The 125,275-nt window shown below is 30.1% G+C and overlaps 5 protein-coding genes across 5 annotated transcripts; 1 reads left to right on the top strand and 4 right to left on the bottom strand.

Annotated features, from left to right (window-relative positions):
- Positions 1–4,479: 4,479 nt before the first annotated feature.
- LOC129911085 (F-box/LRR-repeat protein 4) lies at positions 4,480–14,409 on the bottom strand. Its single transcript, XM_055988749.1, has 11 exons — positions 13,586–14,409; positions 13,335–13,428; positions 8,451–8,649; positions 8,065–8,386; positions 7,754–8,004; positions 7,579–7,688; positions 5,495–5,659; positions 5,261–5,426; positions 5,007–5,201; positions 4,871–4,940; positions 4,480–4,810 (listed from the first exon to the last, which is right to left on the bottom strand). Exons 1-11 carry the CDS (start codon positions 13,856–13,858, stop codon positions 4,730–4,732), a joined length of 1,926 nt encoding a protein of 641 aa, XP_055844724.1. The 5' UTR covers positions 13,859–14,409; the 3' UTR covers positions 4,480–4,729.
- Positions 14,410–18,817: 4,408 nt separating this feature from the next.
- On the bottom strand, positions 18,818–80,591 carry LOC129909880 (glutaredoxin domain-containing cysteine-rich protein CG12206-like). Its single transcript, XM_055987008.1, has 4 exons — positions 77,622–80,591; positions 24,420–24,653; positions 19,364–19,429; positions 18,818–19,302 (listed from the first exon to the last, which is right to left on the bottom strand). The coding sequence occupies exons 1-4, from the start codon at positions 79,464–79,466 to the stop codon at positions 19,129–19,131; spliced, it is 2,319 nt and encodes a 772-aa protein (XP_055842983.1). The 5' UTR covers positions 79,467–80,591; the 3' UTR covers positions 18,818–19,128.
- A 17,304-nt stretch (positions 80,592–97,895) lies between these two features.
- On the bottom strand, positions 97,896–99,207 carry LOC129910490 (translation initiation factor eIF-2B subunit epsilon-like). The gene is made up of 5 exons (XM_055987893.1): positions 99,174–99,207; positions 98,851–99,054; positions 98,562–98,792; positions 98,196–98,482; positions 97,896–98,115 (listed from the first exon to the last, which is right to left on the bottom strand). The coding sequence occupies exons 3-5, from the start codon at positions 98,671–98,673 to the stop codon at positions 97,903–97,905; spliced, it is 612 nt and encodes a 203-aa protein (XP_055843868.1). The 5' UTR covers positions 98,674–98,792; positions 98,851–99,054; positions 99,174–99,207; the 3' UTR covers positions 97,896–97,902.
- Positions 99,208–102,882: 3,675 nt separating this feature from the next.
- LOC129910945 (phosphatidylinositol-3-phosphatase SAC1) lies at positions 102,883–109,724 on the top strand. Its single transcript, XM_055988551.1, has 9 exons — positions 102,883–103,186; positions 103,247–103,338; positions 103,429–103,766; positions 103,834–103,942; positions 108,112–108,455; positions 108,519–108,908; positions 108,963–109,130; positions 109,188–109,289; positions 109,356–109,724. Exons 1-9 carry the CDS (start codon positions 103,152–103,154, stop codon positions 109,551–109,553), a joined length of 1,776 nt encoding a protein of 591 aa, XP_055844526.1. The 5' UTR covers positions 102,883–103,151; the 3' UTR covers positions 109,554–109,724.
- A 2,469-nt stretch (positions 109,725–112,193) lies between these two features.
- Positions 112,194–113,549, bottom strand: LOC129909788 (28S ribosomal protein S29, mitochondrial). Its single transcript, XM_055986864.1, has 2 exons — positions 113,475–113,549; positions 112,194–113,407 (listed from the first exon to the last, which is right to left on the bottom strand). Exon 2 carries the CDS (start codon positions 113,397–113,399, stop codon positions 112,242–112,244), a length of 1,158 nt encoding a protein of 385 aa, XP_055842839.1. The 5' UTR covers positions 113,400–113,407; positions 113,475–113,549; the 3' UTR covers positions 112,194–112,241.
- Between the last annotated feature and the right edge of the window lie 11,726 nt (positions 113,550–125,275).

The raw sequence follows: 125,275 nt of genomic DNA, 5'->3' as shown, positions 1-125,275 counted from the left end.
TATTTTGTTTTTTCTTCTTTTTTGGCCATGTCAATGCTTTTCCTGTCTGAAATGGGAAGAATTTTATTTTAATTGAAAAAGAACACGTTTTTTTTTTATTTCACAAATTGCCCCGCCAGGAATCGATCCCACGTACCTCTGCATACCAAGCCAGCACCTTACCAGTAGACCATACTCGAATATTAAAGATGAGTGGCAAAAAGGGAGCTAATTGAAACCTCACATAAAAATGCAATGTTTTTTTCTAAAGTGTTACAAACATTGCATATCTGCAGGATAAAAGCTTTGCATACTTATTGGTGAAAAACATTGCATACTTGAGAGATGAAAACATTGCATACTTACAAGAACCACTTGGAACAGGTCTTATGAAAGCCTTCTGTCACTTGAAAATAGAAGGCTTCTTTAAAACGGTTCAAACAGGTCTTATAAAGGTCTTTTAAAGTGTTACAAACATTGCATATCTGCAGGATAAAAGCTTTGCATACTTATTGGTGAAAAACATTGCATACTTGAGAGATGAAAACATTGCATACTTACAAGAACCACTTGGAACAGGTCTTATGAAAGCCTTCTGTCACTTGAAAATAGAAGGCTTCTTTAAAACGGTTCAAACAGGTCTTATAAAGGTCTTCTTTAACTTATATTTACAAGGCTTCTTCTAAACACTTCCAGATGGCCTTAAGGAGACCTCCTTTGTTTCCAAAATGGATGATTTGCGTAAGTAAGCCTTAAACTAAACTTATACAAACTATAGCTTGCCGAATCGAAGAAAATGGACCTTATGCAAGTAAAATTGTTACTTGGGTCCAGAGAGCAGTTTAAGATTGGAGTAGTGATAGTGAAAATTAGGAAGTCTGTCAAATTAATGAGAGTTGGGAGAGAATTCTCTCAGTGGGAAATAAACTACGAAAGACTGCCAAAAAGTCTGGAACAAGTTGAATACCATTATACAACACAATTTCATATTTTATGCTTAATTCGATAAACATTAACACTTTTTTAATGCAAAAAACACGTAAACGCGATTCAATTTAAAAATCACTAAAATTTGATTTGTTTTCGTCTTTATTTATTTGCTTGACATACGTCAACTTTTCATTTGACAGAACTCATATTTCTGCAGGAAGAAATTCTTTGGGCTAAATTTGTCAGGGTGGGCAAATTTTGTACTCTCTCGTGTGCGCTCTCTTCTACACAATTTTTGAAGTTGGGAACAGACTCTGACCAAAAATAACCAAATATTACTAAATTCGGCAGTTGTAAACTGAGTGTGGAACGGACTTATTATGGAATTGGATTTATTTTTGACATTGTTTACATGCAGATGTATTTTTTTAAACTAGAGAATAATATGGCCGTTAAGTTCCACACTATTCTGGCAAACCTCCCAAGTCACAAAAACCTCACAAGGTGATCATAACTGGATTTTTTGAGGATTTATTACTCAAAAACTTCTTACTAGCAAAAGTCTAAAGGCTTAACTACATACACCACTTTTTGAAAAAATACAAAAGTGAAAATATTTTTTTTCTGGCTAGCGCAATTGTTTTGTAAAAAAGATTATACAAATCGTTTATTAGACCAAAAAATAAGCTTTCTGCATCATTTGTTTTAATTTTTCAGGTCGAAAAACTATACAAAAATGCGTTTGAAAATTTTCACATTTTACTTTTTCACTTTTTGAGCCAAAATGTAGTTAAGGCTAAATTTGTGAGTTGTGACCTCCTTCAGAGCGACAAATTCATAAAGGGCCCAACCCATAGAATCCGTCGCGTGCGTTACGTCGAAGTTTTCAACTGACAACCCGATAAAATACACACGTTCTTATGAAAATCGACCCATACATGACGGACTCAACTAATGCGTTTTATGGGTCGGTTCTCATAAGAACGTGTATATTTTATAAAGCTGTCAGTTAAATCCGTCGACGTAACGGATGCGACGGATTGTATGGGTTGGGCCCTTAAGTTTTTGTGATACGAAAACCTCACAAAATCAAATTAAGCTCACCTTGTGACTTGTGAGGTTTCTTGTGACAGTTTTCCAGAATAGGGCTGTTTAGTACAAAAGTTCTTGAAACAGCATTTTCAAGTACTAGTACCTGAATAACTTAGCAAGGAACTACAAATTTATTAATTTCGATGAGAATTGGATGTTTTGGCTAGAAAACTAAAAGAAGTGAATGAATACAAATAAATGCACTAACTTGCTTAGAGCTCAAGTTGCTAGAATTTTAAAACTTTTTAAATAAATGTAAATGTGTATGTATGAAAACAAACAAATTATAAATGAATTTGATATATTATTTTAAGATGAATTTTAGAAAAAAAATTCAGAACCGTTAATGGTTTTTTTTAACTAATTTTTGTAAAACCATTTTTTGACAAAAAAAAGTTAATATAAAGTTGGAATTGCAATTTGTATTAATTATTTATTAATTAAGACCTAAAACCAAAATTTCAAAAATATTCAATATCCTGCCAAAAAAAAAATTATTAATAAATACCTAATCAAAATTAATAAATTTTTTCCAAAAATTCAATATATGTACATAATGTATATAAATGATTACGTATAGAAAAATTCGTTGAAATTTGAAAAAGTCGTCTGGGAGAAATTCGGAATTAATAAAAAACCGATCTATGGCATGAACTGTTAATATAAATGATTTTTGAAACAAAAGATTGACCATACTCAAAAACTAAAATTTACTATTTTTAACAAAATCATTGAAGTCGTTTTTGCAAATATTAGGGGACAAGGGGGTACATTTAATATTTAAAGTGTGTATGTTCGAAAACTGTGAATGTAGTCCAATGTTTTCTTTTGTATTTTATTGATTGACTATTCAACATTATACTAACAATAAATTTTTTGTTTTACAACATTAAAAAAAATAATGTTTACTAAAAAAAGTCATTTTGTCAAAAGTGCCCCGATACTGGAGCACATTTAACTTTAAAAGAGGTACATTTCACAATGGTGGATATTAAACCCCACATCGTGTGTCTGTTTGAATAGAGAAAAATTATTTTTTTTTTTGTTTTAAACAATTTACTCAACAATATAATGAAAAAAATAAATCAATAAATTCATTTTCTTACAAAAAAAAACATAAATTACTTTTAAAAAATCGGTCAATTTAAATCTAAATCAAAATTTAACGATGTCGATATATTTTTAAATAATTTATTTAATTTATTTATTTGTATAATTTCTCAAAATCAACACAAAACTGTGCCCCCATTTCCAAAGTCAAAGGTACCCCGTAGGAGCTTCATAAGTTTTTTCCTTTTTTTCAATAACTAATACTATTTTTTCACAAAGCTGGGGTCGAATTACAGCACACGATTACGATCATACGTTAACGTTTTGACTATTTCTGTCTCTATTTAATTATTAGGAAACGATAGGGACACATAGCAACCATTCGTTAACGAACGTATGCCGTAATTCGACCCCTGGCTTTAATTTACTAAACTTTAAGCATAGTTCTATTAAAGTATTGATTCACAATAAAAAAAAACTTTTTTATTAAGTTCATAAATCGCTTACATACCTGTCGTCAAAAAACGTGGTAGTCCGCGAAGAGTTGAAGAAAGACGGCGAAATTTCATAACTTTACTTTAAATAAAACTAAGCTTCTTTCTGCATCCAAACTTTTCTTTATTAAGGGCACGATCATACCGCAAAACGCAGAGTCAAATGTGCCCCGGTGTCAAATGCACCCCAGCTTACTCTATACTTTTCCATAATTAGTAAATGGCAGGCTTGTTATTTTGTCCAAAATCTCCAGAATCTGCTTCATACGAAGTTTGAAGGATATTTACTCATCCGTTTAGGTTCTATTATACAGACAGACGTAAGGGCTAATTGGAGTGACCGCTTGAAATTAGATTAATCCTGTCGCTCTTGTTTTCCTGATTGCAAAACTATCCATGATACACGTTTAATCTGCGCCTGACCTGATAGACACGAGAAGAACGTGTTTTTTGTCGGCTGTTTGGGCGCAGAAGTAAAACACCGGTTATGGGTATTTTTGCAATCATGAGACCCATTTCAACCGGTTACCCCAAACCCTTGCATTCCCGAAAATTAACGTGTTTAAAAGTGCCTCTGTTGGTGTTTGGACGCCTATAAAACATGAGTCGCGTCTGTAATCAGGGAGAGAAGGGCGTCAGGATACAACTGGTTTTAAGTGGTTAATATAACTTAATCAATTTTCATAAAATAATTTAATTGGCGCCCAACATGGAATTTGAAACAGTCTGAAAGAGTTAAGGTTTGGCCACACCGAAGGGTACATGCGGCAGCGATACGGGTAATTGTATGGAATTTTGTTCATACAACCCGTACCGCTGCCGCATGTACCCTTCGGTGTGGCTAAGCCTTTAACTAAAATAAAATCAAATACAATTTTGTTTTTGTTCAATAAATACAAAGTCTTTTATTATTATTATTATTTTTTTTTTTTTTTTTCTTAAAGAAATCAAATTGTTTTCCACACAATAGTTGCAATTGCAACATTAACTTAACATAAATATATGTTTTCATATATATTTTTTTCTCTCTTTTTTTTTGTCAATAAAAAAATATCGCCACTACACATAGTGTATTTCTTTTGTAATAAAATAGATATTTTCTGGCTAGGTTGTTTTGATTTTGTATTTTTTGTTTTGTTTTTTTTTTTTTATAAAAAGAGGATTTTTTGTTGATGTTTTCTGTTTCAGTCGTAGTGTGTTAGAAAATCTGGTGGAACAAAGCTTCGCTTGATATCTACTTTGAACATATTGCACCATCTAGCAATCTAAAATGAAAGAGTTGAAAAAAAAAACATACAAAATAAGTGGTATTAAGTCTTTCTTACTTGGTTTTCATCGATATTGTCACAGAAACTTAAATCAAGTAACTTCAATTTCTTGCACTTTTGAAGTATTCTGAAAGAAATGAACAAAAAGAAAATGTATTTATTTATAATTTAAGCTAAAAGATATAATATTTACTCATAACACCGCTCAGTGGAAATTCCCAATACCCCCATTAGGTCAAGTTGTTCAAGATTTGGGCACAAATTGGCAATATTTTCAACATCACGATCGGTTATACCTCGAATAGCAGCCAAAAATAGTTTTTTCAGCTTGGGACAACCAATAAGTAAGTGTTTAAGACTTTCGCCAGGCAATGGCTCCTCTCTTAAGCTGTGAATGGCAAGTGTTTTTAGGGATTCCATTTTACCTAAAAAATTAAACAAACCTACCACCAACCAAAATCGACTTCTTCCAAATCATGACACAAAGATAAGGCTTGAAGTCCTTTGAATGAGAGTGAATGTGACTTCCACATGTCGAGTGATATCAGTTGCTGATTGTATTTTGCTATTTGTATTGCAACATCGTCCATGTTTACTCCTATACCACAAAATGCTAAAATCAGAAAATTGAAATATAGAATTAAAAAAAAAATTGATTTATGAATATTAAAGAGTACCAACCCAAGTTAAGATGTTTAAGTTTTCGATTGCTTTCCAGCATAGTTAATAGGAGATCGGGTTCGATGACAGTGCGGAAAAGATCAAGTCGTTCCAAGTTTTTTAGATTTGCCAAACAGGAAAAGTTTAAGATAGGCGGATCTATGGAATAGTTTCTCAGAGAAAGTTCTGGAAATAATAATAATAAATTCATTTTTAGTCTTGAAAGCCATAAGTAAAAAAAATCTCCATATTTGATGCTACGACCTCCCTCATCGAGTTCTAGCTAAAAATTTTTAGTGTGAATATAGTTTATTGTTTTCTTATCGTGTTTGAAAAAAAGCTAGAAATTTATTCTGATGTTATAAAAAGAATTATTAATAACACTGGCCAACTATTTTTAACATTTCAAAATTTTCTAAACAAATTTATATCAAATTGTATGGATTTGGGTTCAGTTTTCTACCAGCTCTAGTTTTTAAAATAATTAATGTTTCATATTAGATTAGGGTTTAGGTAGGTGTTTCGTACTAGTTTTTTTAAAATTTTACAGAAAAATTTATATTAAAAATAATGTATTTGGGCTCAATAAGCCTGAAAATTACATTCTTTTTACTTTTTTACATGTTTAGGATTCGTAAAAAAATCGAACTCGAGATAACAATTTTACAAGACATTACGATGATGAAGAATGCCAAAAAGTGTCTGTCTGTCTGTATATAACTCGAGCTACAGCCTAAACGAATGAAGTGATTTTCTTCAAACTTGCTAGTTAGCAGTTTTGTGTGATTCCTTAGAGGCGAAATTTAATTTTTTTTTATGACCAAAACTAACGGCATCTGCCATATAACGGCAAAAACGGCTCTAACACAAAAGAGCCAACTTTTGAAATAAAAAAATATTTTTTGTACCGTTATTAACGGTACCTGCCATAGAACGTTTTTCTTTTGGTTTCCGAATATCTCCTACAACATTAATTCGATTTCAACGAAAATTTTTATACAATAGTGTCTAGGTAAAGGTAGGTAAAAAACGCATTTTAGGATTTTTAAAAAATCAATTTTTTAAGAACGTGTTGGTGAAAAATTTTGAAATTTCGTTTTTATATGTAAATTTATTAATTTCTTCAAAATGGCATACCAAATTTTTTTTTGAAAAATGTTAGAAAAGTAAAAAAATTATTTTTTTTAAAACGGCTCTAATGATTTTTGATTTTTTTTTCTAATTTTTTTTTTTTATATAAGATAATTGGTTTTGTGTAAAAGATCATTAAAAACGGTGTTTAGTGAATTATATATAAACTACTTACATATAAAATTCTTTAAAAATATCAAATTTTAAATTTTCCTAAATTTTGTTCAATAAAAAGCTTTAATATTAAAGTAACTTTTGCCATAAGAGCAAGTACGTGCGACCCAAGTGGTGCATTTTATTTTTCTGAGAGCTCTATTTTTTGACATATTTTCGTTTTTCACATTTTGGAGTTAATTTCATCCTTATTTTAAAGTTATGCTTATTTTAAATGTTTCTTAACATTTCCCAGAAAATTGTATTTGGGTTCAGTTAGCTTAAAAAACACATTGGTTCCTTTGCAGGAAGAAATTTGTATCCATTTGTATGCCTTTTTATGTATGAATAATTAAAAAACTAGAGTTGCTAGAAAAAAACTAATGTTGTTTTCGGAATCAGAACCCTTCATTTAGTACGATTAACAACGGTCTAGAAATTTGTTTTGTGTTGGGCAGTATAATAAATAAAAGTATTCGTGTGTTGTTATTTACAGTATAAAATGTTTACTCAGCTAACAACTGACACTGAGTTAACACAAAAACACGGCCCACAAAAGTTTTTTAATAACTGACTCTCATAGACGACTTAACTGATTTCAACGAAAATGTTTGTCGAAAACCTTTTCGTAATCTAAATAATAGGTAGAAATGGCTGTTTTAACTTGAATGTTAAAATTAAGAAAAATTTTCAAAAAAAATCCAAATCTTTTTTGGAAATTCAAATTTTTGAAAATTTCTATTTATAAAATGCCCTTTTTTTATTTCTTATTTATTTAAGAAATTAATTGTAAAAAATAACATAGTATCTTACTAACTTACCTTTTAGACTATCACAGACAATGCCAACAGTTTCAATACAACTTGCATTTAGAAATCTACATGAGTTGAGTCTCAAATGTGTTAGATTATCACCACGTTGTTGAATAAACCTTTAATTTCAATACAAAAATATATTTAAATGATCAGGTCATGCAATATCAGCTTTGTTACTTACTTTTTAAACTCAGTTGGTGATATTGAATTAAACAATCCACACCACGATATATCAAGTTTTTTCATTAAAGTAGATCTTTTGGCCAAGGTGCATAATAATTCTGATGTAGCCAAATGCCAATATGGTTTTAAATTTAATTCACTGTAGAGTAATGGATGTGTGGACACGTCATAGAGGAATTTCGAAACTTGGCCCACACGAAACAATGATATTAAATCCAAATGCGAGAAAATATTTAGTAAAATTTCAAACTGTAATAAAACAGAATTTAAAAAATTGTCATTATCATTTCGATAAAAAAAATAACTTACAGGCATATCACTCAGTCCAAGTTTAACTGTTTGTTGATCTCTCGATTCACTGTCACCCAACGAGATCATGGCTGTTTCTTCAATAAACTTTTCTAAATCATTTTTCAAAAAGTCCATCAAACTTTGTGGATTTTCTGTGAAATTTGGCCGAAATTTCATGCTTTCCAGCTTACGAACAATCCGACCTTTTCGATGGCGCGTCTTGCAAAAGTTTATAATATCCTGATTGTTGTAGACACTTGATTTTCTACCAACTAATACTACACCATCGATTTCAGTGAAATAGTGTAACAGGCTGTGATTAAATTCCAGTCTTATAGTGCTATATGAAAAGAGAAGACAAAATTAATGAGCACGAAATTGATGATATATTTTATTTAAATTACTTGGTCGGCAGCAGTATTTTTTTCAGCGGTGGGGAAAATCGACTGGCACTTATATTGGAATAAGTCTTTGGGGCTACCTCCCATAGACAAATCCATTTCTCAGCAGCTGTATGAGCCCAAATACGGACAATTGCACCAGGATTATAGGTTTCGAAAATAACCAATTCCTCAGGAATAACATATTGCTCAAAACTTATAACTGTAAATGTAGATTTATTTTATAATGATTAAATAAAAGAAAATTTACTGAATTTAGTTTCGTAAAAAAAAATAACAAATACTATCAAATTTAAGAGACACTTTTTTTACACATTTTTTTGCTCGGCTAAAAACGCATATTTAGTTAAACTTTTGACTAAATAATTGTCTTGGAGTAAGATATTCCACAAATCGACTCTGAAATAAAACAGTTTCAATATTTTATGCCAAATTTGGTAGTAAGACGATGTAAAACAACTTAGTTCTAGTGTAAAACTCTTTTAACCTCTTTTGTTTGCATTTTCTTTTGCTCGGTACTGTATGTAAGACCAATTCCCCTTTTCTGGGGTATCATAATCGAAAATCAAATAACAGCATTCGTCTCTGTATAAAGAGGTGATTTTTCTGAAGTGAGTCTCATTTTCATTAGACTCTTTTTTGTATAACAACAACGAATAGAGTGTAATGAAGTAGTGTATTCGTTTGAGAAGGCAAATTAATGGATTCATGAAGACCTCTATTGAAAACCTTAACCAAGAGGAGATTTTGTTTATATGTATTTTCCTTTTCAATCGAAGATTTTGAAAATAAGACCATAGTCCGGGACCCTCAAAATACGGGGAGCTTCATTAAATTTTCATCGTTTATCTTAATGTTATCGTTAAAACCGATGCAGGTTGCGAATATAATTTCAAGAATAAATTAGAGAAAAGCATGGTTTTCCGAGAGAAAATGAAACATTTTGTCGTAACGTACAACCTCTAAACCTTAGCCGATTTTCTTCAAAATTAAAACAAAAAATTAAATTAATGATAAAATTAAGCACAATTTAACGGTTGACATTTTTAACCGATATAACATTTATGCATTGCTAAAAATTTTACAAAAATATTCTGAAAAGTTGTACTACTGCATAATAAAAAGTTCAAAATGTTTGTTTTATTTAGGCCCAATTTATTAAGCTTTCATTAAATTTTGAAATTTATCGTTTTAGTTAAAAGCGTTGTTAAACTATCGACGCCTTTAAGTACACACCAATAAAAATTCATTTAATTCACTCTTCTTTAGTTAAAGTCTTTACTTTTAATGGAAACTTTAAATTTAAAACTCTGTTAAAAATATGTGTCCATTCAAAATCTTTAGTGCAATGTTGTAATGAAATGAGAACGTGGTTTCTATTAAAACGACTTGTTCTAGGAGCGCCAATTTGTATAGCAAATTTAGAACTTTAACTTCGTGGTTCTCTCCGCCCTATGCCCTTTTTCCCTATGGCACGATAACTGTTTTACTCGAAGCTCAATTTTGGTGCGATTCTTTTTTGTGTCGTTTAAGGACAAACGACTAACGTATTAGGGTATTTATGTATGTCATAAATATGTATGAATCTTAACCGATTCTAAACAATCCCCGGCATCATACACCATCAAAATCTGTAATAGAAATCCCATTAGATACAGGTGCATAAAAGCGATATTTAATCAAGTAGACCGATTCAACAGATATATTTTCATTGAAATCGTATCACAAAATTTACAAAAATTTTAGGACTAAAAAGTTATTTCAACAATCCTTTGAAGACATTTCATCCAATTTTTGGATGTTTATTTTTTTTTTTTTTTTTTCAAATAAAATAATAAATAAATAATTACAGAAATGACATTTAACACTAATGGAGAGTGAATAAATTCATATCATATTTAACACCCCCATTTATTCTAAATATCCTTCTTTTGGCTTTTTATCTAAAAAGGGCTTTTAAATTTAATGCTCTTTTATTTAATGATGTCAAACTTCAAAAAAATTCTGAAGTTTGAATTTTGTTTTTAAATTTTAAATTCCCTTTTTTAATGGAGATTTAAAGTTAAATGGAGAGTCAATAAATTGGGCCTTAAGCCTAGTACGCTGCTGAAGCGAAACGAAAAATTTTGAAGTCTCCAAAGTCAACAGCGGACATGTTAACAAAAAAATACCATCGGGTATTATAGCAAGGTAAAAACAAAAGATTTCGTTAACGATATTTTGTAAGGAAAATTTCGTTTCGCTTCAGGAGCGTACTGGGCTTTAAGCCTAGTATGATGCTGATGCGAAACGAAAATTTTTCAAGTCTCCAAAGTCGACAACGAAAATGCTAACGAAATCAAGAAAAATCAACAGAAAATATTTTTTAAAGCAAGAAATAAATGAATTAAAAGTGAAAAAACCGTCAACACTGCTCTTGGATTCCAGAAAAATGCACAGGATAGTAAAAAGTAAATGACAAATGAGTGAAAACTCTCCAATTTTTCGCTACAGCTGCGTACTGAAAAACGAAAAGCAAAACGAAATTTTCCGTTCAAGATTTCGTTAACGAAATTTTGTATGGAAAATTTCGTTTGAAAAAATAAAAAAACGAAAACGCAAGACGAAATCCCACAGACGAGAGTCACGATATACAAAAGTGGTCTGAAATGTTTTGAGATGATTATAAAATGCAGCATCTCAACCCTGATTGATTTAAGTAGTAGTGTTTTTTTTTTTTAAGCGGAGAAGATAAATCCAAGAGATCTAGTACTATATGTACTCTTTTAAGCTCAGGGAAAGTAGGTATGAAATGCATTAATTAATTTGGATTTTGTGTCTATTAAAAATCTAAAAAGAAGTGTTGTCTCTCCCCTCTTAATAACAATGATAGAATTTCTGGTGAGCTGTAGTCATTTTATATATGCATAACTTATTTTTATGGAATAAATACATATATTATACATTATGTATATATGTATATTATATATATACGTAGGTACCTACAAAAAAATTCTTGTCTGGACTCTATTCATATAATTGTGGTGTTGTTTTAATAATTCTTTAGCTAATTTGACGTTTTTCAAATAAATTAATAAATAATTAAAGAATAACGAAATGACATATGACACTAATGGAGAGTGAATAAATAGAAATCCTGTTTAAAACCTCAATTTGCTCTAAAAATCCTTCTTAGAAGGTCGAATTTGGCTTTTTATCCAAAAGGAATTTAAAATTTAATGCTCAATTAGTTAATGATGTAAAACTTCAAAAAAATGCTCAAAAGAGACTGAACAAATGAATTTTGTTTTTAATTTTAAAATTTCCTATTTTAATGACGCTTTTAAATTGGGCCTTAGAGTAAAAAAAAACATTCCAAGATTTTCATGGTCTCGAAAAACACACAAACATTGAAGACTTCTGTGAACTACCATGCGGACAAATGCTGTTCTATTCATTCGCAAAGAAAGTAGACTCTTCCTTTTATATTGCACTAGACTTGACCAGCGTTACCGCTGTGCCCCTTTAGTGGCACAATGCCACCTTTTTTCAACCTGTGCTACCGAGCCACTACCTTTTAGTCTGTGCCACTTTTTTATAATTTCATTCAATTAAAACAAAAACATGAAATTCACCACACCTTTCCATGCCTTTTTATGTTTTTTGTTCCTTTCCATTCCCGTGTATGCATACAAATACGATACTAATACCATCAAAATCAATTTTCGAAATCGAAAGTATTGAAATGTTTTGGTTTAAAGTGGATAGTATTAAAAATAGTCTGAATGAATACCTATTTTCTGGTTTGTATGAATTCGTTGCAAACATATTGACTTTGCCACATATAGACCGAGAGCCGGGAGCAGATTTCTTGCGTGAGAGGTAACCGATTCATATGAATGTGAGAGGTAGCGTGGGTCATGGTGATGACGAATACCTTAGTCTGCCTGCATTAATTTGGGGCGTTGTCGAGAAAAAGCGCATCAAAAGTACAATTTTTCTGAAAATCGATTTAGTGAGGGTAACCACTTAAAATTTATAGATAACCAACGCCACATACTCACTGATAACAAATATACCAATGGCAGACATTTTAAGTGCGGTCAAACCCCCGGCAGACTGACCCGAAAATGCGTTTTTTTTTGGCGTTTTTAGACTTTGGGGTAACCACCTAAAATTAATCGCATCCAGTAGCGGAGGAATCCGTTTAAATTGTGTGTTTTCTTTAAATGTTATGATTTTGGTGAGATGTTTTTTCTCTGAAGACAATTTTCATACAAATATGGTGTTCCTTTATTATTATTTTGATGTGCCACCTTTTTTTTCGAGTGCCACCTTTTTTGCCACTTTTCAAAAATATCCAGCGGTAACACTGGACTAGACTCATCAGTCCATCACAAAAATTAATTCTTAAAGTATTATTTAAGGCTGTTCTAATTGTTTTTTTTTTTTTTTGGTTCCAGTCTATTTTTACCTGGATTTGATAGAAATAAGATATTTTGAGATGTAAGTTAGTGATCTGAGAGCAGTCAAGATGCCGAGTTAGATATTTTTGAACTCAACCAAGATCTCAGAATATCTAACTTGGGGTTTTACCTGTTGGCCATCGATCAAACTGCCTAAACTTATAGTAAAATGTTGCTCAAAAGAATTGAGATTAGGAAAAAAAGGATAAAACTTGCACAGATTTAGGATTGAATGGCTATGTAATTGCCATTAGCTATCATCCAAGGTTACAATATTAGATTTAAATCCACTAGATTAAGATAGATTATCCATTTCCCGGCGTCAAAAACAACTTGCAAACATAATCTTTTTTCCCGTTTCCTCAGTCAAATCAAGTTACGTCTATAAGCACTATGTTTACAAGACAAAAACAAATCAATAACTATATTTACGCGCACATACCAATAAAATCATGTGCTGGTATACTGGGTAGATTTTGTGGCTTAATCTCTTGCACCCTTGACGGAGCCATGTCCCACCATTCACCGTATGTCCGCTAAAAGAAAAGGAAAGTTTAAAAAAAAAAAATCCAAAACAATTTAACAAACAGCTTCGAGAACAAAGTGAGGTTTGTTTACATGGTGTGAACACATGCAAAATGCAGTCAAGAAAACGCACTGCATTTGTTGGTTTTCTTTTTGTGGTAAACTTACCATAGCAAATGTTTCTGGGAAATCTCCATAATCGGGAAATTTCGATGGACGCCCGGTAATATTCAAGGCTGTATAAGAAATACTATAATCGCTTCCGTACTGTGAACTAAAGTCAATCACCGCTTGAGCATATTGATTGACTCGCACATCAGAATAGTAGCTTGTCTTGTAGTCGGTGGCATCGTAGATCTCGTCGTAGATTGACGATGCACTGCCATCAACTGTGAAGTCATTTACCATTGGAGCGGGTGGTTCTTCGTCAGAGGTAGACATTTGGAAGTATTTTAGTTTAATAATAGGCAAATGCGAGTAGTAAGTTTAAACTATTTAGGGTTCCTCTTTGTCTTTTTTTCGAGACACTCTTTTTGCTTTACATTTGTGATTTTGCTCTATATTCTTTTTGTTGAAAAAAACCAAATGATTGTTTGGCACAACAAAAAGGTTTTTTTGCTAAGCAACGAAGACGTGAACTAACAACTTTTAAGTTTGCTTGCAGCATGAATAACAAAACTAAAAAAGCTTGCAAGTAGAAGAGCTCAACTAATTAAATTATTGGAAAGTGCATACTATAAACTTTGTACACACAAAAGGTGTTTTTTTTTTATATTTTATTGAACATTTTTCTTTCTTTCTTGTTGACTTTAAAGTCTTTTTTTTTTGTAGATACACACAGGGAGTCGTGAAATTATGAACTTGAATTAATATGGAGGATGTCCTTTGACCTTTAATTTTCCAACTTGAATTGTTTTTACTTTTTTTTTTTGTATATTTTTTGTGTATATTTTGATAATTTTTTGGTGGTGTACTTGAAAGAGTGTTGTTCTTTTGAAATTTTTTTTGTTGCTTTGTCCAGCTCAGTGACAGTTCTAGTGACATTTCTAAAAATGACAGTTCACGTTCAGGTGAGGAAAAATTATTGTAGTAGTTGCAAAAGTGGAAAAAAAGTAGTAAAATAACGAGTCTACACTCGTTATTTTTATGAAAACAAAAATCTTTTGTGTGTCTCCAAAAGTAGTCGTCGCACAGTGTGCAACTTTGCCAATCTAGCAGTACTTAATTCTAATTCCAAGTAAACTTAATTTTTTTGATGCAAACCAGCTTAATTTTGTTAAGTATTGTATTTCTACAAGGGTTTTATTGATTTTCAAAATAATATATCTAACTATATGTCCAATATGTGGTATACGAGTACAAAATGTACCACAATGGGTGGGGAAGAGCCGACATCGAGCAAACGATTTTGGGAGTTGGTTCTTAAACTGTCTCTATTTCGAAAACGAAGCAAAATATCGAAAAATTTCATTTAATCTTTTTGTCTTATTTTGCCAACAAGAATCTAAAAAAGTCATTTTCAATTTGTAAAAATGTGATGTGCGATTTTTCAAAAGATCAAAAAATTGGTTTTTGGCCTATGTACCTGAACAAAAAAAAAAATTTTGTATGGGGTCAGCAGTCTAAAGCATGGAAAGTAAACGAATTCTAACACAGAATATACCAACGGAGATTTTAAACCCAATAACACGAAATATACACGAGGATACATTTTTAAAACGCTTCACAAAGTTACAGAACACAATAAAAAAACATCACTTTTAAGGACTTCAAACAAACGACTTTTTTTTTTTTATTTGTAAGTGCACAAAAAAATTACTTACCCTGAGAAGTTCTAATATATTACCAAAAATAAATAAAATAAATTTAATTTACACAACTTATTTTCCACTTGACCACGCTGTTATCAACTTGACATAAGAAAAGCAATGAGCTTCAATTTTTTTTTCTCTTGAACCAAGCTGATGTTTGTGATTCTGTTGAACGGTAAATACAGTTGTTTTCTTGTTTTTTTTTTTTAACACTCTATTGCCAGAGGTTTTACCTTTCATATGATACCAATTTTGTCGCATTTGAGAGACATTTATTTTTGATTAAAGTTCCGCTAGATTGGCAAAATTACACACTGTGCGTCGCAACCGACTTTTCACGAGTCGATATTTTCAGTGGGGCGAATCTTTTTAGTGTAATTTGATTTGGTTTTTGTTTTCCAGTAAACGCAGCTCTAGAAAAAAATTGAAGAGTTTTCACTCATTTGTCACTTAGTTTTTATTGTCCTGTGCCTTTTTTAATTCCAAGAGCATTGTCGACTGTTTTTTTTTTCACTTTTAATTCATTTATTTCTTTGTATTAAAAAAAAATTATTTTTTGTTGTTTTTTCTTGATTTTAAATTAATTTGGAATTTTTTTAATTTGACTTTGACAGAATACTTGATGATATTTTTTCGTTAGCATTTTCTCTGTCGACTTTTGGAGACTTGAAAAAGAATAATTTTGAAATCTTTATACATAGCTGACAGGCGAAATGTGTCTAGTATCCAGGGGCCCAATTCTGCAAGAGTGATAATGAAATAAAATCCAAACACAAATCTTACGACTCTAATCTGGCAAAACTCACTAATACTTCACAAGTCACAAGAACCTCACAAGTTAAAGATAACTACCCGACTAGAAAATTCGCTCCTATAAAGCTTTACAGGTGTTAATGTAGCTCCTGTAAAGCTTTATAGAAGGGATAATGTTTGCTGGGTAGATTTTGTGAGGATTTATTTCTCACAAACTTCTAACTAACAAATGCCAAACTTGTGAGTTGTGACCTATGTAGTTCAGAGCAGATCACAAATTCGAAAGTTTTTGTGATACGAAAACGAAAACCTCACAAAATCAAATCCAACTGTGAGGTTCTTATGTGTTTCAATTCTCTGGTTGAACAGGGTACTGCAGAACGAAATTTTTCGATTCTTATTAGCGATTATTTTCTTGATCCAATTGTTTTGTTGACGTTTTAAAATTTTTTATGTTTAATTTTTTTTTTTGTTTAAAAAAAATATTTTTATTTTATTTTTTATTTTCACTTTGACAGAATACTTGATGATATTTTTTGTTAGCATTTTCGTTGTCGACTTTTGGAGACCTGAAAAAGAATAGTTTTGAAATCTTTATAGCTGACAGGCGAAATGGTCTAGAATCCAGGGGCCCAATTCTGCAAGAGTGATAATGAAATAAAATCCAAACACAAATCTTACAACTCTATTCTGGCAAAACTCACTATAATACTTCACAAGTCACAAAAACCTCACAAGTTGAGGATAACTAGATTTTGTGAGGATTTATTTCTCACAAACTTCTTATTAACAAATGCCAAACTTGTGAGTTGTGACCTGTGTAGTTCAGAGCAGATCACAAATTCGAAAGTTTTTGTGATACGAAAACAAAACCTCACAAAATCAAATCCAACTAGCCCTGTGAGGTTCTTATGTGTTTGAAAAAGATAATTTAGTACAATTTCTCTTGTTGAACAGGGTACTGCAGAACGAAATTTTTCGATTCGTATTAGCGATTATTTTCTTGATTCAATTGTTTTGTTGACGTTTTTAAAATTTGTATGTTTAAAAAAATTATTTTTATTTTATTTTTTATTTTCACTTTGACAGAATAAGCTGCCAACTATGTTTCGCTTTAACAGTCCACTAGGCTTTATACCTGACTAGTAAAATTTCGAATGAACAACAACATAAATAATTTTCTACAGTCAATGAATGGCAAATGACTACTTGTCACGAGTCGATTTTAGCCGAGGGTCACTGTGGTGTATGTGTAATGTTTTTTGTTTTTAACAAAACAAGTTAATTTACGTTCTAATACAAATTACGTTCTATTCTTGATCACGGGTACAAGTACCCGTCCCGCTACCCGGGTCGCTCTGCCGCATTCCTTCCGATACGGTCCTTTTTTGACCATTCTCTGTGCTTTCAAATACTTTCAAACTATAAAAAAAAAAAACATATCATAAATGTGAGAAGAAGACTACCATAAATTCTGAGCGAAAATAATTTTTTTCTGATTGAAAATAATTTTACGTAAAACAAATTTTTTAGTAGGATTATTTATTTTTGAGATGTGCTTATACTTTTTTCGTTAAAATATTCGCTGTTGACTTTGCATATTTAAACATTTTTCGTTTCGCTTCAGCTGCGTACTAGGCTTAAGGAAAAGCGATAGATACTTTCTTTTCTCGATGTTAACGTCGTCGGTCGTTAAAAAAAACATAATTTTGTATGTATATCAAAATTTTACAAAACATTTTCATAAAAAAAAAATTGTTTTTTGTCGTTTTGTTATTTTCCCATATAATTAAACAAGATGTCAAGAAAAATTATTAAACATTTTTGAATATAATTATATTGATTAAAAAAATGATTGATTTTTAAAAAATCTATAATTAGTATTTTTTTCAAATTTTTCTTTACTTTTTAATAAAGGTTACTAATACGTTTACGATTTCTCTAGTAGTAGGAGTTTTCGTCTGAAATGTGTAGGTACTGCCAAACTAAAAGTTTTAGTAGGGGTTTAAATTTTCAGGATCTTTTTGATGAGTTATCTTACCTACAGCAATAAATTTATAAGTAACTACCTATTTGGTACTTCCCATATCATCTTATGTAATTTACTTCCAGGACTTAAACAAAAAAATATTTATAAATTCCTTTTTTTTTTCTAAAACTTTATTTTATTTACTATAGTTAATTTTATCTAAGCAATATTTTAAAATGTACATACATGTATTAATTTTATATTTTTTTGTTTTTATTTTATTTTATTTAATTTTATGGCTTAAACTAAAATTACAAGAAAAATCTAAGAAGTAAAGATATAAAAGGTTCAAAGGTTTATAATTTTGTCTAATCAACAAGTCATTTTTGATTGCATAATTCTTTTTGTTTATTTAAAGGCTTACCAGAGATTTTTTTCAAAGAAATCAAGAAATAATTATTTTAAATTTTCTGTCAAGAATGAAGAACATTACATTTAAACAGTGAACACATTTAATAGTTAAAAGGTGTATAATAAGGAAATGCAAAATCCATCGCTCTTGAGATAAAATATTGATAATATTTATATTAGCTGTCTTAAAAAAATAGAAATAAAAAATAAGATTTTCTGAATAACAATATAAAAGTTAAAAAGAAAATAGTAGTTTTATAAATTTAAATATGCAAAACTAAAATACACTAAATTGATAGTAAGAAAAAATTGTTTTTCTTTTGTAATGTTTTATGTCAAATGAAAGAAGTAATAAACATTAAAAACTAATAAACTTAAACAAAAAAAAAATTCATATTATTCAATACAAAAAGCAAAAGTGTAGAAAAATAGATTTTACATATATTATTTCGAATAGTTCAAAGTAAATGAAAATGGATTTCTTTTTAAAATTAAGTTTAAACGTTTTTTTTTTTAGGCACATACATCAACAATCTTTTTTTTTTATTTCTTAATTATATTAATTTTTTTGTTAGTTTAATTATCACAACCAACATATAAAACCATCCATTCATATAATTTATATTTATTTATTTTTTTTTTTTAATTAGTGTCTATATGTATTTCGTATAGTTTAACTTTTTACTAGTTTTCTTTTTTTAAATAAATAATATTGCCATAGATATTTATATTTTAAAATTTCTTAAAATTTAAAAACTTTCTTAGTTTTAGCAGTTGTGACATTTAACCAATCCAACTTCGTCACAGTTCATGCATTTGAGTGCAACAAATTCAGCTGTGAAATGATTTCGATGGACAGATTTCTTAGAACCATTGCAAGATGGACAAGGCAGAAGACGATAGCCACCGCAGGTTTGACATGTGTATGTAGATGAAATTGACTGAAAGATAAAAATATGATTCTGCAAGTTAAAAATATTGATATAAATTGATCAAAAGTACCTTGTAGGGTTTCAAAAGTTGGCGCAGTTCTCCAGATTCATTCAAACGTTCAACGTGATCAGCATCCTAAAAGGAAAAAAAAAATGATTTAAATGCCAATTCATAAAATAATATTTATCACTTTTTTTATTCGACGCATAAAAAAGAATGTTTTATTTATTCGTTTTCAAAAAATTGATCTAAAAAAAAAATTTTGAACTTATTAAAAATTCTTGAATAATTTTAATGACTTTTCTTTAACAAATATTTTGATCAAAAAAGTTAGAGCCATTTTACAGATTTTCTATTTTTAATGGCAGTGGCAGGAACCGTTAATTTTGGTTCTACAAAAAAATCTCAATTTTTTCTTATGGATTCTCGGGATTTTAGGTTTTCTAGATTCTGGATTTTCGGGATTCTGGGTTTTCTTGGGTTCAGAATTTCGGGTTTGCGTCAATCTCCCTTATAATTAAAATCCTGGTTGAGTTGGGGTTTATTCCCTCTCTTTAACACCGGCTTTTGATGCAAAGACAATTTTCTCGAGAGTTGACTTCATTCAAATTGGTCTTCAAAAACCGTAAAAATTAGAACACCAAGAATGAAATCTAGTATCTCCTATTGCCAAGAGCCAATTCTTATAATTTCGTTCCCTCTAAACGGTCTTAACATAACTCGTTTTTTTTCTAGAAACACACAAAATGAAATCTTAAAACAAATAAATTGTTTAATTATTTTTAAAACAAAAAAAAAAACTATTATTTAAAGCCAACGAGTATATTTAACTTAAACAACTGCCCAAGATTGAATTCACAATGTATTTGAAAATTAATGAGATGTTAATGTCTAATCAATTACCTTCTTAGATTTAGTTGTTCGTTGTAAGATAAAAAAAAAGATGTTTAATTAAATAAATTAAAATACTCGTTTATAGTCATTTAATATACCGAAATGCTGTCCAAATAAGAAATCTTGGTTCATTATCACTAACTCTTATATGATTGTTAAATTTCAATTAAGGAAAATTTAACCCAACCTAAAAGCAACTTATAAAAAACAAATTCCATAGAAAGTGAAATTTTAAGGAAATTTCAAGCACGACATATTCGCGCCCATCACCATCATCATCACTTGAAAGCATAATTCAAACATCACATACTAACGGCAAATGCCCAAATCTGGATATTACTTTTTCTGTCACGTATATCTTGTATGTCTGACTGACTACTGGCCACGAATATTTTGTATTTATTTATTTTATTTTTTTTTATTCAAGGTATGATAAAGATGTTTTTTTTTTTTTTTTTCTTAAAAGAAGCTGTGCACCTGATCGTTTTAATTTATTTCCATCACATACCACAAAGAGCATTTTATATAAGGTCAAAACACATATTCCTCTCACGCAAAACTTAAATTGTGTAGAAATAAATAGTTTTCCGAGGTTTTATTGCATGTAATTGTAAATTCTTTTATTTATAACTCGTGAATGGATTTAGTGGATTCACTTTAGATTAAGAAATTGAACTTCTTAAGGCTAGGCGCACACATGCGATTTTTCAGTCGCAAAAATGGATCACAATGATTGTGAACACACATGCTTCTCGCGATTAAAAATTTGAAAATTGTGTCTACAGTCATTGAAATTCTTGTCATCTAATTTGCGACTGAATAATCGCGAGATCAAAATCGCATGTGTGCGCCTAGCCTAAGACTTTGTTTATTTTTTGGTCTTTTACAAATTAACAAAAATTGGAGGAGAAGCGGTTATTTCCTCTGTTTGACTTCACTTCACTTTTTTTTTAGTTGTATTTCAAGTTTATCAAAAGTATTAAAAAAAAAAAAAATAGCTTCAAATTCAAAATGGCAAAAAAAAAGTTTTAGTGGAGTAAGCTTGTCTTTTCTGTAAAAGAAGACCTTGCGTTAAATGTGGTAATTCTGATTTTTGCCAGAGTTGTCTATTGTTATGGCCAAATGAAGATTCTAAGTTTCGCAAAAAAAAAACTGATCTCATTTAATGCTCTTTTTCCTCTGGACCTTTCATTTACGTTCAAAGTCTGACGTGCTGACTTAACTTAAAATGGTTCTTTTTATCAAAGGTAAATAATTATCTTTTTAAGTGGGTCTGTTTCGAAAACTTTTCTATAAAGTTACTTGTAGTTTTCGAACGTTTCACTCAATAAATCACTCATTCTGAAATCGAATATAAGAGCTCAAATCGCTTCCACTCAATTCGGTTTTTTTGTGTTTGTGTCAAATTTCAATTATAAATCTGTAGACGGCGATGAATGTATTGCATTAATGTACCCATTCTGATTTTCAAATTAATTTCAATTTCAGAAACAATATATTTTTGAATGAAAACAGAAAAACACTGATGTAGTTTTTTTTGTTGACATTTGATTGTTCATGTATTAGTGCTTCTGTTTTGGAATCGAGAAGAGAATTTCTCTTCAGAGAAGCGTATAGCAGTCACTTTTTTCATGCCAGTAAAACGGTTTCAGAAGGTTCCGAACGATTCAGAAAGTCCAATGTCCGTTGCACGAGTTTCCATGAGTTTGCATGAGTTTCCAAAACTTTTAAGCCATTTTTCTCCAAACTACAATTTTGCAGATTCGTGGTTTTGGCTCTGTGCCCACTATTTAATTTATTAAAATATGAATTAAGCGTACTAACATTAGCGGGAGACTTTTGATTTCGCTATCAAGACGCATACTGCATTTAAATTCCGTATTCATATCTTATTGGTTATACCTTTACTCCAATTCGACTCAAATCTCAGCTGAACTCAAGATAAGTCAACTCAAAACATCTCCATCAAAAAATTGCAAACCACTTGTAAGAACTTGCACTCGATATAGCTGAAACAGACCAAAATTCCTTACAGTCTGAAAAGTGCCAAAGATGTAAAATATTGAAGTTGCCAAGAACTGGACATCCGCGAGAGGAATGACTGACTCGCCGTAATGAATTTTCTCCGTTAAAAAACTCATTATGTCAATGGAAAATGGATTAAAAGCTATAATAAGAAACAATGTGTTAATGCAAAATATAAAACCAATTTCAAACAGATTTTTGTTAAATGTTTCAACTTTTACAGTTAATTCGTAACGTCGCGACGTAAAATGATTCTTATGGTTTCAGCCATAATTTACAGCTTATAAATTAATCTTTTTAACAATATTATATTTATGCAGGTCAACTACTCATCAAGGGCAATTAATGTCTTAACATAAAACAAAACTATGAAAATGAAGATGTTATGGTAAAAGTGCAGAAGTAAAAAATTGCGGTTTTCAGATTTTCCTCTAAAATTTGAGTTTTTTTTTTTTTAATGAGTTGTCTTGAAATGTTTTGACTAGATTCGAGTTCATTGACAACGAAAAAGCAAGTATTTTACTTTTAATTGAAGTGCAATAAGTTCCACCTAATGAAGAGCCTCCACTGACACTTCTTTTTGCACAGAAGCTCTAAAGCTATTTAAATGAGGTTTTAAAAAAATACATTCGAAAGTTTACTATCCAAAAAACCTGTAATTTTTCCCTAAATGTACCGTAAATGATTATACCTACCTACAATATACTCATCAAACATAAGTGGGTTGTAAAACTACTTAATTTGATATTATAATCCAAAAAAACGTCACGCTCAAAAAGGCCAACGTACTTATTAAAAAAATGATTTTTTTTTGTCATGAGACAAGTTATGCAAGCTGTCCTACGCTACACTGTCTAACATAACTTGTAATTAATTTTAGTTATATGATAAATATAATCTGTCATCGCGATTAAGTATCTAGTTCAATTTTTAAATCATTACTCAAACAAAAAATGACGTACTAATCAGCTCTGTAAGTTAGATAGCACTCTCAACTTTTCTACTTATAAACAACATGCAAGCTTTCAACAAAGATTAATAAAAAGAAAATCTGTATTGCATGTGGCGGGAACATGGCAAACATGTATCATGTTTCAATTCTGCATACATAGTTAATTGCAATTTATTTAATTTATATTAATTTTTTTATTTTCTTTCATTGTACAAAAAAATTTCCATGACTATGAATTCCCATCATTTGTTTAAAAAAAAAGAGCAGCATAAAAAACGGAACGCAACGAATTGCAACATGACAACCATAACAAAAGAAAAAAACAGAAAAAAAAACTTTCTTTTTCATTTCGTTGAAGAGACTTCAAAAAATATCTTCATATTCATTTATATCTATTGTCATCATCTTTTAATATTATAATTTTTCTTTAATAAAAAAAAAAAAAAACGAAGAGAAGAAGAAATAAATAATAATGAAAGTGAACTTAAACTATATAATTGTCATGTTACCGTCACCAAGAGTTCCAGAGATCTTTTTTGAGAGAGCAGTTCTCACACATGGCAGCAGTCTCTAAAGTCGGTTACTTTTCAATTAGCCATTTCAAATTGTTGGCATGAAAGAAACGTAAATAAAGAAAAAAAAAAAAGTGCAGTTAAATAACTTGGTACCGTTCTTAAAATTTGTTCACGGTGTACCACTTAACAAAAAAAAAGTGGTGTTGTCTAAGAAGACACTCGAATCGAAACGAGAACAAGACCCGTTGCTGTATTTTTTATTGGCAGCCATATCGTTGTTGGTTGCAAGCAACTGGTTATGTGTCCCAATTTTATTGCTAACTCTGTCAACACGTTTGTGTCGTCTGCAGCATAGAGATGCACACCTAAATATGCCATGATACCGCTATACACAAGTTATTGGCTCATCTCTCGTATCTCTTATTCTTGAGGGCTTATTCTATGCAATCAAGCAAGTTTTTTGTTTGTTTCATTGTTTTTGTTTTTCTCGTGAATCATCTTCGTTTTTTTTTTTTTTTTCTTATTCACCATTTCAAGCAATTAGTCGTTCGTTTTGTTTTGGTTTTTCACTTTAATTTGACATTTAGTTTTTTGTTTTCATTCATTTTTTTTATTATTTTTGGTATATTACCCAAAATGTCAAACTTGTCTCAGAATGAAGATTACCTCTTTTTTGCGAAGTAAGTTCGTTTTCAATTGAATTTTGTTTTTTTTTTTTTTTTTTTTTGACTTTACTTACCCCAATATGCTGACCCTCGACAAATAACTGAGGTACTTTTATATCTTCTGATTGCATTCGTTCTTTAATTTCCTGTTGATACTCTGTACTCATAAAAACATCACGTTCTTCAAATTTTACAAGAAGCGTTCGTAAGATTTGTTTCATGTTGGAACATTTGGCGTAGGTTTCTCGTATGATGCCCATGCTGGTTGTGTAGAGAACTACTTTGCCGAGATCTTTTTCCTTGTAGTTCTGAAAAGAGGAAGATAAAAGAAAAATCAATTAGAATTCAATAACTCTTTGTGAAGATTACAATAATACAATAATGCGGAAATAAGAAAAAAAATAATTACTCATACACCAGAGTGATCAAATTGAATTTAAATAAAATTACATTTTATACGATTAATTTTTGATTGCTGCTTGATTTTTTTAAACTTTTGGTACCTATTCAACATATTAGAACTGAACTTGAAGGAACTGTTCTTGCCGATGAGTATACTTTAAAAAATTGCACATTTAGTTCTGACATTTCATTGAATTTAATTCAATAATATTTTTTGACTCTCAAAAAATCACGTATTTGATGATGGAGATAAATTTTCTAGGTTCTATAAAGATAAAGCTCTTGTAAGAAGAAGCAAATTTCTTAGTTGCTCCTTAAAAAAGCAGGTATAAAAACAACCCACTACATTCTAACAAATACTTAAAACATTATGAAAAGTGAATTTTTGCTTAATTTTTACTGTGGTGAATTTATTTTTACAACCAAAAGTGACAGATCCGCAACATTTTTTATGCGGATTACAAATGTATGAAGTAAGTTTATTCATGTGAAGAGTGGAATACCGAACAACATTACCGACGTGAGTTTGGATTCACCCCGATGAATAGCAGAATGGTAATCTGCTATCCAAAAAAAAATCCCTAAATACCTATCTCTCCACTGAGGGAAAAAACGCAACGTAAAATGTAAAATGTTCAACGTTGATTTAATGTTGAAAAAATTAACATGAAACTTCTTCAAAATAAAATTGAAACAACGTAAGAAATTTTTTGAAGTGAAAACTTTTTTTTAGTATAGTAGTGATTTGAAACAAGATGAAACGAAAAAGCGACACGAAAAATCAATTGATCATAACTTTTTTGTTTTAATAGAAAGATGCATGAAATTTATACAGTAGATAGGTAATTAAATAAATTATGATTGTGCAAAATTTCAATTAATTTCATATTCAAAATTCTGAGATAACGATGAAAAGATGTTCTTTTTCTAAACACGTCATATCTTTTGATCTAGAGCACATAACAAATTTATTTAACTTTAACACGGTGATAATATTACCTTTCATTTAATATATCACACATAACAGTACGTGCTCTACAAGTTATATAATCTTTTATTGAAAAACTTAAAAAATACCTCAAAACACCTCAAAACACCTGTGAAGATTTGTTGCCGATGACCAGCCAGCAGTAGAGGAAGTACCGTAATCTCAGTTTGAAATTTCGACATGGTTGGCTTTAAAAAATTCTTACTTTTTTTGTAGGCATGGTAGAAATATGATTGAAGCGTCATATAAAAGGTGAAATAATAATGATATAAAATTTATTATAGGTTGTCTTTTAAAATATGGATTTAATGGTGTTAGAAGAGAAAAGAGATTGATTGTTTTGCTTTTTTTATGAAAACTAATTGGGTTAAAAAAATTCTAGCTCTTTTTGTAGATGTCGTATAGACATGGTCGATATAATTATTTTGAGCTCAAACAATAAGCTTTCAGATGGTATAAAATTTATTGTAGGTTGTCATTTAAAAAAAGTGATGGAATAAAAAAAATTATATTTTTTTGGTTTTTTTTAAATGATTTTTAAGGTTTCGATTCAACCACGTGTGAATTGAACACATGATTTTTTTTATTTTTGTCGGACTTCAGCTTTTGTTGCATTTTATCACTCTAATTTTCAATAGCACGTTTATAAAGCATTTGCCTAGTAACCCAAAAGTTGTAGGTTCGATCCCCAGCGGCTGCCCATTTTTTCTTTTTTTTTTTTAATAAATTGATGATTTTTTTAAAAGTTGTAACACCTTTGATTTAAAGATGTTTTATAACGGTAAACCACTTTAAACTAACGATGTTCTACTTTGATTTTAAAATTTTCGTCTTCAACGCAAAATCATTCCGAAAAATAGTTGAATCAACGTGGTTTTCGTTGATTTTAAGTTGTTTTTTCCCTCAGTGTCTTTTAAGGATGCTCCAGTCAAAGCGCCGGAAAAATAAAGTAGTCATTGTAGCATTCAATGTTATATTCAGAAGGAAAGACAGATAGAAGCACCTTACTGTATTGCACAAAGCACAGGCTTTTCAGCGTTTCAAAATGTAAATTTAGTCATACATATGATGTCTACATGATTTCTAAAAAAATAAACGGTGGTTATGGGGGACTTTGAACTCTCTATACACTTTACAAGCTGAATTATATAATAATAAAAACAGTTCCAATAATAGATAGGTACATAACTACGCGAACACAAATTCAATGTATGAAAATTTCACTTTTTCCAAAAAAATATGCTTTTTTGGTTTTTGCTTCTTGTACATTTTTCTAACTTTAACCTGCGATTACCTTCTAAGATTGAGTGTTAAATAACAATAAATTCAAAGTTGTATTACAAGTATTCACTGATGTAAATCATGGCTATATCCATTGAAAAGAAAAGGTGTTAACAAAATGCTTTATCTCAATATTTTGCTAACATAACAAACATATTTTTCATCGTTAGACTAGCCGCTTTGATATCAGTTTTCCATCTTTCAAATTTAAACAAGTTTCTTCCAAACAAACTACCAGAAAAATTTTCCATGACTTATTTCACATTAAAATGCAAGGATAGTCGTGGAAAATTTTACCCAGGATCTAACTCATAACTTACAACTTTAATATCCACCTGTTATTCATAAAAGACATTTGAATATTTCATCCCAACGCAACTCAAAATATTACTTTGTAGCACTTTGATCATCGATTAGATACATTTTAATTAAAAATGTTTTATTCATAAGTTTAGGAAGAGCTTTAGTATATTTATAAGTATAAACATGTAATTATTTTCCTCCTTAAACAAGTGCTACACCCGTAAGACAGTTTTTTTATAAGCTAATATTTCACTATTTTGGCAGTTTTAAAACTTGAAGCCAATTAGTTACATGTTGAAATATCAATTTTTGATTACAAAGTGGAAGTATTTTAAGCAATTTTTTTGTTTTGTTTTGATAATTTGTTCAAATGTCCAAACCTCAGCTCAGCTGCTGTAAATTAAAATAAACCTCGCACGCAAAACAAGATTTAGTCCCTGCCACTTTAATCTCTTATTTTGTTTGTGTCCTAGACATTGAATTTGTGAACAAACTACCGGCCGCAAAAACTGCCTGAGGTATGTTCGTTGAGCAACAACATATTTCAGCTGCAGTCATGTCAAACTTCACATCCAAATAGAAAAGTCACGAATCAAGATCACGGCTAAACGCACACGTTCACCAAACACCAAAGAGCGCCATCTACTACTTTTTTGTTTCATATTTGCGCAGTCATTGACTTTTCCGCGCGACAAAAGTTACAAGTTTTCCCTCACGTAGAGTTAGGAGTGCTTGTAGTTTTTTTTTTCTTTATAATTTGTTTGTTTAGTTTTTTTTTCTCCTTCCTGAAAAGCAGTTTCGTGGAATGGATTGGCCATGTCGTCGAATAGTCCAACTGCTTAACTTAACCTACACACAGTTTATTCATATGCCTACTTTAAAGATACAAAAAATATCCAACGAATGCTAAATTTACCGCGCCGCAGCCGCGTCATCGATACCAAAAGACTTTGACTGAACTCGCACACGCTCCATTCCATAATCTTGTTTAGGAAATCGTGCCAGAGTTTCACTGGTGCTATGCACTTTTGGGCGGCATAATTATAATAAAAATTGTTTTGATAGACATTTTTCCGGACTTTAAGTACCTTACTGTTATATTTTTGGATTACCGTTACCGTTAATCCAGCGGCGCGCGGAGAGAAAAAATAAAAGTAAAATTAATTCATATTGAATTATGGATGTAGAAGTATTTCGGTTACTGTGTCATGTAGATGCTGGCATACTGAGCTACTTTGCATAATTTATTAATTTCGCTAATTGATAATAATGTAGTTTAGAATTTGTAGTGGTTTCAATTTCAATTGATTTGTTTTTGATTTAATTAGTAATAGAATACATTGAAAGTAGTAGAATAAGAGAAAAGATTTTATTTCTGTAGCTTAACTTTTTTCTGTAACGATTTAGTTTTTGTTATAAGCTTAATTTAAGTAGGATTTTATCACGTTTTCTTTAATTAGATACTTTATGAACTAGATGTGTATGATTGTAATAGAACATAATATGAAAATACAAATGGTTGCGTTCCTTTGGAAATGGTAGTCTAGTCATGAAGTTCTATTAACTACAAATCCTATCTACTCGAACAAAAGATCATGTGTTAATTTTAAATAGTACTAAATCTACTAATCATCTACTGAGTATTCTAACACCTTCAAAGGAACGCGGCTAGTAAGCAGTTATAAGCCTTGTTCCTTTGGAGGTGGTAAATTTATCATAAGTAGATTGTCTAGTATTACAATTATTACTTCTATATTTATTCATGTTCTTCTATTCGAGTACCTAGATCGAAAATGCATTGATTGTATTGAAAGTACGTTCCATTTATTAAAACTCACTAATAAAATTTTTAAAGGAAACAAGTTATTCGAGGCAATAACATTCTGGTATCAGAGCTAGTCCGAGAAACTAGTCCACTTAAATCTAGGAGCCTATAAATTGAATTGGAATTTGGGATTAATATTAAATAATTGAATATTATGTGAGACAGTTCTGTTTAATAGGTGCCTACCTATTTCTTATTTCCTAATTTTTTTTCCACCTCTAAATGTACGTCTACAATATTATGTGCCCGTTAAAACTTGACTTATTCAATGTTTAGTTGTTATTAAATTTGTCTAGTCTAACAGATTCATTAAAAATAGAAACAAACGCATGTAATCTATCTCAAGTGTATGAATTTCTTGTTACCACAAGGTTTTTAATTTCATAAACAATAATATTAAATACTGTCTAATGTCAATTACAAATGCCGATGGTTAGTTTTAACGATGGATTATATTTTCTCAAAACAAAGGCATTTTTATGACTTCACTAATAATTGTTTTTGTTTTTTATAATTACTCGACTTTAAACGAAATACATTCTACCTCTTCATACGCATAAATAAGTCAACAGGGTGATTTTATCTGAAGAAATACAAATATGCACTATATCAATAGGTTTTAGTCTTGTTCTATTTTTATAAGAAACACCCTGTATATATTAAAAAAAAATATAATAGAAGGAAGCATAGATGGATAGAAAAAAAAAAAGAAAATGTATTTGATATCATATTTCTAACGAACGTGACTCATTTGCACCTCAGAATAGAAAATTGGATTTACCTTGACTTTGCGGGAAGTCTCTTTCCACTTGTTTCATAGCTTCATGTTTTTTGTATTTTGTTTAAACTAGAACACGTTCCGAGAATCTAATGTGAAATAAGGAAACAAGTTTTACACCTGTTTCGTTCGAGATGCTTAGACAATGTACTATAGCTTTAATTGAAGTTGTATAGTTTAAAATTATTTTCAAAGTCTTAGATGCTGGATGAGTATGTAAAATATATTTTCTACAAAAGGTTTTTTTTTTTTTTTTATTTTATAAAAAGAAGGAATTCTATTCTAAATACAAAACTGATTTTTTTTTCAATGGGAAAACATTTTTTAAAATGTAACCAAAAGATTGACCTGCATTAGCATTTGGGAACAAATAAGACTCCTAAAACTTCCAAATAAAGGTTCTCTTCCACAAAAACATAGTAAAAACAATTTGTCTATTTGGTATGAACTAAAAATTTTAATATATTTTATCTAAACAACTACTTTGACTGTAAAGTACCTAGATGGTATACCTATATGTACCAATATTCGTACTTAATAGTTTATGAAATATGTTAATTGGTTTAGATTAACCTACACAGTACTTCACCAATTGACGGCATTCCTTAAACGATTTGTAATACTATATGAAATAAACTTTTCTTCACAAAGAACAACTATGTATTTAAGTTTATTGTAATTATTCTAATTGAAGCAAATAACTTAAACGCAAAGAGTAGAAGGTTAGAATTTCAATTCACCCATTTAATTTAAGAAAATCACTTTTATCACGTTTTAATCTTTGAACATACGAAAAATTAAAAATAACTATTATTACGCTTTGTTTTTGTCTGCAAATTTAAAAAGCTCGAAAAATAGAATACATTTCATAAGTACACATATATTATTTTCAATAATCAAATAATATACACAGTTTATAATTTTATTTCATCTTTTTGTTTCAGGTAACAAATTTAAACAAACGAGTTTAAATTGTAGATTCTCATGTCAAAATGCACCTTTTTTTCGGTCATTCCATTTGCAATTTTAGGACATTTTCACTCTTATTATTCAGTTCACCTCGGTGAAGAAGCAATTTTTTTTCTTGAAACTTCGTGGGTCTTAAGGGCTCATGATAAAGTTGAAGTTCTAGAAGTTTCAAGAAAAACTAATTCAAAATAGCTAAATTATTAACAGACAAAGGCGGTAACGGAGAAGAATTGTACGCGTCTTCTCCGTTACCGTTTTATCTGTGAATAATTTGGTTACGTTTAATTAGTTTTTCGTGAAACTTCTAGAACATCCACTTTATCATGAGCCCTTAAGAACTACCAAGTTTCAAGAAAAAATATTGCTTCCTCAACGAAATAAACTTTAAACAAGGTCAATATGTCTTCTCCGTTACTTTGGAATGGCCGTTTTACCAAATTTCATAATGCGCAAGCAAGTAAAAATAAGTTATTACTTTTTCAATCTTGAATTAACCATTAAGATTTATCGAAGTGAATAGTGAATTTTGTAAAAAGTTTTTAATATGAATTAGCAAAACATAAAACATAAACAGAGGTATATAAATAAGAATAACAAAAATGGTTTAGATACCGTTAAACACGCCGCGAGAAATTCATAAAAAAAATACTAAAAAAACACTTTTAGCAAATCGACTTTAAGAAATGTAAGCTTATTCAAGAACTCACTCACTCAAAGTTGGTAATACAAGGATAAATGAGACGTTGTATTTGAAAGGGATATAAGTCCATTTGGAAAAAAAAACATTAAGTTGACATTGGAATTAGCCGCAATAAAATGCATGTGTTACTCGAAATGGTAACGGAGTTACGAATAACAGAGTTACGCGTGACAGAGTTACGGCCGTCAAAGTTACGCGAAACTGAAATTACGAAAAACTAGAGTTACGAATTCTAAAGTTATGTTAAGCTATGACATGTGATTTTTGGGTTGGCAACAATTGCGAGGAACGATATGGAATTATGGAAACATAAATAAGAGAATATCGATACGTAGGTGCAATATTAGTTGGACAAATAAGAAGTTAATTTCAATTATGTCCCCCAAACTTATATAAGTATACTTATGTTTTTTTTTTCTATTTCAAAGTTTTTGCGATCTTCTCACAAAAACAAAACCATATATGTATTATGTATATCTATACCTATCCAATCAAAATTTTACAAGATTAAATAACACCCATTTTCGTTTTACTCATTTAGTTCTGACCAATGAGAAAAATGTTAATCTCTTGTTTGTATTTCCATAATTCCATATCGTTACTCGCAATTGTTGCCAACCCAAAAATCACATGTCATAGCTTAACATAACTTAAGAATTCGTAACTCTAGTTTTTCGTAACTTCGGTTTTGCGAATACCAGAGTTACGGTCTGTCGCCCGTAACTCTGGTATTCGTAACTTCGTCGGTTTCCCGTGTTACTCCACTTTCATATTTGAACGAAAAATCCGTTTAATTGTTGCTTTTGATTGAAAAAAATTGATAATTTTTGAAAAGAATGCAAAATATTACCATTAAAATATAACGACTCAAATATTAAAACTGTGGTAATCAAAGACGAGTATGCTTTGATCGCACACTGATGGAACAACATAATAATTTCTGTTTTTCAGAATGGTTTTGCATAATAGTGGAATGACCGACGTTAGTTTTTATTGTTTTTTTGACGTGATAACGTCTTATAAATCGATGAACCATGGCAGCCACCACAAAAAAGTGACGCCATTTTCTAACGTTCCACTCTCGCGGCAAAAATTTCAATTAAAAATTAAAAATAAACTATTAGAGATACAAAAATCTTCTATAGCTTATTTGAAAGATAATAACTTAAATCTTAATCCAAATGAAGGATTTTTAATAATTCCGTCATTTAATAGGGTAAACAGGGGTAAAACGGAAAGATGAAATTTGGGCTAAAATCTAAACGCTAAGTTGTAGAGAGTTGATGTTTTTGCTATAAATAGATGAGACTAATTTAAGAATAACTGAAACTAAGAAAAAATTCTTAAAAATTTTTAAACTAAGCTATAACGTTTTGTTTGAACACATACACGTGTTGGAGCTATGACAAAATGATGATTTTGGGTAGGGAACATTTTTTTTAACAATTCTAAAGCTGCCATGTGAAAAATGAGGAAAAAAAAAGTAGGCGTCTGATACGGATTTTTTTCCAACACTCTGCGTTTCGAAATGTAAATTTTGGGTAGTTTTTGATTTTTAGTTTTTTTTTTTGGAGCGTTCAAAAAATGTGTTTTCTGTAAATCTGCCACAAATGTTGGTTACCCCTTATTTCACTAAGTATTATTTTATGTTAGCTCTTGTGCATCTGAAGATGTTTCGTATATCATGAATCAAAAGATACTACAACTTGTGAGTGCCTATTTCATCTTTTAGTCCAAGATCATGACCCAAAAAATAAAAAGTCTATAAAAAAAAATGCAATGAAAGTTTTCTAACACGACCTTAATTGCCACAAAAAAAGAAATATAAACAAATTTATAGCACAAAACACTTCTTAAGTCCTAAATACCTTGACCAACTGCTCTACAGACCTTAACATTTACACCTCAGATAATTCATATTTTACTTTTTACGATGTGTGCCTTGAAGTTAAGTTTTACTTTCCTAATGATCAATCACCCCAAGCATCACATTTCATAGTTTAAAAGGATAGTGTTTGTTACTTTTAACCATACAACTTATTTTCGTTTTAAAAGAAAGATTTATCTTAAATAATCATATGGTTGCATATAATTAAAGAAATTGCGAGAAAGAGCATGTGCTAGACAGGTTTAAATGTTGGCAACAACTTTAACGGTCATCATCTCACACAAGCTCAACTTATATTGCGACCTCGTTTTATACGTTAACCATCTCCAACGCACCTTTCATTCTGATTTATCCATCTATTTATATGCAACGAATTTCTAATAAATCTACAGTATAAGCCACTTGAATAGCAACTGATTTTTTAATTTAAATTTTATCATTAAAAATAAAACTAAAAAATAAAAAAAAATTGTTATTTTAAATTAAGAAGATAAAAAACATGACGTAACAATAGAAACCTTTTCTAAAGTAGATCACTTTCTGTCTTTTGATGACTTAGTAAAAAAAAAATAAAAAAAAATGTTACTCAATCAAGTGGTCCAGAATGTAAATGCGATGCAATGACGAATGAATCAGCAAAAATAAAATAAAATCATTTATAACTAAAGCAAAATATTATTATTCCGCATCAAAACAAAAACAAAATAAAAAAGAAAGTAAACTAGATGCAAAATTCCTCTATATTCTGGAAAAATACAAAAAAAAAAAAATTGTCAACGACATTATTAATCAGAATTAAGATAAATCTATTGAGGAAATTTTGTGTATATGGATGGTTTCAAATTTGTATCTATTTTTAATCATTCCGGTTATTGGCTAAATCACAGCAGGAAGTTTAAAGTCAGTCAATCGGGTTTTGGCTTTCTAAATGTTAAATTCTTTACTTAAATTTGTTTGATTTTGACTAGGTCTTAATATTAATAACCACATGGCCATTTGTGCTACTTTGAAAAAGTATGATTTTAATCTGTGGTGATGATAACTGTATGATGACAATTGTAAAATTGATATCTTTTAAATTAACAAATTGAATATTAGTTAAAAATATTATGTTATTTAAGAAGTAATGAGGTTTATCATTTTAATGGTCCAACTTCTGTTATTGGCGTTAAGATAAGAAGTTTAGAAGTCTATGATATGAAACTAGGTTAAAAAACTACATTTTGGTAGTGTTAATTAATTTGTGTATAAATCCCACTAACCCACGATATATTATTAAAACCATTGAAAATATAACATTTATTGTTATTAACTTAAGCTCACCGGATTTTCTTCCAATTTCGTACAAATAGTACAGATAAGTTTTATAAAAGCTTTTTTTTATTATCTCGCATAAAACTTACCAAAATTTTAAAGTTATTGCAATTTCTTGAAAATGGATGTACGACTTTGACTACAAAATTCAAGTAATAGTTATTTGAATAGATCTATCTTCTGATGAAAAAAGTTTTTTATTCAAAAAGCGTTATTAACGGTAGATAAAACGGTTTTGTTTATGCAAAAGCATTTATATTGCTGTAATATAAATCAAAACCAAACATTTTTTCGATAAAAAAATCTAATTTTCGAAAACGTTTTTTGCAATTTTGGTTTTAGGTTTTGATTAATAATTGCTACAAAATGGCTTACCAACTTTATTTTAAATCTTTTTTTTCCAAAAAAATTATTTATAAAAAATTAGTTTTTAAAAAACGGCTCTAATGATTTTGAATTTTTTTTTCTAAAACTCCATTTTAATAAATGAAATTAAACTGCATACTTTTTTTGGAGCTCAATCATTTAAACAGTTGTTTTTTTTTTTTCATTTGAAAAACGAATTGTATGTTTTTTAATTTTTTATTTTTTTTTTTTCATTTGCATTTACCAAAATTGTACATAAAAAAAGTCTTGAGTTCTAAGACCAAATTCGTGCTACCCAGCCACGCATTTTTATTTTTTTTTTTTTCGATCGAAAACTTGATTCATCGCCAACCAAATAGCCAACACGCAGTATAAGTATTCCGAGGTTGTTACACTCTTACGTCAATTGCAACAATATTGCTGCGTAAGCCGATGGGTATTGAAGGGTGAAGCAACATTATTTTAAAACAATGCATGACTTGATTTAGTTTAACCTGTGTGTTATATGCTTTGTAACCTAAATTCCACACTAACCATTCCCGGAAAATTGGGTGGAAGCATAAAAAAGAAAATACTTTAACTACGAAATGCCTTTCCGTCTTTAACTGTGTTGAAGGTGACGACACAACATTTTTTGAAATTATTTATTAATTTATTCAATAGGGACTCTTAACCCTTATTCCATAATTTTTAAAAATGATAATCAATAATAATAATCATTTTTATCAAAAAAAAAAAAACCGACTTCCATGGATGGGATGGTTTAACTCATAGTTTCTATAGCCAGAACTGAACGAAATTGAAATGGAACCACACTGCAAGCACCAGCTTTCCAATACAAAAAGTATTATCAAAATTGGTTTACTAAGTCCAAAGCTATGACGAAATACGAGAATACAGACGAATTGAATACCTCCTCCTTTTTGGAAGTCGGTAAAAAGACGATAATGGTTTCACAGTTTAAGAATAGTCTAGGTCTAGATGATTAGTAGTTGCCTCTCACTTGGGTGGCGAAAAATTCCATTCAGTGTCATTATATTGACACTGTGTCGATTAAAAAAACATGTTTCTCTCGGCCTTTCCAAAAAAAGATGTGTTTCATGTCTCTGTAATAAATGAACTACCTCATGGCAAAAAAAACTTTTGATAGAACCAACTTTTAATTTCGAACATTTTAGTCTCATTTGATACTTCCAATTTAATCTACAAAGGACAAAAAGCTTGGCTTCCAAGATGGTGCATGTTTCGGAAAAAATTTTTGATAGAGTACTTTGTGCTACAGCGAATTCAAAATTGCTTCAGTAGTAGATGGTGGACCAGGACGTGTGAAAATTTTGGATGGGTGGATGCCCTTGAACTCGTTTGAGGTCACAGCGGGTTTAATGGGTTTTTAATGTGTTTGTGTTTTGTTTGAGGTGACCGCCTTGGCACCGCGCGCCGCCATAGTATAATTATATTTTTGTGTCTTAATATTTGGTAATTTATAGATTCCCGCGATAAATTCAGTTCTCCACAGGTTTTTTTAACAGACACACCGAAATTATGACTTGCAACAGATGATGCACTAAATTCAATGTTATGTTCCGCCGTTTTGTCCACTTTTTTACAAATCGGAGCCTTAACAAGTCTCAAAAATTAGCACTTTTTATACAAAAAATGCACCCTCGAAGCATAATACCAACTATTTGACTGACATTGACCATCATGAGATTCACCATAATATACTTATTAAATAACCGTCAACTTCCTTATTTTATGTTTAACCGTTACAGATTATTCTCATCAGTAAGAAAAATGTTCATTTTGTCAAAATACTTTTTCCGGCTGTTGTATTTTTTTCGAACTACAAAAGATATGTTTACAGTATTTAGGCCCTAAACTTTCGATCTGGGGGGTGTCACCCCCGAAAACATCACTTTGGGAAAAAACGGACACCCTAAGGTACTGGTACATATTATTCAAAATTCAATTGTTGGATGAGTGGATGGAACACATTTTTTTTGTTTTGCAAAGGCCGAGAGAAAATGAACACTTGTTTTTTTTTTTTATCGAAAGGAAAGACACAGTCTCAATACAATTATAGTTTCTGTATGGAATTTTGAATAAAATTTTGAAAATGAGTCATTCAAAAATAAAAGGGTAAATAAGGGTAAAAAGAAATAGCAAAAAAATAGCAATTTTCTAAACGGTAAGTTGTAGAGAGTTCATTTTTTTTTAAATCAATAGATAATTTTTTTGTTAGCAAAGGTATTGAAAAAAACTCTTAAAAATTTCAATACCAATTTATTAAGGGATTTTTAAAATGAAAACATGTAATACACTGAGGGAAAAAATAAATTGAAGTTGAAACGTCTTTATTTCAAAGATGAACTACTTTGATTTATGTGACTTTAAGATACGAAACCATCAAAAATTAAACTTTTTTCCACGTTGATTTTAAAATGTTCATCTTCAACGCAAAATCATTCCGAATAGTAGTTAAATCAATGTGGTTTTCACATTGGCTTTTCCCTCAGTGTAGACCTGTGACAAAGTAGTTATTTTACACATGTTTTTAATACTGATTTTTTTCTGAGGCTTTGAAGGTTTTGAAATATGAATGTTTGAAAAACACCTATTTTTGTTTTTATGGATTTTTCTGAAAGTTTGAAAAAAACTATTAGGCAAATAGGTATTAGTTATGTACTTGTAGGTGCAATTTTTTGACCCAATTTTTTGACTCTTTTTAACCTTTTTTTATTTATATTTATACATAAATAAATAATAACTAGGACTATATTTGTACAGAATTTCAATTAATTTCATTTTCACAATCCAGATATAACGGTAGAAAGATGTTCTTTTTTTGACACTTTATGTCTTTTGATCTAAAGCAATAAAAAGGTAAAAAGGTGATTAAATAAATTCCTAATAACTTGAGTTGAATTGTACATAAAACATACCTCGCATTCAAAAATAAATAAATTCTCCGAAATCAAGACCTATTTAGGTTCCTAACCTAGAGCTAGACTAATACGACTTCTAAGGATATGAAAACTTTAATTTATATTTTTATTATTTAATTTAGGAAATATTGAATCAGGCCCGATTTTAAATATGTAGAAAAGATTCTCAATCTGTGAAACTATTATCGTTTTTTTGAAAATTACAGAATGACCCCCCTGACTATACTCAAAAATATATTTCTCCTCTATTTTTCTTTTAAGCTTTATAAATTTGACTAGAAAATCATATTCATTTTCATTGAACTAAAATCTCCTGTATTCGTGTTTAAAATTACAAATATATGATGCCTCATTAACTAAAACAATTCAAGTATTTGCTAATTTACCTCTTACACGATTTAGTTTTGACTTAAAAATGCATTGCTTGTCCAATTTCGCACATACTATTCACACAGTCAAGTCGTGTGTATAATAAAATAGGATCAATAAATTTCGTATATACATCTGGCAATAACTTAAGTTTGCTCTTTAACTAAATGGCATTTCATTAAACATGAGGCCTTGGGGACATGTTGCACACACAGTTCAATAACCACACTCTTATTGGTCAAAATAGTATGTGCAGGATTAATTGGCTATTAAGCGAGTGAAGACATTCCAAAGTTTGTCAACCAGTCAAGACGACGATAAATTTACTCTCTTGTGAACTTCCCATACGATGTTAATAAAAAACAAAAAAAAAAAAAATCAAACGAAAACGAAATATCAAAAAAAAAGTTAACAAACAGCTTAACCTTGTTTTTCAAGTCAATTGAATAAAGATATTGTCTTGAAATCTTAGGGAGGAAATCAGACTAACAAATCGATACATTAAACAAAGATTTGCACTTTTCTTTACATTGTTTTTGTTTTTTTTTCTCTTTTTGCATGCGAAGAAAATAATTATTGTACTCTGGTACATGAGCAGAGGAAACACGGTTTCTAGGATAAAACAAGTTTGAATCAAATTCAAGCCAACTTATCAAGATGTTTGTATACTTTGTATACTTTGTATACCCGTCAGCTGAGGCACCCAAGAAAGAAAAGTCTAACAAGTCTTATACACTTTTCTTTAGGATACATAAATATTTTTCAGGAAAAAAAAGCAGATAATAATTATAGCTTAATACCAAGGCGGTAGCTCGGAAATATTTTTGGAAGGGGATAGTACGTACCTATATATAAAATAAAAAATATAAAACTGTCAAAAGTTAGATAATCAAACTCGAAAAAGTGTTAAATAATAATGTGTGCAATTCACAAGTGGTAGAAGTGAAACCTTAAAAATTATTTTTCTTGAAAAAAATAAAAAATCTAACTTTTTTCTCTTCCATCACCTTAAAGTCTATTTTTTATGTGACAGCCTACAATACATTTTATATCATTGGAAAGCTTATCATTTCAGCTTTTATTATTCAAATCAATCATATCTGTACGACGTCTACAAAAAAGTTTCAATTTTTTAAAGCCAACCGTGTATTCATATTTCAAAACGCAACGCCTAAGAAAAAAACCGTATATTTTTTATTTACTTTTCAATGGCATCTTTTTAATTGTGAAAAAAAATTCCCACTACCTATAATATCCACTTTTTCAAAGGTCATGTTATCATTAAAAAAAAAAAACATATTTCTTACCTACTTGGTTTTGAAATTTTTTAGAATTTTTTCAATACCCTTATTGACCTGACAATAGAATTATATATCGATTACAAAAAATCAACTCTCTACGACTTACCTTTTAGAAAATAGCCATTTTTTGGCTATGTCGTTTTAACCCTAATTAGCCTTTTACATTTTTGAATTTCGAAAAATCCCTTGTTAGTGCTCACTTTCAAATAAGATATCAACGATTTATATTTTAAGTTGTGCGTTGATAATAAATCACCAATTTTTATTGTGGTTTTTTCGTTTCATCGTTTTTTAAATCACTACGATTCTAAAGAAGTTTTCACTTCAAAAAGGTGTAAATCTCATCTGAAAGTTTTAAAGGCTCTAAAACTAAGAACTTTCCTGCCAAACTGGTAAACTGTTAGTTTTCTGACAAAAAACCTTCGGAAGTAAGGTTAGGTTTTAGTAATATTTTTGGATTTCGTCACCTTCAATTCCTTCTTTTGATACGCACCTGAGAATGCATCACGCACGTGTCAGCCGGCTAAGCGTACATTCACTTCATTAAACGACCGGAGCGATCGCGACGTGAAAAGTTAACTCACGGTAAAGTACGTACATTCATCTTAATTAAAAAGTTTGCTGCATAGATCTTGTTTGGTACAATTCAATAGATTAAATCAATTTCTATTTTTATGTAACCTAATAAAAATTTTCTTTTAACTCTTATACACACATTTTCTTAGATACATTAATTTTTGGGATAAAATGTACTAAAAGTCTATAACAACTGCATGTTAGTGACTAATTGCCAATTTCATAAGCAAAAGAGAGAGATTAATTACATGTATTTTTACAGACTTTGACCGGGCTTAAAAATACTACTTTTAAAACCGATTGAATAAGTCAAAGCAAAACATTATCCACTGGTATATAGCAATTAACTTGAATTAGAGTCTATGATAAATTACCATGGGTCTGAACTGGTGATACATCTGACAGGTATTGAAACATTTATATATATGATTTTGATGTTTGAGGATGTTTGAGAAGAAACTTCAAAGCGCCGAATGGTATTTTTTTTTAATTTTTTTTTTCCAAATTTTAATTAATATGTTGATGTACAAAAATAAAAATAAACATACCTATTTGAATCAAACCCGAATAATTACATATTACTCGTGAGATTGGTATTTTATAATAATTTCATATTATGAAATTATATTTTGAGATGATACTTTGTTAGAACCAGTTAATTTATGATTTTATATTATTTTAACTATCAGTGAAAATTTAATAGGGGCATTAAGAAAAATGGATTTGGAACCAGATTTACAGAAATATAAATTGATATAAAATGGATGAGAAAAGCTACTAAACTTAGTTTAAGTTACAGCAACAATTTTTGACTTAAAAAAAAACAATATTGTTTATTTTTGTGTACATTTTCAATCAGGAAAACGAAATTAGATACATAAATATTGCATTATTACTGTTTTAACTACAATCCAATAATAATTTTTTATTATTTTTGTTATTTTTTTTTCTTCGTTATTGTTTTAACTACATACTATAGCGGTCTAAATTTGCAATATTTTGCATTCTAAGTATAAGAGATGACTTTTCTGTCTAATTTCTTGTTTTTGTATCGAATTGAAAAGTCTCCTAACAAAAACTCAATAAGAGCATTTAATAAAGGCCTATTCTTAGGCTCAAATTTGAAATGAATGAGTGCATGACAAACAAATGTTAGCTAATTTTTATTTCTATTCGACTTTGCAAAATTTAATACATTTTTTTAAACTAAAACGTTTGGGTCACTGTGGCGTATGTGTTATATTTTCTTAAATTTAAAAACAAATTACAGCCGATAGAAGAAGACATTTTATAGCAAAGGAAAAATAATGAAACTAAAGATAACCGATGCTGACTATATGCGCTTATTTTATAAAAAAAATGTATGTCCAATAATAATATAATAATAATAACAATAATTTTAACAAATTTAAAATGTCGTGCATTTTTGACGAGACAAAGGCATACATATTCAATCGTTTTGAAGTATTGGAATCTTATTCTAGGGTGTTTTGCGAAAAACCTCTGGTGTTTCGACCATTAAAAAAAGAGAAAAAAAAGAGCCTGAAAGCTTAATGCCAGAAACAAAATCTGGCCCAATACATGTTTAAAAAAAAGAGTCATTTAACAGTTTTTAGATTTCTAGTAACAGCGATTTCTACTCCAGACGTACAGATATATGTAGACCCCAATAACGAAGAAAAAATAACAAAAACAGATCTAACTGATGAGCCCACTGTCGTACCTATATATACAGACCCCAGACAGAATTGCAGAATTCACTTTTTTGGCATTTTATCTATCATCGTAATAATATTATCATGCCTGATTTTTATCTTGATTTAAATTTTTTTTACGGATTTTTACTTGTCGCATAATATAATCGCAAAAATCGCAAAATTTCAAAATACTGTATTGAGTAAACACAAAAACAGTTTGCTCTTTTAAAGCCCATAAACAAATCGTGAAGTTTGAAAAGACAAGGGTAAGTGTAAGTATGTGGTGTATAAAATTAAGTCAAAAGGGAAAACTTGGAATACTTTGTAATATATGCGTTAGATTACACCGCAAATCGGAAATCAAAATAAATGCTTAACCCGGTAAAAAAATTGGAGTATAGAAAGTTCTCACTCTCCACATTTGTTAAGCGCTACACGCTTTACGCTTCAAATGATGTTTCATTGCAAAGATTAATAATAGCCGATGGAAAATCTACTTCCAAAATAATGCAAGTAACAGTTGTGGAAAATAAGAACTTATGTAAAATACCTTGTTAACCATCCAAACTTTAAAATTGTGCGAAGCCTTTTAAGTCATATTGCGGCTCCAATAATCATAATTTATCATTTTAGAGAAAAAGTTAAGTCAAAGATACACCTTTATAAATCATGTTTTATTTGGTTACACAATTGGAAATAATAAGTCTTTTATAATATCAAATAGCTCTTAATTTCAATTATTGAAATCGACCGGATATGACATTACTGCAGACCAACACTTCCTTATAATCTAAAATGCTCTTAATAATTTATGTAAGTATTTCATTCAATTCAACAATAAATAATTATAACCCAACGAAATTCCGAAAATGAGCAATTAAATTTACTAATAAGTAATTAACTTGCAAACTAAGCGGTTTTGTTGTATTGCCTTTTTTATCAGATGCAGAAAACCATTGTTTTTTTTTTTTCTCAAGAGATTACCGGATGCTTAAGAGTTGCGGTTACCACTCGTTTTATTGAAAGAGGAAGTTCCACCAAAGATTAAAAATATATTGTCTGTGAATTTGTTACATTTTAGTAGTTCCAAGAAAAACAAACATAATTGAATATTTTTATAGCTATGTACCAAAAACATTATATTTAGTACATTTTATGTACCTATTCATTTATATATTTATATAATTTACACACACATAATACAACAGACTGATAAAATAAGCATTATTTTTAATATGTATTTTGAACTCAAAATTTAAGAAAACATTCAAATTCAAGACATGTTTTTTTAAACATTTATTTAAAATTAATTAAAGTTTAAATTAACATTAAATTATGATAATGCTCTGGGCATTATTTGGTTTGCTTGTGAATTCACGTATCCATTAAATTGGTCATCTTGTTGAGTTTTAACCAAAATTCAAATTTTAAATGTAGATTATGCTAAATAAATATTATTAAAAAGTTTGTGCCAATATATGTATGTGAATGCCCCTCACACACTTCATATGCCAAAAAAATAAATTTCACATAAATAAACACAACTAATTGGTCCTTGGGTTTTAAACATCCGTTTTAAATTACACAAAAATGATGTTTAAAGTGTAAAATTTAATTTATTGATTAGATTAAAGAGGGTATATTTTAATAATTTCGATATACAAAATTGCAAGAAATACAATTGAAATCAATTCAACTCTAAAACAAAATAATAGAAATCCACTAAACATAACCTTTGTTAGACAAGACACAAGAGTCGTTCACTGTTTCCTGTTTGAAATGTGAATTGGGTTTTTTCTTTATTTTTCTGTCAAGACATTCATTTTGCAAAAATAGAACTCTTAGTCATCAAAATTTCTGTCCCCTCAACACATAAATTTAATTGTGTCCTTCAGTATGTGTTCAAAATATTTAATTTCTAGGAACGACAGGTTATTCGTTCCGTGTTAATGTCAGTATTCTTTGGAATAAGACAGAGAATAAAATGCACAACCAAGCTGATTGTATTGTTGGTTTTTGTTTAGATTTTATGGACGTTTTGCATTAAAATGTCAGTAGTTATCGATTAGTAAAAAAGTTTCCAGAATGAGTCAAAATTGCAATTTCAATTTCAGTTTAGGAACTATGAGAAAAAACATAAAACCCAGTTTGGATCCATGGAAGTCGGTTTTGTTATTTTGATAAAAATGATTTATTACCTAATAGGTAAAATAAAGCTTTGACGTTTTTTATAAGTCACGTAGAATCCATTTTGAACATTGCTCACTTTTAATGCAAATATGTAGGATCTCAAAATTTTCTGTGAATAAATACAAAAAGTATTTCCAATGTTTAATGTCTTAATTTTCAATGTTAAGACAGTTTTTGAGGAAAACACTTGAAAACTACCTGGGGGGTCATTCCGTAATTTTGAAAACAATAATCGAATCGATGATAATCGTTTTACAGTTTGAGAATCTTTAAAGCTATTTTAAATCAATTCTGACTCAATAATCGTCAATAAATAAACGATAGCTAAATAGGTCTCGTTTTTGGAGAATTTATTCGTTTTTGGATGCATTATTTGATTTTTTAAAAGTGTTTATTAATTTATTCCAATCACCGAATAATTTGCAAACTCTACTAACAAAACAAAATATTAATGATTAATTTCTACGAATAACCATAATGTTAGAGAAAATTATTCTAATATGTGTATTAGGGTGGTCGTTATTTTTAAAAGTTGAGCAATTTTACTGAGCACCCTATTTTTTTGTTCCTTTACATCTTAAAACACTATCCTATTTTTTTTTTTTACGACCACGTTAACACGTGCCGCTCCTACCTTAAAGTTAACGCTCTTGGGAGAGTACTTTCACAGTATGAAATTTTTTATGAATTTCATGAAAATGTTTTTTTGTTGTCCCCAAGCAAGTGTAGGTGTCATTTAAAGTGCAGTTCATTGCTTCTGGCTATAAAATATTGCAATAGCTTTTGTTTAGTTGTAATAATATAATTAAGTTAAATGAAGATGCCTCGTGAAAATTTATTTTTAGTCGGTTTTAATGAAAAAAAATTCTTGTCTCGAAACTGTCGTCAAAACGAGATGCATTAAGCTTTTTTTTTTTTAGCAAGGAATTGAAAATCAAAGTAAAAATAAATACATATCGCTCGTTTACTTGAATACTGTTATAACTAAAAAATCACGAGTTTTGAGTTATTAATGCAGAACGCAGAAGTTATTTTTGAATAAAGTAATCTTTAATCCTGCAAAAAGTCATTTCTTTGAAAATTTACGGTGAAGGAGCACTAGTTTTATTTAAGAAACTTAGTTTTTACATAGAAAAATAGATTGATACTCGTTTTCTGAAAAACCAGTTTTTTTGAGTTATGAAAGTGTTCAAGTAATTGAGCGATATTTAAATGAAAAAATTTGTTTTCGTAGTAGAAGAAGAGGTTGAAGTTGAAAATCAAAGCTATGAATCTAAAGTGCCAGAATCTTTTGGCTCGAAAAGAGCAGGAGTAGATATTTTTAATCCTAAGCTATCGGCAGTGCTTAATAAATGTAAAGTAAGTGACAGGAATGCCGTTCACCTCTTGACAGCCTGTACTGATCCTTCAAAATTTGTAACTAACCGCTCCTCTATACGACTCTAGAATGTATATATTCGTGGGCACTCAGCTTTAGTAAGTAGAACTAAATTTTTTGAATTTAATTTAAGTTTTGCCGTTATACACTGGGGCTCAAAACTTCTTCCCGATATAACTGGCCAAGCTAAAGTAGACAGACTTCCACTTGGAATTTCAGAACTTTCAGCTTGAACTGGGATTGAAGTATTGTCTACAGTGTACGATATATTCGAAAATTGGTCCTTGTATGACAAAGTTCAAGCTTATGCTTTCGACACAACTTCATCTAACACTTGGCGTTTAAACGGAGCTTGTGTTCTATTAGAAAAAAAAAAAAAAATTGGGCGAGACAAAATTGGGCTTTTAGACATCAAGTTTTCGAAATTGTTCTTCAAGTGGTATTCAACGCATCCAAATTTGACCCATTTTCTCGACCTGACATTGCTTTGTTTAAAAGATTTAAAACACAGTGAAAAACAATTGATAAGATTGATTTTCTTACAGTAAATGTGGCCAACAATTACTTAAAACTTATATTTTACTACACAAATAATTGAAAAAAACACAAATTAAATTTTTTTTATTATTATTTTTTTTTTTTTTTCAAAAATCTTGTCCTTTGCTCCCTTATAAATTTGTTCTTCAAATAATTTTTATATTGTCATTATTATGGTAGTAAATAACGTTTGAGCAGAATTAAAAGAAATAATATAAACATTATTTTTGGAAGAAAAATGAATTTAAATAGGGCAAAATGCTTAAAATTATTGAAAGAACTTCGGAAAAAAATGTGTTTGAAGTCGTTCCGATAAATCGAAAAACTGATGATTCCTATCGGTTTCTCAGGTCCGAAATAGGGGGAAACAGTCAATGGTGCAGACGTCTTAAATATTTTTTTGAAAAAAACTTGCACAGTGTAATTTGTATTCAACATTTTCGGACTGTGCGAAATTATCGCCAAAAATACCCAGGATGTAGTCTTGAAAGTCTCGAAACTCGTTACGAAGGTTAATTTAATGTCATTAATTTATGAAAATATAATCCAAAAATTTATTTATTTAAAATAATATTTGTTTTTCTAACACTATTTATGAAAATATGACTTCAATAATGAAAAATTAGACATTGCTTGGATTCTTATTTACTAACCCTTAAAAGAGAATTCTTAAAACTTCAAAATCAAAGCGGCACGTGTTAATATTGTCCGATTTTCTTGAAAATTTTTTTGTACACATTTTAATTGCATAGGAACAATAAAATCGGGTGCTCAGTAAAAAAAAATAATAAATTTTTTCTCCCATACAAATAAGGACCACCCTAATGTGTATCGAAAAACTATTCGTTTTTTAATAGGAGATATAGCCGGAATGTATGTTGAACGGCGGCTGTTGTTTAAATTAATAGTTTCCAATACTAAAACGAACGCTTCTTTAGATAGGCGAAAGTTTTGAAAAAAATCTGTGAGAATTATTATCAAAATGGTCATTTACACCTACATATGCGTTGGAAGAGACAAAGGATTTGATTTGTCTCTAAGTTGCCTTCTTAATCGTATCGTACCTATATAATTTTTGAAAATTTTACATTTTCCAAAATTAATGCGTTTAAACGTCGAAAAATTTTGCTATAGCTGGATCAATATGAATTTTTTAATGACCCAAAAGTCAAAACTTACATACATTGAATATAATAAATTCTCCAAAAACGAGACCTATTTAGCTATCGTTTATTTATTGACGATTATTGAGAAAATAAAAAAAAAAACAATTTCAATTTCGGGAATCGAACCTCGGACACCCGAGTAAGAGGCAAATACTAAATCACCTAGACTAATACGACTTCTAAGGATACGAAAACTTTTATTTATATAAACTATTTAGGAAATATTGAATCAGAATTGACTTAAAATAGCTTTAAAGATTCTCAAACTGTAAAACGATTATCATCGATTCGATTATCGTTTTCAAAATTACGGAATGACCCCCCTGTACTACTATTGAAATTTTGTATGGAAAAATTGGAAATTTAGTCGGTACGGTTTAATATTATGTTAGTGACTTAAAACTTTGTGAATATTTTTGAAGTTATACTCCTTTTCTGGCGTTTACTTTTTGACAAGAATCTCAAAAGGATAAAGTAGAGATCTCAGCACCATCTAGTTCCAGTAATTAATTTGATTTTACGTTCTTTTGCTGTCGCTTTTTCTCTCAATGTAACAGTAACAGCGATGAGTCGATTGTTATCCAAATTCGGCCATTCGGTTTTTACGAAGATTTCATCTTTGTATATGTAAAAAACTTATATTCATCGTTTTTTTTCACAACAATGGGTGATTTTCAAAAAAGATGAGATCGAACTCTTTACTAACTTTTTCGTTAGAAATTTCTTGAGGTGGTATGTAAAAAAAAATTTCTTCAGATCTCAGGGTGTGAGTTCAATCTCAGAGGGATGAAATCGATCTCGCAATGAAAGCTCTCCTTGCGACAAGACTTGTTTTCATATGCAAAAAGATGAAAAAATGCTTTACTAATGGCTACATGCAATTTATCTCACAAATTGTTAAGCATGTTATTTCTCTAACTCACTTCATATAAAATGATCTAAATATATCAATTTCAGGTAAATTATGTTATAGAAATTTGCATTTAGGAAGGATGTTATCAATTTAGTTAGGTATTTTGTTTGGTATAGCAAATTGTGGGTTTGAATCGAGTTGATGCATACTTTGCGTACATAAATCAACAGTTTCAACAGTAAGAAACATAGTTGAAAAGAATTTTCATAACAGCCATTTTAGTAATATTTTTAACAATTGATAGCTTTTGTTTAACAAGATTTTATTTTCCTCAGGTTTGTATAAGAAAAGTTATCTGACAGAACATAACGAGTCATATTAATTATATATTCATTATTCAATATACAGTGATGGACAAAACAATAAGACCACTTCGTCTTACTTTAAAAACAAATCATAAAACACATATTTTTATTTGTTTTTAAAAGAAAAAAAATTATTAATATTAAATTTACAGTATCAGGAGCTTAAATCAATTCATTATCTAACAAGATTTTTTGTTTAAATAAAAAAAATAAATAAATACGAAAATAAATTGATTTCTAAAGCGGTCAAAACAATAGGACCACTACTCAAAAAATGGAAATTATTTCATATTTCAATTCTTTTTGTGGTCAAAACCAATATATTGTCGAAAAGCCCTTATTTGCCATCACCGCACATACTTTTGGAGGCATTAATTCGACTAATTTTCGAGAAGTGTGTCTCGGTATTGCATACCAAGCCTCTTGAAGTTTTTGCCGCAACTCATCCTTATTTCTCGACTTTTTTGCACCCAATGACTTCTCAACGATAGCCCACAAATTTTCAATTGGACTTGGGTCCGACGATCGGACAAACCAAGACATAACATTAATTCTATGCTCCTAAAGCCATATTTGAACTGGACCCAATGTATATTTACGGTCATTATAATGCATAAACTGCCATTTTAGGGACATTTTCCATTCCGTATAGGGAAGAAAAACTTCTTCTAAGAAATTGGTATACAAATGCTGGTCCATGTTTTCTTTAATCCAAAAAATTATACCTACTACGTGCCAAGAAAAATACCTCCACACCATGATGTTTTTACCACCGTGTTTAAGCGTTTGTCTTGTGTATTGCGGTTTGAATTCTGCGTTCTCTGGGCGCCTTACCCATCTTTTGCCATGTGATCCCACTAATTTGACTTTACTTTCGTCCGGCTACAGAACATTACGCCATTTTTCTTCATTATCTGGACCAATCCAATTAAAATGGTTTTTTGCAAAATTGATTCGGTTTTTGCGATGTCTTTTGCTGAGGAGTGAAACTTCCCTGGGGATTCTTTTGAAGAGGTACTTTTCTTATGGTATTCTGCTGAGCGTTTTCTCACTTATTAGCAATTTTAGCTCTAATTTAATGTCCGATGATGACTTGAAAGTGTCTTTTTATGAAAATCGCATTTTTTCTAAGTCGTGTTTTTGTGAAGTTTTTCGCTTTGTTCCTATTTTAAAATTTTCTGTTGGGGGCTCTAGTGCGTTTAATACAAGCTTTTTTTAATTAACCAATAGTTTCGGCAATTTCCCGTTCTGGTTTGCCTTCTCTTGTCAGTTAATGCATCAATTCTCTCACGGCTGAAGAACAATGGACTCCACGACCCATTTTAATGTTTTCCCAATTTTTTTTTTGCTCCACTAATATTAAATGATCTCACAAGAGTATTTTGTTTAAAATATTGTTTAAAATTTGAATCCTAGGTAATACAAAAATAAATGACTTCACTTGGTCCTATTGTTTTGTCCACACGATTTGAGAGTTTTTTTAGTTTATACATTTATTTTTTGCATCAAATTATCTGTGCATGTTCTTTTTCTTTAATTTCATAATAGTTCTGTTATTTTAAGCAGAATATAGTAAAAAGAGCCGTTTTATTTCATTTTAAAAAGAGATAGAGAGAATATTTTAAGAGTGATAGAGGTGGTCTTATTGTTTTGTCCGTCACTGTACATTGAAAGAACAATTTTTTTCTATAATAACTTCTCATAAAGTAAAATACGCCCTCACAACTAATGTACCTATAAAGTATGAGGTCACAGGTGAGTTCAAGCTAGTCCAGCTCGGACTCTGAGAATTTATTCATCTTTCTGTTAGATTTGGATACTGAATTACTGACCTAGGTACAGAGTCTACCTTAACCGACCATATTGCATGCCACAATAGCTACGCCACTGAAAAAAAGACTTGATGTCAAAAAACTGGAAAAAAATTCAAAATTTTGTGCTTTTTTTAATTTTTGAAAACGATTTGTTACATTCGGTGCAAAAATTCGAAAAGTTTGAAATAATCAGAACTACTGAATCTGACGAATTATGTGATTTTAATTGAAGTTGATCAAACACTTAAACATTATTCAAAGTTATACTTGTAAACTTGTAAGTTTATTTACATCGATCTATATAGGTATGTTACTTTAAGTTGCTTTACCTTTCAAAAGCATCTTTTAATTCCAACAGATGTATACTTTTCAGTGAGTTATGACGAAGTATCACTTTCATTTTCAATAATAATTTTAAATTTTTCCCACAAACAATGAAATCATTAAATCATTTGTGAGCACACAGCACACACCTATAAAGCTTACATAGGCATGCTATTATTAACATCTTTTTCCCTCCATAAAAATCATGAATACCGTTAATAAAAGTAATATTGTTACATCTTACATGTTGTAAAACCTTTATATCTCACGAATAATTATTATCACTCCATAATATCATCATCATCTGAGGTAGCAAATATAACAACTTGTACATAAGTCAATCTATTGTCAACTTTTCACCTTTCACGTAAATTCCAAAACACCCGACATTCTATTTGAATTTTGAAATTATGCCGAATGACAAAGGCGCAACTAGGTAATATGAAACCTCTTCATGCATCATCATGTAATCGCAAATTATTCATCACACCACAAATTGGTAAAAAAAAAAAAATACAAAAAAAAACCTCAGCATTGCACATTTTTTTATCCATTTCATGCCAACACCAATTGTTTGCGCAAAAACTAAATAATACCCCATGACTAGAAAATAAACAGCGATTAATGCTCGGTGGTTAGGTTTAAATCCAACAAGAAGGAATGGTTAGATTTACATCCAAAGAAACAAAAAAAAAAAAAAAATTGCAATACGATATAATTTAGATAAGTTGGCGATCCGATTAAATCACACCAACATCAACATCATACGAGTTGATCGGTGATCTTTTACTCAATCTTCTCCTTACTCTCTGTGAATTTACACGAGTGAAAAGAGAAAGCAGGTCACTTGTGTGACTACTGACTAGTTGAATGCTGTATATACAATTGTTGTATTTTCATATTAAACTTTTAAGTTGTTTATTGCAAATGGTAGTAGCCCCTGGAGACGCAACAACAATCTGATTGATACCTTTTGGGTGAATTTGAATGATCTCAAACATAAAAACATTAACAACAAAGAGATCTCCCGCATAGACAGACTGTAGGTAGTTCCAAGTCGTATATAATGTAATTTTAATGAATGAATTGGTTGTTGATTTCAGTTTACACACACAATTTTGTGTCAAATTGATTTTCGGTATTGCTTTTCAGTTGATTTGACAGATAAAATGTGTTTTTTTAGTGACAGGCACTTGACATACAAGTTACCATATAGATAGATTGTGAATTGTCTGTTTGAAGACTGAAGAAAGTCTTTCTTCAACTTGGTAATATGATAGACTTTTGACAGTTAAATAGTTTTTAATGACTCAATCAGTTTTTGAATTTTGTTTTGTTTACTTTTCTGTTGCGTTCAGGTGACTAACACCAAAAGTAAGTCGGATGGCATGAGGTTTTAGGCCGACTTTTCACGAGTCAACTAGGACTTTACTATGATTGCGATTTTTGGCACCTGCGACTTACGTTCAGACAAGTTGACTAAGGGCCAGTTCGTTGACAGTCGATTATCTTTTAATCAATGATTATTCTATAGAAAAATCCTTGATTATAAGATTATAATCGAGTGTGAACAAACCGGCCCTAAGGCCGGGAATTTTCGTCGCACAACAAATTATAAATATTTCATTTCGCATCATCAGCGTTCTACTTCAAGCTTAAATCAACTCCCTAACAAACGTAGAGCAACGACACAAAAATCTATCGAGAGCGTTTTTGTATGGAAAAATTCTACACCTGAACGTCAACGTACCGATTTGGACGACCGACGCGACGAGCGACATGAACTTTGTATGCAAAACGCTGACGAAAATGCTTTTTTTGGTTGGGGGCTCCTTTTAGACGGTGTGCAAATGAAATTTCGCATGTGAACGTGGTATTGTAATGGTTAGAGAAACGCATTATTTTCGGCAAGGGCAAGAATTTTTTTTCGAAAATCTTAAAATAAAATAGATTTTTAATTTTTTACCAAATTCTTATGGCTCTCATATCTTTTAACTTTAAACTTGAGACTTTGGTCAAAAGATATCGGCTTCGGAATATTAGAAAAAAAAAGAAAAAAAATGATTGGTTGGAAATATCTGCAGTTATGAATAGAGCTTAAAGAAACCTTTCTTTTGATGCTTCACTCGGAGAATTTGGAGGCAATTTTGTTAATCTTTTTTTTAAAACGTAAGCTTCTGACCATCATACAGTGTTCCACTCTAAAAGAGCTCACTGCTGATAAAGAAAAGGAAGCCTTTCCCTTTATAGTTAGTTGGGTGCCGCCTACAACAAGGCACCACGCGGAGAGTTTGGATTTAACTTATCACTGCAAAGCTAAAAATAGGAAAGGTCATCATGAACAGCTCATCATAAGATTATTCATCACAGGGAACATTTCATCATGAGAAACCATTTAAAGAGAACATTCAGAACAGAAGAACATTCATTTCCTTATGACATCAAAGGGATCAGACATTTCATGAAAAACCATGAAGTTGGCAATTGATGACGACCGCGAAAGATTTGTGAATTCTAGCAACGCTAACCGTCTTGTGCAAGTTAGCAAGTAAAAATGTCAACAAATGAAAGAAAAACTACCAAAGTCGCATGACACATGCATTTCTGTCTTCTAACGCTTTCTAAATTAATAATTATTAAACTAGCGTTAGAACCAAGTAAATTCCAAAATTTTGTAGATGACGATGTACCTCAAATCTTTTATGTTTTTCTAAATTCCAGCAGAGTTGCATTTAGTTATGACACTTTGAATACTTTTTTTAGTATCGCACCATCTAATATTTAAAATTAGATTTCTTATCCTTTACCGCTTTTCAAAAAAAACCTTTACTTACCAGTCTTCTTGATTTTCTCATTCACCCACAGCTTTGGAAATAACAAAATTTTTTGAAAATTGGAGCATATATAAACTTTTCTTTTGGTCTTATGGCTTCCAAAATATTCGTTTTAAAATCTTGTAAACTGTTATGCATTTGCTTTCTACTAAATTACATACTTTGTGTACCAATCCAGATTTTTCAAAAGTTTTCTAATTTTACTATTCTCGAAGTTAGTATTTTAATGATAATTTAAAAGTTAAATAGAAGTAAGTTCAATAACTATTTTAATACTTTCGATTTCTTCTGATTGGTATTACGTCATAGTTTTGGACAAACTAAATTTAATGAGAAAACTACACAAATTTGTCCCTTCCATTGGTGTAAATAGAAACTTTCAACCGAATTCAATAACCGTGGGAGAGACGTGACTGACTGAATACCCAAAAGCAAAAAATCACTGAAAAAACAAAACAATAAAATAAAATACCTGCCCAACAGAGAGAATTTAAATTCTCAACTGCAAACGAAAGTGAAAACTTAAAAATTTCAATACAAACTAAGAATGCAATGAACCACAAAATATGTATTTTCGATGAGTAAATGGAAGTGGCAGATGTGTATTCAAACTCTATCGTCATTGTATAGTTTGGCATTTAAATCATGCCCGTAAAAGTTAAATAAATAACAAAAAAAAAAAAATCCGGATATGGAAATAATGTAAAAAATATTCTGTCTTCACACTTCACAGGTGCCAGATACTTTTAGCCAGTGAATTAGGAAGAGGAATTAATTTATTGAATTTTGTATTACAAGCTTGTGCATTTGGTAGGAATCATTCAGGAAAGAAAGTGTCGAAAATGTTTTAATTTAATGAAATGTAGGTAATGTTTAAATGATATATGATGCAGGAAGCTGATCAGAACAATTTCATGTATCTAGCTTTAATTAACCTAAGTAATATTGAAATAATGAAAATGAACCCATGAAACTCAAAGAAGTATTTGGGGCATTCCATGAAAAATGGGATTTATTGCAATGAAAAACTTCTTTAGAGGCAGAAAACTCTTTATCAAGAGTTAACAAGTGTTTGCGAACTTAACTCCTAAATCGATATTCACCTAGCCAAACTTTTCATCAAGCTTTAAGTAAAAATAAACTCTTAAACGTGGTGGAATTAATGTCGCATACGTTACGCAACATATGTATCTAATTTATGGTAATTATATTTGTTAAATTGCGACTTGTGGACGCTTCATTACATAGAAGGGATAATGTAAAATTATTTCTAAGTGTTCAAATGTTTCAATGGAAAGCTCAATTTTATGAAAAAGAGTAAGAAGATAAATTTATAATCAGGAAAATAGGTGTTTAAATTCGTCATTAGTTAATAGGAGAGACTTCACAGGGAAAAATAAGGCATTTAAAACCCTGATCTTTTAAAATCCCATCTACTTAAAAAATAAGATATTTAATAAATATAAATGAAATCCGTTGTATTATTGAACATCATTTTAGTATTATAAGAATGAAATTATTTATTATTGATTCTCATCTAGTCAAGTACACTTTGATGAAGGGATGAATACTCCCCTTGTTCAATAATCTCAAAAGAAAACCATTCAATCAAATCAAACTTAAAGAGACTATGTCCAACTGTCAGAAATCGGCCAACAAACATGTCCGGTTTCATTATTTGTCAAAAAAAAAAAAAAAAAAAAAAAAAAAAACACACAAAAAAATGTTCCACATACGCCACAGTGACCAGTTAAGTTTAAACTTTGAAAATTAATACAAAATGTGCTACTGTTAAAACAGAATAAGAAATATATGCATGATCAAATGATTTACTGAAACTTTAAAATTTTATTTTAAGTTCTGATAAAAAGAAGAAGATGAAGTATATCAATCATTATCAGAGAAAAAAAGTGTTGAACTATTTAATAAATCATAAAAATGCCTTATTATATCAACTTAGTGATGTAATTTATCTGTGTAACATAGGTACTTTGATGATGAGGATTTTTTTCCTTGAATTATATTAGTTAGAAAGGCAAAAGCGATACAAGGATAAAATTTAATAAAAAAGTTGTTTAAACATTAGTTAATAGATATTCACATATATGCTCCATGTAAAGGGCAAATTTGTATTGACTTATTTTAATTGATAGCATTAAAATTAGACCATTTTAACTTAATCTCTGTACAATATTTATTCAAAGTAGATCAGAACTATTTTCATATTATAAAGTTAAAAGGCACTATTTTTCTTCAAAGAAGAAACTAATTTTTTGATTTTGTAAAAGTATGCCATTTTATTTTTCAGTAAAGCAAATATATTTTTTTAATCTTTAGTACCTAGTTTTTAATTAAGGGGTTATATCTAGTTGTAAGTGCGAAAAAACGTTCTTTTTTGCGGATTTTTTGTGAAGAGGCATTTCATTATACAAACATAAAGAATACATGCACATATAGCAAATTTAATGTATAAAAATAATTCGCTGTGTATTTAGAAAAATATTGGGTTCCGTTATTTTTGTAGTAGATCTCCTAGACGACCTCCAAAAAAAGCTGTCTGGCGGTGAGCATGATATCTCTGATACAAATCACCCAAAATTGAAAAATCCAAAATATTCATTTTCAGGATAGACAAATGCAGGTAATGAACGAAGGAATAGACAAAATGGCGGCTTCTCAAAGACAAAAATCGTTTTTTTCACGAAAATTTACACTTTAAAATGGCATAAAAAATCCAATTACTGTCAAAAACCTTTTTCCTTCGTTCATTACCTGACAAAAGTATCAAAGAAAATTCAGTAAAAATTTCAAGCCAATCGGTCCAGCCGTTCCGGAGTAATCGTGCTCACCGCCAGACACATTTTTTTTGGAGGTCGTCTAGGAGATCTACTACAAAAATAACGGAACCCAATATTTTTTTAAATACACAGCGAATTCTTTTTATACATTAAATTTGCTATAGGGATATGTATTCTTTAGGCTTATATAATTAAATGCCTCTTTACAAAAAATCCACAAAAAAGAAAGTTTTTTTTTGCACTTACAACTAGATAGTATAACCCCTTAATTGCTACAACTACAATTAAAATAAATTGCACGACTGGGGTCGCACATACTTGCTCTTATGCTTAAAGTAACTATAATGTTAAAGCTTTTTATTCAAGAAATTTAAAATTTGATATTTTGAAGAAATTTCATAAGTAGTATAAAAAATTAGGTATATAATAAATAAATACAACTATTGTACGAGGATAAGAAGTGTTTTATTATATACCTAATTATAAAACTCGTGCAGAAATTCCAAATATAATTCAATACGAATTAATAGATAATTTAGTATAAAAAAATTAAATCTGTTTTTATAATTAATAAAACTCCGTTTTAAAATATCTTAAAAAAAAAAAACAAATATGCCATTTTATTTCTCGTATAAAAAGGTATTTTTAGAAAAAAAATTTTGAAAATTGTAGGAGCCGTTTTTTAAAAAAATAATTTTTTATATATAAAATTTTTTTAACATTTTTCAAAAAAAAAGTTGGTATGCCATTTTGAAGAAATAATTAATTTACACATAAAAACTAAATTTAAAAATTTTTCATTGATCCGTTTTCAAAAAATTGATTTTTCAAAAAAAAATTTTGAAATATTTTTTAAAAAACCAAAAATGCCTTTTTTGAAAATTTTCTAAAATTTTAATATTATCTTTACTTACACACTTTTGTATAAAAATTTTCATTTAAATCGGGTTAATTTTGTACGAGATATTCAGAAACGAAAAAAACCGTTCTATGACAGGTACCGTTAATAACGGTACAAAAAATATTTTTTTTATTTAAAAAGTTGGCCCTTATGTGTAGTACTACACACAAAAATTTTAATCAAAATCGTTAGAGCCGTTTTTGAAAAAAATTACCTTTTCTATTTCCGTTATATGACAGGTACCGTTAGTTTTGGTCATAAAAAAAAAATTTCAATTTCCCCTCTAGGGAATCACCAAAAACTGCTAACTACCAAGTTTGAAGAAAATCACTTCACTCGTTTAGGCTGCAGCTTCAGATAGAGACAGACACACAGACAGACAGAATTGCCGGACCCACTTTTTTGGCATTCTCCATCATAGTAATGTCATGTAAAATTGTTATCTCGAGTTCGATTTTTTTTACGAATCCTAAACTTGCCCTATAGTACCTATATCGCAAGTAAAAATATCAATAAGCTTTTTTCAAAAAATTTATTTTTCAAAAAAAAAAACATCTTGTTTTAACTTGCTCTATAGGACTATAGGGCAAGTATTGGTTTCGTTTTTTTGAGGTTTTAATTAAAACACATTACGTTATGGAGAAGTTAACAAAAAGTGGGTTTCGTCATGAGATCCGTCAGCCTGTGCGTGCATCTGTACATACAGCTCCAGCCTAAATGGGTTGACGGATTTTCATGAAATTTGGTACAAATGATTTTTTTTGTATTTTTTCCAGTAATTAATAAAGAATTCATTTATGACATACCAATATTTAAGACTGAAAATATAAATTAAGTAGAAAGTGTCATACCGTGATTAAAATATTTTGTGCGACTTGTATACAGTACCTTGCCATATTATTAGGCCCAAGCGGAAAAAATACAATTTTTCGGTTCAGTCTTTGCTCAATTTTTAAAGTTTTTGTCGAAATATCTTGAATTTTTTTTGTCCCATGTAGGTACTTGCACATATCATATAGATACGGATTGACTTGAAAAAAGTTTAAAAATTCATACTTTTTGATAAAAATAACGTACGAAAGGGGATAAGCTCCAAAAAACGTACCCTATGGAATTCACGCCCGGATAATTACCAGACCGGTCCAATACTTAATTTCTTGTACCGAGGTATAAAGTGACATTCTTAATTTTATGGCAAGGACCCAATCTTGCATAAATATAGAAGCTTCGAGCCTCGAGCCTATTCCGAAATCGTAGAATCAGAACGTTTCCAAGCTCCTTTTTTGTGTTGGTCTGGAGTTATGGCGTTTTCCACAATATAAAAAGAACCTCATCCTTTCCCTGAGATAGTACAACAGCCAATAATGACCAGAGGATGTTTTTTTATTGGAATAATGTACTTTGAATAGCTGTGCTGATCTGGGTCTTATAAAAAAGAAAAAGACTACCCCAAATCTAAGATCATTTTTTACTTTCCAGACGATCAGAGCTTCTATATTTATGAAAGTTGCGATCCTTGCCATAAAGTTAAGAATGTCACGTTATTCATCGGTACAAGAAATTCAGTATTGGACCGGTCTGGTAATTATCCGGGCGTGAATTCCATAGGGTACGTTTTTTGGAGCTTATCCCCTTTTTTACGTTATTTTTATCAAAAAGTATAAATTTTTAAACTTTTTTCAAGTCAATCCGTATCTACATGATATGTGCAAGTAAATGGGACAAAAAAATTCAAGATATTTCGACAAAAACTTTAAAAACTGAGCAAAAACTGAATCGAAAAATTGTATTTGTTTCGCTTGGGCCTAATAATATGGCAAGGTACTGTACAATAGATTTAAGCTCAGACAAAAAATGTTTGTAGGCTTTTCCAATGATATTCCAAAGAAAAAGTCAGTCATAATTAATATTTTGCGTTGAGGCATATTTTTTGATATTAAACTCTATTTTATGAGTAGGCAGCATTTTTTTTAAATTTGGGTAGGTTAAAATATTAATTGTTAAAATATCCATTGTTTTAATTTAAAAATTTCAAAAAATTTAAGATTTTCACCCTTAAATATACTTAAATTAAGTCAAATAATTCCGATAAGTTTTAATAAATAAATTCTTGATATTAATTATAAAGAATTTTGTTTATTATAGCTACTTTGCACTGGACATTTCCCGCAATTCCGTCCGTGCGTCTGTGCGTCCATCTGTACACATTTCCACAGCCTAAACGGGTGGATGGTTTTTCTTCAAATTTGGTACAGATGATTTCTATGGAATTCTAAAAGTTGTTCTTTTTTTTTGTTTTTTTTTTTTTTATATCTCGTTTAGAACGTATGTATACCTCCCATACAAAAAAATACGATATTACGAATTTCTCGAAAACGGCTCGATTTTGATTAAACTTTGTATACGTAATATTTACAGCAGTGGCAATAAAACTGCATTCTTATTTTTTCTCAAAAAAGTCAAAAAACAAAACAAATTTTTTTCATTTAACAAAATTTTGCCCTAAATGTCGGCTCTTCCACAATAGCAATTTTTTTAAAATTTAGATCCAGCTTTTAAAATCTACAAGTAGACTAACATAAAAGTGCTTTGAACTGCAAAAGCAAGTACTTGCGACCCCAGTAGTGCATTTTATTTTTCTTGAGATTTCTAAAAAAAAACTAGGACAAATGAGATAATTTGGTATACCTACAAGTTTTCAATTTGAAAAATTACGTAATAAAAATCAGTAAGACCACTATGGCTCTCACTGCTTCATATAAAACAACGAAAATCATTATGAGACCCAGACGTATACAATTTCATAAGACTCTTGATAATAATTAAAATTCTTCATCTCCTTAATAAAACGGATATGAATTCCATTTAAATTGTTTCGAAACCAATAGTTATCTTAACGCCTTTTTATGCCCACAAGATTATCCAGCTTTCAGGAATGCAAACCCAGCATGAAGTAAAGGCACTTTTTTGCTGATCTGTAATTCCGTATAAATATATTTCAATTTCTAATTTATTTCCAGTTATGGTATTCAATAGAGGTATGACTGAAATGTGTCTGCATGTGAACCCTTTCTTTTCATAGCTTCACACACCTTTTAACTAAGTAATGGTAGCAAATAGTTTAAAAAGGTTAGAAAAAAGTTATCACTTCCAACAGCCTTAATTTTTAATATACCTACTATAGGTTCCTTTAAATTAAAAGACATATTTTGAAAAAAAAGGTAATAAAAAAAAAAACATGTTGCATAAATCTATGACACTATTCATATGAATGCATATTCTTATCTCATATTGCTGATCACATCTCAGGTGGAAGCGATAAATTTATAAACAAAAATAAAAAAAAAAAAACAAACGAACCGACACGTCAAAATGGAATCTCTTGCGTTCGCGCAACAGTTGCGCGAATTCAAAATAAACAAAAAACAACAAAAAAAGAAAAGAAACTGTGCGAATATATACGTGCTTCAAATGCAATCATACGTTACTAAATCTATGCGATAGGTATGTTATATATGTTCGTTTTTTGATAGTTTGACGCTGATTAGAGATGCAACTAGTTTATTTGGTTTGCTCAAACCGTGAAGCTGTGATGGAGCAAAACTAATTTCATAATTTTTTTTTCTGCTTTTCTTTTTCTTTAAATAATCGGGCAGCGACACCACACCACCAATATGGACAGTGTGCGTCTACCATGGGATAAACGCATTTTTTTTGTAATTCATAAATTTTTAAATGAGTCTTTTTGTTTTCATTTCTTTTTTTCAAAATTTTTTATTTGCTTGAAAGAAACCAGTCAGTTGAATAACATGGATAAGCAAGAGTATTGCTGATAAAATTTAAGTTTTTATTTGACATTATTCTGGGGGCCTTGAGATTAATAGCTATATCTTGTTGCATATTTCGAGGTTTTCAATGGCCTATTGATAGGTTTTTTTTTTTAATGTTGGCTATTTCTCATTTTTTTCACATACAATAAGACGACTCTGAAGAATGGGAACAATCATGAATATTTATTTTTTATTTGTGAAAAAAAAAAAACAATTTTGTGACGGTTAGATTGTTTAGAAGTTTGAAGAATCAAAAATTAAGCTTGAAATTTGTCTAATAAATGAGTTTAATGGGCATTAACATAACTTTAAAGTTAAATAAACTTTTAAGTCAAAAATTATTAGTAAATAATATTCAAAATTTTAGATGACTTGAAATAGAATAGAATTTAGAGAATTAACCTTAATTGTGTGGATGGAAGTTTTTTTGAGGTCAGCTATAAATAGGGTTTAAAGTACTTTCACTTTTTTATCTTCATAATTATTTTAATGCAAACGGCCTGATATTACAAAAAAAAACAATTTATTTATTGAATGAAATAAAATAGGTTAAAAATTTTAATTACAATTATTGAACTTCAAATAAATTAATTTTGTACTGCTTCAGTTTGGATTAGTTTTAGGGTAAAATAATTTTATTCTAAAGGCCATGTACGAATTAGGTTAAATAATTACTTAGCCCAGGAAATTTTGTTAACACTATTCAATTGAAAAGAAAAATTCTCAGTTGTTAAGATGTTAGTCAAAACATTATTTCAGGAAAAGTTCTAAGGCTATGAATGAATGATGCAATATCCTTACTGTTTTTTGTATTTTAAATCAGCATCATAAGAGCTATGGAAAAAATAAAATACCCTGTACAAATTCAACGAAAATCAACTAACTCAACTAATGCACAAAAAAATAGGTACATCGACCAGACCCATTTCAAGACTTCCTCAAGAGAATTTCCAAATGAAGGTAAACCAATCCTCTTTGGTTTTTAAATTTGCGCTGTTTTTTTTTTTAATTTAAAGTGAAAAAAATATATTTTCACAATAATTTTGTTTAAATTTTGTAAATTAAATGATATCAAAAGATTGCCTGAAGTACAATTATCTAAAGCGGTAGACGCAATTTTTTTTACAAATTAACTTCACACATAAAAAAAATATTTGAATAGAACGGGTACTCCACTCCTACAATTTTTAGATTAACATACATACTTTATTCAAAATCCAGAAGTTAATTTCTATCTTTTAGTATAAAATTAAGTCAATTGAAAGAAGGCTTTTCAGAAAGTAGATAAGTTTTTGATATAATATTATTTATGAAATTTAAATAACATTTTTGAAACAAAAAAAAAAAAAATGCTCACAAAAATCGCAATTTTAATAGAAAAAAAAACAATACGGCAACAACTGCAATTTTTAACCGATAGAGATTAAATTATTTAAACACCGAGTTTACGCCACTTCTTATATGCAATTTGGTCCAGTTTTCAAAAATTGATTTAATTTTCTTTGCGATCATTGTTTGAAATGATATTGTTGATTAAAATAAAACATCCTTTTTCCATTCTAAGATCGTTTTCTTAAAAGTTTAAAGTAAAGTGAAGGTTTAAGAAATAAGAAATAAGAAATTCAATCTGAAGGAACAATATTTCTTGTCCATATGGACCAACTTAAGTAGCGAAAATGTGTTCCAAGGCAATTAAACAAAATCCATATTTTTTTATTCACGAAATTTAATATTTGATGTTTAACTCACTTAATTTAATCTTCAAAGATAAAAAGTCGTCGCTTCTCCTGGTGTTTTGATTTTATTTGAGTAAAATAAATTTAGTTCAAGTACGGCGAGGAACGCAGCTAAAACATATCAACACATACAGGTACAGGGTGTCCCAAAAGTCAACGTCGAAACGAAAACGGTAGATAGGGTAGGTGGTGATAGTTATCAGAAAAATAATAAAAAAAATCGCACACAAAAATATACACAAAACACAAACAGAAATATGTATATTATGTAAAAAGGGTTCACTATGGCGTATGCGTAATATTTTTTTAGTTTTTTAACTCTTTTTTAAAAACTAAAATCAATTTTCTTGTGTTCAGATACATGAATGGAATATTGAAATATCTTTTCAAAGGGGGACATTTATGAATACGTCGCTCTAGAGGAACAGAAACGTTTCTCAAATTTGCTATACTGAGGAAATCCAATTTTGTAGATTTTCTATAAATATTGAATAAAATACCATATAGAAGCTGGGCCATATGAGCCTTGTTTTGAAAATCATCAGAACAAAACAAAATTAAATCATTACACTGAGGAAAAAGCCATTAAAAAGAATCTTCATTAGTTTGAATGGAATTCTGCACGTTCGTTATTGTTTTCATTTTTAGTCGAGTTTATTAAAAAAAATACTTATAGTCCAGTAATTTTAGGTTTTATCTGCGGAAAAATTCCTACTGGGCTGAATTTTGGTATACAGCTTAATGAGGGCTTTGTTATGAAGATGTGAAAAATCGACATTGATATCGTGTCCGCGTTAAGAGTTATAGGGGTCAAAAGGTCACAAAAACTGGTTTTTCACGATTTTCAGCAAAACGGTAAGTCTTATCAAAAAATATTCAATGCAAGAATTGTAGACCAGATTATTATATATAAAAAGTGTCATGACACTTTTTTTCCTAAGACCCACCGTTTCTTAGGTATAACGATTCAAAAAGTTGAAGTTTAGTTGTAATCGTCATAATCCTATTCCTGAAAAAAAAAACTCCTAACTAAAAAGTTCCTCAAATTTCATTATTTTTTTAGCTTGAATTTCGTTCCTCAACTGTTAAGAATATGGGGAAACCAAAAAAAAATGGAAATTTTGGCCATTTTTCCGATTGGGGCCCTTCTCCCGAAACCATTTCCCTGGGAATTTTTGTTTAGAATATGTCTGAAAATATACAGGGTGTGCAATAGAGAATGGACAACCCTAAAACGGCTTATAGCTACACTTATGATTGTTCTAAAAACAGATAGAAAAAAGTTCTATCGCAACCAGTTCATAAAATATGGACTTTTTTTCGTTCAGTGTATTTTAAATTTTATCATCTTATGTTTTCGTTCACTACAACCACGAATGAATGAATTTTATTTATTTCTTTTTTTTATAATTTTCTACAATAATTGGATGGATTGGATAAACACTTTAAAAATTTCATAGCTATTGCACATTTTCGTAAAAAAAATTTTGAAATCTGTTTTTTGATGCAAAATGTAAAAAAAGTATTTTATGAAAAATTTTAAACACCTGTGGTATAAAATTCTTAACCGTTGAGGAACGAAATTCAAGCTAAAAAAATAATGAAATTTGAGGAACTTTTCAGTTAGGAGTTTTTTTTCAGGAATAGGATTATGACGATTACAACTAAACTTCAACTTTTTGAATCGTTATACCTAAGAAACGGTGGGTCTTAGGAAAAAAAGTGTCATGACACTTTTTATATATAATAATCTGGTCTACAATTCTTGCATTGAATATTTTTTGATAAGACTTACCGTTTTGCTGAAAATCGTGAAAAACCAATTTTTGTGACCTTTTGACCCCTATAACTCTTAACGCGGACACGATATCAATGTCGATTTTTCACATCTTCATAACAAAGCCGTCATTAAGCTGTATACCAAAATTCAGCCCAGTAGGAATTTTTCCGCAGATTGGGCTTAAAAATGACTAAAATGACTGGGCTATTAGCGTAAGGAGCACAATTATTGGCACCCTTCATGCAATAAAGCATTTCACAAAAACTACTATGCCCAGGAACAAAAATCATGTTGTTTTCATAAACTGTATTAATTCTCTACAATTCTACATTTTTATTTAGGTAGGTCTATTTCGTTCTCACTGTTCTCAGTGAATTTTAATTAGTAAAAAAATAAAGCCGTCCTAAGTTCATGAAAAAAGTGCAAAAAATACAGTGTTCCCGCTAAGGACACTGAATTTGGTAACTGTCCGTTTTTGATTATTTTTTGAATTTTTGGATGAAGATTAATTTTGTTTAGCTTAACAATATAATAATGGCGTTTTCGATTGGCAGTCCGGAAGCGTCCGGAATCATTCTGAAAGCGTTTTATTCGTACAAAACTGACAGTTTTGTGTGAATAAAATTTTTTCAGAATTATTCCGGACGCTTCCGGACTGCCAATCGAAAACGCCATAAATTAAATGTTTTTAATTGTTTTTTATATAAAAAGTATGTTCAAATTATTTAAAAAGGGGTGTCAATAATTGGTCCCATATAAAGTAGTGGTTTTATTATTGGCAGGGGGGTGCCAATAATGCGTGCTTTGGGACATCAATCGTCGGCACTGCCAATAATTGTACCTTTAAGACGCCAATAATTATACCGTGTATCCGTTATAAGTTTCAATTTTGAGGGTGCCAATAATTGTACCCTCGGGTGCCAACAATTGGATGCCAATGATTGTACCTTTTGGGTAGTTTTTCTTCTAAAATGCATATCTACTTTCATTGCAATTAAAAATATGTTACAGTTCAGGGTCAGCTGATACCTTAATTCTTATAAAAGGATGCGAAATTTGAGGTCAACGTTAATATATTATAACTACTAGCTAACATAAGCTAGACAGTTTTACAGATCTTTTTGATTAATTAAAAACTATATTTTTGTGTTAAAGAAAACGTTTTGAAAAAAGCGATATTTTTAGGTATGTATGAGATGAGAAGAATAATAGATCCAAAAAAAGGTATACTAACAATATTATTTTTCTATCTATATTTTTTTCCTAATTTTTGTATTTACGGCCTTGTCTGCATTCCACATTTTGTTACATTCTCAGACAAAATATCAATGTCAATGCAAACGTACTTATTATGTTAAAACGTGTTCTTCTCTCTATTAACTTCTTTAAAATAAAATCACGGTCATTTGTCATAATTTACATAAATATTTCTACACTATTTTTAAATAGCTAATTGTAGCCACTGGCTATCAAAACTACCTAATGTAAACAAAATGTGAACAAGTTTTGAAATCGCTATTAAGTATTAATACCAGCCATGTACTCACTCATAGTGGGAACATTAAAACAAAGTTTCCAAGTGAATAGTTTCACAAAATCAAATTCGAAAGTAATTTGTTTTTTTTTTTTTTTTATTCACCAGTAAAATAAGCTGTCAATGAAAATGTGAAATAAAAAAACGCCTTCTTAAATGACTTAAATTGTCTAGCCGAATAAATCGATATTTGAGGCAAATTGAATTAATAATTGAATTTTCCCAAAAAATAATCTTAGCAAATCCTTTCTCTTTTTTTTTGTACTTTCATTTTATTGTTTTTAATGGAAAGCTATGAGTAACACCTTCAACAAACGAACAAATGTCATACTTAACTTTAAATATTGCCATGACTTCGGTACAAATTGTTGAAATGCTCTCATAAGACTTGACCTTAAAGCTGGTAACATATTGTTACCTATTTTATTTAAAGAGTTTTAAAGCAAGCACGAGATTCATTTGTGTTTAAAATAAATACTAATCCTCAACATCGCACCGTAATGTGTGGGAGTATTTGGGTTTATTACATCAATCAGTTTCAATTTTGCGAAAAAAAACATTGTGAAACTCTTTGCAAATTAATTGAATGAATGAATAAAAGTCATGAAATTCAGAATGGCATCATATCACGACTCTATGTTTGTCATGGCGCACATAACCTTTTTTTTACCACGCTTCTCTTTGAATCATTTGAAATTTTAATCCAAAGACAATGCACAACTTAAAATGTATGCTTATCTTTCAGAGTCTAAGTCTGACAAAGTGTTGTGCGCCTACTCACAATTAAAAACAGAAAAAATACTTAACACAATACGATCCATGATCTTCCAATAGGTATCTGCTAAGTCTCCACCCTACAACAATCTGTCATCCATCTGACAGATGTGTATATACAATTTTTTGCGAGGGATTTGATTTCTAATTTGCTTTTTGCTTGCATGTCAGTAATATGTCAAAAATTTTGAAATCAAAAACTCACATGTTTGTTTGTGTTTTGATGTTAATTGGATGGGAATCTGTCAATACATAAACCACCAGAAGGCATTTTAACAAGGAGAAAATTATTAAGCAGATGTAGAAGCTTTAATATGGGTGCAACTCTAGTTATCATATGTCAAAGTCATAACTTAACAATGTCAAGTTATTGTGTGGATGGTACAAATTTCGCATTGACAGGCGAGTCTGAATTACATGCATACATTAAAAGTTTGAATTTAGACATGGAGTACATTATGAGAGAGAAAGTTATTTACAACACTAAGAAAATTCATAGAAAATTCATTTATTCAATTTGCCAAAAAAAAAAAAAAAAACGGAATAAATTGGGTGAGATCTACTAAGCTACTTGAAAGAGACTTGAACATTACATAGAGAGAATTACTTAGTAATGAAGATATTGGAGCCTAATAAAATACCCCAATAATGGATCATATAATGATTATGAAAAAATTACGAGTTGAAATTAATGTGATCAATGTAACAATAGTGGAAAATAGTGAAACGCATTAGAATAGATGAGCATTTCTTAACCAACAATATAAAAATTTACCATAGCTTCTATAAAGCTTTATACAAGCTGAAAGCTAACTTAGTTTAGTTTACTTGTAGATTTTAAGAGCTGGCTCTACATAAATTTTTAAGAAATTTCAATGTTGGAAAAGAGCCGATATTTAGGGCAAAATTTTGTTAAATGAAAATTTATTTTGTTATTTGACTTTTTTGAGAATAAATAAAAATGCAGTTTTATTCAATTGCCTTGAATTTTACGTCTGCAAAGTTAAATAAAAATCGTTTGAGCTGTTTTCCAGTAATTTGATATGACTTTAAACAATTTGTATGGGAGGTACACTTTCTAAGTGACATATAAAAAAACAAAAAAAAATAACTTTCAGAATTTTATAAAAATCATCTGTATCAAATTTGAAGAAAATCCGTCCACGTTTTTAAGCTGTGGAAATGTGTACAGATGGACGCACGGACGCACAGTGGGGCAGCCCCATAGAGTGATGTGATATAAAGGTTGTTTTTTAAACTAAAGCTTTGGGGAAAAAAGATCACGTGTTCTATATTTAACAGTAAAACTGATAAGATGAACATATTTGTTTTGTTCAAAGTCTTTAATTTATTACTAGTCATGCGGTTGAAGTTGAGTGTTAAAGAAGAAAAGTTCAGTTTTTAATAAGTGATAAAAAAGGTGTTCTTTTGTTTTTTGTTTAAAATCAAGAGTTTTTGGGAAAAAAAAAAAAATAAAATAAAAATGTCTCGCATAGACGAAGGTCTGTCAATTACTATTCTTCTTTAAAAAAAATAAAAAAAAATTTCTTATATTAAAAAATTGAATCAGAAAATAATGAATTCTTAAAAAATCGTTTTTTAGTTTTTTCTCAAAATCTTCTGTTTAGGCAAATATTTAGCAGGTCTAAAAATGGAGAAATCATGATCAGTAAAAACTCTACTAGCCCGTATAAACACCTTTGCTAAATGTTTGCCTTAAATATTTTTTTTTAATTTTTTAAATCGACTTTGAAGGAATTAAAGTGAAAAAAAAATTTTAAAAATAATTTCTATTTCGTAAAAATTAATGGTAGCCACTTTTTCTTACTTTTGTTATTGTTTTAAAAGTGATTAACTTATTTTTGAATTTTATATGCGTCATTTAAACAAAAAAAATTGCTTTTATTTATGAGAAACAGTCCATAGTCTCTTTTTGCATAGTCTCTGATTGCAATAATGATTAAGTCACGAAGTTGGTTTCGTAAACATCATTTAGCAATATTTGTGAAGCAAAAAACCGTTTAAAAATGTTTAAAAACGAATTATTTCTTTTGTTTAAGTATTCGAAATGAAAACATAGTATAACCCCTGCTAAATTTTATTTTGCTATTTATAGGAGTTTAAATAGATTTAACTATTTAATTTTATTATTATAACCAATTTTTCATTTTGTAATTTCCTACTTGTTTTTAGATTTTAATGAATTTCATATTTCAAGAAAAAAATTGTTTGAACTTTATTTTTCAAGCAACAAAAAAAGTTTCGATGATAAATTCAAAGACATTGAATGCTATTTAAAAAACAAAACTTTTTGTGTTTCTAGTAATACCAATAATTTAACTTTCAAAATACGAAATTTTAAACACCAATTTAAAACAAAATGGACTCGTTCAAACCGAACAAAACAAATTTTTTAGCCCAACAAAAAAACTGGCTCAATGAAATTATAATTTCAAAAAATACCGTCCACCTGTTGGACGCCCCTCACTTGATTTTGAGTCAAGCACTTTGTAGACAAAACGGAAGCGAACTGCACATTTACGAAGAACTGACTGTTCGAATCCGAAGCCAAAAATATCCTAGCAAATCGCGTTTTCGAAATATTTTTGTTAGAAAATTCAAAAAAACGTGTTTTTACTACTTTTGGTGTTATGCTTTAATTTGAAGAATTTTTTTTAAATATAAATCATAACGGTTTCTATAAGAACTATTTTATTCTTTCAAGACCCGTTTAAATCTTTGCAATATCTTTTTTATTGTGCGAGATATCTTAAAATGAAGTACATAAGTTTGTTTAGCTTAATTTATCAAAAAAGGAGATGAAAATGTGATACATTATAATAAGCCATAAAACTGACGATATCTCGAACAATAAAAAAGATATCGAAAAGATTTAAAAAATTCTTGAAAGAAGGAAAATAGTTCTTACAGAAACCGTAATAAATTGTATTATTTTTTTCACATAAAAGCATAACCTCAAAAGTAGTAATTTTTGCAACTTCTAACGGTAATATTTCAAAAACGGGAGCTGATAGGATGTTTTTGACTTCAGATTCGAATTCAGCACACCAAAAACCTTTAGAAAAGTATATCTTAGTCTCGGCACCAAGAACGTTGTTGACTTGTGATAATTAATATCACGAAACCACCATTTCTGCCCCACTGTGGGACGCACAGATGGAAGGATGGAATTGCGAGACCCACTTTTTTGGATTTCTCTTGTTTTCGGCACGAAACAAATACTTGCCTATAGAGCAAGTAAAAAAAATGGTAGGTACTTATGATGCAGTTTGCAATGATTGTTTTCTTCATCACCATGACTGGGACTGATTGCAACATAAACAAAAATAGGTTACGTTTAGCGCAAAAACTTAAAAATTTACTGGCAGATCTTACACTATTATTTTTGGTTGAATAAATTAGTTCCATATTCTTTGATAAGGAAGGATTTTTGGAATTAAAAAAATTCAAACTTTTTTGGCTGTTTTTTTTTTTTTTTAATGTAGTTTTCTATACACTTCTTCCCGTAAACTATTCATTTAATAATGCTCTTAAGACTGAACGAAAGCAGGTTCATTTTTTTTAATACTTCTGCATACATATAGGGGAAGTAGGGGCAAGACCGTTTTTGTAGGTACTATGTTGTATGAAAAAAAGTAAAATTGGCAACACTTGCAACACGAAATAAGTGCCTTTTGGTATGATCTATCACGTCTGTAAGTTTGAGCAAGTTCGCTTTTTTCATCAAATTCTTATCGTTCATGTGAAAAGTCCGTAGTATTTTTAACACTGGAAAAATTAAAATTTTTAGCTTTTATTTTTATATACCTAATAGAAAGTAAATATTCAAAAGCATTTTCTGTGAAAGAAGGAGTAAAGATAAAATTAAAAAAAAAAAAATCCAGAACATCAGATATGATATGACTGGGGCGAGACCGTTTTTTGTTAGATGTTTTTTTTTTTTTTTCAAAACGTATTATCATTTGTTCAGTATTTTTTATTTTTTTTTTATAATAATGAGAGTTTCTATAAAAAAGTATATAGTGGAGTAACTAAAGCTCAAAAATTGGCAATATTAGGGAACCCGGCCGAACAGCTTAGATTTTGATGATCTTTTTTTTCAAACGTCGGTAATTAAAAATACTTTAAAGTCTATAGATTAAAAATTGCCGGTGTTGTCGTTTTGATTTTTTAAATTTAATTGAAGATTTTTGTGAACAAAAACAAATTTTTTTCAAACATTTTTCTTAAATTTCATAAATTAATTGATGCCAAAAGATTTTCTATTAAATTCAAGGAAAAAAAATATATGGGAGTGAGGGACAGTCTTCCATAGTTCAAGCGATAGATGCAATTTTCTTATTAATTGACTTCAAACACAAAAAAAAATATTTGAACACAACGGCAACACCTACAATATTCAAATATATATTTTTTAAAAGCTAGAAGCTTAGTCATATATATAAAATTAAAATTAAATTAATTGAATGAACGGCTTTTGAAAGAATGGTAATTGAACTCAGATTTTGAAAAAAAAAAAATTATTGAAAAAAATTTAACATGTCGTTTTTTTAAACTTGGTCGTAATATAAAATGCATTTATTTTCAAATTTTTTTGGCCGCATTTATTATGATTTCAAATTTTAAAAGGAAATGTCAATATGTATTACGGTTTATGAAAAAAATTAAAAAGTATTTCATTTTCGAAGAACTTTTTTTAATAAAAGTTTTGAAAAAAAAATGTAACTTATTTTTTTTTTTTAAGTTCAACATCTAAACATAAAATTATTTTAAGTAGTAATTTTTCATTTTTTTTTCAAAAGTGTGATATATTTTACCTTTTTTGCTTCGAAATTCAACTGATAATATTTATGGCCAAAAATTTTTTTTAAATAAATTCATATTTTATTAGAAAAAGTTTGGAAAAAAGTCATTTTAAATTTATCTAATAAAATTTTTTTTTTTTAATTCTGAGTTTGAGGACCAGTTTTTCAAAAAGTCTTGATTAAATTTAGTGGATTTAAATTTAAGAGATAAGAATGAGCTTCTGGGTTTTTAAAAATGTATTTTAAAATATTGTAGGTGTTGCCGTTGTTTTCAAAATATTTTTTTTGTGTTTGAGGTCAGAATGTTAGAAAATTGCATTTATCGCTTAAACGATGGAAGATTGTCCCTTACTGCCTTTTATATATTTTAATTAAATTACCTAGAGAATCTTTTGCTATCATTTGTTTTATGAAATTTAAGCAAAAAAAAAAATGGTTTTGTTAAAAAAAAATTAATTTTAATTTTAAAAAACAATACGGCAACACCGGCAATTTTTAATCTATAGACTTTAAAGTATTTTTAATTACCTACGTTTGAAAAAAAATCGTCAAAATCAGAGCTGTTCGGCCGGGTTCCCTAATAATTTGCTTTAGTTACTCTACTAATAAACCTAATGAATAAAAACTTTATTTAAATCAAAAGATGTTTTTTATTGGTTTTTAAGATAGTCAAACACTAAAGGGGCGGTCTTGCCCTCACTTCCCCTACATAAAACAACTCACACAAAATATTGCCAAAAATGGACCAATGCTATTTTCACCGACTCCATTAACTATAGCCAAAGGAGCTACATACTCGTTATGATATCCAGTGGATTTTACTTCTATTTGTTTATGGGTTTGCAAGACATAAAATCATAACTTTGGTTCGAAGTGAGTACATAATGTCTTTTCGAAACTGATTTAAATAATATTAATTTTGTTCAGTCAACATAAATCTATCCGAATTCTATTTGTAGAATACCAAATAACAAAAAAAAAAGAATTCCAAAGGGCTTATATGAAATACATTTATTTTTTTTTGGAGCTTGGCAACATTATGAATAAATTTGGATAGGTACACCAAAAACAAATTTGATACGCAGTGTACTTATTAGAAACAACTTTTTATGGATGTAAAGAAAGTATACAAATAATATTTTCACTGTCAATAACATACTCGAAAGTAGCATATAAAAATAAATTTCGTTTTGAACCAACTATCACTTTCTAGAACTTTGCTTCCTAATTAGTTTCATGGTGTTCCAATTCTAATGTCTTAAGTAACATCTCTACGCTTCTTGATCTTGATTTATACGAAATCCAAGAATAAAAATTCATAAAATCTTAACCTGATAACTTTGAGTAAATAGCTATTTTGTGGAAAAATTTTATTATTTTCTCATCTTCTGCATTTTAGAATTACGTAAGTAGATTTAAACAAACTAACAAAGAAAAAATCAAGGTAGGAAAATTCCAGAGAAATCTTGATGATATTGATATTTTAACTGAGAAAAAACTTGAATTTTAATATTATGTATGATTGTGACTATATGGAAAATTTCCTATCATCTTGGGTTGTAAAATGTTTATTATTAAATAACCAAGTCATGTATTTTAGCACCTATTTTAGGTGAAAGTTAAAAAAGTTTAATTTAATTTTTATCATGTTAATCACTAATTAGTTGATGAAGATAAATGTCGAATCACATACATCTCGAAATAAACCAATGAAGTGAGTAAGAAAAAAACAAAAAAAAAATATACGAAAGAAAATCATTCAGCCACATTTATTAATAAACAGGAGCTCAAATGTTATATTTATGTGCAGCAATAATATTAAAACTAGTTTATCATATATTTTTATCATAAAATAAGATAAATAAAATCGCGATCAAATTATACTTAACTAATATCGATTAAAAAACATTAAATGTAGGAGTTTACATTTTTCATTAGATGGAAAATTTAATATTGTAACAATATTACAATTGCAGACTTAAAAAGTTTCTTACATTAAATTATAATAAAAAAAAAACTTTTAATACACAAATTCGAGAAATAATTAATTTTAAAAATTTTCATAGTTCAATTATTACTAAAAATGACGTCCATGAGAAATGTAAAAACTTAAAAAAGATTTCTCAACTTTTAATTGAAAAGAAATCTTTTAGACAATAAGAAAACGTTTCGACATCAACCCACAACTACACCCCACCAACCTTGACTTCATTAATATTGTTTTATTTTGCTGAGTGTAATTATTACTGTATGGTAAACCTACACGCTTGGTGTATTTATTAGAAAACTTATTAAAAAAAAAAACTAAATAAAAATCGTGCATGCAAAAGAAATGTCATTATTGCGTATATCTGCCTACGTACATTCATCAATTCAACTATCCGCATCTGTATAGAGAGTAATATTATAAGGTCAATGTTTCATAAACGATGTAGTGTTTCTTGATGTGTCCATATGGACATCTTGACATTCAGGGTATTACACATGGTTGTTGTTTTTTCACCTAACATCTCTTAGGATTAAAAAAATTTATTATTTGCATTAGGTACACAAACTATCTACGACCACGACTACTACTTTTATCTGGGAAATGTAAAATAGGAAACTGGTCTCTCTTGGTTTTGGATCAATTAAAATGTGATTAATGAAGAGATAGTAAGCAGTTGATCGGTCCCATTTGATCATAATTTTAATATCTCTCTCATTTGGCATTAATATTTCTTTTTATAGATATGTGGTTCATTTAACATGTAATTTTTGCGACAAGACTTTTGATTAATAATGTCATTTAAATTCAGCCTGTTTTTATATTTTTGTGTTCATTGGCAAAAGCTATAATGCCTGGAAGGTATATTATTTCTAGACACATATTTAAGATTTGCCAAATCTGATAATACCACAAGTCCACAAGTAAATAAACAAGTTTGATGAATGATTGTGGTCAAAGACTATTATAGATTCATACATGCTATAGATATGGAAATTTGGTTATAAATTAAATTTTTATTTCTTTTCATTGTATGATTGAGGATAAGGTTAATTTCTTCAGTCAACATGCGAAATATTAACGATTTTAAATCCCATTAAAAACTGCCAAATTCTGGTTTCAGCTTGAGAAATATTTTAGAAATGAATTTAAACAGGGTAAATTATTTCTCCATTTATGTTTTGAAATGAGAAATAATGGGAGTAACTATTATTTAAATTGGGAAGTTTCTTTCTCTACAAATAAGAAATCAAAAAACAAAAATAAGCAAAATAACCCAAGTTATTTCCAAAAAATCTTTTATTAATCAAAAATTATATTTGGGATTACGGGTTATTCCTTAAGGTATTCAAACACAAACAAATTACCTTGAAAATCAAATAAAACTCTACAAAACTTCAACGAAACCCATTCACCCATTTCGACGACAAATGAACAGACACGGATATTATGGCGCAATCGTCTTTTTTTACCTCTGCATCATCATAATATTAGTTTTTGATTAAAACAACGAAATTTATGTTTGGCACGAAAACGATAATTTAAAAATAAAAAGTTTTATTGACCACCAAAACTCATTTTGTCTATCATATACAAAATTGTAAGAAATTCGACAAAAATTAAAAAAAAAATAATTTTTAATGCACACATTTTGCATTGATTTTTTTTTACATTGCAGAAAATTTTTTATTTGCAATAAAAATTTTTTTTAAGCAAAATATTTTTATTTGAAATGAAAATTATATTTCAATGCAAATATTTTTCAGTTTCAATAAATTTTTTTTAATGCAATTTTTGTCAGTTAGTTGTAAATGGTTAATAATTTTTTTTTTTTAATTTGTAATGGTAAACAAATGCATTAAGAAAATGATTTTTTACAACCTTGGATATAACCAACACGACGTTTTTATTTATTTTTTAAAAAGATATTAAGGTGGTCTCTCTATCTCTCTAAATAGCAATAAATATGACTAATTCCCTTATTTTTTCCTGAGAAAAGGTCAAAATGGACGTTGTGCAGCTAAGAAAAAAATTGTTATTTATTGTTGTAGTTAAGTTATCAAAACCCCTTTCTCGAGCAACTAAAGTGTCCCTCTCTCTCTTTTCAAGACACTTATCATCCCAGTTTTTCTATATGGTCCAGAGGCATAGATGTTAGGTTTGTATTTTTTTTATAGTACATTTTTTTTTTAAATTAACTAGGTTGAAGAAATATTTTTAAATTTTTGATACTTATTCGAAAGGATTTTGATCTTCTTTTTTTAGAGTGCAAGTGATTATTCAATTTTGATTTGGGTATTGTTGAAGTTCATATTATTTGCACGTTGTCCAAGTGCACTATGGCGTATACGTGCTTTTTTTTTTATTGGCATTTTTTTACCGATATGCAAGAGTAAGGGAGGAGAAGACGGTGCATCAAGATAGAAAATTCAGATTCATGCAATCTGACCATATGACATATACTTTTGGAAGCAACATTATTTAGGATAAGCTCGCTTCTCTTAGGGGATTTTTTTAGTACAGGCGTACCTACCGAACAAAATTAATTTTGTAGCACTTGAGAAACTATTAGTATCTATTCAATACTTATATTTATTAAATGGTTCTACATAAAACCTTAATTACCCTATGCTACAGCAGTAGAAAATAACAGTTTATGTTAAACTTTAATATTTAAGTTTCGTTTCGACAAATTCCTTTAGAGATTTAAATACTGAGGATCTATCTTTGTTAATATTACAATGATAGATCTGCTAGGGCTATGGACACGACAGATCAGAATACAACATAGGGGACGAGCGATCCTCTTGTGCAAGACGGATTTGTTTTTTTTTTACTTGCGATTCATAAAAAAGTGTATGTACACATGAACACGCAATTGAAGTTATACTCATTGTATATATATTCCTATAGTACTCTCATGAAGTAGAATTTTCTGTTTTGCGTCGCCACCGCTGGGATCGCTAGTTTATTTTATATTTGAACCTTATGCAGGAAATTGAAATGCAGATCTACCAAAAGATGTCGCTAGAGTATTTTCTTTCTCACTCACAGAAATTTACTTAGTAGGTTCACACTAAAACAAACAAAATTGTTTTATAGTTATGACAACTAGATGGTGTTTAAATCAATATTGTAAATTTTCACCCTGTACAAACGCCGAAAAATAAGTAGCTACAGCTTAAAAATAGAACTCAAATAACAATCAGAAAATGTACAGAAGCTTTAAAGTCACACTTTTTCATGATGAATGTTTTTGAAATTTCGTTTCAATACTAAATATCAATATTTAAAATAGCATATCTACCATTTTTTTTTTTTTTTTGAAAAATGTTAGGAAATTTCTTAAAATTTTGTCTTATACGAGAAATCAAAATGGCATAGGTACCATTGCTCTAAATCGTATCTACCTATCTCTAGTGAAAAAATTCGTATGAAAAGTTAAATAACTTACAAAGCTCAGTAATAAACCAATGGGCGTAGAAATTAAGAGTATGTTCTGGTGCTGATAAAACCTTTTCCATTTAACTTATGTTATAACTGAAAACAAAAAAAAAAAAGTTCAAAAAGTGAAAGAAGATTTTTTCTTTAATTGCCATTGACTGAATATTGGTTTGCTTCACCAATCTTTTGTGTATTCCACCAAAGTTTAACCAATTTATTGTAGGTAATAGCCTATTTAATCAGATTGCAATCATTATTATAGTCAATAAATATTTTAAAGTGTTTTAAGTATTAGTCATCATTCAAAATCTAGAAATTCGTATAGAAAAATGAATTTGAAGAAGTTTTGAATATTATTGTTGTATCCAAGTTTTACCTCCAAAAACACAAAATAGATAAAAAAAATTTATCTATTTTTATGCAACTGATTGCGATAACATAATCCACACAAAACAAACATACTGTTCTTATTAAATTCTTGATAATTAATCAATTTAACTCACCCTAACATTTGATTGTTGCAATTGCAAAAAAGTCGCAATCCCATTACGCACACGATTCTTAACACCTCTTACAGTACCCTTCGAACTCCTTATAGTTGATGTTGCTGACGATGGACTACGAATATCCTTATAACCGGCAAATGCATCATCACTTAAACTTTTTGGTTCATCATTTTCATCGACTAGATTACCATTACCGAAATCATGTTCATTCACATGAAATGTATAATATTTATCATTTTCGAATTTACGCGATTCCATTGAACCAACCGACGACGACGATGAAGACGAATAAGAACCTTCTTTTATTAAAACACAACTCTTATTAATGTTATCTTTTCGATAACTACTATTAGCAATGTTGTCGAATTTGATATTATTATTATTATTGTTGGCATTATTACGTTCACTCACTAATTTATCATTATTGTTATCATTCATAGCGGAGCCGGCATATTTGAAATCGATTTTTGTCGAAAATCCATTACCACTTCCATTTGATGGTATTAACGATGACGACGATGGTACCGATGGTAAATTCGATAATTTACGATCACGAATATCTCGTAAAAGCGAATCCGGTAAAAAGGACAACTTCGACGGAAGTCCTTCCGACAAACTCAACGACTCACAACTTAAACTTGACTCACTTTCTTCACTATCAGTAAGTGACCCAGCCCTCTGATGTTCATGATGAACCTTCCGCGGCCGATGATTATCCTTCATCATAATCTTAGTGGTCTTTAAGTGCATTTCCAACTTTGGAGCCGATTTTTTCGGCAATGGCGGCGGTGTTGTCGAATTCGCTGTCGAACTACCATTATCCATATCACTACAAGTGCCACTATCCAAAGTGTCACTTGGTGAAAATTGTCCACTACTCATCATATAATACAAATAAGTTGGATTACTAACATTCAAATCGGTTACCGAAGTACCACCGTTATTGGACTTCTGCACCATGTTAATAGTTTCAGAATTTTCTTTTTCTTCACTGATATCCTTATCGATATTAAGATTTAGGTGATGATTTTGGTTTTCACCGCCACTCTTATTTTCTATTAAATTAACAACTGTCACTTTATTGTTAATACTCGTATTGTTATTATTAACAGATTCAATGTTATTATTTTGTTGTATTTCCGGCGAAACTTTTATCTTAACAACATGAAAGTCTTTTACCGTCGATGAAACTGATTCGGTCAGTGCACTTGAACAATCTGCTACAACTTCTTCACTATGGTTAATAATCTCGATTTTTGAAACTGGGAAAATTTCAGTAGTAGCAATAGTTGAAAAAGAAGAAGAAGTAACTTCGTTAGTGGTAGTAGTGTTGCATGGAGATGGTAAAATACAACTAATACTATTTTCATCAACATCTATACCATCATCATCGTTGGTTATATTTTTACCAACACTAATAATTGTTGGCTCCACTTTCATCGTCGTCTTCGTTAAAGTTGAAGAAGTTGTAGTCTTGGTAGTAGTTGTCGCCAAAGTTTTTTCATCATCATCATCTTCAACTACAATTCCGTATTCCATCGTTCGACGTTCTTCTTTCATCGTCGTCGGCGATGATGATGATGATGGTCGAATAAAATTTTCTTTTTCTTCTCTTTCTTTAAAGTTTTCTTTCTCAACTTGCATTCGCAATAAAGTGGGGCTACTATTTGGTGTTGTTGATGTATTTGTAAAAGAAATGGTCTTTGAAGGCATTTCACTAAAAATGTTGTACCGTTTGGGGTTTTCATTTGGGATATCTTTGGAGTTTGTTGTAAGTAGAGCTACACCACCGTTTATATCGATGCATGTTGTTGTTGTTGTTGTAGAAGTTGTCGATGGCATTATTGATTGATAAAGTATAGAAAAAAGGGGAGCAAAAAGATAGTATAGAGTCAAAAAGATACAAAAAGTATCTATATGAATAAGATTGATTGGGTTCGCACTTTGAATATGATTTTTTTCAAGAAAAATCTAACGATTCCATTTTATTGTCTCAAGAGTTTACAAACAAAACGAGGTGGGAAATTTTCAAAAAGTTCAAAACAAAATTCAAAAAATATACTTTCAACGTCATAAAATTTCACTGCGTGTATCTTCGTATCTAATGGATTTAAAAACGATATAAAATTTTCTATATTTGGTTTAGATCTTGTATATCACTAACATTTTTTTTTTTATTAATGATAATACGATTCGATGGATGCGAAATTCAATCAAAGATTTCCTGTTTGTTTTGATGTGAGTATGAGTATATGACGAACTTTGGTCAAAGATGCGTCTTGTGCCTTCCGTTATATGATATGTTAGATTATGAAATGAGGAAATTCAATCGCTCATAGATACATTCAAGCATATTATAAAGTGGGTATCTCTTTGATTTGATTTTTTTTTGCAAAAAATAAAAAAAGTAGGTAGTGCAGATTTATCAAAGAAGATATAGATTCGCGGTGGGTCTTTCTTTTTCTCTCTTCTGTCTTGATTTAATTGGCCCAGTTTTGTGGTTTAAACTTAGTCAAGTTCATATCCATTCACTATATATACGAGAGTATATAAGGATACCGGCTTTTAAAACGGGATCAGCCTATAAGAAAAGATACTTTCTGGTTCTTTAAAAATTCTTTTTTCAAGAGATGCAAGTTTAGAACAACACGACACTGACTTTTTGTGCAAAACTAGAATTCAAGTTGGTTGTTTATTATTATTTTTTTTTTTTTGAAGCACACAGAAAAGATGCTTATACAAATATCTTTTGCATCTATTAAGAACGAAAACAAGAAAAAAAAAGTATCTTTTAACAGTAGAACTTGTATCTCACTCTCTAAAAACGAATGACGACGACGGACGAACAGGTAGATATAAGTAAGGTAGGTATAGGTACTTTATTTGCGCGGCGACTTATAACGGTTTTGGTATGGAGAAGTTGTTGCCTTAGCGCATTGCGGTGTACATACACTACAGCTCTTAACAGTATCGCGAAGGTAACTAAAGACTAAACAGTCGACTTGAGGTTTTGCCATTTTTTTGTTTCTCTCTGGAACGAATGGAAAAAAATATAAAATAATTTCTTGAACAAAAAAAAAAAAAAAAACAACACAACAATGTTAATTTGCGGCTATAAGGTAGGTAAGATCGCAATGAGTGAGGTTTTGCGTTGTTTGAGGTGTGGGCAGGTTGTGTTGTGTTGTTGTTTTTTTGTTTTGGGTGAAGTGAAGATGTTCCTACGTGGAACGAACGTTTTATTGAGTAGGTATGATAATATACTGTGGATAAGGTTTTACTTTTTTTTGGCGGGTGTAGTCAGTGTAGAGTAGGTATGTTGTTGGTAAATAAATATAGGGTCTTGAGTTTGAGTGGAATTTTATTTATATTTATTTGTTTGCTTTGTTTTTATTGTGAAGTGTTATGTTACTTTTTTGACATACTGTTTGAATAGAATTGTTGTATTTTTTTTTTCTTGGTTGGTAGGTAGGTATTGTATCTTCAATTCAATATGTGGAATTTGTTAAGTTTTGTGTGGTATTTTCGGTTTGATGGGTAATTATGTATGTTTTATGGAAACAGGTATGATGGGTGTGATGTGTGGTAAGAAATCTAAGTACCTACATAAATTTCACTTAGAAACGTCCTAAAGATTTCGTTTTTTTTTTCAAATATTTATTTTTCCAATTTTAAAAAAATATATGTAATCATTTATTTTTTAATAGAAACTTTCTAGCAGATATAGGTTCACTTCAATTAAAAAAAAGTGAATTCATTTTATTCACATTAATATTAGATACACACTCTTGCTTTGAATAAAAAAGTATTTTTAAGGCGTTTTCGAGATATAATCAAAACAGGAGTTTTTGTTAGTTCTTTTTGATATAATACCGTAAGTGTCAATAAAATTATAGATACCATATTTTTTGGAGATACAATTTTATGTCTAGGTACCTACCTATACCACTTTTTTAAAAAGATAAATTACCACCCTCTTTCTTTCGATATCTATCTCACATACCTCAAAAACAACCTTTCACCAAAAATACATTTAAAAATTTTGTGCATTCTTTGTTTCAGTTTCATCTTAAGCTTCCATGAACAATTTCATCTTCCCCTTCTACCTTTCTCCATTGAAAAAACACCCTTATACCCAAATTGGTGTCCATCATCCTTGTTGCAAATACAATTTTTTTTGGCTTATATCACCTTACAAATTCTTTATCGGATCTTTTGTATTGCATTCCATATGCAAAATAATTCGTATTACCAATTTCATCATTTGTATAGTCACATTATGATCAAGAAAGATCAACTCGTCTGAATAATTAAAGGAAAGAACATGCTTAATACTTTTCTTTAAAAAAAAAGTTACAGATACACCACAGTGACCCCTCAAGTTCATTCAACTTTTATCATTGATGAAATCTTGAAATAAGTTGACTTTTCTTAACCATTTATTGAATGTCAATAATATTATATTTACCTACTTGATGAGTCGAAAATTTCTAATATTTATAATACCAAAATTGTTAGCGAAAAAAAATCGAACGCGAGATAACAATCGTACGAAAAAAGTGGGTTTTCCGCAATTCGAGATACAGTCTAAATTTCATAAGAGCAATTTTTTCGAACTTGCTAGTTGGCATTTTTGGGTGATTTTCTTGAAGACAGTGCCTGCTATACAGGGTGTCCCAAAAGTAATGGATCAAACGAAATATGCTGATAGGCCTACTTAAGGGCTCTCAGAATCTAGTAACTTGTTCATCCCAAATCCTTACGGTTTTCGATTTAATGCAATTCTTGTGAAATTTTGAAAAATCCCTACTTTGCAACAGTATTTTGCTTCTTGCGCCCACTATTGATTTTTGTTTTTTAAAATTCTTGTTTTGTTGAGTTCAAATTGTAATATTTTGCGATCTAACTGCAACTTCGGAAACTTTTATACTTTTTTGAAAACGACAATAACAGGGCAACTTTTTAAAATAATAAACCATCCACACACCGCACACATTTTTTTTGCGGTGTTGCTCTCAAATAAAAGTTAGAAATTGATTTTTTATAAAACTTGAAACTGTTAGTTAATTTGCAGCGAAATGGCGTATGGAATAAAAAATATTTTGGTTAATAAATTGTTCCTAATTATTTGGCAATGTTTTTGTAAAAGAATTTTAAAAAACAAAAATCAATAGTGGGCGCAAGAAGCAAAATACTGTTGCAAAGTAGGAATTTTTCAAAATTTCACAAGAATTGCATTAAATCGAAAACCGTAAGGATTTGGGATGAACAAGTTACCAAATTCTGAGAGCCCTTAAGTAGGCCTATCAGCATATTTCGTTTGATCCATTACTTTTGGGACACCCTATTTTATTTATTTGCTTCTTGCGCCCACTATTGATTTTTGTTTTTTAAAATTCTTGTTTTGTTGAATTCAAATTGTAATATTTTGCGATCTAACTGCAACTTCGGAAACTTTTATACTTTTTTGAAAACGACAATAACAGGGCAACTTTTTAAAATAATAAACCATCCACACAACGCACACATTTTTTTTGCGGTGTTGCTCTCAAATAAAAGTTAGAAATTGATTTTTTATAAAACTTGAAACTGTTAGTTAATTTGCAGCGAAATGGCGTATGGAATAAAAAATATTTTGGTTAATAAATTGTTCCTAATTATTTGGCAATGTTTTTGTAAAAGAATTTTAAAAAACAAAAATCAATAGTGGGCGCAAGAAGCAAAATACTGTTGCAAAGTAGGAATTTTTCAAAATTTCACAAGAATTGCATTAAATCGAAAACCGTAAGGATTTGGGATGAACAAGTTACCAAATTCTGAGAGCCCTTAAGTAGGCCTATCAGCATATTTCGTTTGATCCATTACTTTTGGGACACCCTATATAACCAAGAAAATAATTACTTTTTTTTTAAATGGGCTCTAGCGGCTGTGATTAAAATTTTTGTGTCAAGTATAAGGTACATATAAGAGTCAACATTTGAAATAAAAAAAAAATATTTTTGGTACCGTCATTAATGGTATTTGCGATAGAACGGTATTTTTTATTACTAAATTTCTCATTAACGAGATAATAGACTTCAACCAAAATTTTTATACAGTAACGTTTAAAAGACAATTTTTGGTTTTTAAAAAATATTTTATGTTTTGTTTTATTTTTTTGTTTGGAAAATCAAATTCTTTAAAACGGGAATTAAATCAAATTTCTTTTTTATGTGTTGAATAATTTTTTCTGTAAAATGGCAAAAAAATATTTTTGTTTGACTTTTTTTTTAGAAAAATTAAAAATGCAGTTTTATGCAATCGCTTTGAATATTACGTCAGCAAAGTTGGATCCGTTTTCAAGTTATTAGGTATAAATTAAAAAATTTGTATGAGACGTACACTTTCTAAGCGAGTTATAAAAAAAACAATCAACTTTAAGAATTCCATAAAAGTCATCTGTAGAAATGAGTACAGATGGACGCACAGACGAAATTGCGAGACCCACTTTATTGGAATTCTCCATCATCGTAATGTTGGTTTTGATTAAAACCTGAAATTTTTTTTTCGACACGAAACTAATGCCTGATGCCCTATACCTAGAGCAAGTAAAAATATTTAGGATCCAAAAAAAAAAAATCATTCATTCATTACTTAATACATGAACAAATCACTTTTTCAAGTCACCATAAGGTCGGCCAACTCCAAATATAGCCAAACTCAAAGAAAATGGAAATTTCAATTAAAGGACACAAAACCATTGAACCTTTTAAACAAATGGAGTGCAAAAATATTAAATAATAAAATTAAAAAAAAAAATACGTATACACCACAGTGAACATAAAATTCATACCAGTTGAGCTCAATTACACCAGTTGTAGATGTTTTTTTTTTTAATTCAAAGCTCCAATAATTTGTTTTACATTTTTTGTTTTCCATAAAATCGATTTGTATCTTATTATACTATGATGTGATCGATTTATTATTTACATAGTTGAAGAACACCTTTACCAATTAATTTGCATTCCATTTTTCAATACAAGATTTCAGGTCTTCTTCTTTTTTTCACTCCATTTGCTGTGCTTATGTATGCTCCTTTTGAAATCAATTCATATAAATTGCCTGAAGATACTATTTAATGACCAATACCACACCTCAAAAAGCTTGTCTTATAACTTCATACAGGTACATATGAACTCGTGCTAGCATATTTTTTTGTTCTCCAATGATCGCTTAACATTTTAGAAGAAGAAGAAAAAAAACATGATATCGCATAGTACACAACATTTTTTTGTAGTAAAAATTAATGAGAAAAAAAACCAATGCCGAACTTATAAGAAGCGCAAATTTAAAACAAAAAAAAAAACTACCAGATACCATGGTGGCCTTCAGGGGCACACGATGTTATGAACACAATTTTATGAGACGTAAAAGTAACAGGTTTTTTTCTCTACTTTAAGTTGGTTACAAAAAAAAATTCTTTAAATACTCGCTTATATGAGCCATTGATAAAAATCAAGCTGTGAGCTTGAGCTAAAATATACATTTAGATGAAACTTTCTATAACTTTTATCTTGTCATATAGGTACTACTTGTGCATTATAACACATGTTATTGAACTTCAGATGTTGATGATCAGTTAGTCTGAAAAAATATTTTGCACCTAATGTACCTATATTTTATTATATTTTAATCCATTTGTGGAAATAATTCAGGTGGATAAACAGGAAAAAGACTAATAACTAAAAACACAAAATTAGAGAATATAGATAAAATACACATAAAACAGAATAAAATTTGGGTTGGACAAAAATCATAACGAAATCAGCTCTATTCAGCTCAGCTATTAAATTTAGCTAGATCCTTAATTTTTGTATCGTTTTTTAAATTATTTCTTAAAACAAAGCCTTATTGTTTCTTTTTTCATATATTCTTTAATGTCTAATTGGGAGCTCAGAAAATCCAAATTTTAGTATTTTGGATTGCGAGATTTCTCTTATAATAAATATAAATTAATATGCGCATCCACAGGTTTAAAAAAAACCAAAGAAAAATGACCTGCTATAGTAGTTAATGTTTTTTATATCAATTTTGAGTACCACTCATGAATTTCATTCATAAGAGTGTTGAAAAATCCATTTAATTAGTATTTTATTGGTAAAATTTGTGCATCTTTTTTTTGTAGAGGTCATAATAGTGACCAAAATTAAAAGAGACACAAATTGTTGTTAATTGTCTCTTCTCTTATTCTGAGTAAGCTGTTTTTGCGAAAAAAAATTGCCATGTTCAGAGGAGTTATTATGAGAATTCCGTCAAAAAGGCAATATCATATAACGTTCCAATACAACCGCGAAGTTAGAAGGTATGCCTAAAAACTCCTGGTACAAGCAAATTCAAAAACACTAGCATTCAAAAAAAAAAAAAAAAACAATAGTCACATGCCACAGCAAAGAATTTAAAAGCTACTATTTTGTAGAAGCAAAGGTGCGAATACAAGACCGAGAGTAGTGGGTTTTTCAATCAGCATATTCTGTTTTATGGGATACCCTGTATAAAAAATGACTTAATATAAAAAAAACTACCTATAGTTTTAACTATTTTTTTCATTTTCAGTCGTTTTTTAATTGCGATGCAGGTACTATAGGGCAAGTTCAGGATTCGAAATAAATATCGAACTCGAGATAACAATTTAACATGACATAACGATGATAGAGAATGAAAAAAAGTGGGTCCGGCAATTCTGTCTGTCTGTCTGTCTGTCTGTCTGTACGTAGGTAGGTACCTCGAGCTACAGGCTAAACTACTGGAGCGATTTTCTTCAAAATTGGTAGTAAACAGCTAACGGCACTTGTCATATAACGGAAATAGAAAAGTTAATTTTTTTCAAAAACGGCTCTTACGATTTTGATTTTTGTGTGTAGGTAGTATTACACATAAGAACCAACTTTTTAAACAAAAAAAGTATTTTTTGTACCTTTATTAACGGTACATAGCCATAGAACGGTTTTTTTTTTGGTTTCTGAATATCTCGTACATGACTAACCCGATTTCAGCGAAAATTTTTGTACAAAAGCGTTTAGGTAAAAGAAATATTTTATAACATTTTCAAAAAAATATATAATTTCGTATATTTTTTAAAATTATTTCAAATTTTTTTTTTTTTGAAAAATCAATTTTTTTAAAATGGGTTGGTGAAAAATTTTGAAATTTCGTTTTTATATGTATTTAATTATTTCTTCAAAATGGCATACCAACTTTTTTTTTTGAAAAAATGTTAGAAAATTTTATATACCTATAACAAATTATTTAAAAAAAAAACGGCACTGATGATTTAAAAAAAAATTTTTTCTAAAAATTCTTTTTTTCACAAGAAGTTAAATGGCATTCTTGGTTTTGTGTAAAAGAGCATTTAAAACGGTGTTAGTCAAATATAAAAACAAATTTTATTTTATTACAGTAACAGTAGAGCAAGTACGTGGGACTAGGGCTGTAAAAGTAACGACAAAATGAGTACCCGCATGTATACGTTACTTTTGATACTAGTACCCGCATCAATAATATCGTTACTCGTTACTTTTATGTTTCGCATTTTTCGCACATTTCGTATGTTTTGTGTGTTTCGCATGTTTCGTTACTTTCGTTACTCTCGCATACTTCGTGTTTTTCGTACATTTCGTATATTTCATGTATTTGATACGTTTCGTATGTTTGGTATTTTAAGCATGTTTCGTACATTGGTATAACGGTGTAAAAATTTTTTTTTTTTTGAAAAAACCAAAAACAATTTCTATAATCTAAGCTACATTTTAAGGTCAAAAACATTAAAATTAGTTGCGGCATTCTCATGTAATTAGAGTTTAAAGGTAGATATATTAAATTTTTTTCGTTTTTTTTTTTTAATCAAACGTGGAAACTTTTTTGATTTTTTTCCAATTTTTTAGACAAAACTTTGGTAATTTTTTGTTTATATTCGTTCAGTAATCTTATCACAATTCTTTAGAGACCTTTATTTCAAAAGGACAACGCGCAGATCTCGAAATATTAACACTTCAATACAACCATGTCGAACAATTTTTCATTTTTTTTTTCTATTGAGAGTGATTTTCAAACCTCGTTTTCTCTGCTTTTTTTTGTGTTGAAAATTTTGCACCGAAAATAAACTAATTTTTTGAAAAACCAAAAAACTTTTGTACATTCTTAAGCTAAATATCAATACCATTAACACCAAGGCCATAAACAGATTGGTTGCGTTGTTACATATTTTGGCCAAATAGAGAAAATACGAAAACGTCTCTTTTGATATTTCTGTATAAATTATCGATAACACAATGATATTGAACCTTGGCACTACTGTTTTAATCGAGACAAAAGTAAACCCCAGATAATTATCTGCAGTTAGCATTCTGACTATGGTTACGATATTGACACGAGATGCGAAATGCGACAAATTGAGTGTATCACTTCATTTCGTATCTCTTACATCGGATTTAGTATTGAAACTGGAATCGCGTCGTTACTCGTATGTTTCGTATCTCGTACGTTTCGTATGTTTCGTTACTTCAGTACCCAGTAACGAAACATACGAGTAACGATACTGTTTAGAAAGTAACGTTTCGTTACTCGTTACTGAAGTGAATACCCGCATTTTAGTAACGAATACATACGATTTGCTACAGCTCTACGTGGGACCCCAGTCGTCCACTTTACTTTGGTTGCAGGGGACTAAGTTTATGGGAACTACCTTTAAATGGGAAATAGTTTAAGCTCTAGTGGGAAATAATATCACTCTTCACTGGTGTAATTATTTCGCACTTAAGTTGAGAAATAAGTTCAACAAGAAATTGTGTGAAGACATATCCCAGCTAAAAATTTGAACACAGTGCAAAAAAAAAATTAAATTTTTTACACACGTGAAAATTGTTGAAAGTTATCAAATATTAGTAAGGCTTATATATAATAAATAATAATAATAGTTGAGAACACTCGCACACTCATTTAACAACCCCTTTCAGCCAGCTCACAAACATTCCCTATTTTCATTGGATACTTAATTAGACATGAGAAACCTAAATCTTTTGTTTTGCTTTCTTAAAATTAAAGCAAGCAAAAGTAATCCTCTTTTTATTTTAAAAATGAGCCACATCAATGACACATTTAAATAAACAGCAAAAGAAAGTGACAGAGATAATTTTATTTCACCCATCTGCATAAAATTGCTGTGATCAGATCAGTTAATCTTTTAATCTGCACAATTATTTAAACTACATCTTAGAGTGGCAGTAACAATAATTATAATTATTGTTATTATTATAATACTTCTTTTTTCTTCAAAAAAACCAAAGTCAAAGTTAACATTTGCTTAAAATCAAAAGCAGAACAAATAACATAATCTATAAATTATATACATAACATGCCAAGAAACCTGTCGTTTCCATGGATGTTTCCTCTGAAAACCCTAAGGCCTAAAACAATTAATTTAAATCTATATTTTTAAGAATCCAACTTTTTATTATGTGATGGGTAAAATTTTATTATTTTTATTTTATTATCAAGCAACTGAGGGGATTATGAGTACAAAGAAAAAAATTCGCACAAAAGGAGATAGGTATGGTAGATAAATATTGTAGTTGTAGGAATAAACAAGTCTGACATGATATCTGAACTTGTCATCTTTCATAAAGACCTGTCAAGGACAGGTATAACAACTTACTCATATATGCAGTATACACACAAGGTGTTTATTTTTATGCCGGTTGATTAACTTTTGTTTATTGTCTTTGTTTAAATTTATTGTATGGTTCAAGTCTAATTCAAACAAAGTACTTAGCTATTTCAATATAAATTGGATTAGGGATTAAATCTTAGCAATTTATTAAAGACCCGAATATCATTTTTAAGTTGATTTAAATTTGGTTTTAACCGAAGAAACACCTTGTAAATTATAATTGTTGTTTTGTATTCTTTATTTGAATAATGCAGAAAATTTCCAGCCAAACTACAATTTAATTGATTTCAAATTGATCTATGGATCAGTTTCAGTCTTCTTCAGTAAAGTGCTACACCTTTGGTACAGTGGCGTATCCAGAAAAAAATTTGGAGGGGGCTGGAAAATTTTTCAAAAATTTTTTAGAGGGTAAATTTACTTATATGTAAAATGTCAAGGATGACAAGACAGACGTCTTTTTTATTCATCCTTGATCGAGAGTGAAACGCTGTGCTGCGGTACTGAAACTGGTGTAGTAGCATTTTACTGTTCTTCGTACTACTATCTCCTCCTTTTACATTTAAAGATCCTAGTGTTTTTTTTTTTCAAAGTTCCAAACATTTCACAGAAACGGCTACCACAAGGAGTTGAGATCACCCATTTCTATTTCGTTTTTAAAGTGAATTTATTGCTGCTTTGAGCATGGATGCAATTTTATTGGCAATTTTAATGGAAAAAAAGCAAAATTTAAAAGAAAAAATAAGAAGTCACATTTTGCGAGTGAAATGCAGAGCATGGGCGATATTATTGCAAATTTCAAAAGAAAAATAAATTAGGTTAAGTTAGATTTATTAAAAAAAAGTACCAAATTCACGAACGGAAACAAAGTGAATTGAATTCCATTAGAAAATCTAAATGAGTGAAAAAATGAAGAACACCTAATTTTACTTTCGGCAAGTGAATGCGCAAAAAGTGAAATGCTGAAACTGAAATTTTCAAAAACTTGTTCTCAATGAAATTCTTTTTGATGTTTAATCCGAAATATATATTTTTCGTGCTGTTTTTTTAATACAAATTAGAAGCGCAACCATTAATTATGTTGACCACTAACATTTTGGAATATCAAAAATTTCTATTTCCAATATCTTTGAGAAAAATATTATTTTTGAAAAAAAAAGTAAATATACTTATATACCTACAGCCGTTTCAGAATTTGGAGGGGGCTCGAGCATCTGAGCTGCATTTAAATCTTTAAGATTTACGAACAAGTTTCAGTACATTATGATGAAATCAGCTAAATAATAACATGATGTTGAAGGCTTGGGGGGGGGGAGGGCTTGAGGCCCCTGAGCCCCCCCCCCCCCCTTCATTACGCCACTGCTTTGGTATGATTTCTTCATTTGGTTTGAGAGAACGTTAGTGAAATTTAATGGGGCATTACGAAAGAGTAAATACGTTTTGTGCTTTGAATAATGAAAATGTGAACGTTTTGAATCTCTATTATGTTAAATTCTCGAATTGGTGTGAAAAGTATACCTCTGTCTTTGAAGACGAGAAACTACTTCTTATTGGTGCTATGAAGTTAGAAACAAAAAAAAAAAAAACAAATACGCTTAAAATAAAACCAGAATAACAAGCTCTTTAAGATATCTTGACCTCACTGACAGTGGCGTATTGAGGGGGGGGCTCAGGGGGCTCAAGCCCCCCCCCCCCCCCAAGCCTTCAAGATCATGTAATTATTAAGCTGATTTCATCATAATGTACATGATTAACTCAAACTTTTTAGTAAATCTTAGAGATTTAGATTCAGCTCAGATGGTCGAGCCCCCTCCAAGTTCTAAAACGACTATTTGTGTTTGTTTAAGTTAAGACTTTAGCTGACGTTGAGGTTTGAGTTAGGTTCATTTTGACGTTTTTTTTTAGTATTTGACGTCGAATTACGTCAAATTTTTTGCAGAATTTTTAATTTTGCAAAATTCTGTAAAATAATCTTCTTTGATTACCTACCTACATAATTTGTCATTCTTTGAATGCATATCCATTTTTACTTGCGATATAGGTATTATAGGGCAAGTTTAGGATTCTTAAAAAAAAATCAAACTCGAGATAACAATTTTACATGACATTACGATGATGGAGAATGCCAAAAAAGTGGGTCTGTCTGTCTGTCTGTCTGTCTGTCTGTCTGTCTGTCTGTCTGTCTGTCTGTCTGTCTGTCTGTCTGTCTGTCTGTCTGTCTGTCTGTCTGTCTGTCTGTCTGTCTGTCTGTCTGTCTGTCTGTCTGTCTGTCTGTCTGTCTGTCTGTCTGTCTGTCTGTCTGTCTGTCTGTCTGTCTGTCTGTGTGTCTGTCTCTATCTGGAGCTGCAGCCTAAACGAGTGAAGTGATTTTCTTCAAACTTGGTAGTTAGCAGTTTTTGGTGATTCCCTAGAGGGGAAATTGAAATTTTTTTTTATGACCAAAACTAACGGTACCTGCCATATAACGGAAATAGAAAAGGTATTTTTTTTCAAAAACGGCTCTAACGATTTTGATTAAAACTTTTGTGTAGGGTCAATGTGGGTAAATGTAAACAGGGGTAAATGAAAACATGGCTCATAACAAGCTTCAGTTAAATCTCTTTGATGCATACATAAGTACAAATCGCGGACGCATGTATCCTTTAACTTATACGTCAAGCTCATTGCTGTCAACAGAGAATTCATGCAACGAGCGTATTTTCCGTGAAAGATAATTTTTTAAAGTGCCAAACAAGTCGTTAGTCTTTCAGAAAAATTAAATATTTTTGCAGATTCAATTAAGTCAGTATAATTTGCAAATACTTTTTAGTTTTGAATTTTAATGTAGATTCTATGTGAAACAAACAAATTTTAAAATACAGGACATTTATGTCGATTTGCATGTGTTTACATTTACCCCAGAATATTTTTCATAATGGGTAAATGTAAACAACGTATTCTGGGGGTAAATAAAACATATATTTTTGCTGAAATTATTGGTTTTAATAAAAAAAAAAATATTTATAGTCAATTACTATTGCTAAAGTGCCACGGAGTCACATTTTAAAGTAGCCAACACCATCATTTTCAGTGGATGATGTTGCAAAATCGGTTTTTGACGTAAAAAGAAAAAAATATGACGTTCAGAGCTGCTCAGGATGCATATTGGGTGCGTATATAAAGAATCAAAGGAATAAAACAAAAAATTTTATTGGACTTTGAAAAAGTTTTTGTCAAATACCTTCTTGAACGTTTTTCAAGTCGTTATCCATATGATAAAGAGAAAATCCTAAATTTTAAATCACCGTTTACATTTACCCCGAACTTGTAAAAAAACACAAACACCGTGGGGTATTTGTAAACATGTCATATTTGACAGTAATTTAAACAATTGGGGAAATATTTGTTTATATTTATAAAGAAGAATTGCAATCATTTCATATTTGCATTTGAAGATACCATTCAAGTTGTTCCGTGAAAACATATTAAAATCTAAAGTCAAAAGAAAAAAAAGACATGAAATTGTTTACATTTACCCACATTGACCCTATAGTACTACACATAAGGGCCAACTTTTTAAATAAAAAAAATATTTTTTGTACCGTTATTAACGGTACCTGTCATAGAACGGTTTTTTTCGTTTCTGAATATCTCGTACAAAATTAACCCGATTTAAATGAAAATTTTTATACAAAAGTGTGTAAGTAAAGATAATATTAAAATTTTAGAAAATTTTCAAAAAACGCATTTTTGGTTTTTTAAAAAATATTTCAAAATTTTTTTTTGAAAAACCAATTTTTTGAAAACGGATCAATGAAAAATTTTGAAATTTAGTTTTTATGTGTAAATTAATTATTTCTTCAAAATGGCATACCAACTTTTTTTTTGAAAAATGTTAAAAAATTTTTATATATAAAAAATTATTTTTTTTAAAAAACGGCTCCTACAATTTTCAAAATTTTTTTTTCTAAAAATACCTTTTTATACGAGAAATAAAATGGCATATTTGTTTTTTTTTTAAAGATATTTTAAAACGGAGTTTTATTAATTATAAAAACAGATTTAATTTTTTTATACTACTCATGAAATTTCTACAAAATATCAAATTTTAAATTTCTTGAATAAAAAGCTTTAACATTATAGTTACTTTAAGCATAAGAGCAAGTACGTGTGACCCCAGTCGTGCAATTTATTTTTTATAAATGAATGAATTTGAAAATATTAAGAAAAGGTACTAAACATTTCCGAAAATAATTCAAAATTTTTTTAATTTGTAAAATAAAGATGAATATTCAAAAATTTTAATAAGAAAAGAAATATCTTGTATCAAACAACATCGGTTCCAATAAGTTATAGATTTTATTTGAAAGAAAGTCAGTCTATGCATTTTAAAAAATATTTGCGACACTTAAACAAAAAAATTTAGGAAAGTACTAATGGGCAATTCCATGGTAACTCACGTTACATTCACAAAAAATTCCGATACATAAATAATTTTTTTTTTTGTTAATTTTAATATAAATTGATACGAATTTACTATCCATGAACGGAGCATAACCATTACTTTAATAATTAACAAAAAAATTTTTCTTTAATTTTAGTATTTGCTTGGGATAAATAAAAGTATGATGGTAACTCACGTTACAAAAATCGGACACGAGATTTAAGAGTCCCACAGTATGAAGTTTTTCTGCGAAATTAAGAATCTTAATTTGTTTTAAATGAAGATTCCATACATAAAAAATTACAAACTTTTAATATTAGTGACAAAACCAAACATTTATTCGATATTTCGAGGAAAAATTTTAAAATGTTTAGGTAACTCACGCTACATTATTTTGGTAACTCATGTTACCTGCGATTTGTGGTTCCAAAAGTAAAGAAAAGATGCATTTTTACTCAAGTTTTTTTTTAATCGAATATTGTGTAACGAAGCTTGCTTAAATGTTAATTTATTTTAGCAATCACGAGGGCATATTGTCATGGTAACTATTAGATTCATCCAATTTTCTGTGGGCTTGTTTTTCCGTCATTTTCATGTGAAATTCTTTTGTAGTTGGCAGCTTATGCTTTAAAAATGCCTTAAGATTATTTATTCTCCTTGAATTTAATTTCTATCCATAAGGGAATACAACAAAGAATCTTTTCTTGCAACTTGCATAAAGTGTTACCGTTTGTAAATAGTAATTTGCTATTACAAAAAGTAAAAAAAACTGCATAATTCGTTCAAAATTCGTGTCCACTTTTTCATGGAATTACCCTAATGTTGAATAACATTAATGAGGTGTATTTTTCTTTAGTCAGCGCATATGCTATAAAAATCTGTTTTTTTTTGGCAGAATTTTTTTGTATAATGCTGGCAGAATTTTGAAAAGCAGAATTTTAAAAAGCAGAATTTTGAAAAGCAGAATAGAAAAAAAGCAGAATTTTGAAAAACAGAATTTTCGTTAAAAAATCAGAGTTTTGAAAAGCAGAATTTTGAAGCCAGAATTTTGACCCGATCCCCGCTTCACTCTGGTTAAAAAAAGAGAGACAAATATTTCGTTAATTTACCCTCTTAAAAATTTTTGAAAATTTTTCAGCCCCCTCCAAATTTTTTTTTGGATACGCCACTGCTCACTGATGGTTATTTTTGGCGAAATGTTTACCTATGGGTAAAAAGTTATTATATTCTTGTGACATAATGGAAATGTAAATGTTCGTTTGTTCTGTTTCTTAATTTTTATTTTGTTAGCTATATTTCTCACAAACTTTTAAGTTTATAAACAAAACAACTAAGTACCTACAATTAAGAGGTTTTTCGTAATGGTCATTTTATGAGGTAGTATGTAACACTAGATATTGAGTGAATGAACTTGAACTTATAAACAATTAAACATTAATTTGTTTAGTTGAACTCAAGGTAATCAATTAAAGGGATATAATGGATGTGAGAGAAATATAATAATCAAAATTTTGTCTGATTTTAATTTATATCTGCATATTATAACAGATGAAACTTATAATGCTTTGTCTGTAAGCCATATTACGCTTAATGGGAGTCTTAATTTACTGTATACTTTGTATGAGCGGTTTTTTGTATTAATTTTTTTTATATGAGTAGGTACACATAAAATAAAAAAATCATTAAGGTCCTATGATGTGCTCATCCAATTAGAGTTTATATCTTTTTTATTCCCTATGAAAGTATGCTATGAGAAAATAAGAGTCTTCTCCTACACACAAGGCCCTTGATATCGAAATAAAAAAAAAATGCGATTGATTTAACTCAAGATGTAGCTTTATAAGGTACTAAGCAAAAAAGGGTTTTGAAATATTTTCTGTTTAAGTACAGCATATTCATGTGCATTAACATCACAGAACATGGAGGATCAAAATTAAGTCTTAGGACATATAATCAATTTTAATTTGTATGAGTTGTAATAATTGCGATTATTTAATGTGGTTGTTAATTTAGTTTATTTTATTTATCCTTTAATGCCTGCTTTGACCTCAGCTTTGTATACGCTAAGTTGAACTAGCTTTACGGGCGCTTCAAAATGACATAAAAAAGACTTGTTCCTGAATTGCGAATATCATTTCCATAACTAAAAAACTAAAATTCGAGTATCTACACCGAAAAAAAACCAATATCAATTTAACATTTTTTGCATATCATTAACATTTTTTAAATATCAGCAAAAAATGGTCTATAAAATGTGTTTAATGATAATTACAATATCAAAACGATATTTTTATTATCAGGATCATTGACCTATTATATATGGACTGCCAGGACCAGGTTCAAGCTATGGTGGCGCCGCTTGGTAGGGCAGCGGGAAATAGTAATTTGACATCTAGTTTTGTGACTTTTGCTTGTCAAAAAAAAAACAACAATTTAATTATTTGCAGAAATTGTCAAAGGAATTTTGTTTCCCAAGAATAAAAAGGTAACAAAAAATTAAAAATATATTAATATATTCTTTTCAGAGTTTTATTCCAAGTTTTATAATTTAAATTTTTATTCTATTCTTTCATTTCAGAAAACAATTTAACAAAAATGGACAATCAAATCAGTTTTACCAGCAGCAATTCAATAGGAACCCTCTAAATCTCTCAAAAGAAAATCGGACTCTCCAAAGGCAGCAGAACTCCAAACCGAATATGCAGAATAAGCCACACCCGAATTACGGGATGAGTTTTACATCAAACGTGAAACGATGAGACATCAATTCATCTGGTATTCCAGGAGCAGGAATAGTCGTTGTACCCATCTTGGATCATCGGCTGCAGCAAGTTACTCTTGATGGCAATGCCAGGAGGACATCATTGGAACATCAAAAATAACCTTGGGCAAAATGAAACCTGCTCATGTTGTGGCTGGATATATACACAATGTGTTGTGGCTAATGGAATACCAACCAGCTCTAACTGAACACCTGATACAGGTGTTGGTTCAAAAACTGCTCATTCTTGATGTGAATGCACCACGAAGTGAAATTGAAGAAGCTGAATTTGAGGAAGAAAACGAAGACGACATGGATGATGATGAAGATATTGACGAGGAAATGTTTAAAATGGAAGATGCAACAAGAACCACAACAACGACGCCACAAGAAACTCGTGAAATTCTACCAATGACCCATCCAACAACAAATCGGTTTACGTTTACGAAATTTGCTTAAGCTACCCAAAGCCCAAAAATGGGTTATATTCGAATGGTTCTACTCATTTGTAGATAAGCCTCTTTTTCAAGGTGAGAACGATTTCCAGATTTGTCTTAACGAATCGTTTGCAAATCTGAAAACAAGACAACTTACACGCCCCGAATGGCAAAAGGTGCGAATGTACAAAAGTAACAGCTCGCCTGCGTGTACCTCAAGATGTAGTGGTAGCGTTGATGCATTCGACTCCCTCAGCTCTCAGCTCGGCTTAAGCACTCACTCAATCCCCAACTTTGAAATTGTATCAGATAACTTCTTTGAAATGTTGCCGTTGACCAGCCTCATGCAAGACTTCCGACCACGTTATCTAAATGGCAATCTCATACACACTCCCACAAGAAGTCGAAACTCTTTGAATCGCAGTGATCCATTGTTGGGCCAATAGCAATACGACAGTCCGTTCAAGAATCCAGTTATTGAACGTGATACTATCGGTGGCTTCCTAGTGAAGCTATTAGAGACCATTGTTCGATTGAAGCGAGCAATTGCTATAAAGAAATCTAAACTAAATCGACTGAAAGAAATGAATTCAGAAGCAGAAATTAAAAATGCAGCAGCAGCTGCATCATCTTCTTCATCGTCCGGAGAGGTGAAAGCTGGTCTGTTGGATAGCGATAATGTTGAAGTGTTTCAAAAACACGTTCAAATCCATTTACACCATATTCGACTTGGCACTAATCAATTGGCTATGTCACCGAGCATAAATGTGCAGCAGCACAATGCAACTTTGACTTTAACTTTACTTTAACTAACCAAAATCTATTTAATTTTACTTTTGTTGTATATTCAAATTTTCTATTGAATTAAACATATTTTTTTTCTATCCCCAAAGAGGCAGTTTTTTAAAGTTTTTTTTTTTATTGAAGAATCATTAAGTTAAGCAGAAAAGAAAAAGTATTTAATCGTCGTTTTCTTCTTCACTGCTGCCTTCGCTGGATTGACCTAGCCATTCTATGAGTTTCTGCAATGGTGCTTTCAACCACTCTGAATCATCATCCAACTCATTGTGCCACATGCGGATAGCTTCTTCAGACACAAATTCCTTATCATAGAGATAATGAATAATCTGGGCAACCTTGGCTCTCAGAGCTGGTTGTTCTTCACAGTATTCCTAAAAGTTTTAAAAGCAATAAAAAGAAAAAAAGGTCAAAATCTTTTTTTAAGAATACAAAAACTTCACACACGACTTACCTGAATTGCCTTCAAACAATCCAACATAGTATCATCGCTTTTTATATTATTTGAAACAACCATACCCAAGCGACCCAATACCTGATTGTTGGCACTGAAGACATTTGTTGTTGTTGCCTCTTTAATTGGATCTAAACTGAATACCGCTTTGACGATATTGAAATTTACTTCCTTTAAAGACATATTGTAGGCATAGCGAGATGAGTTGATTTCAAGAATCAAGAAATCCGGATTGGATTTGAGTTGAATTCCACGAACCAAAGAGTCCAAGACTTCGGATAAAAATACTGTAGATGAGGTGCATGCAAGAAAGGAGCCACGCTATGATTAGCAGGAATATAGTTTCTATTGGTACAAGGTGATTACTATTTGCATCATCAGGTATTGGAGAGCCTTGGTGTGAATCATCATCTTCGTCACTGGTTGTTGAATTGTAATCGCTTTCGTCCGCATTGATTAGATGTGATAGTCTCATCATTTTTGGAATTTCTGTTTTTGTCGATTGCGTTGGTAATTCATCTTCTGAATCGGATGCGAAGAGCTCTTCTGTGTCGTTGTTGAGGATGTAAGCTTTGACTCCGATTTTTTCTGTTTCATCTGTGTAAAAACTAAATGGATGATTCAATTCATCATAAATACTTTTTTAATAACTTACCATTTTCCCCATGAGCTTTTTTAACAAGAACTTTCTCTATATTCGACTTCTGTGGAATAACACAACCATCGCCAACCACCGAACCCAAGATAATTGATGATTAGCTCCGATTTTCGCTCCAGGCTCCACACCACAAAAACTTTTTGGCTGTTCGGGCGAGGGCATTTTGACGTCCTTCCATCCAAAACGATTCCACGATTGCATCTGAAAAAAAAAAACAAAATGAAAATTATTGAAAAAGGAACATTTAATTTTTTTTAATAATTTCGATTAATAATAAATTGAAATAAAAAACATTTTCCAACACGATTCAATTATTTTACCTCGATATTTTATTTCGAACAAACATTTTAAAATTAGTGATGGGTACCTCATACATGAGGCAATACAAATGTCCCATACAACACTCAGAAATGTCCCATCACCTCAAAGCAAAAAAATGTATTACCTCACACCTCATAGTAAAAACAACAAAAAATTATCTCTTTACTCTTAAGACGCACTAGATGCACTTAAGAGTAAAGGAGAAATCGATCTTTCCCTCTCCCTTGTTCTCATGTGCATCTTGTGCGACTACGTCTTCGTGTAGAACCAGGCGTACCATTGCTTTAAATTGAAAAATAAATGAATTTGTGAGGTTTTGTGTTATGTGACATTTGAGGTATGTACGTTATTTTGAGGAGAGAAAATTAGAAGTAATGAGGACGCAATGTGGCATTTGAAGTAGGTATATTATGTTATTTTTTTTTTTTTGAGGAAAGAAAATGAGGGGGACATACGAATATGTACTAAAATGTAACAAATAATAAAAATATGTACCTATGCGGAATTGCAGATAATCATCCAACGAAAGAGTTGAAAATTGGATGAGGTTTGTTATTGTTATAAACTCCTGCTCAAAATTAACGCACACTTTTTTTTTCTTTAGTAATACCCCTGCATCTTGTTTGAAATGGCTTTAAAATTATTTGTTGTATTTTTTTGTGTTTGCTTATTGTTTAGCAAGTCAGAAAAATGCTAAATTGCAACAGTATTATTAACCAAAAAAAGATAAACCAAATTTAGCAATTCAAGGTCTGAAAACTGATATTAAAATAATTTTTGTTTTTTAAGAAAAAAAATTAAAAAAAATGGAAACGCGTGACAGTTCTTTCCAATAATTTTTTTCAATACTTGGCATTGTCTCCTCTAGCGCATATGGTAATTTGGAGTCGTCTATTCATTCCACGAATTAAGTTTTGAAGGTTTTGTTGTAACTTTTCTTTCACTGCAGTTTTCTGTTAATCAAGAATGCTTGGAGGTGGATTTCGGCCGCAAATGCATTTTTTTCAACATTTCCTAGACATGTTCTATTGAATTTACATCCGGATATCTGTGTGGTCAATTCAAAGGTGGCACATTTTAATCATGAAGATATTCTCAAACCACTCTAGCATGCATTATCGTGCATCAGACTGATTTGTGGACCAAATCTAGGGGTGATTGGAACCGCATGCTGTTCGAGAATATCAGCCAAGTATCTTTGGGTACTTAAATTAGGTCTAGGAGATCTCACTAACTCCGTAGGTGTTGTGAGGCAGAGTTTACTCCATGAAAATTTATGACTCATCTCTAAAAGGTTCGCGGGTTGACAGATGGACTTCAGCATACCTCTCCAAATCTTCCCCACAAACATTTTATTCCATACCTTCAATTTAAGCTTACTCCTGTCTTATTTGAGAAAATAACCACGATACTGTGAGATAAAGTAATAGTAGGACTTTTTTGTAAAATAAATATGATGTGCGTTAAATTTGAGCAGGAGTGTAGTTTTTTTTTTTTTTTTTTTTTTTGAAGGAGAAGGATTTTTGTTGTTGTTTGAAGGAGTTTTTATCTATATATCAATTCACTCTCATATTTTATTGATTATAATATTATTTCTTTTTTAATTTGCTTTTTATTAAAATGTCATGCTTAGCAGAATAGAAAAATTGATTTAAAAAATTTTTTTTTGTCCTATGGGACATTTGAGGTAGGACAAAGTACCACCTCGACCTCATTTCGAAAAATGAGTACCTCATACAAACTCATTTTAAATTCGTGTCCTACCCATCACTATTTAAAATACTTTTTTTTTCGGAAAGAATTCTTTTCTTCCAAAACGTCAAAAAGTAGACTTCAAAAAAGACAGGTGCTACTCATTTTTATAACAAAAATATGTAGATGGCCATAGTTTCTATGTACAAAAATGGTAGTTCAAGCCATCTGACGGAAGATGTCGCTACACTAACTGAGTTCTATTTACCACTTTCTTCCACAGGCGCTAGTAATCATTGAACCACATTTTCAAAAATTTTGTATGGAAACGAGAATCAACTAGCAGTCCATATATAATAGGTCAATGATCAGGATGATATTTAAATATCACATTTTTGAAATTTTTTTTGATATTTTATTCTCAATTTTTCATTCCAAATTATTGAAAAATATTAAATAAAAAACTCTTAACGTGTACTAATTTAAAGGCGCTTTGAGTTTTTTCGAAGTAAAATGTATGATTTACTGAGAAAATTTGATCGGCAATAGGATTTTACTTCACATTTAGGTATATCACCTATAATAGAAAAAATAATATCACTACTATTTTATAAGGAATATTAACTTTCAGTAATGTTTTGTTTGATTTTAAAGAAAAAATAAAGAAAATACTTAAAATAATAAAAAAGAAAAAGAAAGAAATATGCATCATTATAATAAATTGAAACGAAAAATCTAGTCAACATTGATATTTTAATTGTCAAAGTGAAATTTTCACTATTCACCTAAAATTAATAAATGTCAAAATGATATGATAATCATATCAAAATTGATATTCAAATTGATGGACGACTTTTGTCACTCAAAAATGTTAATTTGATAGCTGTTATCTATTATAATTTTTTTTTTGGTGTTAAGTAGAGAATATTATTGACTATGGTAATTTGGAGAGAATCGAAAACAAAATTCAAGTTCCTTATTTGATGAGTGAGGTAACAGAAAAGTCCAAAACGCTTCCGAAACGCGTCCAAAACGCGTAAAAAATGCGTTCAAGCGCGTCCAAAACGCGTCCAAAACTCGTTCAATACGCGTCCAAAACGCGTCTGAAACGCGTTCAAAATGCGTCCAAAACGCGTCCAAAACGCGTTCAAAACGTCTCCAAAATGTGTTCAAAACGCGTCCAAATCGCGTCCAAAACTCGATCAATACGCGTCTGAAACGCGTCCGAAACGCATCTGAAACGCATCCAAAATGCGTCCAAAACGCGTCCAAACGCGTCCAAAACGCGTCTGAAACGCGTCCAAAACGCTTCTGAAACGCGTCCATAACGCGTTGAAAAATCTGTGCGTATAAAAAAACTTTTTAAAATAAAACAAAAACAAATGTTCAGATAAATGTCAAACAGAGGAGTGTGTGTGAAAGTGCGTCTTTTTGTATGCGTTAATCTTGCAAAAAATCCAGATTCAGATTCTTGAATCTCAGATTCATTTTTTTTTTCATTTTTTTTAATCTCAAGACTTATAGATCATAAAATTTGAGATTTTTCCACTATTCCCCCTCTACACCCCCCCCCCCCCTTTTCAGCTGTCAGATTCACAAATCTCATTCTGAGATTCGTCAATAGAAAACGACATGAGATTCAAAAAAATTAATCTGAGATTCAAAAATCTGAATCTGGATTTTTATCAAGATTTACGCATACAAGCACACGCACTTTCACACACACTCCTCTGTTTGACATTTGTCTGAACATTTTTGTTGTTGTTTTATTTAAAAAGGTTTTTTTTATACGCACAAATCTCGTACACAATTACAAAACTATATTTCATTCATATTCTATTTGCAGTGAAAAATTTGAGATTTTTACACAAAAATCTCAAAAGCAAATTAATAGAAAACGACATTAATTTATTTCAATCCGGTACTGTAATTCAATTTTCTACCAACCGCTTGGCTGCGCTATCTGTATTTCATTCCAGCTGTCACCTTCCATATGTCATGTTGTCATCTTTTTTTTTTCCATACACACTTCTCTGTCAACATACATTTTCTCGAGTCCAAAAAAAAATTTTTTTCTTCTGTAATTTTAATTTTTTTCTATCGGTGTAATCCCAAAGAAAGAAAAAAAAAATACTTTGTTGTGTAAGAAATTAAATTACATCCTTACACACTACAAACCAACAACTCCTTTTATCTGGCGAAGAACCCACAAAATTCCATTAATTTTATGCTCCTAGAAAAACTTACCTCAGGAAAAACGAAAACAAAATAAAATCACCATCATCATGTCTGGTTGGGATGTTTACGACGATATGAATTTGTAACACTTTTACTCTCGTTTCATAACAATTTTTAATTCGATTTGTTTCCCTTTTCACAGATATATAACACCGGAAAGATTTATCGTTGAACCAAATGGCAAAGATGAATTACTTATCATCGATCGGGTCTCGAATTTTGTCAAAGTCCAAGGTGAGTAGAGAAATGCGCACAAAAAAAAAAAAAAACATTGTAGTTGACCTCATCATCCTATTTTGTTCCCTTGTTTTTGTGTGTTTGTAGTTAAATCAAATCAATTAGATAATCAAATACCAATTCGACGGGTTTGTGGTATTCTTGGAACCATTCGGCTTTTGGGTGGACAATATTTAATTGTTGCCACTCATCGGCTATTTGTTGGCATAGTCAACGGTGCAATAATCTGGCGGTTAGCCGGATTCGATGTGATTCCATACATTCCATCTATAACACATTTGAGGCAGCAGCAACGCGAACAAAATGAAATTTATTTGAATATGGTTCGCAAGACTCTGGACACACAGTATTTTTATTTTTCATATTGGTATGATTTGACGCACACTCAACAACGATTGCATTCCATGCCGCCAGAGTTTTTGAAAGTAAGATAAATAGTTTGTTTATATAGGAAGAGAAAAGATAAATGTATTTAATGATTTTTTTTTTTAGAATGGACTCTTGGATCGAGCTGATAGTCGATTCGTTTGGAATGGCACACTACTTCGCAATTTTAATTGTCCTGACATGAAGAAGTTTGCTTTACCATTGATATTGGGATGTAAGTATTTAATTTTTATAAATATACTTATAAGTAGACAATGTAGACATTAACATTATGTTGGCCATGAGCACTTATAACGAAGTAAGAGCAAAATATTTCAATTAGGTACGGTACCTTGCCATATCATTGGGCCCAAGCGAAAAAAATACAATTTTTTGGTTCATGTTCCTGAGTTTATGTCGAAATATCTAAAAAAAATGTTTGTCTCATTTACTTACACTTATCATTTAGATACGAATTGACTTAAAAAAAAATCATGTGTGCAATTCACACGTGGTAGAAGTGAAACCTTAAAAAAAACTTGCAAAAAAAAAAATTGAAAAAATCTACCTATTATTATTCTATCACCTTCAAATCCATGTTTTTTATATGACAACCTATATAAATTTTATATAATCTTATTGTCTAAGCTCAAAATATATTATTATATATTATTGTCAAAGAGCTACAATTTTTTGAACTCGATCAATTTCCATCAAAAAAAGCGAAAAAAACAAGTATTTTTGTCTTCTCACGCTAGTAAATGCATTTTTTCCCTAACAACCTATACAAAATTGTACACCACCTGAAAGCTTATTGTCTAAATAATAATAATAATATGTATCGATCAGGTGTATGAGACATCTACAAAAAGAGCTAGAATTTTTTAAACTCGATGAAATTTCATCCAAAAAGCAAAAAAATCATTTATTTTTATGTTATCATGCTATTAAATCAATTTTTTTGTTTGACAACCTATAAAAAATTTTATACCATGTGAAAGCTTATTGTTTCACCTTGTATAATGATGTATAAATCTTATTTCAAAGATGTCTACAAGAGAAGTTAGAATTTTTTAAAGTCAACCATGTTGAATTTCCAGACTGAGATTACGGTACTTCCTACACTGGTAGCTGGTCATCGCCAACAGATCTCCACTGGTGTTTTGGGGTATTTTTAATTTTTTTCAATTTAAGATTGTGTAACTTGTAGAGCACGTAACGTTATGTGTGATATATCAAATAAAAAGTTATGTTATCAGCATGCGTATTAAAGTTAAATCAAATTTGTATGTGCACTAGATCAAAAGATATAACGTGTGTTGGAAAAGGCCATCTTTTTACCGTTATCTCCGAATTTTGAATATGAAATTAATTGAAATTTTGTACAATTATAATTTATTTAATTACCTATCTACAGTACAAATTTCATTCATCTATCTATTCAAACAAAAAAACTATAACAAGTTGAAGTCGTGTCGCGTTTTCGTTTCATCTTGTTTCAAATCACTACGATACTAAAGAAGTTTTCAAGAAGTTTTGATAAAAAATAACGTGCAAAAATGAATAAGCTTCAAAAGACGTTTGCTATGGAATTGATGACCGGAGAATTTCCAGACCGGTCCAATAGTTAAATTTTTGTATCGAGGAATAACGTGGCATTCTTAACTTTATGGCAAAATTCATAAATATAGAACCTCTGATCGTCTGGTCATTACGTAATGTTGTTAGATTTGGGGTACTTTTTTTTTCGTAGAAGACCAGAAGAGCAGAGCTATCCACAGTACGTTATTCCAATAACTAAACATCCAATGATCATTATGCACTATTCTGCTATCTCATTTTGGAAACGCAAAAAACAACATTATTCTAGTGAGGAAATGTATGGGCTGCACAATTTTATTTTCTGTCTAGATTCATTTGCATACATGATAGAACGTGGCGCTTAACTCATAGTATATTTTCACATCAAAAAGTCATTTTCGAAAAAATTTCGCTTGATACATTCTTACGGGAAGGTATCGCTATTGTGAAAAACACAATAACTCCAGACCAACACATAAAGGAACTTGGCAACTAACAGCGCCGTGTCGTTGAATAATTGTAGGAGCCGATTTTAAGATTCTGCGGAATCTAAGTAACTACATTATTTGAATTTAGCAGTTCCTTTATTTTTTTTTGCATGCTTCAAGAATAATGCAAATTATGTGGAGACACGATTCAGTAATAAATTTAATATTTCTCAACTTTTTGTTATGGGTTTTTAAAATAAAATAACAAAAAGTTCATTAAACTTGCCTGTGCATAACTTAAGGAATTTCGTTTCATATACTGTAACATTTCAACACAATGATTGAATACAAGAATTTTCTGGAGTTTTACTTGGTACAGAATGCAACTAACTTCGTGTGGCAATAGTTGATCATTAGTTGGGTTTGAATATGGCTTGGGATACAATTATTCTTTGTTGAAATGTCCCGAATTTAGCTTTATTAAATTTTGAAACTTTTTTTGTTATGTGTCGGTGTTGGAGGTGTTAAAACATTTTCAAAGTTGTTGAAAACATTTGTTTATGTTTTTTTTTTTAATATAAAAATTAAAAATATTCAGTTATGAATTCCTTAAAGCTTTAATATTCTAAGGTCCATTTTCTTCACTCGGAGTTGAACATAACTTGAGAATTTTTAATATAAAAATTCTCAAGTTTTGTTCAACTCCGAGTGAAGAAAATGGACCTAAAAGCTCATTTTCCCAAAAGAGCAAGTTCGTGCAACCAAGTCGATCTCATAAGAAAATCAGCCATATTATGCGTTTCGATTTCCATGAATCGAAAGAATCGATTCAAATCACTTCAAATTGGCTTTTACTATTCCGCTATATCCGAAGCCTTTGACTTTGTATCATGCTTGGTTTTTCATCCACCTGCACGTATGCTCTTTAGAAAACTAAGGCTTGAATTGACTAAATCTTATTTTACTTCCCAATTTTTGTAACTAAATTTCTGAGTTAAGTCATCACTGTAATAACTGATATTTTATTTAGTGCTAAAGATATCAAGAAAAATTTACATAATTTGTTCCTGTTTCAGTTTTAACTATTTGCTAAAGAAAAGTAACCAAATTCAAAAATTAACAAGGGCAAAAGAAATGGTACAGATACATATAAAAATAATTATTCGTATGACTTAGGAAAAAAGATATGAATTTTATTCCAAAGTTAAGGTTTAGGATTTTTTAATTCGATTTTTTTTATTTTAAAAGAACTCCAATCTTTTTAGTGTCCTGATATTTCACATTAGATTGTGCTCAAAAATGGTCGAAATGACTATTCCAACGCTGCAAGTTACTATTGCAAAAATATAAGGTACTTTAAATACTGATCAATGGGTAAAAAAAAATGTGTTTTGCTGTGGTATAGAAACAATAAAAATGACAAGCATTATGATAGTTTATGAATGATAAATGTTATAGGAGAGCAAAAAAACAAAATCGTTTTGAAGGCATTTGTATGAGTTTTCATTTTCTTATTTGCTAATAAAATAAAAACAATGAACTTTAAGGGGATTCTCGGTTTAAGGAACTGTAGATATCAAGTTTATCTAACAGATGGCATTTAAATCAAATTTTCAGAAAATTTGGAGTTACACACTTTTCTGGTTTCACCGACGATATGTTATATCACGAAAAAGGCACGACGACGACGGTATGAAATGCCTATTTTGAACTTTTTTTTTTTACTCAAAAAAAAAAAAACAAAGTAAAACAAATAAATGTTTCTCTTTTAGTATTTCCTTTAGAGGGTATTAAAAATGCTTTTTATTTTAATAAAGCTGTTATTGACCCTTTTATTTAATTTACTTTACTTTATCTTCTTAAAAAGTGTATAAAAAATAAACTAAATTTTCCAAGTGATGTTTTATAGAAATCAGGAACAAGGTTACAGATCAAACTTAAAATGAGCAAAAAGTTGCATTAATTTTAATATTTTATACTTCCTAAATTAATTGAATTTTGTCACTATTGTTAAAACAGCTTAAAATATCAGAAAAAACACCATCTTTTAAGAATTAACTTTGTACAAGCACAGATTTAAATAAATATTTCGTGGTTTGTAAAAAACCTGAAGGAAAATTCTATTATATTCTACATAAAAAAAATATTGATTTTATGTGACTACCATACACACAGAAAATGAATTTTATTCAGCCTCCCTGTTAATATGTTCACCGTATTGTGTGGTGAGGATCTTTTTATAGTGAGGATCTATGATTTAATCTGTAATACGACAAAAAAATATGATTTTGATTCTAGCAGAAAACTAAAATAAAAAAAAAAAAAACAGCCCACGCGTTAAAAAATTTTCAAGAGAATTTTAATTTACTTATATGTTTTAATTTTCATCTTTTAGTTGTATCTGTAAATCAAGTTACCATAAACGGCCATACTTTCTATTGGTCACTCATTTCTCGTCGATCAATTCAAAGAGCTGGAACTCGTCATTTCAGTCGAGGCATCGATGAAAATGGAAATGTTTCCAACTTTGTTGAAACCGAACAATTGGTCGAATACAACGGACAACGGATATCATTCGTTCAAACACGTGGAAGTATGCCATTCTATTGGCGTCAAACTCCAAATCTCCGCTACAAACCACCACCAGAGTTGGTATCAGGAAAAGATCATCTTCTCGCCTGCATGAAGCATTTCGATATGCAATTGCAATCATATGGAAAACAAGTTTTAGTTAATTTGGTAAAAATACATTTTTGAAGTTATTTTCTTTGAAGAATAATCAAAAATTTTGTTGTTTATCAGGTTGATCATAAAGGAGCCGAAGGAACTCTCGAAAAAGCCTTTGAGACATTCGTCAATCAAATGAATAATCCACTTGTTCGATACGAATCGTTTGATTTTCATCTCGAGTGCAAAAAAATGCGCTACGATCGATTAAATATTTTAATTGATCGTCTTGCCTACGAGCAAGATGAATTCTCTGTGTTTCATCTTCGTGACGATGGTAATTTAGTATCATCTCAAGATGGAACATTCCGCACGAATTGCATCGATTGTTTGGATCGGACAAATGTCGTACAAAGTATGCTTGCGCGTAGATCACTCAACCAAGTACTGGTAAAGCTGGGAATTCTAAGAACTGGACAAAAAATCGAAACGGTTTCTCCAAATTTTGAAGCTATTTTCAAAGGGGTACGTTCTTAATTGATAGCCAACATAAAATTGAATTGATTGATTTCTTTTTAGGTTTGGGCAGATCATGCTGATATGATCTCCCTTCAATACTCAGGTACTGGTGCCTTGAAAACAGATTTTACACGCACAGGCAAGCGAACCAAAGCAGGCCTAATACAAGATGGAATAAATTCTTTGACTCGATATTATTTAAATAATTTCTGCGATGGTTTCAGACAGGTAAACCTTCAAAATTTATAAATAATTTCAGTAATCAATGTAAATTTCTCTTTAAAGGATGCTATTGATCTCTTTTTGGGTAATTATATTGTTCAAGAAGGTGAAGGAGTTCTTGTCAGATCTCCATTAACACAGAATCGTGGCTGGAAGTATGGAACGGTGAGTAGAATGAAGCTTTTTGAATTCAATTTTCAATCTAATGACTTTTTTTGTTTTTATTTTCAGTTCCCTCCTGTATTGCTATTTGCCGTTTCTATGTTCTTTGCATCTGTGATTTTCCCAACCGAAATGCGAACCGAAAATCTTCTCTTTTTACTTTTCTGGGGCGCAATGGTTGGTGTGACTACAAGTGGTATCTTCCGCTATGGAACCGAATTCGTTGATTGGCCACGATTATATCCACCATTCAAAATCGAAGCCTAACATACGGCCTCCAATCCGCTTGAATTAATGAATTATGCAGCTCAATTAGAAGTAGATAGATTGAAAAATGTCAACTTCTTTAAAAAATGAGTTCACGAATTAAATTAAATTAAAAAAAAAAAACATAAGAAACCAAATTAACCAGGCCACAACTTCCATGCCAGAGATGTATTAATGATAGCCAGATTCATTTATTTAAAAATTTATGATTTTGTTTGTTCCTTGTTTTTGTTGTTTTTGGATTGTTTATTGTGTGTGGAAATTTTGTTTTAATCAATGTATCCGTACGAAAAATAGAATATGAATACTGAATATGAGTTTTGAGTTGTATTGTGAACAAATCCTTTTTTTTTTTGGATTGCAAACATATTCATTGTGGAAAAAAAAGTTATTTATTATTCATAAGGAAAAAAGTATGTAGAAAAAAAATATTTAACTGAACAATATCACACATTAATTAGAGAAATACATAGATGAAAAAAAAAATAACTACAAAAATTGTACGAGCAAATTCTTGTTTCTTTTAACTGAAATGAAAGTCTAACAGCTTTGAAAATAAAACTACTCTTCAGGTAAGTGTTTGCCCTTATATTTATTAAAAAGCCAAAATAAAAATTTTACTAAGACGCCTAATATTGATGAGCCCACTGTCGTGGGCCCACTGCCCACTGTAGATTTTTAACAGACAAGATTCTTTGTTGAAACCTATGTATGTATATATTTGATGACAATATTGCTAATAAGTTTTACTTATTATTTTTAACGGACTTGAAGTTGAATTTTTTTGAAATTATTTTACATAAAAACAAATTTACGAAAAACCAAAATTCACACGTGTCTCACATGAACCCACAACTACTGTAACCAAAGCACAAATGCGGGACGAAACAAGACACTCATTATTGAAGCGTTGAGAATGTGAAGAGACAAGTGACATTTTCGAAATTTTTTTTATTTTTTCCAGCGAATCAGTAAAGGGATCAAAAGAAACTTTAAATTTTGGTGCTATTGCCATTCACTTAGTGTCCTTTCATTTCCTGCTCTTTTTTTGAATGAGCTAATTTGTTGGAGATACAAAATGTACAACTGGAAAATATGATTTTGTGACTCGAGAGCCAAAATTTAAAGTGATCTGCGTGTTAGGCGTAGTAAATAAACAACAAATTCAAAACTTTCAAAATTCATCCTGTTGCGGCACACCTCATTCATAACGGAGGCATGTTCGATGAATTCGTGAACATAAAATCCCAATCCTTGGCTCTGTGCTCCATTATTTATATTTTTAACAAATTAAAAATTCCAAAATGGTTTTGTTTTGTATGAAATCCATGCTCGCGACTAAATTTAAAAATCTGAAAAATTCTGATAGTATTCTTGAGCCTAAAGAAGCTCAATTGAAGCCATAACCTCTCTAAATAACAAAAAAAAAAAAAAAAATACAATTACTCTCCAAAATATCCAAGGTTTTCTAGAGAATTTTGTATGAGAGCTAAAATTAAGCACTAGCCAACAATTTTCCACTTTTCAAAATTTTCCAGAAAGTTGTATGGATTTGGTTCAGTAAGCTCAAAAATCATATTGGTTTCCTTCTAGCAGCTCAAGTTTTTGAAATATTAAATTTTTCAGTTAAGTTTTGCTTATATTCAGTGTTTATTAAAATTTTCTAGAAAAATTTATAATAAACTTAGGTCCATTTTCTTTACTCGGAGTTGAACATAACTTGAGAATTTTTAATATAAAAATTCTCAGGTTTTGTTCAACTCCGAGTGAAGAAAATGGACCTTATTGTATTTGTGTTCAGTTAGCCTAAAAATTACATTAATTTATTTCTAGGAGCTCTATTTTTGGAAATATTTGAGTTTTCCACATTTTGGGGGTAATTTCGTACTAATTTTAAAGTTATGCTTATTTTAACTGTTTGTTAACATTTTCCAAAAATTTTCTTGATGAACCTAATGCATTTGGTTATAGGAATTTTGTAGTGACTTCTTCAAATAGTATATATATGAAAAACTTTAATGCAGGCTCCAGATCAATGCATTTGCGTTCACTAAGCCTAAAAATCACACTAGTTGCTTTCTAGCACAGTACACATAATACGTGTACTGTGGCTTGCTAGGAGCCCTTTTTTTTTTAGATATTTTAATTTTTCACATTTTTGGGATAATTTCATACAATTTTTTTTAGATTTTATTATTACAAGCGTTCTTAAAGTTTTGTTGGAAAAATTTGTTTCTAATGTAATGTATTTCGGTTCAGTTAGTAAAATAAAAATACAAAAATAATAAATAAAAAAAAATTTAAAAAAAATTGTATGAATTTCTATGCCTTTTCATGTATGAATAATTTAAAAACAAGAGCTGCTAGAAAAAAACTAATGTTACTTTTGGAATCGGCACCCTAAAGTTAGTAAGAATTGATAAACAACGGTCTGGAAATTTTTTGTGTGGTGGGCAGTGTAATTATTGATCCAAGATTTTCTAGAGAATTTTGAATGAGAGCTACAATTTAGCCACATCTGCGTATTGGGCTAAAATGATAAGAGATTGAATTGTCACTCCTCTAATTTTTGGCTTAGCAGGGAACCTGAAAACAAAAGAAACTCAAATCCAAAAAGTAAATATAAACAAGTCTTAAAATTTTTTTTTTACAATTTTATTTCTACTTTTATTTAATCTTTCAACAATTTTACAACGGAGCACAAATATTCATCAGCCTAAACGGATTCGATGCACTCAAATATTTCAACTCTTGATCAAAACCCGGTTCATTATTTTGTATCCATCTTCTATCCAAATAATAATCAATACAACTTTTAAATTCCTTCTCATTAAAATTATCCACTCGAATCGGGACAAATGGATCCAAATGTTCAAAACCTTCTTTTTCCAATAAATATCTTGGCAAATACGATTCCCTATTACCTTCAGAGGCAGCTAGTTTGTCCACAGAAAGAATACAAACACCATTACACCAATCATAATTGGTAATATCCAAAAATGGTTGTGTCAATGTTACTTTACTTGGATGAACTTTAGCTTTATTGTCAGCAATGACACGAGTAATAGGATGGAAAAATGCATTGTAACCATCCATTGCAACCATAATTTTACATTTGCCACCAGTTGCATGTTGTTTAAGTTCGCTTATAAGAGCGGCAATTGTATCAGAGGCGAATTTGATTCTAGCAATTCCATGTTCAATGAGTTCCAAAAGTGTGGAACCAGCTGGAGTAGTCTCTCTTTTACTCCAAACATAATCTTTTGTCGTTTTCAAATCTAAAGTAGGTAAAAGCTTTGCATTTTGTGTCTTAAAATGAACCAACCAGCCAGCAGCGTCAAATGGAAGATCAATGAAACCTTCCATTGACGTGGAATTGGCAGTTTCTTTTGGTCTTTTGTACCAATTTGCAACCCATGGAGCATGTAAAAGCAAAAAACCATTCTGATAACCATAGTGAATAATGTGAGCCATTGTTAGACTCTTGCCAACACCATCGTCACCATAAAGAACATAACGGACTGTAGGTTTATTTAAATTAGATGATTTAATATAATCAATTACTTCCAACGCAGGTTGACGAACCATTAAACAAGTTTCACCAAATGTTTTGGCTTGTTTTTCGAAGGATTTTGGTAATCCTCCGTGACTGAATAAGATTTTCTTATCTTCATTAGGAATTTGATAATATTTACCAAGATTGTTACTAGAGTGCTTGGAAGTATTGCCCTCGTTAGTACGAACTTCAGAGGATTTTGGGATTTTTGTAGATATTGCTGGTTCAGCGGAGGTGCTATATAATTTGATTGATTTTGGTGGCAAGCGACTGATTTGACGAATAAACATTGTGGAAGCTAAAATATAAATAATGGTGAGTTTATTTTATTTGTTTATGTAATTTTAAATCAACAAGATTTTTACTTTTTTTTATGAGAAATTTTTTGTGTAATGAAAAATGCGGTGAAGTCGGTTGAAAAATTTTGACAACTGATGTCAAATAACAGCTGACTTTAGAAATGGCTGAAAAACGCTATTTGGCAGTAGGGAGCGCTTAGGTAGATAGAGAGAATAAAGTATTAAAAGTAGGGCTCAGCTTAGTACTATTTGGTACTTTTATGATTTTGGGTATTGGAGAAGTTGGAAAGAATGCCAAGGAGGAGTTAAAATTCAGAGAATCTGAAAAAGTTTAGACTTTTGATGTCAGAAAAGTTTGGATGCAGTATTATGTGTGTTCAACAACGCTGTTTTTCTGCTCTCAACTGTTCTAGTTTCCTGTTCATTGGCGCTGTCTAGAACAGGTTTAGAACAGGATTTTCTGTTCTTGCTTTTAAGTAAGAACAGTTTAACTGGTTTGAACGGAATGCAAATTCGCTTGTAGCAAAGAAAAACGCGGTGGTACAAGATGTCAAATAAAATCGCTAAAAATGTAGAAAAGATGAAAAGAATATGTGGCGCACTAAAATGTCAATTGCCTTGAAAAAAAAAATAATTTTAACTGAGCAATCACATTAAAAACGTCAAAAGTCATTGCGCTTGTAGGTTGTTAAAGTAAAAGTTGCCTCGACTTGTACCACAGCGAATTTCCTTGCCACAGCCACAGCTACGTATTGTGGCACCAATATACTAATTTAATACTTTTTTACTTTGACAGCGCCACACCCTAATAACAATTTTGCAAATTTATTAAAAGTGCTATAATTCTTTCTTGAAGAAAATCCCAAACAAATCAAAAGTTCTTCAGATATTTGAAAAAATGTCATACTGTCCTAACCTTGCGAGAAGAACCCGGAGTTTGACTGACTATAAAATTGAATTTAACTAACTCACGGAATTCATTTGTATATCATTTTTTAGATAATTTTATTGTGAATAAATCTGTCCTTTTACATTTTTGGTTTAAATGAGTAAAAATGGAGATATGAAATAAAAATGGCACCGACTTCTTTTCCAAGATGGTGGCTGTTCCCGATGTTCTACCATCCCAAAAAATTCATTTTTACGATACGGACATATACACCCAAACACGTTCCATGAAAAAAATTTGTCCCGAAAAAAATGCAATTTGATTTACTAATTTGCCTGGCCTATTTTGTTTGAAACTCATTGGAATATTTTTTTTGTTTTTCAAGAGAAACTTTTCGTTGGTCGCTGATTTTACAAGAATTGTTTTTCAGGCCATTGAAAACAGTAAAAGAGTTGGTATTGAATGTTCTTCTATGCAATAGACCAAAGCTAATGGCTCTCCGTCGATCCATTCGATCTGTATTTATAAAAATGCACATACACAAAATTGCACACAAGCCCATAAGGATGCAAATAAATTTGTTTGGTTGTCATATTTAGTTTATATTAAATCAATCCCTCTAAGTATGTTTACTTTAAAAGTCTAAAAGTTACCAATTTATACGATTTTATCGAGTTTTAAAAACTTGCTTTTAACTAAAAAAGTCAAAAATTTGGAAAAAGTGCTAATTTTTGAATAGGTACATTTAAGTTGTTTCTTGACAAAACAAATTAAAAATTGCATATTATCAAAGGATTTTACTTCTACTTTATTTCATAAGTACAAAGTTTTGACGTACCGGCTACATACACAAAATGCCCCTTGAATTAGTAAAAAAAAAATAAAATCGTCAATTTTTTTACTTTTTTTTCTTTGATTTTAGGTTAGAATTTCAGTGAAAAATAATTTTTAAAATTTTTTAATCATCCTAACATGACAGAAAATTTAATTTGCTATGAAAAGTGTCTTTGAACCATTTCAAAGTTAGGCTTGGTTTTCGAGTTAAATAAAAAAACTGAAAACCGACCAGTGTTGCCGTTTTCTCAGAAATGCACCAATGGATTTAGTAGCACTTTTGGCTGGAGTATTCTTTTATGCCAAGGAATCATAATCAGCAATAAAAACTCTTGAACGAATTTGTTCTACTTTTGCTCTGGAGCTCCGGTCTATTAAATAGACTATAAAGGCACTGAAAAGTATGTCATTTTCAGTTTTTTTTTTTAATAACTTACTTAATTAACTAAAGTCTAGTACGCAGTTGAAGCGAAGGGAAATTTTCCATACAAAAATAGCACAACGAAATCTTGAACGATTTTTTTTTGTTTATTTTATTTATTTTTAATCCGTGGTTCAGCAACTTTTATCTTCTGAAATCGGTAATAAAGCAGAGGTATATTATCTACTGGTTTAAGGTCCATACATGTAAAAATAGACACATCCCCTAACTAACAATTTTGCTTCTATAAAGCTTTATAGAAGCAAAAGAAGCATGTGTAAGGCTTTACAGAAGCAAAATTGTTAGTCGGGCCATGCTTGAGCCGAAGTTGACCCTCAGCTAATCCGCCGAAATCGGCGAGTTAAATTCTTGAACCAAGGCTGATCCGCGTTTGTACAACTGGCACAAAGTCTTTAATGTTGACACCGAAAATTCTAACAAAAATATTTCATTGATTTCAAATTTTTTCCAAATCGAAAAAAACCCTAGAAAATAAGTTCTTAAACAAGTAGGTATATAAAATAAAAATAAAAAAAAAACCCGTCAACACATCTCTTTGAATCTGTAGCTTACCTGATCACTATTCTGCTTGTGTTCAAATCATACATCATGAAGTTATTGTCATACCCAAGCAAGGTAAGCCACCTACAGAAGTGACGTCTTTCAGACCAATATCGCTTATACCAATTATGGCAAAAGTTTTTGAAAAACTGCTTCTGAAGAGACTTAGCAAAATTATAGAAGAAAGAAGGTTAATCCCAAATCATCAGTTTGGCTTTAGAAATAAACATTCCACGATAGACCAAGTTCATAGAATAACGGATGTAGTAGAAAAAGCATTAGAAGAAAAACAAGTATGTTCAGCTATTTTCTTAGATGTTGCTCAAGCCTTTGACAAGGTTTGGCATGAGGGACTTGAGTACAAACTGCAAAGGGATCTTCCCAGACAGTACTATGAAATATTAAAATCGTACATCTCAGACCGATTGTTTAGAGTAAGGTACGATCAAGAATATTCGGAATTGAAGAAAATAGAAGCCGGTGTACCACAAGGAAGTGTCCTAGGTCCTACCCTGTATTTACTATACACAAGGGATATCCCAGTTGGGAATCACACCATAATGGCTACTTTTGCAGATGATACCGCAATTTTGGTACCCGACAAATGTGTCTCTAGGGGAGCAGTAAAGCTGCAATATGCCGTCGACACAGTCAGAGATTGGACCGAAAAATGGCGTATCAAACTCAATGAAACAAAATCTTCACATATAAACTTTAAAAAATAAAAAGATAAACAATATTCCAATATTCATTAATAATCAAGCTGTACCTTACGCCAATACGGCCAAATACCTTGGAATGACTTTGGATGCAAAGCTAAAGTGGAAAGAGCACATCAAAAAGAAAAGAGAAGAACTAAACTTGAAATATAGAAAAATGTACTGGTTACTTGGTAACAACTCTGATTTATCAACCCAAAACAAAATAATGCTGTATAATCAAGTACTAAAGCCTGTTTGGACCAGGCTTGTAAAAGAATGCAATCTTTTGTGAATGCAGTCATTGCCATTCAGTTACTCAATTCCAACAAAAGATTGCATTCATTGACTTACACTTGAGACTTAGACTTCAAATTTTGCAATCACCAATCATTTTCCATGAAATGATTGCAATCTTTTTTTTTCCCCAATCAATTGACTGCATTCAAATGATTGCAGTCTTTTGGGACTGCATGCAGTCTTTGCATTCTTTTTGCAATCTTTCCATTCCTTGGCAGTCTTTGCATTCCTTGGCAGTCTTTTGCATTCATTTGCATTCCTTGGCAGTCTTTTGCATTCATTTGCAGTCTTTTGCATTCATTTGCATTCTTTTGAATTCTTTTGAATTCTTTTGCATTCTTTTGCATTCTTTTTGCATTCTTTTGAATTCTTTTGCATTCTTTTTCATTCTTTTGAATTCTTTTGCATTCTTTTGCATTCTTTTGCATTCTTTTTGCATTCTTTTGCCACACCCACACCAAACGTATGGATTTCACAAAAATTTTAACATTTTTTTAGTTCAAGGATGAATTTGATAGTTTTAAGAATTAAGTTCAAATATAGTATCATTGTCTGTGCAGGAGTAATAGTACAGTCAAATACAGTGAAAAACTGGTATGCCTCGGAATGAATTCTAATAATAATATTTTTTTTGCTTAATATCTTCGTTTTGGCATTCTATAACTTACCTCAAAAATCTCATGTTCGGAGGTCGTGATTTTTAAGGCCAAACCACAATGGTATTATATAAACATATGAAACATGATTTCAGAGATATGTTTTTGTTATGATTGTTAATGATTAATGGATATAAAAGCCTTCATGCAAAATTTGGTTACTCTACCATAATTTTTAAAGGTTTTTTGGTAGTAAGTTTGCAAGTGTTTTGATAATATAGGTTGAAAGATGAAAAAGAGTTAAAACTTTTTTTTAGAGACGTCAGATTTCCTTAATTTTAGTTTTTTTTTCATCATTGAATAATACCATTGTCTATTATTGCTTATTTCCAAAATCTTAATTTTGTGGTTTGGCCTTAAAAATCACGACCTCCGAACATGAGATTTTTGAGGTAAGTTATAGAATGCCAAAACGAAGATATTAAGCAAAAAAAAATATTATTATTAGAATTCATTCCGAGGCATACCCCTTTTTCACTGTATTTGACTGTACTATTACTCCTGCACAGACAATGATACTATAGTTCATCCTTGAACTAAAAAAATGTTAAAATTTTTGTGAAATCCATACGTTTGGTGTGGGTGTGGCAAAAGAATGCAAAAAGAATGCAAAAGAATGCAAAAGAATGCAAAAGAATGCAAAAGAATGCAAAAGAATTCAAAAGAATGCAAAAGAATGCAAAAGAATGCAAAAGAATTCAAAAGAATGCAAAAGAATGCAAAAGAATTAAAAAAGAATGCAAAAGAATTCAAAAGAATGCAAATGAATGCAAAAGACTGCCAAGGAATGCAAATGAATGCAAAAGACTGCCAAGGAATGCAAAGACTGCCAAGGAATGGAAAGATTGCAAAAAGAATGCAAAGACTGCATGCAGTCCCAAAAGACTGCAATCATTTGAATGCAGTCAATTGATTGGGAAAAAAAAAAGATTGCAATCATTTCAAGGAAAATGATTGGTGATTGCAAAATTTGAAGTCTAAGTCTCAAATGTAAGTCAATGAATGCAATCTTTTGATTGAAGTCATTAAAGATTGCATTCAAAAAAGATTGCAATCTTTTACAACTCTGGTTTGGACCTATGGTATCCAATTATGGGGCTGTACAAAGAAAACAAATACCGAAATCATCCAAAAATTCCAAAACAAAGTCCTTCGTGGAATAGTTAATGCACCTTTGTACATAAGAAATAGCGATCTACATCGTGACTTACAAATAGAAACGGTTACAGAAGTTGTTAAAAAATACGCTGTATCCCATAATCAGAGACTGCAATGTCATACCAATTCTGAAATGGTGTCCGTCTTGAATACTAGAAACCATGTTCGGAGATTAAGAAGAACCACACAGAGAAAAATAGACCACATAAAATAGAACAAAAACAATAAGATTTCTCTATGGTTTTCATCCAAGAAGGAAACCTTATTAAAACAATCGGGTTTTCCTTATTGTTTTAAAATCTGCAAAAAAATAAAAAAAACGATGACCAGGCTGGGAATCGAACTGGAGACTTCAAATCATTAGTCGCCCACCTTACCACCTGGACCAACCTGCCATGAAAATATAGATCGCGATTTTTGTTCTAGTGCAAAGTTGCAAAAAAAAAACAACTTTTCAGTCAAATTTTAATAAGATTTTCTCTATAAAAATAATAAGAAATCTCCTTAAAAAAACCTTATTAATCGTTGATTTTAATAAGATTTCCTTATGAAATGTATGGAAGGTAAAACAATATGGCAATCTGTTAGTTTTTAGCGGGTCATATTTTTCTCTGTGCAAGCCTCATGAGCTTATGGTCTAAAAAACATGGGAAAGTATTAAAAGTTTAAACTTCCCCCAAAGTGATTTTACAAAGTTAAGAAAGAAAAATCTGTTGTCGATCTCTCAAGATTGGTCCTGATAAAGAGGTGGTTTTAGTGGTTAAGAGTCCCACACTACTTGGTGTCGAATACTGCCAAGTGTCTTTTGAAGATTTCCTCCCGTCAAAAAAAAAAAAAAAAAAAAAAAAAAAATTTAAAAAATTGGCAAATAAATTAATAAGATCAGAAATCGTTTTTTTTTGACGTGATAACGTCTTATATATCGATGAACCATGGCAGCCACCACAAAAAAGTGACGCCATTTTCTAACGTTACACTCTCGCACTTTCGCAGTGCGGCAAAAAATTTCAATTAAAAATTAAAAATTAACTATTAGAGATACAAAAATCTTCTATAGCTTATTTGCAAGATAATAACCTAAAGCTTAATCCAAATGAAGAATTTTTAAAAATTCCGTCATTTAATAGGGTAAACAGGGGTAAAAGGGAAAGATGAAATTTGGGCTAAAATCTAAACGCGAAGTCGTAGAGAATTCATTTTTCTTGCTATATATAGATGAGATTAATTTAAGAATAACTGCATTTAAGAAAATATTCTAAAAAAATTTGAAACTAAGCTATAACGTTTTGTTTGAACGTTGTACACGTGTTGGGGCTATGACAAAATGATGATTTTGGGTAAGGAACATTTTTTTTTGGCAATTCTAAAGATGCCAGGTGAAAGATTAGGGAAAAAAATTAGGCGTCTGATACGGATTTTTTTCCAACACTCTGCGTTTCGAAATATGAATTTTTGAAAAACACCTTATTTTTTAGGGGTATTTTTGGGTAATTTTTGATTTTTAGCTCTTTTTTTTTGCTCAGATGCATACATGTGCAAAAACTTGGAATCGTTTAGTGAGTTTTGACTAAATAACGAAAGAAACAAGATTTTAAAAAACACGTCTTTGACCGTTTTTAACCGATTTTCATCGGTTTTTATTTTTATCTTTTTTTCTTTAATAGATCCAGGAATAAAGTATATGGAAATTTTATTAAACTTTTATGAGCATCCTGATACAATTACCTTTCATTTGGTATATAACACATAACGGTAGACTAACTACAAGCTACACAATGTTAAATCAAGAAACTTGCGAAAAACCTCAAGACAATAGTGGAAATGTGTTGATCATGAACAGCCACCAGTGTGGGAAGTACCGTAATCTCAGTCTGGAAATTCGACATTGTTGACTTTAAAAAATTCTAACTTCTCTTGTAGGCATCTTTGAAATGAGATTGATACTTCATATGAAAGGTCAAATAATACATAAGCTTTTACATGGTATAAATATAGGTTGTCAAACAAAAAAATTGATTCCATAGCGTGAGAACATAAAAATAAATTTCTTTTTCTAGCTCTTTTTGTAGATGTTTCATAGACCGATCGATATATATATTTTAAGCTAAGACAATAAGCTTTCAGATGGTATAAAATTTTGTATAGGTTGTTAGGGAAAAAAATGGAATTAATGACGTGAGAAGATAAAAATTCATGTTTTTTTTTTACTTTTTTTTGATGAAAATGATTGTTTTCAATAAATTATTTTATATACTTTTTGCGCATTATAAAAATTTAAAAATGGTTTTATTCTTAAGAAGAAATACTTGGCTTTTATAATGCATAATTTTTTTTGTAAGCTTTTGAAATAAAAAAATTAATATAATGAGAAAATAAAAAAGATTTTTTTTTTAGCTTTTTCTTGTAAATTATGATTGTTTGAAATAAATAAACGCTTCAATTGACTCATTTTAAACAAAAGCACACAACCTGTTTTCTGACGACGTTATCACGTAAAATCATCGTCCGTAAACCGGCTTTACAGACCTCTCTTTTTTGAATGAATGAATTCATATTTAATTTATTTGAGAACTATTACCTTATTCCAATAATGCATATGATTCAAGTTGATACTTGATAAAGATTCATAAAGCCGATTTAAAGGATCAGCGCCATTTGGGGGAACGTTCGTCTAGTACTACTAAACTTACATAAATCGATTTATTTACTTGGTTCTAAGATTTCGGAGTTAATTCAAATGCTGACCTTATTACATCGCATGAAATACTAATGAATTAAAAACACGTGGCAAATAGTTATTTTTTTTAATCGTTTCTTCTTTTGACTGGAAAAAAAAATTCGAAATGAAGCGATTCCAAATATCTAAATAAACAAATTTCCACATACTTATCTAAAAAAAATATCACATTTAATTTTATCGAACTTATCATGTCACATCTACCTGTGAGTATGACGTGTTTTTATACTCGCAGGTTTCTACTATATATGCTACATGCGTCTGCAGTTTCATTCATAAATTTGAGCTTTGCCTTTGTACACTCAAAAGATAAAAGTAGCTGAAGGTTAAAAGCACCCAATACTCACCTAAAGGTAAGCATTTCGTGAAGATATTTTATCTCTTGTTGTATGGTTTTGTTTGTTTTCCATCACCTTCGTTTAAAAAAGGTGATGGTTTTTGAAGGTTGTCTTTTTTATTTAACACAATTTTGCTAAAATTTTAGGAAACTATAATAAACTAAACACACATAAATTTCTGAGCAAGATGTAATAATTGGAGGCACGTCACGTTACCTGTCGAAGTATCTACCTTAACACTTGGGTAGGTATAATGTTTAAATAAAGCATCTGCTGTCACACAAGCATAACCAGACTAATAAAAGACCAATTAAGTCTAAAACTTTTTTTCTTGAAGCCCTCAGCTATGTAAATAGAGTCTTGTCAAACAAACAAATACCGAAAACAAACAAAAACCACTGAAAACAAAAGAGCTGAGGTACAAACTTCCATAAATAAATAACCAAATAAAAATAACTTCCGATGCCCGCAGTTGACAACAAAATAAACGAAAAATATTAGAATTTTGCAAATAATTTTTATCAAATGTTAAAATATTATGAAATAAACGCTCCCTCATATGACCAATATTATATCGATTGCGTAATTTCTAACGAAAACAAAATATAACATAAATCTAACAAAATAACATCTATCCATTTCGTTGCCCTCATCACACATTATATCGAAACCGAAAATAAATGCTTTAAACAAATTGTTATCTTCCTCACGGTATATTCATAAGTGTTTGCATTTACACTTGACACCTTCCAACCGCACCCAAAGCTTGTTAATACACGCAGTGCAATGCAAACACTAATCAAAGTGTCTAATTTTCTGCCACACAGAGCTACAACAAAACGCTAAAACGAAACGAAAGGGAAAATATGAAATTATAATTCATAACATTTTCAAGTTCACATGAAAATAAAAATTTAATATAGTTTGAGTGGTTGAGTTGTAGAAGAAGAATTATGTTTTATGTCGACTATAAAAACCCTGCAAAAAGAAAACATCAAAGAATAGTAGAGTAACCTTGTCAATTTTGGATAGTGTAAGACTGTGCGGAGTGCATTTGATCTGGTAGCTCTGTTTTTCGGCAGTGTTGTCCTTAGTTTTAGCCCAATGAATATTCTAAGTCTTAGCCTCACCAAAATTTCTCCAGTAAAAATTGCAATTTTTCTACACAAAATGCCACCTCGATTCAAACGTTTCAAATAAAAAATGCATAAAAGTTAGTTTTATATATCGGTAGGAGTTCATTAGAGCATAAAATATTTCTTGTAAACAGCTCGTCACCAATGCTAAAATCACCAAAGACCACAAAATTCGGTTATCTGAAAAAAAAAAAACTACAGGATTAAACTCACGGTCTAGTGTGTCTAGGAGTGACTTTTCATAGAGGGATAAAATCACTGTTCACTTTTTTCAAACTGAGTATACAGTTCTTTTCTCCACATTACAACGTTTAATCAAACTAATTGATCAAACAAATCGAATTCTGAAAATTGGAAAAACTGAAAAATCACAATTTGGCTTTTAGATTTTTTATTGTTGTCTTCTTTTAAAAAATCATATGTATATTCCTCAAATATTCTCAATTTAGTAAAATCTTCTTTTTTTTAATGTTGAGTATAAATTTGAGTGTAAAAAATCGTTTTGTTTAAATATTTATTTTTTTTATTTTAAATTAAAAACAAAATTATACAAAAAAAATATCAAAAAAAAAATTTTAATCAATGGAATCACTTACAAAAATATGGCATTGTATGTTGTTAAAAAATAATTCCATTTTTAACAAAAAATAAATCTTGTTTGGAAAAAATATCTTTAGAACAACGAAAAATTGCAGATGCTAAATTTTCAGACTAAATAGGTATCATGGGAACGATCAATGATATTGAGTCCAAATACATTTTTACCAGCTAGGGCATTATTGGGTTCGTGTAAAAAAAATTTCGAAGTATTTATCAAAAAATGGTTTTCATCATGACGTCCGTTCATCCATATAGACTTTAACGGCCTATGGAAAACAGAATTGCTTCAAATTTGGAATGTATGATTTTTATGGAACTCTGAAAATTTTAATTTAATATAATAATTTTGAGGTAAGTCAATTTTATGGGTCTATTATTTCGAAAATCGATATTAAGGGTATCTTTACTGTTTTCTTTATTTTTCTGACCTTCTCCCAAATGACGACGCGACGAGTTCAATTTTTTATTGTTTCACACAAAGGCTTTTATAAAACCTTAATATAAACCAAAATTATAATTTTCAAAAAAATAGGTTTTTGAATCAAGGAACAAAATTTTTTTTTTTTGAAAAAGAAATGGTTTGGAAACTGGACAATAATTTTTTTTAAATACATAGTAAAACAAATTAAGCTTTTTTCTTTTTGAGACTAAGCTATACTCTTCCAATCCCAAAGGTGTTTTGGTATGCTGAACTCGAATCTGAAGTCAGAAATATTAAAAAAAAAGATAAAATATTTATTTCTAACTTCAGATTCTAGTTCTGCACATTAAACACCTTTACAAAAGTATAGCATAGTTCCAGAAACCTATGCAATTAATATATAGAAAAATAATTCATAGAGATTATTTGTTGCTTTCATGCGAAAATTCTAAGTTTTAATCAAAACTAACATTAGAAATGATGTTGAAGTCCACAAAAATGGTTTTGTGTAAACGGTTAGACGAATAGAGATTCTTTTTGTAATTTCCAAGGTTGTTTTTTTAATCTCCTTAAGAACATACAATATACCTATACCTCCCATTTGACGGTTTTGAGATATTGCAATTTTCTCCTTAACGTACCAACAAATAAATTCATGTGTTATATGATTATATACTCCACAAACAATTCTTTAACTGTTTTGTTGAACTTTATCACTTGAATGGAAGAGTGTTTTTTAAGTGGAGCGATTTCCACATAAAAAACACTCTTCCATTTAAACTTAGTTTTATATACCTACTCTTTTGATCCTTCATCGTTATTACAAAAGAAGTTTTTTTGCCAAGTCTCATTTTTTTCTAATACAGTTATTTTTCGTTCTATTTTATCTGTAGGTACCTACTTAAAATTATTTAACTTGAAAAGCAATTCTTTGTTGTTTTATTGTTTCGGTTGTTTATTATATTATTAACCAAAAAAAATTTTAATCTCTAAATTCATTCAAAAACTGTCGTTCTTTACATGACGCTTAATTGATATAAGTCTATAAGTAGTGATTGGAATAGTTTTTAGGTCCTCAGACCTTTTATGCTCAAGGATGATCCCTAAGAGGAATGTCC

Source organism: Episyrphus balteatus, chromosome 2, assembly GCF_945859705.1.
Source record: "Episyrphus balteatus chromosome 2, idEpiBalt1.1, whole genome shotgun sequence".
NCBI lineage: Eukaryota > Metazoa > Arthropoda > Insecta > Diptera > Syrphidae > Episyrphus > Episyrphus balteatus.
Note: the sequence above shows the minus strand (reverse complement) of the source record. Positions and strands in the feature narration are given on the sequence as shown.

Bases quoted from the DNA above. Each gene is read 5' to 3' on its own strand.
- LOC129909788 (XM_055986864.1), bottom strand. From the start codon at position 113,399: ATGTTTATTCGTCAAATCAGTCGCTTGCCACCAAAATCAATCAAATTA.
- LOC129911085 (XM_055988749.1), bottom strand. From the start codon at position 13,858: ATGTCTACCTCTGACGAAGAACCACCCGCTCCAATGGTAAATGACTTC. The intron at 5,660-7,578 runs GTAAGTTAGTAA...TATTATTTCCAG, and splicing joins TGTCTGTGATAGTCTAAAAG to AACTTTCTCTGAGAAACTAT. The intron at 4,941-5,006 runs GTAAATATTATA...CATTTCTTTCAG, and splicing joins TCCACTGAGCGGTGTTATGA to AATACTTCAAAAGTGCAAGA.
- LOC129910945 (XM_055988551.1), top strand. From the start codon at position 103,152: ATGTCTGGTTGGGATGTTTACGACGATATGAATTT. The intron at 103,943-108,111 runs GTAAGTATTTAA...TTCATCTTTTAG, and splicing joins TTTACCATTGATATTGGGAT to TTGTATCTGTAAATCAAGTT. The intron at 108,456-108,518 runs GTAAAAATACAT...GTTGTTTATCAG, and splicing joins AACAAGTTTTAGTTAATTTG to GTTGATCATAAAGGAGCCGA.
- LOC129910490 (XM_055987893.1), bottom strand. From the start codon at position 98,673: ATGATGAGACTATCACATCTAATCAATGCGGACGAAAGCGATTACAAT. The intron at 98,483-98,561 runs GTAATCACCTTG...CCTCATCTACAG, and splicing joins AATACCTGATGATGCAAATA to TATTTTTATCCGAAGTCTTG. The intron at 98,116-98,195 runs GTAAGTCGTGTG...TAAAACTTTTAG, and splicing joins ATTGTTTGAAGGCAATTCAG to GAATACTGTGAAGAACAACC.
- LOC129909880 (XM_055987008.1), bottom strand. From the start codon at position 79,466: ATGCCATCGACAACTTCTACAACAACAACAACAACATGCATCGATATA. The intron at 24,654-77,621 runs GTGAGTTAAATT...TCCTCTTTTCAG, and splicing joins TGCAACAATCAAATGTTAGG to AACTACAAGGAAAAAGATCT. The intron at 19,303-19,363 runs GTACTTTTGATC...TTTATCTTTCAG, and splicing joins AACTTTTGAAACCCTACAAG to TCAATTTCATCTACATACAC.